Below are 115580 nucleotides of genomic sequence, written 5' to 3' on the forward strand. Positions count from 1 at the left end.
CTCCAGTTACAGATTACATGGCATTTAACATAAAAATTAATCTATGGTTCAGTAATTTTCAAGATATAACTTACAATTCTGTTTTTTTTTGCATGAGAATTTACTCTTTATCCTGGACTTTGTCATCCATTGTTGACTCTGGATTAAACCGCCTACTTCATCTTTAACATCTGAAAAATATACAGCATAGACATTAGTTAGATATTATCACAAATGTAAAGTTTCCCATGAAGTTCTTGTGGATACTTCTAAGCATGCATCACATTCAATTGTTAGACATATCACACAGTAACATTGTTACTACCCTGGGAAAATAAGTCAATCTTGTAGATACTTTTAAGTATGCACCACATTCAATTGTAAGTTTGAGAACATAATGCATGTTCATATCCTTCCGTGTAGAAGTCTAACACCATGACCACAGCTAACATCTCCTTGTGCTGCAGTAAAGAGTTATATCTACTCAATATACAAAATTTAATGTGACAAAATTGAATGCATCAAAGATACACCCAAACTTATGTTAAGCAATGCATCAAAGATACACCCAAACTTATGTTAAGCAACACATTAAGTTTACAGATTAAATTTGGACAGCCAATGAGCCCAAGTGATTGTGATGCATAATGTATAGAAATTTTAAAATAGGCGATCTTACAAAGCTCTACACAAACTGACTCACTATAGCTCCATACGACACAGTCTAGCCATATGTCTGGGAAATAGTGAACCCTGGGAAACAGAGAGTTACAAAGCAGTCCGATCAAAAAATTATAAAAAACGGAGAGTTTGAAACAAACTGCATTAGCTGAGTATTAATCACCCAAAGTTTTATCAGCTTGTTCCCCTTTTCCATGTCAACATGTTTAAAGTCACATGAACATTTTTTATATTTTTCAAATATCAGAGGACCGACTCGGTAGAATTTTTAGTTATATTATGCACAGTTCTAAAAAATATCTATAAAATATAACGTTAGTTTGAAATCTTCTTAAAAGTAAAATGAGTTTATTGTCTTAGATAAAAACAACTGATTTACATATACCTGTTACATGTATATACCTTAATTTATCTTGGTTGTATTTATATGACTTTGTCATGTTCACTGAGCAGAAAACTGGTACAAAAAAAAATCGAGCATATTATTAACCTACATTCCTAGACCACTATTCTAAAATTAAATTGAAGAATGTGATATATGTATGTTTATCTCATTAAATAACTGCTTGCATATAGATGAAGTAAAATTAGTTACCTGTGAAAAAATGTGGGTTTTTTAATCAGTCACACAATGTATAATTATCTCATTTAAAGAATATTTAACTAGCAACTTTAATGTTTTCTTGCAATTGCTGTCTTTTTTATGTATGGGAAATTCAAATTAATTAAGCTAAAGCCCGAGATACATTTTCCGGAGGATTTCAAGTCAGGTGTCGGAATAAAGATGCATTGAATTCTTATCAGTTGCTTGCAAAATAAAACACTTATCCTACATAATGAGGAGTCACAAAAAAAAGTGTACAAAAGATTTATTTCTAACATGCATTCTGAGAGTATTTTACATTAGAAACACTAGTCCCCTACAAGTAATTGTAATCTGGTTCCCGTTAAAATTTAAAAATGTTATTCTGTCAAAAACCAATGAAACAGAACAAAATGCAATTTGATCTGTAACTTATCAAGTAAATACAAAAAAGTTAAGAACATAAAATTATTTTGAAATATCAATTCAAACCTTCATAGCCTATACAGGATACATAAATATTATAGTAGTAAAATATAAATTTAAATAAGATGATATTTTGAATTGCTAAAGCTTGCTTCAAGATCCTTATCAAATGTCAAAAGACTTACAAACAATGGACAACCTGTGACATAATTTATACACATCATAAGGTCCCACTGACCATTGCTGTCCTAGTTGCTCATCAATTTTTATATTCACTTTTCTTTACACTTCTTTGATATGATATATGCTGCTATACTATAGGTTTGCTAATTTTGCTGCTGTCAGTGATGGTTAAAAATGATCCATCTGGCATATATACACTCAATAGGCTCACAACAAAGCAGGTCTAAAAACAAAATAATCAGCTTATTGACTGAGGGCTGAAGAATCATGCTTGTTCAATGCTTTGAAAAGAACACCTGCTTTAATGTCGGTCCAACATAATTGCCAGGACTGCATTATTGTCAAAAAAATTATTATGAAACAAATGAAAATGAAATGATAAATAAACCTAGGTTCATATGCCAAAACAAAAAAATTTTAGTCTATCATAATCAAACTGAAATAAAATGAATCATTTAAAAAGGACATTAATTATCTACATTTAAGAGGCCCATGTGCCACAATGCTCACCTGAGTCACCCTGGACCTACTTTTCTTCTTCTGAATCTACCTGGTATTGTCATCTTTTTGGCCCAGTTATTCTTGAGATTTTTAATGAAACTTGACCTATTTTTGTCTTTTGATTGTCTCTCCTGTCAAGAGACAGAGGCCCTTTTTCTGAACTAATCTAGACTCCCTTCTCAGTACCAGATTTGGTTGAAAATGGCTTACAGTTTATGGCAGAGGAAGAAAATGAAAAGTAGTTTATAGTGAAAACAATGCTACCAATGATGACAGAGACAGAATGCCAGACAATGGATGAATATCAAACGGAAAAAAGGGTCCTTCTTAAAGAGACCTTAAAAACTGAGGTCCCATGTCACGACAGGCATTGGCATGATAAAGAATTAATCCTCACCACTCAATGGCCCTGAGTGCCGAGTAAAGGTCAAAATTTGAAGCCCTTCACAGATATATGATGACATCTCTACATAAGTGAAAAATTCTTGAATGGGATGTAAAACAACACACAATCAATCAACAATCGAAAAAGCCCAACTGACCACCTCCATAATAAATAAAAAGTTTTTGATCATAATTTTATTTTATCATCATCTAATTGAACATTATATGTACATGTAAATAAATTTGCATATTATAAATTGAATGCAACCACTGGGTGTGGAGTTGTTGTCATAACCAATACAGTGCAGTGTATTGTACATATACTGTAGATCACTAAATTTTCGCAGACACCGGATGCTTCGCGAGATAGTCACAGACGATTTGTCATTAGGAACAAAATTTTCGCAAATGTTATTTTGTCTATATATTTTAACTGGTGATTCAGGTATCGGACACTTAAATTTTCGCGACAAATTCTGGGAAATTATGCAAAAATAAAGGCTCCACTAAAAAGTATATATAAAAGATTTAAAAGCTGTATTTATTAATTAGTGCATAATTGTTTGTGCCAATGCCCCTAAAACATGATTGAAGCCCTCTTATTTTAAGTACATGTACAGAACATTATATTCCAAAACTTTTTGCATTTATTTTTTCACATACTTTTTTTGGTAAATATTAACTTTTATGAAGAAAATCAGATTAAATAACATTCACAATAAAAACAAACAGGAATTTCTCCGCAAAATCAGTAACTTGCATGTTCATATATTGGTAGTGCACAATTAAAGGTCTTACCCTTTCCAATGTTAACATGCTCAAAGTCTGGTCAATAAAAGTGTAACATAAGGGCATTTAAACCATACTATAGTCTTTGTGTGGTGGTTTTTGTTACTATCTAGCTATGAAAAACAGCAACGGTGGGTATATAATCCTCACATTAAACAAAGCAGACCTTAATATATACTGGACAAGGTAGAAAAAAGTCAGTACAAACTCTGGCTAATCGACCATCTGTTGTATCCGTGTACCTCCAATTCTCTGTAATCTAACACTATAAAATCAAAACCCTAAAGTATCAGATTATTCATGCCTGTTTATAATATACAAGAGGTTATGATTAATCTTATTCTTAGCAATATATACATGATATTTTTATAAAAGCTTGCAGTGTGAATAACTTTTAGTGATCATGAAGATATAAGTAAAGTTATACAATCTTTTATCTAGTACATTTAAGTAAAATTGCCATCATATCAATTAAATTGTAAGGCATGTATCATATCCCCCAGCTTCCTTTCAACAACTTAACTAATAATATATAATGTTTTGACTTCACTGACTTGTGAGCAAAACACTTTAACATGTTTAAAAAGTCCTCTTTTGCTTTTGCACACATCCTTGTTTTATTTTTTTCCCTCAATCCTCATGCTGATAACATGCATTCTTCAATAGTGACTAAGTAATCCTGTCTTTCCCTGTCTGTCTATGTCTACTGTAATCAGGGTATAAATGAGACATAATGTTTTTTCTAATAAAAAATGGTATCTATTTCCGCTGAGTAATTGATGATAATTCAATTAAACTATAAAATAAAGCTGAATTTTTAGTTTCCTCATATTTTTATTGAATACCAAGGCTTGCTTATTGCCAGGGTCATAAAATATTTTAGTCACTCTATGCAAATTACGTAATACCCCCAAAAAAGTTCTATGCTGAAACAAAAAGATGACTTTCAGTGTAAAACACTCTTGGCTATATATACAGTGTGATCAAGAATCATTTACAGTCAAACCTTGTGTTATCCTGAACTCAAGGAAAACAATGAGATAATCATGGATTCAAGATATCCAGGGTAAAATACTCAAAAAATAAGTAATTGGGAATTGGGACTTCCAAATTGACTTTGACATATCCATGCTATTTGAGATATCAGTGTTTGAGATACCGGGGGGGGGGGGGGGGGGTTACATTCATTTATGATAAACTAAGTATGAAAATATTCATGTTGTCCAGTATTTAGTGTTACTAAGAATTATGTACCAGTAAAATTTCCATAAGTAATACACATAATTAATTGTATTAATGTGCTACAGACAGTACTGTGCTCTCATGATGAAATTCAATATGTTAGCCATAAAGCAGGGCTCTTCATCAATGTACATTAACTTTTTCCCTACTTGTCCATTTGGAGAAGTGACCAAGACATTAACTTGTCTGAACTTCAACTTCACTTTTCCGAAAAATTTTCAATAAATTTTGATTGACTTGGTGTATATTATTGATAAATACAACAAACACATGAAATGAAATGTTATCTAGGCTTTCTGTCCTGACAACAACATAAAAGTTCACAAGTGAACCTGTCAACATCAAACAGAATCCAAACTTTGTAAGTTCCATGCCTTTCCAGAAGTATGCAATTAGAGAACTCAGATCCCATCGAATGCGAACTCAATAAATAGCGATCCAAATTGGGATTGAAGTCTGGTTTTATGTACAGCTTCCGTCTTGAAACTACTGATTAACTTTCAACAGTCGTAAGACTCGTTCTTTTTATTATTTAGAGACTCCTTTACATTAAAATGCACTTGTCCAATCGGACAAGTTTCCAGCAATATTTACTTGTGAACGTCTGTAATTTTTTTCACTGTTACTGGACAAGCGTTAATGTTGAACCCTGCCTGTAAAGCCTTATCATCTATTCAGAATAGCTCGATTTAGCTATTTTTTCACATTTTTTCCATAATTTTTGTATGCTAACAATAAAAATAAATCTTTTGCTTAAAAGCATTCAAAAATTGCAATTTCGAAACTATCTTTAATAAAATGGGTTGATTCTTTGATAATCCATAGTATATAAATGATCAAATACTTGCAACTTTTAATAGACACTGTTGATTTGCAATCCTTTTGCAGTTTTGGTAGATTCATGTCTCGGGGAAGAAATAGAGTAAAATTAAAGTTAAAAGTTCTTGCTGAATCAAATCACCCCCATTTACCAGTCAATACTGGAAATATATGAAAACTCTTGAGCTAAAATGTAAAGAATGAAAGTACTTACAGGTTTTTTCAGAGATAAATTGTGTCCCTCTCTCTTACCGGAAGTAATATAACAACCGGAAGTTTACCATGATCACTCGAGATTATCTAGACATAACTAAATAATTTTTTTTAATACCTTAAATGCTTAAAATTCACCCGTACTTTCACACAAATATGAAGAAAGTTTTTTGAATGAAGCATATGCAGGGAAAAGACGGAGTTCACACGGGAAAGGGGGGGGGGCTAAGAGGGATATGGTTGTTTCGCGCCGAAATCGTTTCGCTCCTGAAGGTATCAGGTCCTTTCACGCTCTGTTCGCCAGCATCCTTCGCCATAATTCTCGTTCGCCCTGTACCCTGCTCGCCATAAATCCAATCTGTCATATTGTAAATCTTATTTTTCATATACTATATATATATGTAAATATTTTTCTTTGCTATATGGTAAATTAAGAAAACTCTTTTTAAATAATTAAGGTCAAGATCTAGTAAATGAAAGTATCAAACTTGAGAAATAAATTCCTTCATTGATGCTTCGCAACTTTAGCTTGGTCAGATAAGGTGTTTCGGGGCATAATTTGTAGATATACAAGATGAAAAACTGTATTTTAAAATGTCATTTTTAATGAAAAATTAAGAAAACCAGACATGAAAATGGGAGTTTTTTTCGTATTCGGCAAAGAAAATATATATCTGTAAATCAATCTCAAATTTAATATAGGTATCCGGTTTACTTTTATATGATTTCAAACTTGACATGAAAATAATTTTCTGCATAATTCTGCTAAAGCCGTTACGGGGAAAAGAAAGTTGAAATTGATTATGACGTCATAATGGATCTAGCACCAAAAAATTAGTCTCAAGTTATTTACTAGATCTTGACCTTAAGTGCTTTGATAATAAGAGAGAAAACATTCATCAAACTGATATTCTTTTTTTTTCTTCATTTTTAAAAAAATCTTTATTCGTGTTAATTTGTTGTATTCACGACTATTTGCCAGTGTATGATGGTGTTGTCAATAACATAAATTGAAATTTAATTAAAAAAAAAAAAAGCACTGACATTTAGGTGCCTACATTCATTTCATTTAAACCAAGAATTTTAGATCACTGTAAAATTTACTGATGCACGTTTTAAAATAAGGAGAGCTAATAACTCATAGAAATCCAAGAAGAAAAAAACCCCCAAAAATAGAGGGTTTGTAAACTGTTCAAACGTCTTTTTTTAAAACGTTGTAATTAGTGGAACAACATAAGGCACTCTGAATTTTTTCTTTTTAAATTGCGTTCAGAGTGTACATCAACATATTTCACCATGGAGACACTTAATTAACGCATTTGAAAAAAAAGTATAAAACAAAAATTCTGGACTTAGATTTAAGTAATAGAGAGCATGATTTTGTTATGCCCGTATAAGTGGAAATTTTAGCGAGACGCAAATTTAGCGAATTAATTGTCCTCAAAATATGGTATCTTATTTTAGCAAGAAGTAATTTTAGCGAATTTAAAATGCTCATTAAAGAAGCTATTAGAAATTAAAGAAAGTTTATATTTTTAGCGATATTTGATTTTAGCGAGCTAAAAATTCCGCTTATACGGGTATATCTTTCCTGATCCCACCTCTGATGTTTTGGAGGTCCGTGTTTCTGAGTTGCTATGCTCCGATTTTGTATTGTTTTATGGACTTTAGTTCTTGAATACTGTTCGTCATCTTCATATGTTTCAATTCGAAAAACATGAAATGATTAACCCTTATCGAGAAGGAGGAGAAGACAGGTAGAAGGTCTCTCAGTCCAACTCTTATCTTCCCTATGTAGGTCTACATAGGCGTGGGTAGCAAATTGAAAGTGGGGGTTGGGGATTGTTAAAAGTGGGTAGGGAACAAAAAAAGGTAAGCCCCAATTTTCAATGCCTATATTATGTACAAGTATATCTTTGCAAAACAAGAGGGGGATTAAGCCCTTCCTCCCGGTTCTGATGCCTGTGCTATACCCAAATATTTACATTACTGGTTTGACGTTGAAAACATAAATTTGAGTTTACTTAAAATAGATAAAAACTAGAAAATTTTAAGTACAGTAAAACGCCATGAAAAATTTTCGTAGCATGGAAAATCAAAATTGCTCCATTTTCTTAAGAAAAAGGCGTTGCTTTAAGTCGATCATTTTAAGCCCCCTACATCTACCGAACTTTTTTGACTAAAAATAAATAAAAGAAAAAAAGAAACATATTAATTTTCTTTGTTCAAATGGCAGGCATAGTAAATATTTTTCAAGTCCCAAAAAAATTTCTGCAATTTTACTAAATGTTCAATACCAGCTAGGATGTTACTCCAATTAATCTTACTTTGAGAGTATGCTGCTCTCAATAATGGAAATGACTTTCTAACCTATGGACATAATTCAAAATACTTTTTATAAAATCAAAATGAAGGGGGAGCCTACCAAGCTCAGATAATATGAGGCCTAAAGATCTGGGGTACGAGTCGGTATGGGTACGACTTGACTGGACACCACTTAGATGTGACGTCATCCATATACAGAAGAAAAATCTTTGTTTTGGTTTGGAGCCCACTATGTGATCCTTAAAAAAACTTCTTTCCTGTCTTTCCTGGTAATGATATAAGTGTAGATGTTTATGTAATTCAATATGCTAGTCCATCTCTTGTTATTATAGGCCTACCTTTGTTTTAGACTAGGGAATTAATGTAGTTGTTGCATTCACAAAGTTCGTTACCTTACTGATTCGTTTCACTACCTGCTTCTCTCATATACAGGTTGAGGCCATTCTGAGCTCTGGCCCAAATCGGAGATTATTTAGTCCGATTGGGATATAATTATTATAATATCCCAGATGACCGAGATTTAGATTTACTGAACAAATTATGATTTTTTTTATTCTGGCAATAAATTTATAATCACAAATCTGCATCAAGAAATACTTATTTTAAAGAAATAACTTTTGCAAAGGCGTCGGAAGCTAATTGAAAGTGGGGGAGGGGGGCTAATTGAAAGTGGGGGGGGGGCTAAACCAACAAAAAAAGGTAGACCTCAATTTTTAATATTATGTATACATTTGCAAAAAAAGTGGGGGGGGGGGGGCTAAGCCCCCCTAGCCCCCCGGTTCCAACGATAACGGGTTTGTTCACCCGATCTACCTGTTTGCGGGAGTCCGTTCGCACAAAGTCCATTCGCCCGAAATATTTTTCGCCCAATATCTTGTTCTCCATATATGTGGTTCGCCCAATACTTATATATATACTTGTATATATAAACTCATATGAATTAAAAAATAACTTATATCATTTCCATTTCCTTTACGAACTTGGGATATTTTTTCTCAAATTCTGTTCATTTAGTCTTAATTTTTGATTTGATTCTAATGTTTTTTGAATGACTTAGTGTTTGCTCTATAGTTAATAAGATGATTGAATATGATTAATATCAATGTTAATTAGGGGGATACATCCGTGTTATTTTTACGAATTGCGCTGTGTTTTGAAAACAATTAAAGGACTGAGATGTCATAAGCGATCAACGTTATAAACACATTCAATTTATACCGTTGAGTTTTGTAAAAAAAACGTTATGGGTTTCAAACTTTAGTTAAATACATTACTATTTGTAATAAATAAGTCACAAATGTAAATATAAGTAATAATGTATCATTTTTTGAGATGTAAAACGGGTTGGCACATGATCAAATCTTACATAAAGCCCTTCAAGCTTTATGAGATTTGATCACGTGACCAACCCGTTTTACATCCCAATAAAACTCAAAAAATGATACCTTATTTCTTAATTAAATGAGAGCAAACGGACCCTGTGTGAACAATTTTTAGGGCGAGCGGACTCTTGGCGAACGAGAAATCGGGCAAACGAACATGGAACCGGTTCCAACACCTATGTTTTGGTTAACAAATTTTTCTGTTTGTCCTTATTTTCAATGGGGACACTGTACCTCTCTGGTAGTCCATCCATATTTTTTCAGATGAGTGAGCTACAGATCTCCAACTAAAGATCTGTAACATGTATGAATGGACCAGAAATCGAACCCGGACACCTGCATGGCTAGTCAGGTGCTCTACTGACTGAGCTACCTGGGCTGATATCCACAGCCCAAACAGTAGTCATTAAATCTCACATTCAAGTGCAAACATACAGACAGAAGATATTATATTTGTATTGAGGGATATATAGTTTTCATATTCCACATCTCTCCAGTCTCCACTTTAGAATTATTTTGTGAGAAAACTTACCACCACCATAAGAAGAACACAGGACATGATACAGTGCTGCACTGCATCTGTTCTTATATTCAGGGGTTGATATAGACACTAGTACCTTTAAGACATAATACCCAGCAGGGATGGTGAATGAATTCTTACTACGGCTAATTGAGTGAGCCTGCATGACCACTTTTGTAGTTACCTGGCTACTATTTGTGTCAAAACATATCTATAAATAGATATAGATTTATATCTATAGAAAACTTCCCTTTGGAGTTATTTTCCTTTGGCTACCTTCTTGGAAGTCAACTTTGAGTATGTTGAGAGTTGTCTTTTTTGATTCTGTGTAGCAGAAATGTATTCTTGCCATATACTTTGAGTAAAACAGACTTTTTATACGCCCGTCTTAAGACGGGACGTATTATGTTATAGGCTTCGTGTCCGTCCGTCCATCTGTCCGTCCGTCTGTCTGTCCGTCTGTCCATTCCTGTCCGGCTCATAACTTGAATACTATTAGGCTTAGGATTATCAAACTTTGTCAACTCATACTTCTTGGGTAGACGGTGTGTCGCGCACAAAAAGTAGGTCGCTCTGACCTTTAATAAAGATGCTATAGCCAAATATGGAAAAATCCTGTCCGGCTCATAACTAGAAAACTATTAGACCTAGAGCTTTCAAACTTGGCAAAAGTATACATCTAAAGTAGAAGGTGTGTCGCGGCCTATTTCAAGGTCACTGTGACCTTTAATTATAGTGATTTTTTTTAAAAAACTATGTCTTTTAAATTCTAAATGTCATAATCCTAAAAAATGTAAAAATATAGTTGTATCCTTATTAAAAAACATTAAATTAAGTAAAAACTTATTTTTTTTTTTATATACTTTACAGCAATCTGTAACAAATGTTTATGCTTTGAGAGGAATTCAGTTTGTCCCATGGGCTTAATTATCAAGCACTGGTCAAGAAGAATTTTGATAGCAGAAATTTGCATGTCAAATTAGAGAGAGATTAATGAGTTTATTGTCAGGAGCTAAGAGCACCTCTAGATCTGAAGCAGATGTTAATTTATCTCTTGGGAGTTGGGCAAAAAGAAATGGCCTCATAGTTGCCTGTTCTAATTAAGAGTTCTTGATGGCTAGTCCAGATAAAGATCTTTCAATAGGTGTAATGAAATTAAAACAAATTGATGTTTTAGTGTATGATTAAAACTAAATTAGTATTGTACAATATGATTAAAACTAATTATATATGTGTTCATTTAAAAAAAATATATATATTTCAATTTTTATATATTTGCCACAAATTGCAGTCATGTCTCACTAGTTATGTTCCCCAAACGAAGTTGGGGAACATATTGTTTTTACTCTGTTTCTTATTATTATTATTATTATTTTTCTTCTCGGGAAAATTTTGTCCGCGAATGATCTTGTAAAGTACACATCCGATTAAGGGGAAACCTTTTTAGGGTAAGTAGGCATGTTATGTAGATTTGCGGAACGAAGGTCATTTTGCGCGCACGTGCTTGCAAGAGCGCGCACGTGCAACACGTGAAATGACCAATATACATTTTTCGATGTAATGCTTTGATATTTAGAATATGTAGACATATAATAAATGTAGATAAGATGACATTGTCAACATGCCATTTTGTGTGCACGTGCATGCAAGAGCGCGCACGAGCAACACGTGAAATGACGAATTTAATTGATATAGACGTAAATCTTTACCGTTTTGATGAAATGCTTTGAAACTCATAATATAAGGATATAGTAGTAGCATAGACAATATGACATGGTCAAAATAGCAAGATCTCACGTGCATGCACGTGCTCTTCACTCTGATTGGCTGAAACTAAAGTCTCAATATCTTTCTTGTTTTTTGATGAAATCCTTTGAAATTTTGAACATAGCCATGCTTTAGGATGTCCTAAAACATGATATATAGCAATTATCATGAAAGCACGTGCATGCACGTGCGCTGCAATCTGATTGGCTGAAACTTTAAATAGCTATAACTCCCTTGGTTTTCAACCAAACAGGATGGGATTTGGAACATAGATATATATGATGGACTTCTACAAGAAGGTATGGTCACCATGCACATGCATACACGTGCGTATACGTGCGCTGCAATCTGATTGGCTGAAACTTTAAACAGCTATAACTCCCTTTCTTTTCAACCAAACAGGATGGGATTTGGAACAAAGATATATATGACGGACTTCTACAAGAAGGAATGGTCACCATGCACATGCATACATGTGTGTGTACGTGCGCTACAATCTGATTGGCTGAAACTTTAAACAGCTATAACTCCCTTGGTTTTCAACCAAACGGGGTGGGATTTAGAACATATATACATGTAATGAACTTCTACAAGAAGGTATGGTCACCATGCTCATGTATGCACGTGCGTGCACGTGAAATGGGTAAAATCAAAAATACACTTGAATGAGCGTTTTTTTAATACTTTTGGATTAAATACTTTAATATTTAACATATTAAAATATATAGATTGTTTAGACAATATGATATGGTCAGTATGCACAAGCATTCACATGCGCAAGTGTGCAATGATAAAATTTGAATGAACATAGTACACTTCTGGGTAAACGTTGTTAAAGTCTTAAATGCATAGAGTTTGTCTTCTTTAATTATGCTTACAGGGAATATGACTATAAAAGGGAGTTTGGGAGCGTTTGGGGAACATCTGTAACGGTCCCCGTTACAATTAGCACTAGTTTTATTTGTTATAATTAATCCCTACGCTGTAAGTCTCTTAGAGATGTATAATAAGAAATGGAAATTAGGTCATTGAAATCTTTGTCAATCTGTTAATCATGGCTACCTGATTTTTTTGTATCCTAACCAATTTATGATTATTGAACAATATTTGACGGGCGTATCATGCTGTGGCGGGGCACTTTATTATTTAATGTAGAGCTGGTGAAATTGAAATAAAATTAGCATAGAATTGAAATAGAACTCAATGTTGAAAATATTTTTAAAATTTTTTTTTATTTTTTGGCAGCCAGGAGTGTGCAAGGTGCAAGAGATCCAGAATGACTGAGTCGGACAAGTGGAAATGTCAGTTTTGTACCTACCAGAATTTTCAAGTGGCTACAAAGTGTACAATATGTAATGTAAGGAGACAGGATACACCAATCTCAGACTTTGAAAATGAGGAACAGGATATCTACAAAATGGCAGCTTCCATGGGACACAACAAGGAAAGCAACACAGTGCCCTTAAACTCATCCCACGTCAGTAGCAGTGATGCAGTGCAAGGTACAAAATGGGCATGCTCAGCCTGTACATATCTAAATTGGCCCAAGTCCAGTAAGTGCACTCAGTGTTTGCGACCAAGGAAGAATTTGTCACCTGGAAGTCAGTCACCTAAGCAGAGGAGCAAGACCAGGAATGAAACATCGGCAGCTCACTTAGGGGAGAGTTCTAGATCAGGAAGGACAACTCCAGCAAGGGAAGTAACACCTGGATCCCCAAAGGCAGCAAAATGTTCATCCAATAATGATATTAATAAATCATATTCAAAATATGCAAAAATAAAATGGACCTGCAAAGCCTGCACATATGAAAACTGGCCCAAAACTGTAAAATGTGTTATGTGTGGAACAAGTAAAGGAAGAACTTCTCCAGAGATCATCACCTCACCACCTTCTTTATCACCCACTGAAATTACCTCCAAACAGACAGGGCCTTCTTCCCCCACCTTGGCGTGCGGGGGTGGATCCCCTCAGAGTGACAATCAGTCTGTAGAATTACAAGACCCTTCAACCTCTGGTGCTGTAACATCTGATGACAACAAAGCTACAGAAAAAAGACTTAAACAGATCAGGAAGTGCATGAGAGAGAAAGATTGGTTGTGGTTGAATGCATGTGTTGGTGTAGTGATTGGAGATTTAGGAGCCATTGAGTCATTTATCACCTCAGGTGGTGATCCTTCGCGGCAGCTAACCCAAGAAGAAGTGGCTTTATTAAACAGACCCAGTGCATTTGAAGTAGGATACACACTTGTCCATCTTGCCATAAGATTCAAGAGAGATGACATGCTTGCTGTCCTTCTTACAAGTACTGAATCCAATGCTAAGGGACTTAAACGCTTGCCATCCCATGTTTGTCCCGATGTTGCAGCAGAAATCCGTCGAGAAATTTCCTCAATACTGAGACAAAGGAAGGGAGGAAAGGGGGAATTCCCTTGCCAGTTCTTTTCAGATTGTGTGACATTTGCTTTACCCTCAGGTATTTAATTACAACATTTTGAAAGATTCATTACAAATGTTTATGTTTTTTCTCACTAATTTGAATACTAAACATCCTGCATAGCTTATTTCATTGGATATTGATTTGTTATTTTCTATGACACAGTGAAATATATTGAGGTTTTGTTCATGTCTTTTGACAGGTGTTATGGATTTACCTCAGTCTGTACAGTCACAGGTGTTCAGTGAAATTCTAGATGAAGATGTACAAAAAGGTAACATTGTATAACTTGGACCTAAAATACATAGAAAGAAAATTATTTTAGTAAAGACTTTTGGAAAAGACATGTATTTACCAATAAAATGGTTGTGTTATGCACTTAACATGAAGTATCATGAAAGATCTGAATAGTGAAGCACCTGATACTTTACAGAAACTTTTCAATGTTGTAGAACTGGAGGATGATTTGGTGATAAACTGGAGTTTGGAGCTTACAGTAAGGTTAGGAAGTCGTCTGTATGCACTTTGGAATCGAACTGCAGGAGACTGCCTTCTGGACTCGGTACTACAGGCAACCTGGGGAGTGTTTGACTCAGAAAACACACTCAGACAAGCCCTCTCTGAGAGTATTACTGATGGTGCTATGATGTAAGAATTAGATGTATATGAAAACTGAAAAGTTTAATTGTGTTAACTTGTTGGGATAATCTGTTGCAAAAATGAATACAGGATGTAACTAATCCGTTTTTTGTTTAATACATAGGTTCTACCCTAGATGGAAGGAATATGAATCAATGCATGCTGAGAGCCTGCAGTTTTCTTTGGACGAGGCACAATGGCAGAATGATTGGGCAGAACTCTTAAACTTAGCAAGTCAACCTGGTAAGTTCAGCATGGTAAACTGAAATGAACGGAAATATAAAATGTTTGCTGTTAAAGGTCTAAATTTTGTTTTTTCACCTCTATGAAATCTATATAAACATTGATTTATTTTAAATTTGTAATGTCAGAGTTCATTATAAATGTTAAATTCCACCCGAAATTGTGAATAATTTTGCTGGAAATCCATAATGATTTTGCTGTACTATAAATTCACTATATCAGTGTTCAAAGTATATGAATTATACTGTACTTGTAAATATGAAATTTAGAAATTTGCCTGAATTTTCATCTTATTCTTTATCTTTCTACAGGTGCTTCTTTAGAACAGACTCATATATTTGCATTAGCCCATATTCTTCGTAGACCTATCATTGTGTATGGAGTGAAGTATGTCAAAAGTTTCAGGGGAGAGTCTTTAGGATTAGCAAGATTTCAAGGTGATACAGAAAATCATAGTATCATGTAACATAAAGTGTTGAAAAATGATGTAGATTTGATATTAGCATGGTTTGATAATACGTTGTGAATATTTAATTTAAAATGTGTACATAAGTAGATCTTAAAGTCACTGATAAAATACATACACACACACACACATACAGTACATGTACACTGTATAATATATTTCATATTTATGGTTATAATTGTGCAATGATTTTCAGGTGTTTATTTACCGTTACTCTGGGAGAATGGATTTTGTTGGAAGACCCCAATAGCATTAGGGTATACAAGGGGGCATTTCTCTGCTCTAGTGACAATGGAAATGGACACAGATGGCATTCCGGGGGCGGGGGCTCATATTGAACCCAATGATGATGATGAAGTCGCCTACTTACCACTGGTTGATTATGAAGGAAAACTCCTGCCAGTGCCCTTTTTAATGGGATCAGAGGTTGTAAATTAATTTTGTTATTCGACCAATAAAATGGTTTTTAGATAGTAGAGGAATTAATTGTTGCAATTAGGTTGCAGAAAAAATACATTTATAGTGTGTCAATTTTTTCTGCAATGGTTGCCATCATTAATCCCTAAGTTAACAAATGAAAAAAAAATTAATTTGATAAAGATATATCTGTGCCAATCATTTATATAAATTGGATGAAAGTATGTAAAATTTAATTGATCCATATGTAACATTGGTGGAAGACCATTATATTTTTCTCCTTAACAATATTAATCCTTTATTATCACAGTCTTTTTTTATTGGGAAAATTAGGATCATTTTATTCCTGACACACAATTCCAAACTGACCCTTAACTTCTGAACTGTAAGAATATTAGAAATTCTTATATATTATAAATTTATTTCAGGTTGGTCGTGAGGAGAGTATTTTACACGAGTGGTTGGACTGTGTGGTTACTAAGGGTGGATGTTTGGTTGCCCTGCAGAAGGTGGGGAAGCGGCCATTAATGATTAAACAAATGGTGGACGAATGGCTGGACCATTACAGACAGCTACCACATGTCACCTTGACGACAAATAAACAAACAACTCTGGCTGCTCAAACATTTTCAAGTGATGGAGAGAGTGATCAGGAGTAAGACAGGGTACCTCTTCCTTCCTATTTGTGATTAATAGTACCTCTGAATGATGTTTTTTTCAGTTTTGCTTTAGTTGGAATCAAATTCACCATAACTCTGGTTGTTTCTTTTTTATTCAGAAAACTTCATTAGATTATTTTGTTGTAGTTGTTGAAGTTTTAATGTTATATTTTATGTAAACATGGTATGTTTGATTGCTAGTACAATATCTTTTGTGTATAAATCAATGATGATCTTATCTTATTATGTTCTTTTATATTTTACTATACTGAAATGGTGTTGACCTTTGTATTTCAAGTGTCTACTTTTTACAACTGTGTGGACAGGAGTAAAGGACAAAAGCAGAAGTGATTTATTGGTTAGTGCAGTGCTTGATAACAAAAATGTTTCTCTTTTTTATAGATATAATCCATTTTTATGGTCAATTATGAAAATATGTCTTTCAACAGTGCCTGCATTGTGTGCTAGAACAGCACTGAGGGAGATATGTTTAACATGTCAATCAGTATTATGTTGTGTGAAATGGGGAGTTTTGCTGGGTACTTTATATAGACATGAGATAAATTCTACAAGAAATATTAGTGTGATTTCCTTACAATTTAAATATATTTCTTTAAAGTGAAGTACAGTGAATAGCATTTTAAATTGAATATTTCTGGTCTGATCCTAAGAATGATATTCCTAAAAATGGCTTTAATGTTAATGTGTTTAATTGTTTGTCTTTACTGTTTGTGTCAAATATTATTGGGATTTTCAAAGAATTAAGATATGTACATGTACTATGGGCAATTGACCATAATTGTTACTTGATTCAGATATTTAAATCATTCCCTCAATGTTTGCTGTATGATTAGTGCTTATCAAAGTTTTACTGAAATGATAACACATAAATTTTTATTACCTAAAGATGAAGTTTATAATATATGTTCTGTTGTGAATCCTATTTCTGTCCAAAGAAATACTTAAATGGAAATACCTCATTTAAAATCTTTCATATTCAGAGTTTATGATTGATATTATAGTACTTCTGTAGCAGACGGAAGCACTAAATTCTCCACATGTGTAATGGACAAAAATATAGGAAATATGTTTCCTGCATTGACTGCATCGAGAAATTGGAAGTGAATGATACATATCTTAGTAATATGTCTTTGTCTGTCTTGCTATGTACTTTAAAATTATTTTTGAAAATATTTTATACCTTATACAGTACTCTGCTTCATGTGCTTTGTGGAATAAATGTAATTATTGCTGAATTACCTGTATAGTGTACATGTATGAAGTAAAACCTGATTATAGCATACCTACATGGTTACCTATCTTGATTTTTGCAATACTAAATCAAATTACATGTACTTTGATAAAAAAAAATTTAAATACTGGTGTATTCAGTGTCAAATTAAATAAAAATAGTATATGCAGGTTTTCATTGTAATCATGTCTGTCATGAAAAAGATTTAATTGCAAAACATCCTCACGAAAAAATGATGCAATGCTATATTTTCTCTGTGGTTGAATAACTTGTATCCTCTTGATGTTTTGTGTATCTCTATTTAGACACCACAAAACATAACTACTCAGATCCAAACTTTAATTGAAACTTCATTTGTATTTATGAGGGAAGTTAGTTTATATTGGTTTGTTTTTTTCCTTTAAATCATACATAAGATATGGTCATCAGTGGAATGTATTGTTTACCACAATGGGCATGCTTTAATGTTTTGATTATCTCCATTTGTGTGAACCTGTACCACTGAGGTATTTTATTCTGTCGATAATAATAATAATATCCATCACTATCCGTATATTTTTTTCTTCCTTTAAATTCATTTTCTGGTTGAAAATATTCATTTGTGTGCAATATTTGCAGTCTTTTTTTTCTTGTACATTAAAAGATAAGAAAAATACTTTGCATTTGTTATCCAGTTTACACAGCTCTAGTTGCTGTTTTCTGTTGCAAGAAATGAAGTATGTACTGTACATAGATTTTTTTACAAAATATGAAAGTGGTAGATAAAAGATATCTGTTAAAAAAGGATAGAGTTCAGTTGGCAGGCAAATAATAGAATGAAATATGGTAGAATATCATGGAATTAATCCCAATAACAAGAAGCCCACTAGTCATTAGACTCTGTAATAATTTTGGAGTTTTTCCTGATCCAAAGATCTAATATAGAGTTTTTTTTTGTTTTTTTTTCAATCAACTGGTCAGAGACCAGAAGAGCTTATGCAGTACTGTAAATCACTTTTTATTCGCGAGAACTTTATTTTCGCGTAATTACGCGAGACAGTGTGCTCGCGAAAATTTAATTCTCGCGTATAATAGTATTCCTTAAGATTATATAGAGCAATAACCACAATACGCGAAAATTTTGTGTCGCTAATCAAGAGTCAATGACTGTCTCGCGAAAATAAGGTGTCGCGAAAATTTAGTGATCTACAGTAGTAAGGTGTCCATTGTCTGTCCATCTGACTGTAAACAATTTTTCAAAATGCTACGACTTTACAGGTTTTGGTCTGGCCCCATGACCATAAACTGAAAATAGACTTAAGTCAAAATTTTGATTCTAAATAACTTAAGTTTTATTCAACATAATTATTATGTTCTTAAAATATTGCAGTTATGTAGAATATTTATATTCCAACAAATGATGCAAATTTAGTTCCAAATGTCAATTTTTTTTCAAAAGTTAAATATATTGATTTGAAATTTTGACTTAAGTCCATTCTCAGTTTATGGTCATGGGGCCTGATTTCGATATTTAAGCACATGCATAGACTACACTGAGAATCTCAGAGATGCATGTTTTTTTTTTATTTCCATACATAATTTTGCCCATGGTCAAGGTCAAAAGAAGGATAAGTTAAAAAATGTTGATGCCATTGAATTCCTCTCATCCCCAGGTTAAAACATGAAGTTTGATAAAAAAAAATCTTTATGAATACTTTCTTGAAGACAAAATACATTTGAGGTCAAGGTCAAATGAAAGGTCAAGGTCAAACATGTTGTTACCCATATATGTGCATATGAAGTTTGATAAAAATATCTTGAATAGTTTCAGAAAAGTGAAATCAAGGAAAAGAAAAGGTCAAGGACAAAACTGTTGATGAAGTTGAATAGTTCTCTTGACATTATGTATCAGCATAATGGATTTTTATTAAAATTTCTTCAATAGTTTCTTTGAACTCCTTTTCTTTGGGAAAAAGTGTTTTTAAATATGGAATTTTTGTTAAAATTTTCTCAGTGATCAAAAAGTGGTGTAAGAGCCATCCTAAAGCAACTGAAGGCTAAAGCAAGATCCAAGTTTAAGTTCAATGTAACAAAAAGATGACATGTTACAGTGTAATGCTTAGACATCTTTTTCATTCTTAAAAGATCTCTTTTGTAGAAATAATAACAAATTTCTGAAATTGAGCAATTTTTCAGTTTATAATTATTTCATATGCATTTACACAGTGAACTTGAAGTTGATAAAAATACAAATGACTATTATACATCTACCTCTCAATCTATAAAATAAAATTATTTGTGATTTAAAATACAAAATTAAATGATTTGCCAATTACGCATCAAAAACTCAACCCACATCTTTGAAATAACAAATACAACTGACATCTTCAAAAGTGGCATACATTCTTTCAATCAACATGCATCAAATACCCCCCGGTAATGCCGATTAAAAAAACTAGGTGTACGAAAATTAGTTGTTACAAAAGAAAACTGGTTTAAAGAGATGGATTTGTAAACCAACATACATGTCATTAGAATAATAATATCATTCACAAATATTCACTTTCAATCTTAATAACATCAAAAATATTATCATATCACATATTCATTACACTCTGTGTACCAAGTACATGTATATGAGCATAGTTGGATACCAATGGTGATATTATCTTCACTCATTGTGAAGGATGAGTGAATATCTGATGATGGTGTCTGATAGAATTCAGATGTAATTTTAGTAAGTTATATTAGTTTTAAACTGAGACAGTATTACAAAAATTTATTTGAACACATTGAGTAATAGAAATGCATTTGAATGACTAATATTTTTCTGCCATTATTAGTACAACCAGAGCTGACCATCCCGTAAAAGGATGACTTCCTTTGCCTTCACCCGTTCTATCATTATACTGTTCATAAACATAGCCTGTCCTATAGTATTCTTTTATTATATTATTGACTACATTTGCACGTAGATCCTTATAGATTCCCTGTGCTAACTGCTGGTAGGGACCTGGAGTGTTTGAATAGTGATGTAAAGCACTTAGAGTAAGGTAGTTCATATTAATCCAGATAGCCCCTCTCCAATAGGGAGGATCATGTTCAGTGTTTCTTTTTTGATATTGAGGAGCATTCCTAGCTAGAGATCGAAGTCCATAATTAGTCCACAGCAATTCTGTATTGGTGAGGTCATTCAAGATTTTATAAAGTTTTAAAGAACTTGGCTCTACTATTTTTAACATTAGTGGAAATAAAGAAACATATCCAAAAGACTCTACAAACTGCATCTGGGGTGGTGTCTTCACATCTCGGATCTTGTCTTGATTGAAGGGTTGTCCTGGCTGTAAATTTTTTGGTGGTTTGGGTTTCATTAGGAGAACTCTGTCTGAATGAAGTCCATAGTCACAGTAACGTTCCTTCTTCGGTGACCAGTGCAGTTTGTCCAGGAGATCATTATCTGTCAGAACCTTGTGTGTAGCCTCGTACTCCTTCCCGTTCTCCCCAAGTTCCTTTGCGATGTCAGCTAGAATCCCTGATGCCAGTGCCATCCAGCACCTCAAGTCTACGTGTCTCTCCTTTGAGTTGGGGTGAGATGCTCTAGGATAGTCGTCCAGGCCTGATGTTAGAGTTTTAGGATTTAATTCTCTATTTGTCTTATCATCTCTCCCTCTCCAGTAATAAGTTAGTGGTTCACTTCCTACTTGTGTTGTGTTAAACCAGCTAAACCACTTTTGTAATCTAGGAAACACTGTTTTCAAGAACTGTTTGTCTGACGGATCATGACTGGTTATCATGTCTTTGATTAAACGCTGAAGTGGTAAAAATAATGTAGGTGGATTAGCATTCTCATTTCTCTGAACTACAAACTCATCTGGAACCCTGGCTCTGGCCTCAACACCAAGAATCTGTTCTCTTGGAATCCATCCTTCAATGTTAAGCAAGTCCAACCAATGAGCAATAATGTCCTTTGCTATATCAGGATCCCATTGACTTATAAGAAGATTGTGGAAACCTTCATCCCATAAAAATCCCCTTGGAAAGAAGGATCTGGAAGGAACTGCTGTGTATAGAGGAGCAGGCCAATAATAAATGGGCTCTTTGTTGTACTTTGATTGCACTATGGAAGACCCATAGAAATATCCAATGCTGCCTATCATATTACTTAGTGCTGCTTTTGCAAAAGCAATTTCATGTCCATTGTATTTTTTGTTTTCTAAATTGAATACTTCAGAGAATTTATTGTCGAAACTTTTTGAGAATTTTTCAAGTTTGTGTGTGTACAGTTCACCTTGAAGGGAATCATGGCGATTATAATTGCTCCCTGACTCAAACACAACCTCCATTTCTAATGGTAATTGCGCTGTAACCTGGTGAACTATGAAATTTGGAGCTGGGCTATCTTTTGGAAGCAGACGTCCTGCTAAAGTAAGGTACGGAATCGTTCTTCCTTTATCAAAGCTATCTGTCCTCAGAGAATTTTGTAACAAATCTTTAAGCTTGTCCAGCCTAGAGGCATATGAAATAAGATGGTTGTATTTAACTCCTACACCTTTCATGGCTTTTGGGAATGATAATTTAAAGTTTCCAAGCTCAACAGAATGTCCACTGACTGCATCCATCCTGGTCCTTGCTATATTGGGATTTAGTGTGCCTTGTCCATCTAAGGCAATATAAAACATGAGAGATACTAAAACAGGTCTGTTGACATCCTGAAAGATAGAAAATACATTGTACAAAATTATATGTAATAATTAATAAAAATTTAAAACTTCAGAAACATCTATCAAAATTAAATTAAAATATTATGTGATTGCTTCATGATCAATGGTGCAATGAGCCTTCAACAGATGGGATGACATTGTAAGTTTTTATCCTCAGGTACATGTAATTCATTAATATTACATAATTTTTAACGTGAAGTTATACATATGGTTTATTCAACTGCATTTGAGCAATATTGCATGGGCTGTATTTGTTAAATAAGCAGAATTTGTGAAATAAAAAAAAATAACAGCTTTTTTCTTTGGTGGTGGTGGTGGGGTAAAAAACAATTTTTACAATTATAAATAAATTGTATTTATGATATTTTACCTGCATCGATACTTTACATAATAAAACAATACTATCAAGTATTTTAACATCTGACTTTGGGATAATAAAACATCGATACTCTCTTTTCACACAAAAAAATAAAACAATACTAGAAAATGTGTGTATTTTATATATCTTACTTTTGGAATTGCTGAAATACGAGCTGTCCAGTCCCCACCATGTTCCCCTCCTGGCTGCTTGACAAAAGATGTTGTTACATTAAAATGTCTCTCTACTACATCTTGGATACCAAAATTAGTCCCATCATGTTTAAGCCATCCATACTGTGGCAATCTGTCATCCTGACTACACCAGTGCCGAATCTCCATATTTCCCGACTGCTCTAACCACATCAATCCTACCACTGGGGATGTTGGAGAACGTGTTTTAAGGCCAAAATAAAGATTAGATCGATAGGTTCCCCAAAATTTTTCAGGGTTTACCATAACAGATGACACATTCTGTGAAATCATTTTTGGTACGTTGAGTGGGGTAACAACTAACTCCTGCAGGTACATTTGGTAAAACATGTATACAGTTCCTCCTAACATTATAACCAATACAAAAACAATAGCCAATGCCATTCTTCTCGGCTGTGATTGATCATTTTTAGGTTTTCTACGCGGTTTTGTCACCGTTTTATTGGAAGATTCGTTTTGCTTTTCAGGATCTCCGCTGCTCTCCGAATGCGTTTGTTTCCTTTGGCGTGTCTGTCCACCTGACTGTATTCCTTTTATTTCCGCCCATTTTCACACACAGTCAAGGTCCCAGACTTCCTTCTAAAATGTTACTGGTCCATTTTCATGATTCGGACAATTGTGTCAAAAAACGTGTACAAAAACACTCGATGTCAATTTGAAGCTTTGTTATTTAGCATAATTTCTCGTTCTTTACAAGCGCTTACTTTCACCGATTCATAGAGAGTATAAAAGTAAAACCGGTGAATCCGGGATTGAAAAGCGGAAGTTTGAAACTTTGAAACCATAAGGTTTGCTATCAACAAATTCCGTAAAGCATCCTACCCAATAACAAATATATTCTGAAATATTTTTGGAGTATTACATGCCTGTACATAACTTCTTAGAAAATTGAAATCTTTAATGTTTAATTTTCAGAAATAAAATTTTCAAAAATATAAAGAATCCTGAACCCAAGAAAAACTCCCAAAATAAAAAAAAAATTTAGAATAATAGGGACCACCCCCCGCTGGGTTTTTCAGAGAAAAAAAAATACTGTAATGGTTCACAATTTATACAAATATTTGCAGTGAAATATTATTGCTCAATGTTTGAAACAAATTTTACTAATACAATTTAATTCCATTGTAACATTTTTTTTTAATTTTTTCATTTTATTTTTTTTATTTCTGCATTAAAAAAATATATTGCAATTATGTGTTATGTCACTCTGCAAACTGATTGTTGAAAAAAACCCATTATACAAAATCAAATTAATCTTGATAGATCAATTTGAAATGCATTTTGAAAATAAAGAGCTGGTCATCCAAAATAAATTACAAAAAGAGAAGAGAGATCTTAAAAAGATTAGATAACACACACGCTTGATAAGAGATATGCCTTAACAACTTCCAACACCAAACTCATTAATTTATCTTTAACTGGATGCATGTCCAGTCATTATTCCCAAGAGACAAATGAAATTACATTACCTGTGCAATGTAAAAACTGTTTTTTAACACTTGATGATGATTCATATTTTTGAACAGTAATTCTATATCTCAAACCTTATACAAGCCCAAAATGAACAAGTCAATTAAAATAAAAAATAAAACCTGTAAAATGCAAAAAAATTAACAAAAAGAGAAAACAGGTGCACACTTATATTGAATAATAAGTGTACAAATTTTAAAACCTTGCAATAGTTTCTGAGAAACGCAGACAAAAACACAAAATAAAAATGAAAAAACACCTGTAAAATTCAAAATAATAATCCAATCAAGATGAAAAGGTGCACAACTTCATATGGTGAATAATATGTGTACAAATTTTAGACAAATCCTTCCAATAGTTACCGAGTAATCGACAAAATCTCGTCTACAGACAGACATCGGACGTACCAAATGGTTTCAATATATTACAATTATAAAAAAGAATATTTGACCAATCTATTGAACAGTTTGCAAGAAAGAGGAAAAATGGCCATGTAAATGTGATTCATGCCAACGGTTGGACAATCCAAGAAACAAGACATGTTTGTAAAAGCAAAGCAAGTCCGAGGGACATAACTTGATCTAGATATTTTTTCGATTAATCGAGTACCAAATTTCATTACATTAATTGCAATCTCTGCGAAGAAAAGGAACAGAAAGTGATGGTAGACCGACAGACTGCAACAAAGCAATGGGGGGGGGGGGCATAATAATTAGTCTTGTAACTGTGGAATATATTTCAGCATTCTTGAAGTTCACGAAACTCAAGGTCTAAATTTTTCATCAATCTAGTCTGCTGGAAAATTTTAAATATAAATGCATCGTATTTTTTTTCTCTGTAGATAATGTGCATTATCATTCAATAGTTCTTAGAGGTCAATCAACCATGGACATACGTGTAGTACATCAAACACAATTCCAGATTATGTTGTAAGGGGTGTGTGTTAGAAATACAATGGTCCAAAAAAGTCTGAATTGCAATGATAAAATTGAAAAGTAAAACCAACTGCAATTTACGACAACAAACAAAAGAAAAACACTCATATTTTTACATTTTAATATTTAGTAATAAAAACATGCAAGTACAGCATACAGTACTAGCATGTGTTTCAACCTGTAATAGTAATAGTCAATATAATCTTCAACATCTTTGTTTTAAATCATAAACAGCAATATCAAAAATATCTAGGATTCCTACACTAATTTTACTGTCAGATTCCAAATAACGTGTCCATTTAATTTGATAGTTAATATTTTTTAGCAGACATAGAAATTTAGAACCAACATCCAGTAAAATCTGAGATCCTAAGTATTGCACAAAATAAATGAAAATTTTAACAACATTTAATGATCATCCTTTTAAAATGTGCATGATCCACTCTTAATGATTTACTGAAATTTAACAAATTAATCAAAATGTTCTGGCATAAAATGGATAAAACAGTAATCAAACAACAAAGGAACATAAAAACATGAAATAACAAAATCTGGCAGTATATGACTCCATCATCAGGAGCAGAGGAAATTTGGCACATGGGTCTGAGTTGGAGAAATGTAGGTTCACATCTTCGGACTTCTACTTTCAAACTTTAGTTTCTTGGAGGAGGGTGAAGATATGTGAGCCTATAATTTAAAATAGTGTAAAATCATAGACTGATCATAATTTTTTAGTCAATCTACAAAGAAACTGCATACAAGTGTTTAATCAAAACATGCTGATTCAGTATGTAAAGGCAATAAACTTACTAAAATGAAAGAGTGAAACATTTGAACAAATTTTATAAAAGAAAAATGTTTTTTTTTTAACCTTTTGCCATTTCTCTAGGATTCTTTCGTACTCTGACATGTAGTAAGCGAACACCTCATCACAATCCCTGCGGACCACACTCCCTGGGGGGTTGTACACGCGACAGTTGTCTCGGACCAGCAGCATGTCCGAGTGGAAATCTTCATAATCAGAATAAGTATGGGTCTGTAACAAGAAGTACATATAATCTTGTGATTTAATTAGAATTGGAAAAAAATTTCCTTGCATCATTCGAAACAAAAATACTCTTTATTATTATTAGTCTCTTTCAATTTGTAAATTCAATGGAGTCCTGCTTCAATTAATAGAAGAGGGACTATCACTGTAACCAACCTCTAATTTCTTTTTGATTGTTCCAAAGTCCATAGGATTTTTTATGATTGTGTAGTAATCTGGGGCATCCTCTGGGTCCACTACAGAAATAAAGCCATTGGCATGTTAACATGTTGTTGATAAAAATTCCTATTCTTTGGTTGAAATATTGTTATTTACTATAAACATTCTTATGCATGTGCAAATACTATAAAACAATGGGACACATTTTTAAAGCTAAAATTGTTTGTTAACAGTTAAAGATATACCTACCTGGTTCTAAAAACCATGTTGAGGCATTGAGGTCATCTTTGTGTCTGTTCAATCCTCTGTATTTCATCACTTTCTGTATTATCCTACAAGTCAAAATCACAATCTTTTGAATGATTTGAAAAGCTGAAATTAATTCAACTTCATTTTCATTACCTTTATCTTCCAAAACCCCCAATAACTTGCTTAACTTTCTCAAAATCATCAACTTAACCACCAATCTCCTGATGATAGGTTATAAGATAATCAACCCTACCCCAGACATGCTCTGTTCCAGCCACCACCAGGCAGGGGGGTGGGGCTATCCTCCAATGCAGCTGGAACTTTCCTTTTCCTTTTCCCCAACCTAGCCAAGCCTGTGGGATCAGAACTACTCAAGGGATCAACACTGTGGGTTTCACTTACACTAGTACCTGCATGAAATGGAAGTCTGATCAAAATTGTATTTTATTCATATAATCTATTTTATGTAAAAGAGGGAGGGAATGTATGCAACTGATTTGGTTCAAGTATTTAGGGGCTGATTGAAAATGTGTTATACATGTATGACATAAATTTTACTTACTTACTTTTGCATATATGCAATTGCATTAATATGCTCAAATTTACACCCAGTTAATTTGTAATTTGCACCCACTGAGTAAATCAGCACATGTGAACAGGGCTTACAAGACTCATAAACAGGACTTTTTCTAAATGTATACCATGTGTTACCTGGGATGGGGTTATCCATGACCACAAACTCATCCAGACTGACTTCAGCTGGATCCACCGTCTGTGTGGTTTCCACGGTGACAGTTTCGGTGCTCTGAATGGTGCGATCTCCGAGGGAGACAGAATCCATTACTAACTGGACTTCCTCTGTGAGGGCCGCCGGCTGGGACAGGAAGTCTGTAGTACCCGTCATTTCTACGGTCTCTGTGGTAAAGTCATCCTGGACTACACCTTCTAAGCCCAACTGTAACAAGTAATGACTCAGGTTACAAAAGCTGATATATTCTGTAACAAGTCATAAAAGTCAGTATGTACTGTAACAAGTAATGACCAAGTACGGTAACACAAGCCTGTAAGTTCCTGATTCTAGAAAAGGGATCTTTTCAAATACTGTATATGAGGAAATTTTCCTCACATTTTTATTTTCGGACCTTTTGCCCTATCCTTGGTTGGGTGAATTTAAAATGGAGCAAATTTAAAGAATACATTATAATTTCTTAAACAGAATTGTGACTGGAATAATTTAAGATGGGGCAAAATTGTTTGCAAGTGTAAAAGGGAGAAAATAAAGCAGGGCAAAAATAACCCTGTACACAGTATTTTAACCGGGAATGTCAAAACATCTATAGGATTAACATCATACTTCTTGTCCATTTTAAGTGTGTAAACTAGCAAAATAATACAAAAACCTTCATAAGTATCATGCTATCATTTATTCAATGAAATATAACATACAAAGTAATATTCATGAAAAAGTACACATCATAAATCTCTAATGTAAGTTATTGAAGATCACAATGAGTCTGGAATTGCTGATCCTTGAAAAAATAGATTACAAACAAAGGAAACACAAACATCAACTTAGTAAGCAATAGGAATGTGCATTGAAGTCAAACAATAACTAAAATCACAATTTTATAAATTCTAGGCATCAAGTCAACATACAAGACACTGTCACAGAAAGCACTTTATTTACACAACAGGGAACATCTTTTCTTCTTACAGCTTTCTTTTCTTGGAGGGTGGCATGGATCCATCGTTGAGGAATCCTTTGTCCATGACCTTGAGGACTTCTGTCAGGTATGTCTGAACTGCAGCGAGAGAAGCAACAATGGCAGGAGATCCAAAACCATGGCTGATTAGACTGAAGTTGGTCAGGTAGCTCTGTATCTCTGGCTCCAGGATTGGCTGGGGACGAGAGTTTCCAATTGGAGAGCGGTCCTGGTTCAGGATATCCATAAACTCCTTCAGGATCTGCTTAGTGGCCAGCACCATGTTCTTCCTTGCCATGTTTTCCTGAGGGTCTGTTGTCTGGTATTTCTTACAGTTGTATTCGGCACACTTTCTTGCTGGGAACTCGGACTCGCACAAATACCCATAATCCCTTGCAAGGCGTACAGCTTCCCCTTCCACGAGAGACGTCAGGAGTGTTGTCTGGGCTGCCTTCCTTCTTCCTGCAGGAAGACTCAATCCAATCTTGTCCAGCTTCTCTCTCAGACATCTTCCTCCATTTTTAGACTTGGCTCTTCTGAGGACCCCTCCTAGCAGTGAAGCATTAAGGCACTCAGGGGGAGACAATCTTCTCTGTATTTCTGCTATGGTGACTTTGTACTTGGTGGTGCTGCTGAGTAGGGAGAGTCTTCCATCCACCATACAGAAAACATCGGCAGGAGCAGCAGCTGCAGAGATATCCACATCATTGCGCCCAGCCTTTTCGTGGACTACCAGGCTTTTCTGTGACTGAGCTTCAAAGTTCCCCATCATCTCTCTCATTTCTCTAGGGATGTAATTCTCCAATGGGTAGTTTCCGTTCATGGGTGGCATCCCCTGCTGGACTCCACTGCTCATCATACCTTGTTCATTGAAGTTGACTGGGATGGTTCCTGGCATCACTGGTTCTGGTCTGTGGATGTTGGCGCCGCCATCCTGAATCTTGTACTCGTGGACTCGGTCTATGTTGCCATGCATGGCCTGGAACTCTTGCTGGGAAGGCTGCTCCTGCTGCTGGTAGTCAGACATGGGGGCATACGAGTTGTTGAAATGGTAATCCATGGGAGGCTGAGATGGCATGGTGTAGGGAGGAGGGAAGTAAGGAGGGGGGTATTCTCCCTGGGCCATGACAGATGGCTCTGTTGAAGGGGCATAACCACTCTCCCTGTCCACATTGTGATGGTCAGCATAATCCCTCTCGTACACTATAGGCCCATTCATCTTTGCTTAATTGTGGAATCCAAAAAAGATATGAAAGATTATTTTCCAAAATAGGAAAATAATCCTGAAATAGTTGAAAAGGACAGGAAATAATTTAGAATATTTTTCCTTCACAGAACTTCTCTTACTTTCAGTAAAATATTTCCACAAGGTCTGAAGTGCTAGAAGCCAGAAGAGCTGATTGATGAACCTAGCCAGAGGGATAGCTATATATACCTGGCCTGAGCACACAATCCAATTACCTGAGTCCTCCCTCCTACTCTTGACACCCTCCCAATTACACACTAATACCATTGGTAAGTGCAGGTACTGCATCTGATTACCTAGCAGGTGCTAATTACAGGTACCTAGTTCTCTACCTTCTCACCATATCATGCAATTAGTTCTGTTGACAGTGCAATTGGGTAATTATAACAGTAATTGTAACTGGATATCCATTTATCACTTGATAAATCATTATGTAGTTATAATAATTTATATATATTTAAAAATTATGTAGCTATAATAATTTATATATATTTAAGAATTAAATATTCCTCAATAGTTAAATAATTATCATAATGTTGCAGGAATTGAAAATAATGTAAAATTGAATAATTTTCTATCAAAACTGTTGCAAAGAATATACATCACCGAAACTCTGTATGTTAAACATTCTTTCTAATGAAATATTCTATTTTTAACTTTATGTTTTAACCTTTTCTTGTAATAAACTTTAGTTCTGGAAATTTTATCTCATAATATTTTTTTGAAAACTTGATCAGTTCAATTATCAAGAGCTTTTAAAAAAGTATTAATTTATTAATATTTCAACACTTTACTTATAGACAGTAAAAAGAAGTTTACAGCAATAAAATCAAACAAATTACCAGACTTTAAACTGACATCTCGCAGATGCTATTCTGACATTCTATTTACTATAACAATATTTAGACTTAACATTGAAATCACAATGGTTCAGAAACATGTACATTTCCAAAAGTAGTCTACCCTTGTAGCAGGGCAAATTTATTTATATTTAAGTTCCTGAACAGATTATGTATTATATACATTATCTGTTCAGGAACTTAGAAAGGATACATTAGCAATATGTAAACTGTTCTAGTCTGACCAACAGACACAAAAATATCTTATATTAAAATAGTTCTGAAATATCATTGAGAAAAGAATCCTCCATCCATGTCACTTATCTATTTTAAAGTTTTTATATTAGATTTAAATTTTACAAATTAAATTCTGAATTTCTTTAAAAAAAAAAAAAAAAATAGAAAGTCATACGAATTTGCTGTAATTTCAAATAGATGAAAAAAAAAAGTATTACAAAAGCTTTGTAAACTACATGTTGTTTAATCTTCCATTACATAGACAAAAGGTGATTTTTTTTTATAAACACAAATAAATACCCAAAGCATGTACTGTAAAATTTTTATCCTCTACTATGAATGAAGTGAAACCCTGGCCTACCTGTTCCTGTGTAACATTGATGGTGGAGGATTTGGCCACGTCCTGTATGGGGATGAAGCTGCTGCCCGGTTTGATCCTGATGGTTGTGGTGTTCAGTGTGGTGGTGTGGAGGCCGCCGCTAGTGGTGGGTTCACTGCTATCAGACACCACCACATTCTCTATTGTTGTGTCAGCTGAGACCTCACCAGAAGATGGGATTTCTGAGTAGAGAAATTCGGCATGGAATTAAGTATTATTCTATAAATAATCCACTCACAGAATATGAAAATGTTCCAATTAATGTGTTCTACTGATAAAATGTTTAATCTGATTGATGTTTATATTGATGAAAATGCAAAATTAGAAGAAGCTGATCCTTAAATTTCATTTTTCTTCAACTCTAACAGACAAAATGTATATTTTAACAGTACTGACCTTAGTCATTTTAAAACTATACATCAAAATACAAAAATAAAACAGTCCTTTTAAAATCAACAGAAGAAATTAATTGAACATAAATTTTCATATTACCAACAATTCCACTATCAGCCTGACTTCCTGTAGCAGATTTGTCAGACAGTACATCCTCTTCAATAAACTGATAAGGATCCAGATCAATCTGAGCCTGGGCCAGGGAACTGCTTAACAAATCGTACGCCTTGGAGCCTGGGGTAGCCTCCCCTTGGGGAGCACTCTCGGTGACAACCTTGGATTCTGTTGTTAGCCTGCGGGTTTCTGTCTGACCAGCTGCATTTGTCACGGTGTAAAATATCCCTGTTTGCGGATCCAGCTCCCCCTGGAGGTTCAGGTTACGCGCTATCTGTTCCAGCTCATTCTGTGTCGCAATCTCGGAACTCTGAGATGTATTTACTGTCTCTATGACAACATTCCCATCTGATGTGGATTCTTGGCTCTAAAATTAAGCAAGGTAAGAACACTGTATATTATGAAACTCATATCCAGAAATTACAAAATTAAATCAGTTTTACTTTTAAGTTGTATCTTTAGTTTTGTGTCACTGAAGCAGAGCAAAGAACATGCTACTGTGTATAAGATATTTTACTCCATTTCCTTTTCAGTGACATAAAAAAATTATTGCATGCTTGCTAAATGCAAATATTATGTACTGGAAAAATTTATTAAAGATGTACTGGTATTACACTGCACTATCTTCATTTACCTCTTCCAGCATCATTGCTTCACTTTGCTCTGGGTTATTCAGAATCTTCATGGCTTGTTCTACAATATTACAATGGAACAAAAATGTTGAAGTGAAACCTCCATATGGCAGCTCATGACCAAAATTAAAGTATTTCAAAAGCAAGACAAACTTTAAGGACAAGGTCAACAAGAGGCCCATGGGCCACATCGCTCACCTGAGAAGCTTTGACCATTCTGTTCTTTACCAGATTTCACCCTTGTTATACATAATGCATCCCCACCCTACCCCACTGATCATAATTTAGACATTTTGAAATCTACACTACCCCATGATCCTTCCATGGCCACATATGTTTCAGCTTTTTTGGCCCAGTGGTTCCTGAGAAGAAGATTTTCAAAGATTTTTCCTTTATATTTCTATGTAAAACTTTGATTCCCTATAATGGCCCCGCCCTTCCCCCGGGGGTCATGATTCCTACAATTTAGAATTTACACTACCCCAGAATGCTTCCACATAAGCTTCACTTTTTCTGGCCCAGTGGTTCTTGAGAAGAAGATTTTTAAAGATTTTTCCTATATATTTCTATATAAAACTTTGATTCCCCATTGTGGCCCCGCCCTTCCCCCGGGTGTCATTATTTGAACAATTTAGAATCTACATTATACCACATAAGTTTCAGCTTTTCTGGCCCAGTGGTTCTTGAGAAGAAGATTTTCAAAGATTTTTCCTATATATTTCTATGTAAAACTTTGATACTCCATTGTGGCCCCGCCCTTCCCCTGGGGGTCATGATTTGAACAATTTAGAATCTACACTATACCAGGATGCTTCCACATAAGTTTCAGCTTTTCTGGCCCAGTGGTTCTTGAGAAGAAGATTTTCAAAGATTTTTCCTATATTTCTATGTAAAACTTTGATTCCAAATTGTGGCCCCGCCCATCCCCCGGGGGTCATGATTTGAACAATTTAGAATCTACACTACCCCAGGATGCTTCCACATAAGTTTCAGCTTTTCTGGCCCAGTGGTTCTTGAGAAGAAGATTTTCAAAGATTTTTCCTATATATTTCTATGTAAAACTTTGATTCCCCATTGTGGCCCCGCCCTTCCCCTGGGGGTCATGATTTGAACAATTTAGAATCTACATTATACCAGGATGCTTCCATATAAGTTTCAGCTTTTCTGGCCCAGTGGTTCTTGAGAAGAAGATTTTCAAAGATTTTTCCTATATATTTCTATATAAAAATTTGATTCCCCATTGTGGCCCCGCCCTTCCCCCGGGGGTCATGATTTGAACAATTTAGAATCTACACTACCCCAGGATGCTTCCACCTAAGTTTCAGCTTTACTGGCCCAGTGGTTCTTGAGAAGAAGATTTTTTAATGACCCCACCCTATTTTTGTCTTTTCTTGATTATCTCCCCTTGCGAGGGGATATGTCCCTTCATTTTAACAATTTAAATTCCCCTTTACCCAAGGATGCTTTGTACCAAGTTTGGTCAAAATTGGCCCAGTGGTTCTTGAGAAGAAGTCGAAAATGTGAAAAGTTTACAGACGGACAGACAGACGGACAGACGGACGGACGGACGACGGACAAAATGTGATCAGAAAAGCTCACTTGAGCCTTCGGCTCAGGTGAGCTAAAAATGCTGGTCATTAAAGGTCTTGTTAAAAAAAATACAAGAAATACACAAGAAATATGTATGCCCTGGTACCAACCATTTAGAAATAATGACTTAGCTTAGAGTTTTATAAGAAGTTAAGAGCAAACTCTAAGGTCAAGAAGTAAAAGTTTTTGGTATGAAAGGTCTAGTCATAAGGAATACATTTGTAAACTATGATTCAAAAGATGGTAAAGGTAAAAGTTTGCGTGAACAAATACAGAGCATATGCTTTTATCCATGAATCTCCGATCATAAAAGCACAAGTTAAAAGTATTTAGTAATTATTTACCGTAATTTTCGGATAATAGGTCGATACTTTTTTTCTCAGAACCGCTGGGGTCGCCCAATATACGAATTCGACCTTTCTAAGACTCAAGTTCACGAAAAATGCCCCAAAATCAATAAAATTTATGTCAATTTCAAAGCAAATCTGTGCCACTTTCATAACTTTTTTCATTATTTTACGCAGAAAAATTAATGCCCAGGTAAACAATAAAATATTTATTCTATAGCTTTCTTACAAAATAAATTCCATTAAATATCCGTTGATGACAAAGGAAAAAACTGTGCTTCATCAAGTAAATAATTCCTCAACGTGTTATCCATTGCCATCATGCGGTAGCCATCTTGTGAAGTTAGGAAGTCGCTACCGTTTACTAAAAGTAAAACTGCAACCGTATCAAAATTTAAACTACGGAAAAGCTTCTTCGTACACAAGAAGTTCACTGAATTACCGCTATACAAAGATTGGCTTCTAACAGAATTTTAATTGTCTGACAGATAAAAGGATTTACACTGTGTGTACATGCAAAGGTTTTAACACCTGTGTTGGTTTAATACCCGCAGGGCATGATTAGCAAATCCACGTGCCGTTATAGGGTATATGTGTTACACATCATTGAACAAACAAAGCCATGAAATTCATAATGACTGTCAAATTGTGAATGTACCAGTACTCTCAATTAAATTTATAAATTAAACTTATAGCGTGGTAATATTATTTCAATTCTTTACTGTTGCTTTATATATACATTCAATGGTTGTTTGCGGGTTTTAGCAAATCCCTGAAGAAAAAAAATGAAAATGGCGGACATCGAAGCAATTGTCGTCCACCGGTAAATAATGTCTGAATAAAATATATTAGGAATGTGTCCAAGTTGTTCTGAAATCAGAATTATTATTCTTGATCTCGGGTATTTCCCGAATTATAGCTGTAAAATAAGAACGTATTTACGTTTTATTTATGCCTGTGGTTTAACAAAAGTATGAAACTACGGAGGCATTGAACACGCAAGTTGGAGAAAAATAAGTAGTAACACAATTCAAAGAAGTTTTAACTACATTTTTTTTAAAAACTTTATTTAAATGCTGTATTCATTAAAATAATCGTTTATTTTCTCGATACGTTCATGTCACGGAATTACCCCAGTAATTTTAGAGGTTTACCTGTTCTGATACGTTGTATCTGCGTAAGAATCTTTAGAAAACGGGAAACAAAGCCTCGTCCTATATAGTAAGTTCGTCCTATCTTAGGATTTTTCAAAAATTAAGGCTGAAAATGAGCCTTTCGACCTATATACCCCATCGACCTATTATCCGAAAATTACGGTAATGCTAAGAATCAAAATAAAGTCAAAATTATCATACCAATTGTGTAGAATTGCTGCTGTGAGAGTTGATCTGATAACTGTCCAATATCCACACTGGCAGACCTGTAAATAAATTAACATGCTATAATTCAGGGTAAAAAAACTTTGGTTTTCAGGGTCACTCTCTGTACCCTCTAGGCATCCCACACCTTTTCCTTTCACCCTCCACTGCTATGATCCTTTTCAATTACCTTCATATGCTACATTTCTCATATTCTTATTAAACTTATAAGAACAATCTCAGTCAAAAATAAACCTTTGCAATGTTACTTCTGCTTTGCTAGATTCTTGATGTTCTATGATTTGAGGGCTTAATTGAGTGTATACTGACCTTTGAACTGTCACTTTAGGTTTGTTAGATCCCTGTTCTATGAAAGCTTATCTGAGTGTATACTGACCTTTGAACTGTCATTTTAGGTTTGTTAGGTCCCTGTTCTATGAGAGTTTATCTGAGTGTATTCTAGTGATGGAACGATTGTCGCCGACAATCGATTGTCGGTCGTTAGAAACTCTTCGATGCTACTAATCGATTATAAAATAAATGTCGCCGACATCGCTAACAAAAAATAAAATTGTCATACTTTAATTTTATTACCAAATCTAATTGCAAAAGCATAAAGTAGTGATGAACGTTGAAAACATGGAAGGATTCCGTGTCTTGTTGATACTTTTACCGCCATGATTAAATATGGGGTTAGACTAATACCAGGAAATGCTAATATTGCAAGGTTTTACTATACAAAAGAAAACATAATTAGTCTAGTCAATCTTTAAACGTAATTATTATCATAAATACAAGTCTAACTTCTGGATAATTACTTTTAAGACTTGCAATTTTATTATTTTAACTAATTAAAACTAATTTTAAGAAAAGTATACATGTATTAAATGAAAGGTGGGACTAATATCAGTAAAATACCCATTGCATGGACTTTATAAAAAAAAAAATAAAATAAATTCCCATTCTGTTTCAATAGTCTTATATAGTCCTATATTGTTTAAAGTAAACAAAATATTATTTTCCACTTTTTATAAAAGAAAGTTCAATTAACATTTTTGAATATTTTATGTAAGTAAATGGGTTTTTTTTGTAAAAGTCTGACAGAAATCGGAATAAGTTTCAACTTTTCTATATTAATTTTATTAAAGTTCAAAATTTCGATTATAATCGATTATTAATCGATTATGCCCAGCCGATTATTACCGATAATCGATTATGATTTTTTTCCGATTCCCCATCACTAGTGTATTCTGACCTTTGAACTGTCACTTTAGGTTTGTTAGATCCCTGTTCTATGAGAGTGTATCTGAGTGTATTCTGACCTTTGAACTGTCACTTTAGGTTTGTTAGATCCCTGTTGTTCTATGAGAGTTTATCTGAGTGTATACTGACCTTTGAACTGTCACTTTAGGTTTGTTAGATCCCTGTTGTTCTATGAGGGCCTGTACAGCAGCCTGATCTACCCCTGACTGGAAGGAGGGGTTATTGTCATCATACTCAAACCATTCATTGTTTGGCAAATTTTCACTTGAGGCACCTAAAACATAGATTACTTAATAAACATCACATAGACTTTTAATAATGAGAGGAAATATAAACATGCAGTGGTATTGTCACATACCTTTACTGGTCACCGTCTCCGATACCTGACTGCTGGTACTTCCTGTCAGAGCAGCCAGTGTGGCTTCATCCAGGTTAATCGTGACGTCCCCTCCTCCCTCGGAATCTTGACTTGCTGCATGAATCAAATCCTGGATCAACTTCCCTTCTGCGTTTTCGATACGAACTCTCTAATAAAAGGGAAGACAGTATTTGCATCAATTTTTATTATAAAATTTAATTTTAAAATATTTAGTCACTTTTATACAATTTTACTTCATAAGGATCTGTAAAAGTGAGAACAAAGTTTTTGACAGTCATTTTAAATGCACACAAACCTGTCTTGTGGCCTCCAGCTGCCCTGGAGTGGTCACTATGACCTTCCTCTCTATCGGTCTCTGGCCACCAGAGGGTGATGTGACTACAATGTGTTTAGTACTGTCTTGCTTCTGCAGAAAACTCACTAACTCCTGGGTCAGAAAAGTTAGAGTTTCTTTATCGCAATAATACATGTAAATCTGCTAATATACTATATACATCTAATATTTTACTCCTTAAATATTTCATGATAAAATACAGTATATAAATCTAGAAAACACAGTAAATAAAACATGATTATATTGAAATAACAATAAACAGCGACCGACCTTTTCAAAAGGACTTGAAATAACAGTTGTTCCCCTTGCTGTAGAAGTGGGTGTTCCCGAGAGTCGCCGGGGCTGGGTCTTTTGTACAACAATTACATTGGGCTTCCCACCTAAAATAACGAAAAGTGATTGCTTGAAAATTGAAAAGTAAAAATTGCACAGTTTTAAACACCTCCGCCAACACCATACATGTTAACCTACTGAGATGAAAAATACAGAGATTCAAACCTCAAGAGAGGTAGCATTGCACGCATTGTTTTACGCATGGACTTACAAAGATGTATATTGTGTAAAAATGGCCTTAAATGACCAATGCAATAATTAATCTCAAATATCAACTGCAATGAAGTAGAAAGAACACTTTAAGTTTGTTAAAAATTTTAAAATATAGGCCTAAATATTTTTCATGCTCATCTTTTTGCTTTGATTGACTGCTTAACACCCTTAGAAATTTCATCATTTTTGATATCTAGGCTGGAAACAATAATTCTGAATATTTACTGGCCATCAAACACAGCATATGATGAAATTGTTTAATCCAGATCTAAAACTAGTTTCTATCTTTCATTCAATAAACTGAATTTCCTGCAATTTTCGAAAACAACAAGTAGAGATGCAATATAGCTCAAGGCGCATGGCTTCCTCAATCAAGTGATTTGTATAGACTTTAATGATAACAATGCAAGCAACTGTGCATTTATAGACGATGTCAAACGTTTTCATCCAAGTCTAGAATCCTACATCTCCTTTTTCTTGGCAGTGATGTGGATGAAATTTATCGTAACCAATGCAATCACTGAGATTTGTACTGTTGTTGTTGTCAAAAATGTGTTTGAAATCTATGTACACCTCGGTACAAAATAGGTGCCTGTATGCTTCCGGGTCAAATCACGCAATATCTAAGGAGATTTTATGACTAGTGGCTTCAATATGGCTACTACAGTGAACCAAAAATACTTTTGACCAAACTTTTGTAGAAAAGCGCTAGCTTACGAATAAAAGCGGTAGGCGGGAGATGGAGTGAAGAAGTGGTAGACTCCCACCTAAAACGGTTAACATGCATATACATCTTCAATGGATAAAAAAATATTACTTAATATTCTAAAATACACATAGGGGCCCCTTGTTTTTTTTTAAATTCAAAAATGTAATTTTCAACTAAGCTGGCTAAATCTAGAATCATTCAATACATTCAAACATACTATGAAGATATATCCCATCTGATTTGCTCTACATTAAAGCCCCTAAGAGTTACATGTATGCAAGAATATCAAGAGAACTGTTGCACATCATTTAAGAATTTCCTTTTTAAAATAGGTATTAAAGAAATATAAGCACTAGGCCTTTAGAAACAATAAAATATTCATGACAGACTTTTTTATCAGAGGTATGCTATCCACACTTACTTCCTCCTGCTCCTGATTTCACGGCCGTCAAGTGGAGTGTTTTAGGATTCACTGTTACCACATTTGGACCACGACTTGTTCCTGTGGAAATTACCTTCCCACCTTGAGTTGTTATGTTCAAAATCTTTGTCCCAGCTTGTCCTTTAAATGGAAGCAATTATTTTTCTAAATATTTCAATTCAGAACAAAACACCAGACAAATTTTATCTCTAGTTAACTATAAAATTCAACACTATCATATGGCACATGATTTTAACTCATTCTGAATAGGTACACTACTAAATGTACAAGACACATAATAATTTAATTCCGATTATAATACCGATGGAAGTGATGGGTTTGGTGACCATGGTGACGTTTGACGACGTGGAGGACCCAGGACTAACGACGACTACAGGTGTACCAGAGCTGGTAGGGAGCTGAGTAGGCTTAGGTAGAATCTTACTTCCACTGGATCCTGGGAAACTCTGAGTGATAATCTTCATACCTGTAGCATTTCAAAGCTTTTCTTAGACACTTCATATTGATATGGTTAACCCCTTTTTTCATGCTCTTTACATTGTGCAATCTGGCATCGTCTATTCAGACACAAAATGTGTTTCCTAGTGCATGTCAGATTACATGTACACAGGTTTCAGTCTTCAAACTTTGCTATAAATTCTCCCATTTCCCAGGAAAACTATTTCCAAAATTATACTGTAAATTTTTTTTTTGAAAAATAAATAGATTGATTTTTTATTTTCTTACCTCCCTCCTGTCTAATCTGAATTGTGGAGGGGGACTTGCCAACAGGCTTTATCTGAATGTTCTGCATTGACTGGGGAGAGGGTTGTACTGGCTGCGGCCCCATTGGTATCACTACTCCAGGCTTCTGCTGACCCTGGCTCTGTAAACGATGAAATTCTGGGTCAAGTTTTGTTTAATATATACATACATGTACTATACATACAAATCACTGTCAGTTAATCTGAATTAATGCTTTTTGGTAGTAGATCCACACCACTTTTGCATAATGGTTTTAAAAATTCTTACCACAGGAAATCTCTGTCTTGGAACTGTTTTAGGACGAGGTTTCTGAATACTGACAGTTGGAGTCAAGAAGGTCATAGTTGATGTTGTGACAGCTGTGGATGTAGAATCTGAAAGTGATACATCCTGTTATATCATACTAAATTTTTCCTTTATGCAAATATTTTTTTGGTTTTTTTACGTGCAACATATATCAAGAGCACCAAATCGATTATCACTACATGTAAATGACTCTTATGATTTGCCAAACTGGCCACCTGGGGTCTTCAGATTTTATTTTGCTATTCAATGTTTCTGTACTTGTTTATTAATGACGACGAATTAGTAAATTATAGCCAATATTATACACATGTATGAAGTGACAAACAAGTGATCAAATTTAAATCTTCATGATCTCTGTCATCTAATTTCATTCCTTACTTGAAGATGAAGTTGATGATAAAGGAGTTGCCACTGTAACAATGTTTCCAAGATTTCCATTGGATGAAGATCCAGAATTTGGTAAGAGATTAGATTTCTGACTGGCTGTTCCTCCCAAAGAGCTGGTTGTTTTAACCATGGGGACTGTGATTGATTTCTGATGTAAAATGCTGGATGAAGATGCCTGCCCAGAACTGGATACAAGGATTACCTGTAGAGTGATACATGTAAATAGCATTATCACTGATTATAATTTCTCAAACATTTTTCATAAAGAATCAACAAACAAATTCAAGAAAAATGTAGATCCTCACTTTTCTTGTTTTAGTAGGTAAGATGCAATTGTTTACGGCAGATTGTGCATTATATTTTGTAAGGCCTTCATACCAAAAACATTAAATTTTTTGAATAAGAGAATGAGAGGTCAAATGAGATGTTTGTGTGATTACTGACATTCTTTGCAATGCAGGTCACTTTATGATCATATGAAATTCTTCTTTTTGTATCAGCGTCATGACAATTATGCAACAAAAATTTTCCTCTGGTCATTGAAAAAAGAGCCCACCTTTTGTGACTGGCTGGTTGAGGATGTGACTTGAGGGCGTGTCTGGGGACTTTTACTGATGGTGATTTTCACGGGGGACATCCCTGAAGCTGAACTTGCTGTAGTGGAATATGTGACCCTCGGAGTCTGTGTACCAGCTGATGGAGACACAATATTGATAGATTCTGAAGAAGACTGACTTCTTCTTCTCTTCCTGGCAGGCAGTTCTTCCTCGTCCTCTGTGTTCAATCCACCTACAAGATTTTGTGAATGTTACTTCTTTGAAAATGAAATTTTTACAGATAGAAAATTAAGTTTTTGACAGTCGTAAGAAAATTAGAATACCTTTGATGTGAATAGACATTCCACTTGGCAATACCACTACATTAGAGTTAGGGCTGGATGGTCTTGTTACCTTGGTGACAGTACCACTAACAGGGGTCGGTGGACTAGAAGAGGTGCTGCTCACTACAATTTTAAAGATGTTTTTATTCAAATCATCAAATAAATAAGTGGAAATACTGTAATTTAGTACATTGTTTATTCCTCACAGTCTTTACTGCCTGTTCTAGATGGACTTGGCATAGCTGCATTTTTCTCTGCTTGTAGATTAGCCATCTGGTTGGCAGTTACTGTGAAGGCTGTTTGAGGGACAAGACGAGGCATCAGAGGGATTAGTCTCCTCCCCTCAATCATCCACTCCGCATCTGTGCTAGGTCCACACATGCTTTAAAATTAAATAAAGTCTTAAAACAATTCTCACAAACCTTTTTTTTTCCGAGACCGTAACACTAGGGCGAGAATAACAACAGGCAAAATTGTTGTAACAATCACCCAAGTCTGATTACCTTTCTGGAAAATAAATTTGGATGAATGACGTCCCTTTCAGAAGCTACTATTTGCTTAAATACAACAATTTCAGCTATTTTGTTGAGTATATTGAGGCTTAAAGTCAAGCTTAGAAATTCTAGTTTTCTTGTTCATGAAAAATACATGTAAAGTAGCCAATTGTGAATAAAATTTTTAAAACATACTGATCAGCAATGGTAGCTAATTTTTCATCATTAACAGCCCTTCTGACTTCTGCTCTGTGTCTCTCTGTTGAGATACTACAATTTTAAAAATAAGTAAAAGAGTAAAAACAGTCCTGCTCAAAAGATCTTAAAAACAGTCTTGCTTAAAAGATCTTTTTAATTCTCTCCAGTTCTATGATGCAATGTCGTACTTTACCTTAGAGTAGACTGCAGATCCTGAAGAATTTTTTTCTTATCTTTTGTGAGATCACCTTGAGCTCTAAAAGCAGATACAATTGAACTGTATGCCTCTAGCTCCATTCTCCTCAATATTCGCTTGCATTCTTCTTTGCTAATATCCAAAAGCATTGGCCACATGGTGCTTTGAATAGAATATACATATTTGGAACCTGTTTATTTTTAGTCACTATGCATAAAATATAGTAAATTATCTAAGTATAAAAAAAGTGATCCACAAATTGTATAGTCTGTTTTATTCATATATTTGTATATAAAATTGTCTTAATAACATTACTCAACTTTTCAATACATGACAAAGGTGTATGTCTACTGTTAAGGCACTGATCTAAATAGATCATACACAAATATGCATTTTATATCGAAAATCACCTTACCATTTACCTTATTACTCATTTAATTCTTGTCTTGTGTTTGTTTAATATAGCCCAAAAAGTTATAAATTAAAATTGAAATCATATGCGCTCTGAAAATAAATAAAATAGTTTTAATTAACACTCCACAAGGTGAAAAAATATACTCACTAATTTTCTGAGGTGCTTTTGTCCACCATGTTGTAAAGGCGGTACGCTAATACGCATGTGCGAATAAAAATAACCGATAAATTAGACTAATGTATTTATTTTTTTTCTGGTTAAAGTTTCACTAATCATACAGTAAGTCTTAAACCATTTTTTTTCTAATTTTACTTCAAAATTATATAATGTAGATAGGTTGTTTATCTTTTTTTCAAATCCCTCGAAGAATATTTTGTTTTGCCTTCGTTTTATCATATAGCTCCATGAATTTATCGACTAGATTCCATAAAAAGTACGCATGCGTCCTTAAATGTTTAAACATGGACGTCAAAGTAGGCAAGTGAAACCTTCTGCAGGTGCACATTTATCCTTTTCAAGTAGGTGCATCAATTACAAGTTGTATTTTGCATGCCAATTAATATTGTGAAATATATAAAAACATTAAAGTTAGAAATAACCGTCCCATGTGCAATATATATCCATCTTATTCCACTTGTATTTGTAACTTGAATTTCCTCAGTGATGCATCAACATTTTAACCACACCTTTTAGCTCACCTGAGCCGAAGGCTCAAGTGAGTTTTTCTGATAAAAATTTGTTGTCGTAAACTTTTCATATTTTCATCTTCTCAAGAACCACTGGGCCAATTTCAACCAAACTTGCCATAAATATCCTTGGGTGAAGGGGATTCAAGTTTGTTCAATGAAGGGCTGTGCCCTCCTCCAAGGGGTGATAATTATGAATTAGTGAGAAATTAATTGACGATTTAAAATCTTCTTTTGAAAAAGCCAGAAAAGTTAAAACTTATGTGTAAGCATCCACAGGTAGTGTAGATTCAAATGTGTTCAATTTATGACCCCTGGGGAAGGGTGGGGCCACAATGGTTGATCAAAGTTTTACATAGGAATACATAAGAAAAATCTTTAAAATTCTTCTCAAGAACCACTGGGCTAGGTAAAATCTAAATCTCCCAAAATAATTATAAAAAAGAGGACACTCTTGGTTTAATATAATTTATTTATGTGTAAGACCTATATAGTTTTAATAATAAATTCATAAGTTTTCCGCATGTGGTGTAGATTCAAGTGTGTTTACATCATTACCCCGGAAGGGGGGGGGGGCACAATGGCCTATCAAAGTTTTACATTTACAAGTTTTTGGGTAGCAAAGAAATATCCCTGTAATTGCATTGAGGAAAACATTGAAATTTCCACTATTTAGGCTTGGAATAGCTCACTTTCAACCTGAAAATTTTAAGTTCAATATGGTACAAGTAATTAATTGTACTTTAATGTAAGAAATAAATATAATACATGTACTTTACAGTCAGTATTTACTGACTTTATAAGGAGTTGTAATATTTACTAATAAGATCTTTGATAAGGCACTTGCAAGCAATTTATTATTTTGTCTTGATAATCCAGTTTCTAGACTAGTGCATGTTTTGTTTGACATTTTACAGAATGGGAGATGGAATTGAAGTAAAGAGATGTGGAGTGAAATTTTCCCCTCCAGCTTTAGTATTAAACTACCTCATCAAATCCTCAGGCAAGATGCACCGTAGAACAATGCCTCTTCGGAATTTCAATAAGAATTCTAGTGTGGATGCCACTGTAGATGAGTTATTGACAAATCCAAGACATGCTAAGTTTGTGAAATGCATGCCCAAGTTTCAGCTCTACAGACTCGTGGCCATTATCAGGGACAAACTAAGTGGAATGTCACTAGAAGAGAGTTTAGCAAAGAATGATGAGATTGACAAGCTAGATCCAGAGGAAGATCTAAATAAAGTGGATGATGAAACACTCAGAAGGAAGAAGTCTTTAATGGATGACACTTTTGAAAAGCATGTGAAGAAGCCAGGTGATCCGGACTTTCAGTATGATGTACAGGTGGATTTTGATGAAGTGGAGGCTTGTGAGTGGGATTCAGAAGAGTCTGATCAGGAGTTCTAGGATTGGGAGTCATAGGATTAGGATTGATTTCTCATTATAAACTACTATGATCAGAGTATCTTAGTCTAAAAATAGAAGGATATATTCAGGCCTAGTGTTTATATTTGGATTTTTTTGGTAACTATACAGTTTCAGATTGATATTAAAATATAATGTGTTTACTTATAATCAGCTGGTACACAAAGAAAATTTCTTTTTCATAATCATGAGAATATTTATAGCTTTAATCAAAGAGTAAACAATCTTAATTGATGGGTTACATGTAGCAAGAATTGAAAAATGAAAATGGGAGGGGGGATCTATAGGGTTTTTCTGTCTTTGACAATAATAACCATATCAACAAAAGTTATAAAAAAAAAAAAAGACAAGATGGTGCTTTATACAGGTATTAGGTAGTTGTTTATGCTTTTATAGATATTAAAGGAGTAGATGTAAAATTAATATATTACAGTTATTACCTTTATACCACAATGTATTCAGTGTATCCAATAGGTGTTCCTTTTGATTAGTGCTGAATAACTCCTAATTTGAATGTGATAATATGAACGTTTATACCTTTTATAAAGTGTGAATATTGTTATTGTTTAACTTGTACATCGAGAAATAATGATACAGTGTTAATTTTATTTTTTTTTAAAATACTAACCTTTAAGTCAACCTGTTTAAAATGAATCTCAAGCACAGGCCTCTTACAATTACGAGTTTTGATTTACTCCCATAGAGCCATCTTTATCATTTAAAAATACGTTTATTTAAACTACACAATGTCATTTTTTGCCTCATAAAGTTCAGTTATTGTTGAACGATCTCGAACAGATTTTTGTCACTCATTACAAATGGTACATCATGATATATATGTAAAGCAAGGAAAATGTGATAGATTCTACTCAAAAAGAATTCATTTTATGTTTAAATAATATATATTATTTATATACAACAACTATTATGTCGCATAAAACTGTGTGTCATATTATCTTCTTGTTCTTTATTAACAGATTCTTGGAGCTCTGTTGACTGAATGTTCAATGTTTTGACTTCTGACAAACAAAATCACAGATTTCTAACTTAACATGGTTTATGGCTTATGCTTCCATACAAACATATATTAAGGGGGCCGACTATTGTTTTATTTTGTAAAAACTACAATAGCGAAACTCTTCATTTTTATACCATATATAACTTACATTAACTTCAGTGTACATGCAAAGTTTTGGGGAAAATCTACCGTCCAGGTATTTTTAAGGGACCGTCTCAAAATTTTAGCACTTTAAAGCAAATTATACAAATACTACAATAGACATTTTGTTCAAACTATAATATTTTATGAGTAATACTATATGATACAATATATGTAAGAAACACAAAATTCTACCGTCTTGTTAAGAGAGGGGGGCATCTCAAAATGCAAAAAAATTAGCAAATTTTACTATTCTTATAGAGTACTACAAAATATAACGTAAACAATGGATTCACAAGAAAACATAATAAACAGATTGGAGATATTCTAAAATTTCTATGTTTTGAATTTCAAGGGCGTATGTTTATTACTTTTTCTGTAATGATATTGTTATTACCCCTTTCTTTAAGAGCTTCACATTACCATAACGTCAAAAACACACTGCAGCGACGTCAACCTACCTATCAATTGCAAAATCGGTTAAAAAATCAGTTATATCAAATTTTAATTACATTTTTATATCTTTAATTTCTTAATTTTGTTTCATTTTAATAATTAAGCGAAAAAAAAGTTGCATTAAACCAGTAAATACGCTTCATTTTACTATGATGCGCGAAATATTGCGCAATGGAAACTATAGTCGGCCCCCTTAAAACAAGATGTATTTGTGAAACAGTTATGTCCCTGTGTGGCTAAGGTTTCCCAAATGCAAGTCATACTTTAAAGTCAAGGTCAAGAGATGCAAAATATTGTTACCCAAAGAAAGGAATATACACTGTATTGCTATAAATTTGAAAGCCCAAGAACCAGCCATTTAAAATTATGGCCAAGGCTAAAGCTTTTTGAATTTGGGTCAAAATCCAAGGTCAAGGAGTCAATTTTAAAGCCCTAGCACCAACTGTTCAAAAGTTAGCCGAGGTTAAATTTTTCAAAAGTAGACCAAACTAGCTCCAAAGTCAGGTCAGAAGGTCATTGGTTGATATGAAAGAATTTTTGGCAGACCGAAACGTCAAGGTCAGAGGGTCAACTCGTTGGTTTCAAAAGAAATGTCATGTCACAAGGTAAGTGGGTTAAACAAACAAATTGACACGATAACTTTCTATAGATATAAATGTTTTTGAACTTTTGACTTTGACTTTTACCCTTAAAAAAATGACCCTGACAACATATCTTTTGAACGGTAACGGGTTCTTCGCCCGTTCTACCTTATGGCCAAGGGAATTTTTTCGCGCAGGGTCCGTTCGCCCAAAAATTTCTTCGCCCAAAATCCTGTTCGCCTTATAAAAGTTTCGCCCAATACTTATATATATATATTATATATGTTGTCAGGGTCATTTTTTTAAGGGTAAAAGTCAAAGTCAAAAGTTCAAAAACATTTATATCTATAGAAAGTTCATCATGTCAATTTGTTTGGTACTCAAACAAAAGCCTTGTCACAAGGAATACACAGTCATGTGAAATATAAAAGCCATTGCTCCAACCAGTCGAAAGTTATGGGAAAGGTTATTATAGTTTTTGCAGACAAACAGACAGACAAAAGGGCAGACAGGGTAAAACTAAATACCTCCAAACCTTCTATCAAAATGATGAAGGGGGGCATAAAAATGCGTTTGCGTTTTTTTTCCCAGACGTTCAACTATTTGTTCCAGGCGAGCTAAAATGAGAATTACATCGGGTTTGGAATACAATATATATCGAATGAAAACAACTTGATTGATTGTCGGAGTAGACAGTAGTGAGTGTACAGTGTGCCATATGATTTGATAAATATGCCTTGGTGCGGTGAAGCTGACTCTTTCGTCAATCCTGTTGTGAAGTATATTCTTTTCTTCTTCAACTTCCTGTGTTGGGTTTGTATTTTTACCGTAACTTCTCTCCACACCTGCACAAAGACTGTAACAATAAACAAACTTTCTGTTCGTTATTTAAAAACAGCTGATTAAAGTCCGTAGCTGGTCTGATTAAGCCAGTGGCAATGTTTTTGAAATTATGGACAAAATTAGTGGGCATTTCACAATATAAATAGAAATAATTTTTTGTCTTATGATCATCCATACTGATTCAAGATATTTTTAAAGGAATTTCCCTCTTTTTGTTTAATATGGAAAACAGAATAATTTTCATGATGTGGTCAATCGATGATAATTTGCATAAATGCCAAATGAGGCAAGCCAATTAATCGATTAATCATCGTCATGAAATTGAAAAATCTGACAGTTATTCCTTATATTTACATGGTGTTGATTCCGTGAATCAAGCACCGCTTTTTTCTTGCTTCTATTTGTCCTGCCCTGCCGTTATTTTTTTTTAACCGCGCATATAAATGAACCAGTACATTGATGGAAAAATAAAGTACATTAACTGTTTGTAATTTTATCTGGAACAAGGACATTGAAAATGTAAATATGTATAAATAAAATTAGTCACTAATCAGTTATGTAATATACAAATATTAGCTGGGGCAACATTTTTGAAGAAGTTTGCTCATTACATCACAAATATAATATTTTTATCCATATGCTATGAAAAACTGCTGAATCATGCCGGATATAGTTATATTTCACCAGAAAGAGTTATATTTTCCTCATGAACACAGTTATGTTCCCTCGCGTGCAATCTGTCTGTATATTAAATTCGTCAGGTTCGAAATTCACAGAGGCAGTTGCTAAGCAAACGTAAACAGTTCCGCGAAAATTAAAAAGTCAGGACAACGTCTGCAATTTGTTAATTTGAATTCAGAGGAGTTGTATAATTTAATTGAGAAGAAAAATCCTTAAATATAACAAAGGTTACCAACACAAGTGTCAGCATACTGAAAAGATTCTGTCATGAAATAGGACGGGATATTTCGGAATTATACTCAACATACATGTGTACATAGTGTACAATAAATATGTTCGATGATCGATTAGGGTTCATTGTTTAAAAATGTTATACACTGTATACCTTATATTACATGGCTTATTCTAGCAATACACATTGCTTTCATTAGTGTTATATAAAGGGAAACATTTGCAAGTGTAAATGTATGTTGGCCACAGAGTGGAGGGAAATATTTTTATCCTGAGGAGGCTAACATATGCAATGTTGCCTGGAAACACAGCCAATAATTATTTTGATATATGAACAACAAATTATTATTAAAATAGCTAGTATTTTAAATAAATTATTTTTATCTAGAGTATAGACCGAGTGCTTGCAAATCTTGCTTTGAATTGTGTTACAGTGTTTGGTTTTCTACACTTTTTGTATCTATTAAATACTGGAGAACCTAAAGTGAGTGATTGATTGATCAATGACATGATTGTAATATAAGCTGTTGTTTTAGATGGGGTACAAAATGGGTAAGGGTTTAAAATGTTATTAAATGAATCGTTAAATAACAAAAATGAAAGATTTTGAAATAAATAACAGATTAACATGATTAAGTTTGTGAGGATAAAATGTGTGTCCTATTTAACCCACATCACTCCTTGAAAGAAAAAAATGCCATCCCAATTATACACTGAGATTTTATGTAAAGGAATTTTGAGTATGTAAGTGGTAAATCTTATGGGTTTCCGAACAACATTTTTTTTCAAGGAAGTGTAAATTTTGAGTTTTTGCCAAAATAAAATACCTTGAATGATAGCACAGTTGATTAACAATTTATATCAACCCATTACAGGTAAAACCAGTTAATTTTTGTGTGAAAATATATACATTTCAATGATTTGTTCATCTGAGCTTAGGTGAACTCAGCTGGAATGTAATTAAAACAGCCAGGATTTTCCGATTGCTGTATGTATTAATCTAGAGAGACATTATACTTACCTAAGGCAAAGGTGTGAATACACCAAAAGATGAATGTAAAACATTTGTCGTGCGTAAAAAAATAAATACCAGAGTCTATGTTGGACTAATGGCATTTTCAATTCTTAATTGAAACAAGTTTTAATCAAAGTACCAAACACTGTCTATGAGAATTCAACTATAAAAGAATGCACACTACACATGTAGCAAACAAAATTAGGAGTCTTGGAAAAATTAGTTAGTATTCTAAGTAACACTTGCATGTTATTTTGACAATTGATTTTGTCTTGAAATTGAAAATTTATTGATTAGCAGAATATTTCAATTTCAAATGGTGTCTGTTATTAGCCTTCATGGAAAAAAAAAATTGAGGCCATTCCAAGTTTTCCTCTTTAATGTCCACCCATCTTTCAAAAACCTTTGTCTACCTATTCACAAAAAAACCACACACAAGCAAAAGAATTAAAACATGGACTTTATTGTGCGCAGTGATTCTAGAAATTTTACAAAATTAGGATAAAATTGATCAAGGTGTTGTAATGACAGGAGATAGTTTTTAAAACAAATATTCAAGACTTTGATTGTATGTATTTTTATTCACAGATATAAGTAACTTGTAAGAACATTCACAAATTCTACATTGTCCCTATTGCATCAGCTCATTGTAATGTTTCAGCTGTTTGGAGGTGTCCTTATAGGAGTGGGTATTTGGGCCTACATAGAAAAGCACAAATACTATAACAAGGAGATACAGTCAGTGTACGATCTCATCTTTGATCTTGCCATCATCTTCATGGTCATTGGAGCCGTCATCTTTATTCTGGGATATGCAGGGTGTATCGGTGCTCTCAGGGAAAACATCTACCTCTTGAAGTTCGTAAGTACTTTAGTGAAATTAAAGGTACTTGGACACAGATTTGAAGTTATTATTTTCTCTATAATATTACGACTTATATATTTTAATAGCATTTCTCACAAAAATTAATTAAAAATCTTATTTCGTTTAAAAGATAATGAAATTTCAAATTTTTCGGCGGGTTTGATTGACATATCCTTGCACTCTCACAAATTTAATTTTATTCTTACTCCTTAGGAAAAGTGGCAATCTCGTTTTGTATAAATGAAAAATATTAATACTATAATCCAGAAAATTCAGAGTAGACACGTTCAAAAGCAAAACAAACACACAATATATTGTCAGTCCGTGCAGTTGTGGTAAGCAGACTGTGACGATTGAACGCACCCGGTAAATTCTAAATATAAACAATAACAGAAATCGAGCCCTGTTTACAAAAACTGTATACATAACACGAGTGTGCTCGATTTGCTAAACTCTGTACGCATCTCTTAGTTCGGAATGACGATACTTGTGAAGGTGTTTTGCTTTCTAACATTTCTATGAATAAAATTATTTTTCTTGATAAAAGTTTTAATATTTCTCATTAAAACACAAAATTGCCACTTTTCCTAAGGATTAAGAATAAAGTTAAAATTTGTGAAAGTGCAAGGATGTGTCAATCAAACCCGCCAAAAAATTTAAAGTTTCAATAATTTTTAAATGAAATAAGATTTTTTAATTATTTTTGTGTGAAATGCTATTAAAATATATAATTCATGATATTATACAGAAAAAATGAGAAAATATTAACCTCAAATCTGTGTCCAAGTACCTTTAAGAAAAACATGTACTTTAGTGAAATAATAGGAAAAAACAGTCTTCTGTGGAATATAAAAATAAAGTTTGCAAATTTATGGTCTCTGTGCTGACCCAAAATTAAATGCAAAACATGTAATGTGTATACTGGTGCAAAAATCTTTGGTTCTATTATTGATAATCTCGTGTTATATGAAAATGTTAGAAAAATATGTCCTGCTGCTCACTCTTGATTTTATGTTATTTTTTACAGTACTACTTTGCCATGCTGTTGATATTTCTTGGGATGGTAGTTTGTGCGGTGTTGGCCTTTGTTTTCCAAGACAAGTTCAGACAGAAGTTCACGCTCCTGTTTAAGGATAACCTGATCACTACTTACCAGGATGACCCAGACAAACAGAGCACCATAGACTGGCTACAGGAAGAGGTCAACATTGGGGAGGGGGAGGGGATTGTTAAATTGATGTTCAAGGTTTATATGGGTGGGCCAGGAGTAAATTAAAAATATAAGAAAGCAAAATTTTTCATCTGTTTTGGAATGTGAATTATTAATATCTCCATTACTTGTAAAAGAAAAGCAAATAAATTATACCTCTTTATTGGCATTTATGAAATTTTCAAGTTGTATTAATTACTATTTTTTCTTCTCCATGTTAATTTGTATTTTCACACTTGTAGCTGGGTTGTTGTGGAGTGAACAATTACAGAGACTGGAACAAGAATGAGTACTATAACTGTACTAACAATGGCAAGGTTAATCCCAGCCCTCTAGCCTGTAGTGTGCCTCACTCCTGCTGTAAAGTTCAAGATGTACTAACAGTAAGTGTTAAACTGTGAGTACTATAACTGTACTAACGATGGCAAGGTTAATCCCAGCCCTCTAGCCTGTAGTGTGCCCCACTCCTGCTGTAAAATTCAGGATGTACTAACAGTAAGTGTTAAACTGTGAGTACTATAACTGTACTAACTATGGCAAGGTTAATCCTAGCCCCCACCCACCCACCTCCACCACATCTTGGCCTGTAGTATGCCTCACCCCTGCTGTATAGTTCAGGATGAATTAACAATAAGTATAACTCTCGATTGAGTACTATAAATGTAAGGCTAATATAAGCCCCCCTCCCCCTACCTGTGACCTGTAGTTTATCTCATTCCTGCTGTTAGATTCAGGATGTTCCTACAGTAAATTTAAGACTGTTGGTGAGTACTGTAACTGTACTAACAATGGCAAGCCTAACCCTAGCCATCTATAGATGAGTAATATAACGGACAGTTTTAAGCTGTGGTTCCTTGGGATTGGATGTTTACTAAAATCCAGGAATGATAGAGAAGCACTTTATACCCACCCCACCCCACCCCCCGCTTCTGGATCGTAGTGTCCTTTATTATACACCTGAGTGGAGGAACTTCTGAAAATTACTTATGTCAGAGAAATGTTACTGCAAATTTGAATACAGCAAATCAACTAGACAACTTTTGCTTCATTACACTTATATCTATAGATATTAATCTCTATAGATTTCACGATATACATTCTAATTTCTTGTTTCTTTTGTCTCCTTTGTTTTGTAATTTACTGGTACTCATTTAGTATTTATTTACTTTTTTTGTAGCCAGGAGTTCCGAATATATTGTGTGGGAGTGGAGTTCTTAAAAGGGTATGTTGCTTTGTATGGTTAAATTTTTATTCATATTTATTTTTTAACCAAATATTTTTTCTCTCCATATACTGTTATTACTTTTTTAAACTAATCACTAAAAGATACTCATCAATTAAAAGCTTTAAATTGTATATGCTGGCATTTTTGATTGGATTAGATTTTTTAAAAAATGTATCCCTCCTCCAACAAGAGGCCCAGGGGCCACAGCGCTCACCTGAGCACATCGGCTAGGAATAAGCACATATCAGATCAGAACTAAAAGTTAACTGGGGGGGCTTGAATTTTAAACCCCCCAGGGATTCTTGATTCAAACAAACTAGAATCTACACTACCTGAGGATGATTCCATATAAGATATCACTAATCATGGCTTTGAAGTACTTGAAAAGAAGATTTTAAAAGGTTTCCCTATATATCCCTATGTAAAACTTGGGTCGGCCATTTTGGACCCACCCTAGTCCCGGGGGGTCATGATTTGAACAAACGTGAATCTACACTACCTGAGGATGATTCCAAAAGAGTTTCATCTTTCCTGGCCCAGTGGTTCTTGAGAAGATCTTTAAAGATTTTTCCTGTATATTCCTATGTAAAACTTTGATCGGCCATTTTGGCCCCACCCTAGCCCCAGGGGTCATGATTTGAACAAACTTGATTCTGCACTACCTGAGGATGATTCCACATGAGATTCATCTTTCCTGGCCCAGTGGTTCTTCAAAAGAAGATTTTTAAAGATTTTTCCTATACATTCCTATGTAAAACTTGGGTCAGCCATTTTGGCCCCACCCTAGCCCCGGGGGTCATGATTTGAACAAACTTGAATCTGCACTACCTGAGGATGATTCCACATGAGTTTCATGTTTCCTGGCCCAGTGGTTCTTGAGAAGAAGATTTTTTAAAAATGCCATTAATTTTTCTCTAATTCATAATTATCTCCCCTTGGAAAAGGGTGTGGCCCTTCATTTGAACAAACTCCTTTACCCAAGGATACTTTGTAGCAAGTTTGGTTGAAATTGGCCCAGTGGTTCTTGAGAAGAAGACGAAAATGTGAAAAGTTAACGACAACGACGACGACAACAACAACGACAACAACAACGATGACAGACAACGGACAAATTTTGATCAGAAAAGCTCACTTGAGCCTTCGGCTCAGGTGAGCTAAAAATGATTTCTAAGAAAAATCCTGTTCTATGTTTTGAAGGGAGGTGATATCTCTGTTATAAACACTATTGGCTGTATTGACGCGGCCCTGGGTCTGGTGGAAACAGAGCTTCCTATAATTGGAGGTATTACTATAGGGATAGCTATCATTCAGGTAACTCTTTATTATCAAAACACGTAGGACTTGTTTATAGCAGATTCAATTTAATTCCTCGGAATTTTTAAAATAAAAATGATCCTTTGATATCTCATGTATACCCGTTATACCATTTACTTTGTACAGATTAATATTGCAGTAATATTTGACTGTACTTTAGTGTACTTTGTACAGATTAAAAATTACAGTAATATTTGCCTGGATAATTTCAGCTGATTGCCATGTTTCTGTCGTATTTGCTTGAGAGACAAATTCAGGACCAAATGTTGAGATGGCATGTTTGAAGAAGACGATGTTAAAACAATGCCGAAAAATTATATCTTTACCTTAACTCATGTGAGAGACCTGTCATATTTTTTGTTGAATTTACAAGACTGCTACTTTCAATGGTATAAAAATGTAAATTTTCATATCATGAACCAGGTTTTTGAAAGCCAATTGCAGTACATATATTTAGTACTTACATGTATTTCTTCTTATATCTCTTTTTGATATTCATTTTAATGCCCATGACTTGCCATTTTAAGAAATCAAAATTTTTTTTTACATGCTTTTAATTAAGATTAAATACTTGTATACCGGTCCTTACATTTTGTAAAAAAGCCATGATATTACATTTTTTATTTGTTTCCGAAGACTTAATTTTGGATCGCTATCGAAAGCTCTTTACCAATAGCAAATACAAAAGATATTTAAATGTATTTGTTAAAAATGACTTTTTGTTACATTTACAAGGAAACATGACAATTTTTTAATGTACTCATTTTTGGTGTTTAGGGGTTTGTTTTGCAGCGTTCATGTACTGTATAGTTTAATTCTGTATATTTATTCAACAGTAGAAAGTTTTGAAATCATTTTAATATAATTATTTTGGATATTTATTACTTTTGATGAGTTTAACTTTATTTTGAAAATATAAACCACCACAATGGTTTTCTGTTTCAGTAAAACTATGTACCGGTACATTTAAATATGTATTCTATTGTTTAAATATGCAGATTTTTATGTAATATAGATGTTTGTTGCATAATGTTGTTTTTTTTGGTGGAGTTGCACCTGGTGAAGAGAAATAATTTTAGTAATGTAGAGAAAATTATTGTGAGTGGTATATAGGTGTAAAGGTATATATAGTCGGCCAGTGTATTATATTGTGTAATTTGATGATATTCAGTTGTTGTTGTTGTTGTTATATGTTTATATGTTATATGTTTATTTTTTCATTATTATTTTTTGCAGAGATTATATTCTTTTAAACATTTTACTTTAATTTACTCATTTCCCCCAAGTAATGACCATTTTACACACCTTGTTTTATGGGAATTATATGTAATGTAGGGAAAAAAGCAGAACAATTAATATAGGTCCTTACTGAAAACTTTCTGGGTTAAAGTAATCTTTAATATTTTGGATCTTTAGAATAACATCCTAGGTATTAAAAAAGATTATTAATGCAAACTGTTTAACACAAGGTCTACAATAATTTTTTTTCTTATTGTTAGGGCTATACGTTTTCAATCCATTGTAAAATTACTACTTATAATGTAGTTGGGACCTAACATTAAAGATGTCAAGGGCCAAGATACTTATATTTAAAATTATCACATATGGGGATATTATATGTTCCTTTGATTTATTATAGGTGTTATATTTATCATAATAGAAACTGTAAGGATGTTTCTTCTTTTAATGGAGAACTGAATCTCATTTACAATTATACACAAATTTTACTAGTCTACGCAGACTTTTTTTTATCATTTCATTTGGTGCGTCACTTTTACACCTTGTTGTTATGTAATGGTACTTTTTTTTAAAATTGATTTATGGTTGATTTTATTGAGTTGTTATAGTATATTCATTATGTACATGTACAGATATAGATAATAATTGTTACATATTTATGTGTAAGTAACTAGTTTCTAGAATTACTTACTATTTTGATATGTTAACTGCATCAGAGGCATATCTTCTAGACTAATATTAATTTGCTAAATTAAATACTTACATGTATATCTACCTGTAAATCGACATTGTCATGAAAAGTTCAAGTGTTTAAAATATTTTCAAGGTCAAACAGTTGTATTTTTTTTAATTTTACATTTCCTACAATATAGACAAATCCTCTGCAGCTACTTACAAAATACTCCTGTTTTATGTTAAATAAGCCATCTTCAGTGTCATTCAGTAAGTTCATATATAAAGCTACTGTTTTTTTTTTCATTGGTTGTTTTAGTAATAATTTTACTCTGTGTTGAATAAGATTTATTATTGAATGTAAGGTACATGTATATATACTTATCTTCTACAAAAGGCTATCAAAGTAAATTGTCAATTGTACATGTAGGTTTATGTAATGGTGCATTGTACTTAATGAGTTTTGCATGTATTTGGTTATTTGTTGACTTTTACAGATCTTGTATCATTAATAGTAACTTTAGTAATATTAACTTATGGTGAATGGTTCAGAAATAGACATGTAGATACAAATGGTTAAGGTATATTAATCTGAGTATTATCCAGCATACTTAGATACATATTTTGTGTTAGCTGGGCCACTCAGGTGAAATCAGTCTCTACTTTTGTCTTCTACATGTATTGTAGAACAGGTGAATGTCATTCATTGATAAACTCTAAAACATTTTCAGCACCTCTTGCAGATCTGTAGACTTTGATAATATGATATAAAGGTGAAGGACGATATTATGTATTCATTGTCTCCCCCTCCATTTCCTCTATCTGCAGAACTAATATTGTCAGAATAACTATAAGTAATTGAAGTGGAACAAAAAGTATGTGAAATTCTGGGTACCTCTTTGCTTGTTTTTATACATTTCTTCTAGACCCCCACCATCTTCTCTGACAGACATATGTCTAATGTTTCCTTACCCTCATTATGTGCTTTTTCTTCTTTCTGAAATTTGAATTTGAAATTAAGTTAGGTTGAATACAAATCCAAATAAACAGAGAATAATTTACTGAGCAAATCTTATTTGGCCCCTTAGTTGGCCATCAGAGCCCACAGAGTCCATGTTTATGTGGAGGATGAAATTCCCCAAATGCAGAAATTATTTTGTTGAAAAAAATGCATTCCATAGTGGTTTAATTTTGTTTTAAACTATGTCTACTGTTGTTGGATGGAACAATTTTGTTTATATTAATGTTCCTTCCTGAATATTGCTAATTGTTCATTTCTTTTTGCTGCTGTGAAGACATTTAGATATTTATAATTAATATGTAATTCTGATCTGGTGATGTATGCATAATAGCAAAATTTGTTGATATCTAATAAATACCTACTCAATAAACATTTATTTTATTCCAAGTCTTGAATTAAGTATGTGGTAAACCATAAATAAATGTTACCTACATGTACTACATTATATTATTTAAAGAAGAATAATTATTGAATTCAATACAGAAATAATATTTAAGTATCAATATTTAGAACCATTCAAAAGATAAAGGCAAGGTTAAATTATTTCATATTGTAGGTCAACTTCAAAGGTCAAGGTCATGAGGTGTAAAAAATATTGGTTGATACCCAAAAGAAAAGTTTTGTCACAAGGAACACATGTGCATTATGTGAAAGCCCTAGCACCAACCAACAAAAAGTCTAGGTCGAGAAGAGAGTAGATCAGACTCCAAAGTCAAGGGTAAAAAATGTTGGTTAGGTCAAGCAAAATTTAAGGTTCATCAGTACTTTGATATGAGAGATATCATAGCTCTTCATGACATAAATGTCTATTATTCCTTTATAAATTTGTCAAGTTAAAATGTGTTTTTTGTCCTGCGGGTTACATGTATACTATAATTGTGCTATACCATAATTTGAAATATCAGAAGAGTTGAAGCAACATTTCAAAGTCAAGAGGTCAAAATTGTTGGTAGCCCCTCCCCCTACTCCTACAAGTAAGAGCCTTGGTTAACGTCCCTTTGCTTCTTATATACCGCCAAGTCAAAGTATCTCGCCTGACTCGCCATGAACCTCTAGCATGCTGGAGTACCCCTCCCCCATGCATGCATCAAATCAATTAGCCTACTGCTCTCATCTAACTTGATTGATGCATAAATAAAAAATGTGTCCATCAACTGAATTGATGAGCGAAATTTTTAATTTGATGCATAAATTATTAAATCAATATGTGAAAACAATAATGTGGTGACTGGTGAAATAACTCCTTAAAAAAAGAAATTTAACCACTATAAATACATAATTCAGTCAAGATTATAAAAAAATTCCAATGATTTTGTTATAGGTTTTTAAAAGAGCATCAATTCAATCATTGCCGTAAACCTCGAGATCCCAGGAGAGAACTATATGCAGACTCCGGACCGTGGCTTGAGACGATGCAATTCAATTAGAATTTTCATAATTGTGTGTATCTGAATGATGAATTATGCCTTTTGTTTTAAACTGTTTTAATGTAAAGTAGATGCTTCATATCCATCCTCCTCCTTTTTAATGAGCATGATTTATTTCTACCAGTTTTCTTCATTTTATTCTGGCTAAGTAAAGTCAAACCATTTTCAAATATTTTTATACAAATTTCCTTCTTTTTGGTATCTTAATTAATTATTGAAGGAAAAATTAAGCTCGCTAGTGTCTCACGTTCACATTTTCAAAAGGAGATTAGCTGTTAGGCATCAGCAGAATTCAAGAATGTTTGATTAATTTTAAAGCAGTCAAAGGGAGAAAACTCTGCAGAACTTGCTCGTCGAATCAAAAAAGCCCGCGTCTTGAAGAGGTCGCTTAAGCAAACGATTTCGTGTCGAGATATTTTTATATTCCTTGTTACTGATTTTAACGTAACAACAATGAGGTTTTTAGCATTAAAAATATATTGATCAAAATACAGTTGCATGTTGCAATATTTAGTCCAGGAATTCTCTGGAAAACTATTTTTATTATATATGTTTTAAGCGACTTTTCAATTTACCGCCATTTGCAATTTGTAAACAAAGCCGAAAAACTGAAGCTGCAGAGGCAGCGAAAATGTCATTTCACATAATACATAGGCGACCTGTATTGTGTTAAGTGTGTACCACTTAGAAAACCATACAAAATGTACATCAAGCAGGTAAGAAGCTATGAAAACGTTATAAATTGTCGGCGTCTGCGATGCACGTCTGCAAGGAATCAAACCCTATTTAGATTCAATAAATAAGATCAACGAAATAAAAATTTAGTTATTATTGTAGCCCTAGCTACGTACATTTTGACTCTTCCTTTAATTAACTGAATTTTCCTCACTATATGATTTAGGGGTGCGAGTAAATTTGTGCATACTGTTGGTATTGAATTTCCTCTTTAAAAAAATAGTTATCGATTCATCTTATCAATAGCCGGTTTAAGAGCTCTACAGAGCTCATACTATTTCTTATTCATTGTAATGCCAACTGAAATTAAAAAAATTACTTATCCGTCCAACTGAACAATATGGCATCGAATCCTTATAAGATTTGTTTTACTTGGAAAAATTACCATTGGTGTTACATAATTACATTACTAATCATTTAACATTAGTTTTTGAAAGATTTTATTTATTGATGGAACATCCACTGATCAAGAAATCAGTACAAGTGATAAGCCTAGTATAAATCATGAACTGATAAATAAAAATGGTTTTCTTAAGAAATAAAGGAGAAAATATTTAATGGATGTAAATTCATTCATATTATGTTTACATACATGTTATTCTAGTTGATGTAGTATTTAATGCTATGGGTTTTTTTTTTTTAATTTTAGGTGATTATCCAAGGGTTTAGAAGCTACAGGGATCAAACTGTTGTGGAACCTTTTAGCCCTAAGCACAATGTTATAGGTATTTGTATAAACATAGAATAATAATATTCTTTCTTTTTACTATACGTGAATCCATATATTTCATTTGATGCCCTCTCTCTTTGTAGTTGGCAGAAATGGGTCTGGGAAAAGTAACTTTTTCTATGGTAAGTGCTCATGACTTTAATGTGATTTGACTGTAGTGTGTGTTTGTCAATTCAGTTTATGAATGAATTCAAAGTGTCTATAATAAGGGAAGTACAGACCAGAAAGCAGTCTAACCCAATATTACATATTGTTATACCCTTAAAAATATCCTTCTATATATTTATTACTAATAAAAAGTCCAACAAAAGAAATGTTTATTACATCGGTCTAACAATTTCACTATTGACCGGTCTTACATAAGAATTGTTAGACCGCAACGTCACTCGTCTGTTACGTCATAAGTAATCGTTCAATATTGGCGACGCAGAAATGAGCTACAAGAGTTAATTGTTGCAAACAGCAAGGTAATGAAGAAGGGAAGAGTATGTTTTGTGATAAATAATTTTTGTGATATAATAGATATATAATCGATTTTGTTCTTTCTCAACTTGATGTTTTATATTTACTGAAGAAGCTATAATTTTCCATATAAAATAATTGATAATATAGCGTGTATTGATTACATAGATCAATCTTATGTGAGCAGTGAAGGGTATAACAAAACAGTTATAGACTGGGATTCGGGCAACATATGATTTGTTGGACCTGAAGGTGAAAATGTTGCCCTTGGCCTGCGGCCTCGGGCAACATTTTTACCTTCAGGTCCAACAAATCATATGTTGCCCTCATACCTAGTCAATAACTGTATATTTTTATGACATTCAGATCAGGAAGTAAATTCTTACCAAAAGATATAAGAAGTATTTTAACTTGTTCCACTTTTTTCTGCATTTCTAGCTATCCAGTTTGTCTTGTCTGATGAATTCAGTCATCTTAGACCAGAACAAAGGCAAGCTCTGCTCCATGAAGGAACCGGACCCAGGGTTATATCGGCCTTCGTGGAGATTATTTTTGATAATTCAGATAATCGAATACCAGTGAGTTCAATGTTTGAAATTTAGGGTGATATTTTATAATTTCACATTTAAAAATATCAATGTGTTTGGGAGTGTCGAAAAGAATTTTTTTTCAGAGACATAATTTTTTAGATACAATTAATTAACTATGGACAGTGTCTGCAGAATATTGTGACATTTATCTGTTTATCATTCATAGCTGCAAATATGCATTTTTCTGTTCATTTGGATGTACAATCTGAATTTGTTAAGGGAATAATGTGTCTTGTAACTTCTCTTATTAGATTGACAAAGATGAAGTTGTTCTCAGACGTGTCATTGGTTCCAAGAAGGATCAGTACTTTTTGGACAAGAAAATGGTTACGTAAGTACTGAGTCCAAAGAGAATCGTATATTACTTAACACCCCCCCCCCCCCCCAAAAAAAATCCCAATATTTTAACCATTATGAATTCTAGTCATGCCTGTTTTTGTGAATTTCAGGAAGGGTGATGTTATGAATTTGTTAGAGAGTGCTGGGTTTTCTCGAAGTAACCCATACTATATTGTTAAACAGGGAAAGGTAGGGCTCTTTTTCTGCAATGGTACTGAACTATATTGAAGCATGGGAGGTTGAGTCAAGACATATCCGCTTTTATTTCTTTTGTAGATTAATCAAATGGCAACAGCTCCTGATTCTCAGAGAATTAAACTTTTAAGAGAGGTGGCAGGAACAAAAGTATATGATGAAAGGAAAGAAGAAAGTAAAGTAATTCTCAGAGAAACTGGTAAGTTAAAAATTTAGCAACAGGTAACACCTTATAATCATTTAAATAGTCAATATTTGGTTTAAGGTACACCAACTCCAACTGTTTTCATCTGGGTAATGTACGATCTTTGTCACTATAACAGAGGGTAAAAGAGAGAAGATAAATGATCTGTTGAAGTATATAGAAGAAAGACTAGCAACGTTAGAAGACGAAAAAGAGGAACTTAAAGAATATCAGAAGTGGGACAAAATGAGGAGGTAGTATTATATCTATCATCATTTAATGATGGACAGTTCACCATACTGTTACTGTTATCAGTGTATTGTAAAAGGTCCTGGCAATAGCATGGTATTTAATTCTCTGTCTGATATGTGTGAATTAGTTACAGGGGCATTGAAATTTATTTTTAATTAAAACAACGTTTCAATATTTTTTAACGTATTTTACAGATCTTTAGAATACACCATTCATGACCATGAACTGAGAGACACAAGAAAAAAATTAGACGAGGTATGATGTTTTGAATCCTGCTTATATACATGTAGGTGTTCTAATTTTTGTTGTCTAGAATATAATTATAGTTTTACTATATGTTGTATATTTTATTCATTGAGAAATATTTGATCCTGAAGAAAGAAGGTTATGCATTCTTTTAATATAGTGTTTTGTTTTATCCCTTACAAAGGCTGTGTGATAATGCTTGTCTGTTATTCTTTACCTTAAATATTTTTATGTAAGAGTGTTTTTCTTCCTCTCTAGAAACTGTCATTTTGTGAGTCACATGCAGAATATTATGCATTCTTTTAAATATTGAAATAGCTACAAGATAAAAGAGATAACAGTGGTGCCATGACACAGAAGATTCGTGACAAGCAGCAGTCTACTGTGGACAAAGTCAAGGTACACAAAGATCATAAACGTTCTCATCACTTCTGATGGTATTACTGTTAATCAAGTATGATTCCCAAGAAATATCTATGACCTTCTTAATATATTATGAGTGTTTTTGCTGTTAGCCATTTATGTAGTCAGGCATTTCTGTAGAGTGTTTCTTCAGTCAGGAAATAAGTAGTCATGGATGGACTTCAAACTGAAAATTGCAAATAAAAACTATTGCAAAAATTATTGGTTTACAGTATCAATCCATCAATAATTTTCATTCTTTGTTATAGTCCATAACACGAGAACTCCGAGACCTGAAAACTAAAATGCAGTCAGTAATGGAAGAGAAAGAAACCTTGAACTCTGAATACCAAGAAGTGACAAAGCGCAGGGCCAAACTGGAATTAATGATCAAAGACATTCAGGATGAACTAGAGGGAGACAAGAGCTCAAGGGTAGGTGAAATAGTAACCAGTATAAACTTGAGGAAACTACCCTTTCCTAAAGATACAGGATTTACTTTATATATGTTTTATATATACTGTATTTACAGAGCAAGTTAGAAGATGAGCTGAAAAAGATCAATGAGAAGATTACTAAAACTCAGCAGCAACTGGAGAACAACTTGCCACTTTATGAAGCACAGAAACAGAGGGAAGAAAACTGCACCCAACAGTAAGGACTGGTTGATATTAGACTGAAGATTCTGTACACTGCATCAAAACATATCCTGACACTCATATTGTTCATACATGTAGACCCCTTAAGAAATTTAATTGAAAAATTTCACATGCACTTAAGATTACTTACAATCTTACTGTTTATATAATTATTTCTCCTTTTTAGATTATCATTAGCTGAACAGAGGCGGAAGGAATTGTACGCAAAACAAGGCAGAGGGAACCAGTTTACGTCCAGGGATGATCGAGACAACTGGATTAAGAAAGAGCTTAAATCTCTCAATAGGGCAATCAGAGATAAAGAAGAACAGGTTAGTTGATGACATAATAAAAAAAAACTAGAGGAATTATTCTTGGAATGAAAGAACCGTTATGGAGTTGTTTACAATATAAAATGAAACATGTAAAGGTAGCAAATCTTACTACCATAAAAGACTTTACAACAGTAGATAAATTTACATTCAGTGTTTAAGAAGAGTAATAATTTGCAAATAAGTAATTGTTTATGTTTAGCTTCACATGCATTTCATAATTATGAAACTTTTGTAGATCAAAAGGCTGAGAGAGGATCTAGTCAATGATAACAAAAGAGCTGAGCACCTCGGAACACAAACACTGGTGAGATTTTACCGTCAACTTTAAGACTTTTAAGTATTCATGCATGCAGTTTCAAGACACAGCTAATATTGTATTAGGTACCTTTCTTATACATGTGGTTGAAATGAATGGAATTTTCTCGACTATACACTCACTGGTACATAAGATATTTTTCAATGCAGAACTTTCACCTTGAAATTTTCCATCAATTTTAATCTTTTGATTTCAGGAAGTAAGCAGTAAAATTGAACAGAACAAAGACATCATTGAGCAGAACAACAGAAATTTTAATGAAATGAAGAAACAGAGGGATGCATTACAAAATGAAAGAAAGTTTGTAGTATTTTGTTATGATTTTGATTGACATACATGTATTTGATAAAGCAGTTAAAAAAGGAAATACCAATTTGATTGAGCCAAAACACATTAATTTATGAAAGTTCATAATTCTTATTTAGGATATTCAGCAAAATTTTGATAAAAAAAAATTACCTATGCAATTGATTTTGTTTTATGTTACCTTTGAGGTGAACAAAAATAAAAATAAGTGTGTATTTTTCAGTGCATTATGGAGACAAGAAACACTACTACAGCAAGAACTACAAAGCGTTAGAGAAGAATTAAGTAAGAAAGAACAGGGACTAAGGTCTATGATTGGCAAGGTTAGTAAAACAGTAAATAAACATACATGTACATTTTAGTTGTAATAGTAAATGTTTTTACAACCTAGAGACATGCCTTATTCTTCAGGCTACTCTGAATGGAATAGACAGTGTCCAGAAAGTGCTGGATTCGTTTCGTGAGCAGGGTAAATTTCAGGAGGTCGTGGACGGATATTACGGAACTCTGATTGGTCAGCTAGATTGTGAAAAGACATTCTTTACTTGCGTGGAAGTAACTGCAGGCAATAGGTAAATCACATAATGGTGAAGAAAAGGTTTGAATAACGTAAGGTCTTTGCTTATGTTTCACTCTAAAACAAAGTAAACCTCAATAATGGAGATCTTTCAGAGAACACACTATTAGTTTATTGTCTCCATAGTATATCATATCAGGTTTATCCTTTCATAATAGATATACAGTTCATGTTTGAGTTGAGTTTTTGAGTTTGAATATTTTAGTACATGTACATGCATTTTTACATACAAGTGTGTTCACAATGTTTTGTTGCACCTCATGCTGCTATTTATTTTTGTAGGTTGTTTCATCATGTGGTGGATTGTGACAAAACAGGTACAAAGATCCTCACTGAAATGAATCGGCTCCGATTACCAGGGGAGGTTACTCTAATGCCCCTCAATAAATTGGATGCTAAAGAGACACAGTATCCTGTAACCAATGTGAGTTACTCAGTAGTTCTACTTTAATGATGCAGTGTAAGACTTAAAAATGGCACTTAAATTATATATTGTACTTGAAACTGACTAGGCATACATAAATGGCACTTAAATTATATATTGTACTTGAAACTGGCTAGGCGTACATTTTTAGCCCCTCAAACCAAGCTAAATCTTTATTGCTTTAAAATAATTAACTGTTTTAAATTTCAGGATGCTATCCCTATGATTAGTAAAATCAAATTTGATCCTCGATTTAACCGTGCAATGAATCATGTTTTTGGAAAAACCTTAATATGTCGTAACATGGAAACTGCCACTCAAATTGCCAGAACACAAAACCTTGACTGTATAACATTAGAAGGTAAGAATTACCAAATTAGTACATGACACTTTATGATACCTTGTTTGTTTTCAGGTAGCTCACATACATGTACATTTATGTGCATAAGGAAGTTATAATGATTAGAAATAATGATAACATCTACATGTACATGTATTTGTAGCTGCAGAGCTGTAGCTCTCCAAAAAATACATTGACAAACCGGAGAGCTACAGTGCCACCCTTTGAAAAAACTGTATATTTATTGCGCACAAAAAAGTGCGCTGTTTCTCGATTTATTTCTTCGTGTTTTTAAACTGTCATCTCAAAATATTACTAACCATGTGTTCCTAACATATTCTTTCACTGTTTCCACAACAAAAATTCCTTATAATTGTTGTCAATAGCCCTCCTGGCCCTGAAATCGAGATCATCGAAAATTTCGTCTATTTATACTGCCTTTTTGGTTTGCAAGATAATTCGGTCCAATGCACTTTGTGCCGATGTCAACTACAAGAGTACTTCATAGAGGAGTAAGAATTTTTTTAAAAATCTATCTTTTTACCGATTGAGGTAAGAGTTTGGAAGAATTAACCCAGAACTGAGCGCAATTTTTTGTGCATAATAAATATACAGTTTTTACAAATGGGTGGCACTGTAGCTCTCCGGTCTGTCAGTATATTTTTTCAGAGAGCTACAGATCTGCAGCTAATGTATTTGTATATGAACAACTACTGTAAATTACTTTTTATTCGAGAGAACTTTATTTTAGCGTAATTATGCGAGACATTGTGCTCTTCAAAATTTAATTCTTGCATATAATGGTATTCCTTAAGATTATACAGAGCAATAACCACAATTCGTGAAAATTTTGTCTGGCTTATCAAGAGTCAGAGACTATCTTGCGAAAATAATAGTTGCGAAAATTTAGTGATCTACAGTGTGCAAAAGGAAGTCGTTAGAAGTTCATCAGGAAATGCAGTATACCTTGGTTCGCTGTTTTATAGAAACTTCATGCTTCAAGCAATCTCTGCTTTGAAAATACACTGTATCTATAATTCATTTCTAGAGGTGCACATTGATTTATATACTGGTATATCTTTTCAATAAAAGGTGTACTTTGTTTCAGGTGACCAAGTGAGTCGTCGTGGAGCTTTAACTGGGGGTTATTATGACATGCGCAGATCAAGACTTGATCTCCAGAAAGGAAAAATGGAGTATGAACAGAAACTAGAAGTAATGGAGAAAGAGTATAATGAACACAAACAGAAACTAGAGGCTGTGGAATCTAAAATCAACAATCTGGTCAGCGAGATGCAGAAAATGGAAACCAGGAACAGCAAAAACAAGTCCGTAACAGACTAGAATGAGAGGACTTTTGTTTATGCATGTATAATACATGTATGTCTATTTTAATCAAGCAACTTGAAAAGTTGAAAGGTTGAAGCTGAACATTCTTATTATTCTATTGACAGAGACACCTTTGACAAAATGAGGGCAGATTTGAGACTAATGACAGAAGAAAAGCAAGCGATAGAAAAATCCATGTCTTCAAAGGTATTTTATAATGGGGGAAAACCCATTAACATCTGTATGCTTATGTACCTATTTCGCTACATTTTGTCCTTTTATAAAAGGATAAGTTAATATTCTAGCTGTTAATTTGTTTTGATTTTGTTTAAGGAAACCAGTGTAGCCAGTCTGAAGGCCAGTTTAGAAACCATGCAGGGTTCAGCCGCTTCATTAAATGAAGAGCTGGGATCCGATCTTTTATCACAGCTTAGTGTGGAGGATCAAAGGGAGGTGGATTATCTCAATGATCAAATCAAGAATCTCACCCAGCAAAACAAGGAGGCCCTGACAGAGAGAATTAGGGTACGGCAATACTAAATAGAAGAATAAAAGTCTCTGGCGATCATAAGATTGATTATATGTAATGAAGTACTGTAGATCACTAAATTTTCGCGACACCTTATTTTCGCTAGATTGTAATTGACTCTTTGTAAGCGAATAGTTGTTATTCCTCTATATAATCCTAAGGAATACTTTTATACGAGAGAATTAAATTTTTAGGTCACCTGAGTAAACTCGGGTGACCTATTGCTATCCGTTTTCATCCGTCGTCGTCCGTCGTGTGTTAACATTTGAACATTTTCAGCTTCTTCTCTGCAACCACTGAACCAAATTCAACCAGATTTGGCACAAAGCATCTATGGGTGAAGGGGAACACAAATTTTGAATTTCATGATCCCTGCCCCCCTGGGGCCTGAGGGGTGGGGCCAAAACCACTAAAATTAATGCAGTCTTTAAAAATCTTCTTCTTTACTCCTGGACATCAAGCAGTCAAACTATTTGCATGATTGTAATCAGCATTGAGTCCTCTACCAAAATTGTGAAATTCATGGCCCTGGGGTCAGGGGTTCTAGTGCTAGGGCAGGGCTAAATAAGTATATAGTGAAAATGCATTATTTCTTTGAAAATCTTCTTCTCTGCTCCTGGGTATTAAATAAACCAACTAAGTACATAGTTATGATGAGCAAGAGTGCCTCTACCAAAATTGTGAATTTTATGGCCCCAGGGTCAGGGGTTCTGGTGTTAGGGTGGGGCTCTATTGATTATATAGTAAAAATACATGATTTCTTTGAAAATCTTCTTCTCTGCCCCTGGGTATTAAATAAACCAAGTAAGTAAATAGTTATGATGAGCAAGAGTGCCTCTACCAAAATTGTGAATTTTATGGCCCCAGGGTCAAGGGTTCTGGTGTTGGGGGGGGGGGGGGTATTGATTATATAGTGAAATTACATGAATTCTTTGAAAATCTTCTTCTCTGCTCCTAGGTATTAAATAAACTAACTATGCATAGTTATGATGAGCAAGAGTGCCTCTACAAAAATAGTGAATTTTATGGCCCCAGCATCAATGGTTCTGGTGGGGGGGGGGGGCTTTATCGTTTATAAAGTGAAAATACATGAATTCGTTGAAAATTTTCTTCTCTGCTCCTAGGTATTAAATAAACTAACTAAGTACATAGTTATGATAAGCAAGTGTTCCTCAACCAAGGTTGTGAATTTTATGGCCCCAGGGTCAAGGGTTCTGGGTGTGTGTGTGTGGGGGGGGGGGGGCTCTATTGATTATATAGTGAAAATATGTGAATTCCTTGAAAATCTTCTTCTCAGCTCCTAGGTATTATATAAACTAACTAAGTGCATAGTTATGATGAGCAAGTGTGCCTCAACCAAAATTGTGAATTTAATGGCCCTATTGTCAAGGGTTCTGGTGTTGGGGGGGGGGGGGGCTCTATTGATTATATAGTGAAATTACATGAATTCTTTGAAAATCTTCTTCTCTGCTCCTAAGTATTAGATAAATTAACTAAGTGCATAGTGATGATGAGCAAGAGTGCCTCAACCAAAATTGTGAATTTTATGGCCTCAGGGTCAAGGGTTCTGGGGGGGGGGGGGGGGGAGGGGCTCTATTGATCATATGGTGAAAATACATGAATTCTTTGAAAATCTTCTTCTCTGCTCCTAGGTATTAAATAAACTAAGTGCATAGTTATGATGAGCAAGAGTGCCTCTTCTAAAATTATGAATTTCATTGCCCCAGGGTCTGGGGTTCTGGTGTTAGGGTGGGGCTCTATTGATTTTATAGTGAAAATACATTAAATCTTTGAAAATTTTCTTCTCTGTCTCTGGGTATGAAGCAGATGAACTACCTATATAGTTATGATGAGCAAGGGCCCTAATCTTGCAGAATTGTGAATTTCAAGGTCCCAGGGTCAGGGGGGGGGCTCTACTTATATACTGAAAATGAATTAATTGTTTGAAATCTGGTCCTTTGTATTTATAAAACATTTATTTACTTTTTGATAGGCAATTTTAAAGGTGCCTTTTAAAAATTTGTGCAACCTAGGGTCAGGGGTTTATGTCAGAGTGTTAGGGGCACTACTGATTATTGATGAATGTTACTGATTAGTTGGAGTGCATTTTTGTTCCCCTACCCTGCGTATGGGTATTCAGTAACCAAGCTAAGCAACTGCTAAGTTTATTGTTATGATGATCAATGGTGCCCTTTCAAAATTGTGAATGCCATATAGCATCTGGCTTAAAACATGAATCAAATTCAATACACTGTAACTGGAAAGTTGTTGCATAATGCTCAGGTGACCTATAAGGCCCGTGGGCCTCTTGTTGCGAATGCCTTTCCTCGCGTAATTACTCGAAAATAAAGCTCTCGCGAATAAAAAGTGATTTACAGTACTCAGAATTTGTCCATAGTTGGCAGTGATTAATTAGTATTTTTATTTTAGTTGGAAGGTGAAAAGAACAAGTTGGAGAATTTACTGCATAATAACCTGATGAAGAAACGAGACAGGATCATGCACGACTTACAGGAAATGTCGGTGGCTGACTATCGACAGAAACTAGACCAGTATCAGACAGAACTGGATCAAGAAGATGACAAGCTGGCCAACTTTAAGCAGCAAAGCAAAGGTTTGTATTAAGATCTGCAGAAGAATTTTTCTTGTAAAGTCATGGTTGGTCTGGCTGATATTTGTCCTTACAGATGCTGGGGTTTAGAGTTTTTATCTTTCTGTACCCAGGAGAAATCAAATTTAAAGTGTTAACCATTTTGATTTTCAGATTTGGATACTCAGCTTGAAAAGATGAACAAAGAACAGAAGGAATTACAGACAAACCTAGAAAACTGGAGGGTGAGTTAATCTTTACCAATGTTTACTTTCATTCTTTATGAATGTATAACTATAAAGTCTGGGAATTCTCCAAACCCCTATCGTATAGTATTACCTTTTCATGTTAGTTGTTTTTGAAGTCATTCATGTATTTATGTAAAACATTTGAATGTGTAATTGCTGTCCAGTTTCAAGTAATTGTTTTATTTATCAATGAATTAATAATTCTGCATTATAAATGCTTAAAAGTTGTACTGTATGGATGAAGGGTCTGTTTCTATTTTGAGAGCCGTTTTAAAATCTTGATTTCTATTTATCAATGAGTAACATTTTTCCTGTGTCTTCTTTAATGCAGAGAAATGTTCTGACTACCTTTTTCCAATATTTAGGCAAAAGAAAAAGAATATCAAGACCAAATCTCTGAAGATGCAAAAGATCTGGAGAAAATGACCAACAAACAGAGCCTGCTTTTGAAAAAAGTGAAATATCAGACTTACATTTTTTTTTTACCCCTATATAACTGGTACTGAGAAATTGAACCATTCTTAATGCCTAAATAAATAATTTTCCCCCAATTTTGATACTATACACAAATCAACTGCATATTTGAAAATATGTGTAATACTAGTATAAACATCATTTAATGATTAATTGAAATGATGGAAAAATTCTCAGTATGCTGTGTTTTGATGTTATTCATCCCAGTTGTATCAGAACCATTGTATTTGGTTTAAAAATAAATGAATGTTAAGATGATTTAATTGTTTAATAGGTCTAATACAATACATGGATTAAATTCATTTTAAAATCTACACCTGTTTTATTCAAATGTTTTATGTTCACAGAAAGATGAATGCATGAAGAAAATAAGAGAATTGGGATCACTACCAAGTGATGCATTTGAAAAATATCAAAGCTTTAGTCTTAAACAGGTTAGTTCCATTTTTTTTCACTTCTGTTGTTATAGTATGAATAATTTAACATTAAATAAGAAAATCTAAAATCTTAGAAAATGTAATTACATGTTTGTACTAAGATAGCTTACCATGTTTTACAGCTATTCAAGAAACTTGAGAATTGCAACCAAGAGCTAAAAAGATACAGTCATGTGAACAAGAAAGCTTTAGATCAGTTTGTCAACTTTTCTGACCAGAAAGAAAAGCTGATCAAGAGGAAGGAGGAGTTAGATAGTGCTCATCAGGTAAATCAAGTGATCATCACAAGTGATAGCCTGGAACAGAATGCTTGTTTTTCCTTGTATATGTCATATTTATGCGAGAGGTTAAGAAAGAGATTCAACATGAAATTAAATTTTGGTAAGATGTTTATTAAAGACATGTCCGTTCTAAAACTAAATTATTTAATAACATTCTGTAGTCTAATACGTTAGAGTTTACAGTGTTTTCTTAAATCATACTAGGGAGGCTTGGAACTTAGTGTGGTACATGAGGTATCTATGTTCAGTTATGTACATTGTTACAGTAGAGACCCGTTATTACGATGTTCACTTTGTCACGGTAAAATATCGTAATACCGAGGGCAACGTAATAAAAGTTAAGAGATAAAATCCTATAAACATCGTTTGGAAAACGTGTTCTTGTATTAGGGGGTATATTTTTCTCCTTCTATCTCCTTTTCATGCTCAAATTCTTCTCCAATATGCCATATACACTTAATTCATTGATTACTTATCTTTAAAACTTATTTTCATGATGCTATTTCTTCTTTTTCCATCATAGTAAAAGCATAGAGCACATTTTTTAATAGAAACTTCGAATTCATTAAATTTATATAGCTGGGGATCTAAGATAAATCTCCTTTAATTGCCGCCATTTTCTGTAACATGTACTTTCACTTTCGTTTCTGTTCAGATAATGCGTTCGTGAAAATTTCAATGTCTTCGTAGTCATAGTCATTTCTTTCTAAACAACTACCAAAATTCTGATTATTTTATTCTCTTTGTATTCAATTAAAAGTCATTTCTAAATAAACAACAACATTTTTTTATTCAAATAAAAAGGTCAAAGTAAATAGACAAGCAATCCGTCAAAATAATTTTTTTTAAATTACTGAACAGAGGTCAATTAGCAGTTCAGCAATTATCGATTTGTATTTCTGCTGACAACTGAGAGGTAGTCCAAGCCACTACCCAAGCTGTTAAAACGTTTGTAGTGGAGTTCAAAATTTGTCCAAATTATGTTTGATACCCAAGCTGTTTATTTACGCAGTTTATTTGCAAACGAAATTACACATTATGTGTACCTGTGTACAGCATACATGCATAATATTAAATATAACCTTTGATTTATTAAATTAATTTATTAAACTAAGTATGAAATAAAGAATAAAAGAATTTTTAAAAAAAATTACAGCGATAGATAAAGAAGAAGCTAGGTTTATGAGTAAACTTTAATTGTTTAACAATGGCTTTGGCACGTCTCCAAATCTGCTGGGCTCGCTGGAACAGTCCAGGTGAGTGCAATCAAGCGTCACTAATCACCTAACTGCCCTGTTAGTTAACACTCTCTCAGAGCACAGGTGTTCCAATGTTTATTTAGCGTATCCTTAAGTGTCTACCAGCAATCAACACTGAATAAATAGGAGTGAAAAAATTTTTGACAGAATATTTACATCGTATTACTGAGACCTGGCGATTTTGGACAACGTAATAAACAGTTCTTTTTTGTATAGATTTGTTAAGAAATGGATTTGTGCTTTGAATTTACAACGTAATAAGCGTTCTATCGTATAAAACCGTCACCGTAATAGCGGATCTCTACTGTATTGTAATCCATTAATATTCTTTATTTCTTCTAGTCTATCTTAGATTTGATGAATTCACTAGACCAAAGAAAGTATGATGCCATACAGCTTACATTTAAACAGGTAAGAGATATAAAAAGTAATATAAAAATTTAGATTGAGAAAGTCGAATTATCTGTTTTCTGTTTTTGTAAAAGGGTAAAAAAAAAAACAACACAAATTTCTTAAAATGTTATATGTCATGATAGATTTATAGCTTTTTACAGCAAAGTGTTATATTTATTTTGTGATTTTGGGTTCATTGGTATATCATTACATCCTTATTCTACTTAAGGAAGAGAATAGATTCTTATACAGTAAAACTCAGTTATGACGAAGTCACTGGGACCTATAAAATTACCTCGCTATATCCGTAATTCATTATATCTGTATAAGGAATTCATTAAATTTATATAGCTGGGGATCCAAGATAACTTCCCTATATCCATGACTTTGCAATATCCGTGTTCGCACTAAATGAGTTTTGCTGTAATTTTTGAAAATTTAGCTTTGAAGTTTCCTTTGTTTTTGTTACTATGTAGGTGTCTAAGTACTTCAGTGAGATTTTCAGGAAGTTGGCTCCACAAGGCCATGCTCAGCTTGTGATGAAGAAAGGAGACTCGGACCAGAACGAGGATGAAGATTCCCAAGACTCCATTCCTCAGGTGGAGCAGTTCACAGGTGTGGGGATTAAGGTAAGAAATAGGACAAAATCAAACTGGTCTGTTGATCTAACAAAGAACAAAAACATTGTCACTTTTTGGTAGTGAACAAATACGTACAAGTAGCGTTACTGGCAGAATATGAATTAAATTTTTTTTTTGTTTAAATCCAAAAACCCTACTGTACCTCTGAATACACAGATACATAGTGCAATTTTTGATTTTGCACCTTTTTTACATCTTGATTTAGCAAATCATGGACACTGCCATTTTCATTTTTAGCTCACCTGAGCCGAAGGCTCAAGTGAACTTTTCTGATCACATTTTGTCCGTCGTCCGTCCGTCCGTCTGTCTGTCCGTCTGTCTGTCCGTCTGTAAACTTTTCACATTTTTGACTTCTTCTCAAGAACCACTGGGCCAATTTTGACCAAACTTAGTACAAATTATCCTTGGGTGAAGAGGAATTTAAATTTTTAAAATAAAGGGCCAAGTCCCCTCACAAGGGGAGATAATCAAGAAAAGACAAAAATAGGGTGGGTTCATTAAAAAATCTTCTCAAGAACCACTGGGCTAGAAAAGCTGAAACTTATATGGAAGCATTCTGGTATAGTGTAGATTTTAAATTGTTCAAATCATGACCCCCGGGGGAAGGGCGAGGCCACAATGGGGAATCAAAGTTTTACATAGAAATATATAGGAAAGATCTTTGAAAATCTTCTTCTCAAGAACCACTGGGCCAGAAAAGCTGAAACTTATGTGTAAGCATTCTGGGGTAGTGTACATTCTAAATTGTTCAAATCATGACCCCCGTGGGAAGGGCGGGGCCACAATGGGGAATCAAAGTTTTAGAAATATATAGGAAAAATCTTTGAAAATCTTCTTCTCAAGAACCACTGGGCCAGAAAAGCTGAAACTTATGTGGAAGCATTCTGGGGTAGTGTAGATTCTAAATTGTTCAAATCATGACCCCTGGGGGAAAGGCGGGGCCACAATGGGGAATCAAAGTTTTACATAGAAATACCGTATAATCCCTATTAACCGCCCCTACCCCTATAACCGCCCCCCTAGGCCTTTTTCAATTTTCCGGAAATAAGGGCCCCCCCTGTGCTTACCTATAATAAAGTTTTTAGTCGTTCAATAAGTGGTGCTGGTCCTGTAAAAATCATAACACACGGAACTTCTAGTCCACCCATGTCTAAATCATCCCTCCTTCGATGTTTTCCTGCGACTACACACTGTTATGTTCCCCAATGCTTAAGAAAGAAAGCCACAGTTTTGCTGATTTTTTTCGGCACGTGTCCGACAATGGTGTCGTCCTTAACTACAGCCACTGCATATTTGTCGACGGGATTGTGTATTCCTCTTCGAGTATTTAATGTTTCTCCGGTAACTGGATTCCAAATATCTTTGTAAACATGAAAACCTCTAATACAAGAATTGTATCGAAAGTCCGCCATTGGTAAATTGAAGAAATTGAAAATGAAACAGGGATCTTAGGTAATTCATACGTAAAGTATTCCTATCATACAAATAGTATGACATGAATTGATGAGAATCAACAGCTGATGTCGCGTAATCGGGCTCAGGCTCCCGACTTTGTAACCAATCAAGGCTCGTGTTACAACTACATAGGAAATAAAGATGGAGAATTCAAGATCCACATCACATAAAGGGGAAAAAATATTTTCTTATAACTTTGCGTTTAAGCTCAAAGTGATCAGTTTTGCGAAGGTCAATGGAAATCATAAGGCGTCGAAACATTTTAATGTTGATAGAAAAAGAATACGTGAGTGGAGAAAAACTGAAGACAGCATTAAGGAAAAGGCAGCAAACATGGGCATAGGCAGAAAGAGGAGATTTGGGGGAGGAAGAAAACTGAACTTTCCACAGATTGAGCATGATTTAATGGAGTGGTTAATTAGTAAACGTGATGCTTGTGTCAGAGTTACGGGGAAAGCCCTTAAAAACGAAGCTCGACGTCTACATTTGCAAAACGGTAATCAAAGTTTTAAAGCAAGTTGCCAATGGATGCGACGATTTATGTAAAGGAATGGTGTATGTTTCCGAAGAGCTACACATACAGCTCAAAAAACAGAAAGTCACCTCAGTGATAAAGTTGACGGGTTTTTAAGATTTGTTATAGCGATGCGGAAAAGAAAAGAATATCCCTTGTCCAGCATTGGAAATATGGACGAAACACCAGTGTGGATGGATATGCCAGGGGACCAAACAATTGAATTTTCAGGGAAAAAGACTATAAAGATGGCCAGTACAGGGCATGAAAAATCTAGAATAACTGTATGTCTCTCCGCTTTAGCCGATGGTACCAAGCTGCTTCCGCTAGTTTTGATGAAAGGCGTGCATCCCTTAAAAGATGTACCCACAGGAGTCATTGTGAAAATGACTCCAAAAGCTTGGGCGGATGAAAGTACAATGAAATTCTGGCTACATGTCATTTGGAGACAAAATTCTACCCAGAGGTTACTAATTTGGGATTCGTTTTCTGGACATAAGACTAAAGCTATTAAAGAACTCTTGACAAGAAAATATAATACAGATGTAGCAATAATTCCTGGTGGATGTACATCGAAGTTGCAGCCCTGCGATGTCAGTTGGAATACCGTATATATTCGCCTATAAGTCTGTATTTTGGGAGTTAAATTTTAGTCCAATAGTCTATGTCCGACTTATAGGCGAGTCATAAAAAGACTGGTATTTTTCTGGATGGCGAATCGTATTCTTTATACATTTTCAACAGCTATCATTGAACAAAGTATGGATACATTATATCATGTATGCATTATAAGATTATACATGATTTACATGTATTTTATATACATGTATTTAATAACTTTATTTTATTTTAATCTTAAGAGGGCAGATTTATTTTTGTTTTATGACTTAAAGCTAAATATCGACTTCATTTCTATAAATATTTATTGAAATTCGGCTAAAACATCAGAAAATTTATAAGAAATTGTCATCTGATTCTGGCAAAAAGTTGTACCGACTTATAAGCGGGTCAATGGCAAATCCCTGCCAAATAACCTCAAAAAATACAACCGACTTATAGGCGGACCGACTTATAGGCGAGTATATACGGTAAGCCATTCAAAGATCGTTATAGAGAACTTTACGACGAATGGTTGTTTGATGGAAATGTCTCGTTAACAAAACAAGGAAATCGCCGACCACCGGAGAAAACAAAAATTCTGAAATGGATAAAAGAAGCATGGGCCTCGGTTTCCCCAGATATTATACGGAAATCGTTTTTGAAAACAGGAATTTCCAATAACCTCGATGGCACAGAAGATGAGTTATTATTCCAGTCGGGGGATGAAAGTGATGATCCATTTGAGGGATTTGACACCCCCACAGAAGGCGATATTGAGGGAATTAACCAACTTCAGGAAAACATTCAAATGGAATTGGATGCTGTCAACGAATGGAGCGATGAAACCGATGGGGAAGCTTCCGATCTTGACGAGGAAGTTGATAGTGACCCTGGGTCACCAGGACAATAAACGAAATAATCTTTGAAAAAGTTAATCGAACTGAAAGTGAAAGATTCTGCGAACGAACTAATCATTGTTTACAATTTTCTGAAAGTGAAAGTTACTTACCAAGAGACGTTCTCCTCGTGTATTGTCTATTTTTTTGGTGGAAAATAAATCAATTTGCATAATTTGAGTGGCTTATCTTAACATAAAGGAAAGTAAGACAATTATTTCGTGGTTCTCAGAATTTTATTCTTTATTCAAAATATTTTTTTAAGCTGAAATATGACATCGAAAAATATAACTTGAATACCAAATAACCGCCCCCTTTTCACAATTTTCTAAGCGCCCGGGGCGGTTAATAGGGATTATACGGTATATAAGAAAAATCTTTGAAAATCTTCTTCTCAAGAACCACTGGGCCAGAAAAGCTGAAACTTATGTGGAAGCATCCTGGGGTAGTGTAGATTCTAAATTGTTCAAATCATGACCCCCGGGGGAAGGGCGGGGCCACAATGGGGAATCAAAGTTTTACATAGAAATATATAGGAAAAATCTTTGAAAATCTTCTTCTCAAGAACCACTGGGCCAGAAAAGCTGAAACTTATGTGCACATGGAAAGATCCTTGGGTAGCGTAGATTTCTAAATGTTTAAATTATGATCAGTGGGGTAGGGTGGGGATGCATTGTATTACAAGGAGGAAATCTGGTAAAGAACAGAATGGTCAAAGCTTCTCAGGTGAGCGATGTGGCCCATGGGCCTCTTGTTTATTTACAACTCCTCTTGTACTCAAATTACATGACTTTCACAGAATTTAAACAACAGAGTGCTATTGTGCAAATTTTAAAATTTATATTTTGATCTATGGGATCAAGTCTTGTGATAAGATCCATATCAAAATACAAATAAAAGGTGTTTAATATCTCTTTCAAAACATTACTGATCTAAAAGAGGTGCAGTCACTTCAGAGGCATCTGGCATGGTTTGCTTTTGGGGTTTTCAGTTAAACCTTACAATTTTGTTTTGTTCAGGTTTCTTTCACTGGGAACAAGGCTGAGATGAGAGACATGCAGCAGCTCTCTGGAGGACAGAAATCTTTGGTGGCCTTGACATTGATCTTCGCAATCCAGAAATGTGATCCAGCCCCATTTTATCTTTTTGATGAAATTGATCAGGCTTTAGATTCAAGTCACAGGAAAGCAGTGGCAGGTAACGACATACATGTAGCATTCTTCAATACCTCACAATGATATTATTTACTGCTGCAGTATAACAATGGAATATTTTTCCAGGAAATATTGAACTGTAGTGTCATTTGTAATTATTTTGGTAGATATGATCCATGAGTTGGCTGGCAATGCTCAGTTCATTACTACAACATTTAGACCAGAGTTACTAGAACATGCGGACAAGTTTTATGGCGTCAAGTTCAGGAATAAGGTAGGGCTCTATACTTTAATCATGATCATTTCACAAAACTATCATGTATACATTAAAGTATGATTGTTGTTCTTATTTTTAATTTACTAAAGTGTATGTTTTCCATAAAAGTTGTTTCAACTTGTTTGTTTGTAGGTGTCTCACATTGAATGTGTGAGTAAGGAAGAAGCGGAGGATTTTGTGGAGGATGATACGACTCACGGCTGATATTGTCAAACAGACAGACAGACTGACCGGCAGCTGACCTGGAGTGCAATGTGCTCATTTCTCAGTCCTACATTTAGTGCATTTTGCACAAAGCCAAGCATCGTAATGTGGAAAAGAGACAAATTATTTGGGCCATGTGTAAAATTCAATGCATTTATTTACCTGTGTCATATTTCACAGGGTCAAAGGTTCATGAACATCTATATGTATTGTAGATATAGACATTATTCATTTTCATATCTTATCATATAGATAGCAGCTGTGTAAAATGTTGTGTCAAATTTGTCACGAGTTCTGTATGATCATAAATTTTTAGCATATTTTCATTCTGTAAATACATATATGTTTTTAAAAATAGTTTTAATTATGATAAATTATTATGTGCTGTTAAAATGATGCAGATTTAAAATTCTGTCAAAAATGTTCATAGAAAACCACTTCTTTTCTTGCAATTTCCATTTATTAATTTTTTTATCAAATTAAAATTCTATTGTATGTGCAGTTCAGTGTTGATATTTCTTATTGGCAAAGAAGAGGCCTCAACATAGATTGAAGATGACTATTAGAGTCATGATATCACCTGTGAAATTAATGAAAAAATGAAATAGAAATTCTGAATTTTGAGTAAAGCATCCCCCCTTGGTATTACAGGTCGTATGCATGTATTTGTAACAGAAAAACAAAAGAAAGGTGTGTCTATGGAGAATATTTTGAGACGGGGTAGGTGAATGATAGTTAAGTGACCAGTAGGGCCCTAAGCCTCAGCTCTCTTGTAGAATTGCTGCTTTATAACTGATATGCAAATAAGTTCGATTAAATGTCACCTTTGCATACTACCATACTAGCTGAGGATGTTGCACTATTTTTTTTTTCAGTTGAATGGATGGATGAAAATGGTATTCTGTTTATTTCTTAAACTTACAGATAACAAAATTGCAAGGATGAAATTTCTTCAGACCCATGATGTACATATTTACTATCCATTGTGTCTTAATAAAATGGGTTTTTAATTAAATATCAAAGTGAATTATTTGAAATGACCATTCACTTTATATCCTATTAATTTGTGTCACATTCTGTAATACAAGGTTCGCTGCATCTATCCCAGACTCGTAAGCTCCATGGGTTGTAGAGTAATGATAGTAACTCATGGCCTCACCAGCAAACAGCACCACAGGGTTCTAGGAAAATCAAAACAGGTTATTATTGAACAAAATCATGGAGTGATTGTCTCTAGAAGTTAGAGAATTAACATATCACTTCAGTAAGATGGAGAAATTCTTACCTGTTTGGAAGGCAGTGGTTTGATGAGTTCCTGGAAGTCGTTAGGTTCGTTGTAGATGGACACATAACTATAGCATCCTCGGATGTACTCTTGGCTCTGCCACTGGGTTCTACAGATATCAAAACAAGTCAAGCTCCAGAAGATGGTACAACGAATTAAAAAGCAGTAGAATGAGAACCTATAAAGGGTTTCATCACAATTTATGATGAAAAATGCAAGAAAAACATCGATAATAGGGATGAAAAGAAATATTTTTACCATGGATATACACTACCTTTGAATGATAAACTATAATGCCAGATCGAGAAACGCGTCAAACAAGCATTTACATGCCTCTCAAAGAGCAAGGGCGTATAAGGTATTGGAAATGCCTCTGTCTTAAAGTACATTAAAATCAGATTCAGTTTGTGATCTTAGTATTGATAGTAACGTTCTTACATGGGTGTAGGAACGGGGGGAATTACCCCATCCCACCCCCATCCCCGGATTTTCTGATGTAGAATAGTATAGAAAACATAGCTACTATAATGCTTGTGACCCTCAGTAATTTTTGATGACCTTTTGTTTGCCTTTTCAGCGAATACTTGAATTATTTGATAGTGACATCCCCCAAACTGAAATTGCTTCCTACGGGCATGTCTTATTTTTGCAAGGCATAAAATTATGACAGCTTTTCTGTGGAACAGTTTTCTTGGCAAATATTCTATACTAAAGATAATTTTCTTGGGGTTCAAACTCAAACATAAAGAATCTTATTTTGAATTTTTACTCAGAAACATTTAACCACTACACCACAAAACTCCTATAAAGGGTGAGGGATTTACATCTTTTTTGATATGACGAAAATAATTGTAACTGGACTTCAAATATTTCTCGGAAAGAAACATTGTTGTGTCATAAAAGTGTATTCTAAGGTCCTTTTGTATTTCAGGGTCCTTGCTCCATATTTTTGTTCACTAAGTAGCTTAGTGTATAAGTTCTTCCCAAAGCTATCAAGTACCCACCTTTGTATCTTGCAAGGCTTTGGAATATCCATGTCGGCAGCAAACTTTTTGAGCAGTAGGTAACAGGTTTCCAGAATTTCCCCCTCGGTCAGTCGTTCTGAAAGACATCCTCCCTCCCCACCGATCCACCCCAGCAGCGTACAGGAGTTGTCCTCCAGAACGTGAAAACCGTCAAAGTCCCGGTACCACGGATCGCCATTCTGAAGAAAAAGAAAAAAAGGTTCATATGTAAAAACAATGAGAGAGAGTTAAGAACTCGAGTGGAAAGAGAGTTACGAACTCGATCATTTGTGCTTTTGTAAAGCACTTATAACTGAAGCGATATCCATTCTACTACACCATTTATATAATTTAATCTTTCCTTAGACCATTCATAAGGAATTTTTTTATATCAATTGTAATTTTGTCTTTTGAATCATGCATATTAAGCACAAGCGGTTTACGGTCTTTATACCTTTTTTGTTAAGGTTGACGCAGGTTGTGTGTCGAATATGTCTTCATCTGAGGTCCAAATGAACTGAATTCCTTCAAAAGATTTTTCCCAAAACGGTTTCGTCCACGTAAGAAATACTTTCACCAAGTTTCCAAACCCACTTCGCAAGATCGCCGCTTTTTTCCCTGAGGGTAGCGGTGGCTGAAATAGTGTATCTATGTTTAATTGCAGATAACCTAGCGGTACAGTGACAATCACATAATCACAATAAAAATATTCACCGTGTTTAGTTTCAACCATACATATCTTTGAATCTTCTCGATTTTCATCATTACAAATGCGAATATTTTCCCAATTTATTCTCGTCACCGGTGTTTCTGTTCGGACACACGCACAAGGAACATCTTTTAAAAGCATTGAAAACACTGACTGAAACCCATTTTTTATTTCTGTAAAATAGTTTCCGGTATAATTTTGATACCTTGCTGGCGAAGCTACATCAAATAAAGAACGACAGCCATTATCATGCATCTCCCATCGCATTCGCCAATCGAACAACCCTTTCCTCGTGTCAACATCCTCCAATGTGTTGTCACGTGACCCCAAATATTCCTCAAATCTCCTTTCAAAACAATTGCCCATGCTCTCATGGTAGTTTGTATTATTATCAATACCATTACATTCTTTGTGTACACTTTCCAGAAACTCGTTGACTTCCTTAACGATTTTCTTTGGAATTCTGGATCCGTTTTCTTTGTAAAATTCGTTTCCGTAAAATGTTGATGCTACTGAACCTTTGGTCGGTGTTGACGAGCGGTCTATAAGATCGTGTTTGACAGCTATCTGGTACAAGGAGTTGTCCTCTCCTCCGTGAATGTACTGCGCTCCGAAGTCTATTTTACCTGCATCTATGAAAATGCATTTTATTAATTTTTTTTTCTTTCTCATTTTTGAGGGTGATGGGAAAGGAGGGGTGTAATGACAATCAATAACCGAGAAATTCATGTAGCATTGTTATAAGACAAATACATTTAGTAATAAGTTAGTATTTGATGTATTATTTTGACAACTTTGATTAAATGTTTATGATCGAGGCCTTTTGATCGCCCATTTCGTTCAGAAGTTTTCGTGTACTTGTATGTAATTGTTTGTCAAATTTGAGGAAAACTAAAGAAAGTATTAACCTACCTCCGTTTACAGTATGTATTCGACCTCCCAAACGATTCATTGCTTCCAAAATCTTCACCTGTCGAATTCCATTTTTTATGAGATGACGCGCCGCACTTATCCCCGCGATCCCCCCTCCTACGATGACCACAGAGAGGGGGCCCTTGTTTCCTGTTATATCAGCCCCCTCTTCTACTGGGCTCCCCGCTTTATCATACCCCTCTGCCATACTTTAACCAGTCTTATCGATAAATTTGGTTTTTCCTAAACCTTATAGCTTTGCTGTTAGATGCGGAACTCGCATATGATTTACATGAACATGCTGCGTTGCATAATATAACGCAAGAAAATGTTTACATACATGCGCATTGAATGTGACTGTCCTTCTGGACATGTGGCGGGTGGGACATTTCTTCCGCTTATCGCATGTCAATGAATTATAAAAAAATACGTAGTTTTAATTTTATTTGCTATGTTATATCTTAATTTACAACTTAATCACCAAAAACACTATACCAGAAAATCAGAAAAAAATGTCTTTTGTAAACTAATGAAATTAATTTAATAAAATAATTTAATAAATTAATTTAATAAAATTTTTATGCATGTAAAGAAATCGGTACTAATGTTTGATTCTTCAAGGGTTCTTATTTTAAAGATATTGTCAATTAATATCTCCAGGCAGAGTTTACTGTCTGTTTTAAAAAATACATATTAAAACTTATTAAATTTCCTGTTTTAACACCCACTGACCCAACGTGACTTTCCATGGAGTCTCTAATCGTTTACGTGATTCAACGGCAAAAGCATATATGAGTGATTTCAAGATTTCTAACATAGTATGGTAACACATTCAATATATGTATACTATTTAATAGATCAAAAAAGATAATTCAGTGAAGTTCTTTGAGTCAGAAAAAGGTTTTCGGCCGTTTCAATTTTGTTTCCCCAAAATATGCACCAAAATAAAATTATTTTAATCACCTAAGTTACTATACTAGATAGAAAAGATGCTGTAGATTTATAACCGTGACATTTATTTTATTCAATTTTCTGCTTTAAGTTATACTAGTGGAAAAACGAAATATAAACTACAGTCGCTTCAGAATCGATATCCATGCTCGAGAAGAAACCAGACATGATATGTACATCCAAGTAGCAAGTTTTTAATTTAAAAACTTTTTATATACATTTTTTTTTTTTGCAGTACCTATTCATATACCCGTAATATCCTTAAACATCTGATGGTCTGAAACTATATCAAACAAAAATCGACCAAAATTCCATCTAAAATCTACATATCAAAAAGAAAAATATGGATGGATGCCCTTGAATGAAGCCCACAGGGGAAAGGGCAAACCTGGAAGGATCATATAGAAACTGAGGCAAGAGAAGCGGGATTTACGCGTACATGGGTCCTTTTGAAGAATGTAGCCCAATTCATTTGGTACGTGAGGCTTGGTGGAATAAACAGGAATACGTCAAGTCAGTCAATAATGTACAACAAAGTTTTGGAGTTTCAATTTTCACCATGGGGCTAATTGGGGGTCAAAAAATATTTATCTCTAAAAAAAAAAACCCTGCTTCTCTGAATTCTGATGACATTTTTGGTAGTAGCCAGGCTTTCCTATTCTTATTTTGGAATATACGCGGGAATGTATTTAATTAAAGGCCTAGATATGCAAAATAAGACTTGAATTCACCCCTTCCCATCCCCAGAGGATAGAAAAATTGATGGTGCACTGATCTACAGAAACCTATTTCCCTGAACAGAGGATTCAGCATTTATAGGTAGAAGCAGCATTTTCTAAGTGTCGATAAATTGTACCAGTACATCAGTTGTATTTTATTTGGTAGTCAGAGCTTGACATGTGAGACAGTGAACCATCTGATAAATATGATTTATCAAATGCTGATATTCCTAAAATTGTAAGCTTTAACACTTTTTTTTTGGGGGGGGGGGGGGTAATTTTCATATTTAAATTTATAAAAATCCAAATTTTAGATTTTCAAAAATTCTTTTTGAAAATTTTTGTTAGTCGGTCTTGAAAAACAACTTTTTAAAAACAGGAAAGAAAAACTAATTCAATCTAAAATGCTGGAAAATGTGCCATTTGGAGCCATTTTAAACAGAAATTTCTCGTGAGAGGCCCCCAAAACCCCCACCTACCCCATCCCATAGAGGACCCATACCCTCCCCCTTCGCCCCCCCCCCCCCCCCACACACACACACACACATAAACTTCTACACCCGCTACTGTTAATATTAATTCAGCTCTACTGCTATGGTATGCACAAATAGGCAGTCAAAATACTCTCTCTCTTTCTGTCTCTCTCTCTCTCTTTCTAAAACCGGAGAAAGATTGATTACTCTCCTTACTTTAGCTTTTATATTTTTAAAGTTGGCTCTCAAAAGCGCTTTAGATAGGGAGTATTTTTTACCAACATGTATGAATTGGTGTAACACCGAGGAAGTTTTATTTTACGCAACATGTTATGAAAAGCCTCAAAAGGGTCATTTGTTATATACATACCGATTTGAAACATGACTTCTTTATTTTCCGTTCGGAAACTATGTCTGTTAAATTATTCCAAATCATTTCTGAGCAACAGCCGGATAAAAGTGAGTTTGCAATCTAATGACGCAATTTAACAAACTGTTAATGAAGAAATCTTTTTTGAAGTTTTTCCTTAAAAAATGGATAGCTTATGCTGTACTTAATGCAATAACGATTTATTAGATGAACTTTTAAAAAACGATATATTTGAAGCATGCTACATGTAGATACTAATATGTGGACGGTGCGACCGTTAGGGCGTGCGCAGAACATTTCCAGTTTTCATTTAGATCGGGTTTGTCAAACCGCACGTTACATTCGGTGCGTCTACGACTCTGACGTCACATGACGTCGTATGCATGTTGCTTTACCAAACCGAAGCCTGAACAGGTTTTATTTTAATGACCGTTTAATTCACACTATATTTTGGCAAAAAATTCATTAAATCAAGGCAAGTTTATCATTCGTTTAACTTATTCTTGGAGAACATTGCATTAGCTTTTGTGTACGAAGCGATGCATTGTGGGTCCAAATTACTGCGGAATTTTTTTTTAAAGATAGTTTTTGATTGGCCAGAATTTAGCGAGAGTTATTTCCCGTTGGCCGCCATACTGGAGGTCCAAACGCTAATATTCCTTCATTGTTCAACCAATTTAAAAATATTATATTTGCTATTTTGAATTAGAAATCATTACTTTTCTGAATTATATAAAATTTTGGAAGCCTCCTATATTTGAAAACAAATATTTATTAAAGATTTTCCACCAAATATTTCTGCTACAACCTCTTAAACTTGGTAAGACATAGAGGGAAAATCACCGAGTCGACCTCCAATATGGCGACCAACGGGAGGTAACTTTCGCTAAATTCAGGCCTATCGAAAACTATCTATTGAATGAATGTTCAGTAGTCCGAATTTTCTCTTCACCCAGGCATTGCTTTAAGAGCTTGCAATGACATGCGTCACTTCGCAATGCTTGCTGCACTCACTAATATGTTGTTGGTGCAACCGTTAGGGCGAGCGCAGATACTTATCCAGTTTTCATTTAGGACTCGTCAAACCGCACGTGACATTCGGTGCGTATAAGACCATACATGTTAACTCTACCGATTTAGGCGGGAGTCTACCGCTTTTTCACTCCAACTCCCGCCTACCGATTTAATTCAGAAATCTACCGCTTTTCTACAAAAGTTTCGTCTAAAGTATTTTTGGTTCGCTTGGGTATCCATTTTTGAAGCCACTCTCATAAAATCTCATTAGATATCGCGTGATTTGACTCGGAGGCATACAAACGCTTTTATTGTACCGATGTGTACATAGATTTCAAGCACGAATTTGACAACGACCATAGCACAAGTTTACCAGTGATTTCATTGGTTACGATAAATCAAGTCAACATCACTGTCATGAAAAAGGAGATATAGCTTTTAAGAATTAGTTGAAAACGTTTGACATCGTCTATAAAAGACAGGAGCTCCCAATTTTATCAATAAAGTCAATAGAAATCACTCGATTGACCTTGGCAAGCCATGTGGCATATCTCTACTTTCGTTTTCGATCATCGCGGGAAATCTGATTTATATGACGAAAGTTAGGAACTTGTTTTAGATCTAGTTTAAACCATGTCATCATTTGTTTTGTTTACAACTGAGTGAACATTCAGAATTATTGATTCTAGGCTATATCAGCAAAGATCACTCTAGTTAAACAGCCAATCCAAGCAAAATGATGAGCATGAAAATATTTGAATTTGTACAATTTATATCAAACTTAAGGTGTTTCTGTCTTCTTCTTTGCAGTTGATATTTAAGATTAATTATTGTAGGTTTCATTTAGGCTATATACATGTATATTACATGAAATGTATCGATAATCCAAGCGTAAAACAACGCGCGCGCAATGCTACCGCTCTTGAGGTCTGAATCTCCCTATTTTTCATCACAATAGGTTAACATGTATGATAAGACTCTGACGTCACATGACGTCGTTTGCATGTTGCTTTACCAAACCGAAGCCTGAACTGGGCTGATTTCAATCAGTTTATGGTTATTTTTCTGCAATAAACAGATAAATTGATTAAATCAAGGCAAGTTTTTTTTTCTTTTAACTTTTTTCGTTATTCTCACGAGAACTTGGCTTTAGCGTTTGTGTATGAAGCGATGCATTGTGGGTCAAGATTATTGTGGAAAAAATTCTATGGAATAAATGTGCAGTAGTCCGAATTTTCTCATCGCCCAGGCGTTGTCGTTAGAACTCGCAGTTACGAGCGTTGCTTCGCGACGCTCGCTGTGCTCACTTTAAACCTTGAGTTGATGCTTGTCACACAAACAGTGTCACTTTCCATTTTGTGTAGGAATCTGTCAGAATACATCAATGTGAGATATACTGTGGAAATCTTTCTAAATTATGACATTTATATTATTTTTATTTGCAGAATCTGGCTTCCCCAAGATGTCGATTCTCAACCTGGAACAAACAGATTTCCAAATTTCTGAAGAAGAATAAGGTAAAAGAAAATCTATTAGAAAATTTATTACATCACAGTAAAAGTTTTGCATTTGATTATCACTTATATAATATTTGAAACTTCATTAACTTTAATATAATAAAATTAGGGATGTCAAAATATTTATTTTCCTTAGTCGAACATTCGATTGCATTATTCGAACGATAGTCGACTATTCGGAACATTTTTTTTTTAAAAATCGCATCGATAGCTTCTTTAAAAATAAAAAATCTTTTTCGTAAATTTATGTAAAAAGTAACATTAAATGCCTATACTTTGTGTTACACACCGATATTTAGATGAACCTTAATAAGTTGGGATAAGATGTAGAAATGAAATAGATTTACACCAGCAATTGATTCTCCAAATTGTATGAAATTTCGTAACTTGAATCACATTCATACATTGGTCTGTACATTCTTTTGTTCTAGTACACTTAGAAAATTGTTAGCACATTGTTTTTAAAGCTTACTCACTATTTGAAATAAATTGGAAAAGGGGAGGAGATTATTGTTTTAATAATTATCGAAGTTTCAAAACTTCACGACTATGCTGTGTTCCTATAGCATAATTTGAACATTCTTATAGGTAATAAATAAATTTATAATTAGTACAAGTCCAATTAATAATTTTCAAAGTCCAGTAAAGCACTGCATAATTTACTACGATAGCAATAAAGGTCAGTAATTGAGAAATAATTATCGCAGTATGTAATTACTGTACTTTCCACGTTTACAATGTAGAAACTTATTTATATAATGTGACTGTGTTTAAGCTCTTATTCGTCAGAGAACGGATACTATAATAGTTTTAGGAATGACTCTTTACAATTTTGAGTTGCTCAAGAATTCTTTAACCCCCCCTTCTTTTTTTTGCATTTATTAAATATTCGAATGTCGTTTCATTATTCGATCGTCGGTCCATTCGACTGACAGTCGAATAGTCGACTATTCGTTGACATCCCTAAATAAAATCTATGTGATTATTTATTTGTTCACTATATGTATGATTTGTGCCACATGTGGATTTTGTCAAATTAAATAAATAATAATTATGTTATGTGACTGTTTATGAGGTATTATTTTTTCTTATCAGTTTTCTTATATCAATTTTTTATACCTTGCAAATATAACCACTTTTTGATACTCATGACGTACTTACTGGGTATATATTTAGTTTGATTGGATCTGATCACCTAGATTGAATGATACTCAAGAATCGTAGCCTACATGAGTGAAACAAAGTTTCTGATTTTGACTGGATTGATTGTAAATTATTTTCACAATTTTAGGGATTATCTTTAAAAGCATTTCAACCCATCAGAGGGACTACAACAGATGTTGCAATAGTACCATTTAGTCGCCAGCAAAAAATTATTGGTGCCTGGTTGTTTGGATGTGCTGGAATGTGTTTTGGTGCTGTGATACTGGGTGGAGTCACAAGGTGAACAAATTTTAATCTATGAAATAAAAGTCCTTAGAAAAATATTGAAAATACTGTATACAGGGTTATTTTTGCCCTGCTTTATTTTCGCTCTTTCACCCTTGCATACAATTTTGCCCTGCTTTAAATTCACCCAGTCATAGTTTTGTTTAAGAAATTTTAGTGTATTCTTTGATTGAGCCCCTTTTAAATTTGCCCAACTGAGGCTAGGGCAAAAGGGGCGAAAATAAGACGGGCCGAAAATTTCCCTGTATACAGTACACAATAGCACTATTGATATAAATCAAATTTAAAGCTACATAATATACTGAAGAAGTGAGGTATTAGAGGTATTGTGTATACCATATTTATCCTATTAAGCACCCTAGCACTAAGTGATATAAGATTTGTGCTGTGTTACAGTTGGAAAACAAAAAGAAGTATGCTCTTATAAATGAAATAAAATCAGAAATGCATTTTAAAAGTGGTATATGCTGTAACATTCCGAACATAAAAATGTGACGATAATGTACATTATTATATAGCTAAAAATAGTCTCTAATAAAATGCTACCAAAAATCTAGAGAATTTTAGTGTTCAATATCTTGACGTTTTATTGAACGCTGAGTTTGTATTACGTATATGAGTATGCCCGAAACATTCCGAACATGAGCGTTCAATATCGAACGCCCCGTTGTAAACAAAAAAAGTCGTCTGGTCAAATTCTCAGAGCTAAATTAACAAAATGAAGTGGCATCTAGGTAAGATGTGTTTATTTTTCACACAAAATGAAATTATTTATTAAAAATTTAGTACGTATTAGACCCATTAAAACCTGAATAAGCAAATCATATAGCTCGGTAGGGTCATCGGAATGATGTGATATTGAACACTTACGAGACATACGTTAATTTGAATACTGATACTAAAAAAAATCATTAATTTGACTTTTTTTAGTTGGAATAATTATTATAAATTGTGTGGAAATGTTTTAGCTATACAATAAAGGAGTTATTGAACTTGGTGAATATTGGCTCGCAAGCTCGTGAATTTGAACAGCCAACTCGTGCCAATATTCACCAATATAAGTTCAATAACCCTATAATATTGTATAAGAAGGCATATACAATAAGTGAACATAATATACATGTTCAGAAATAAGATAAGATATTCCCAAGAAATCATGTTAATAAATATTGTCAATGAAAAGTGGTGAAATCTTGTTAAAGTATTGAGGAAGAATGCATTTGCATAAGTAAAATTAAAATATTAAAAAATCTAAATGGAGTGAATGCATATGTAGATTGACAGAGTCTGGATTGTCCATGGTGGATTGGCAGTTAATTAAAGATATGAAGCCTCCAAGAAGTCAGCAAGAATGGGAGGAAGAGTTTGAGAGATACAAACAATACCCTGAATATCAGTAGTAAGTACATGTAGTAAATTAGGAAAATTAAACAAACTATCAGAACCCTTCTTTCATCCCTGTAAAAATAAAAAAGAAATTCATAAAATGTCATATTTCATACACAATATTTATTATTCTTATTCTGTTGTGGAAGTGTATCTGAATGTAATTTTGTAGAAATCACACACTTATTTAATATGGACACAAAGTCTTATTATTTGTTTTAGGAAAAACATGATACCAGTAGTAATGCATGTAAAGAAATTCATAATGTCTGTTAAAAGTTACCAAGACATGTATTAATGAAAATCTATTTATGTTTTCAGCATCATTAAGGAGAGAGATTTCACCCTATCCGATTTTAAATTTATTTATTATATGGAGTATGCTCATAGGATGTGGGGACGAATGGTGGGCATGGTATTCTTAGTACCAGCTGCTTACTTTCTTAGTAAGGGTTGGGTCTCCACCAGTCTCAAGCGCCGCCTAGTGTTAAATACAGCTTTATTAGGCTTCCAGGTAAGGGCCAGAACTGATGCTCATAAATGCACAAGTTAACAATATAAAACTTACCAAATATTTTTTCTTGACATTGCATTTGAAAATTTATGAAGATTTTTTTTTTTACAAATAAATATTCCTAAAATATTAAGAAATTAAAATGAGATTAACGATAGTAAGTTAATTCATGATGATTTTTTAAAATCTTAGAAAGTCAAAGGGTCGGAATCACATATATATATATATCAGGGGAGGAGGATGTATGCTTTAATATCAAACATGATCAGTTACTAGTATTCCAGAGTCCAAGAACATAAGAATACGTGCTAATCCCGCTCTTCTTCCAGGGCTTTCTTGGCTGGTATATGGTTAAGAGTGGACTACAAGAACAGGCACAGCCGTCCGATATCCCCAGGGTCAGTCAATATAGACTGGCCTCACACTTAGGATCAGCCTTTATCCTTTATGCTCTGTTTATGTGGCAGGGATTGACTCAGTTTCTACCCATTAACAATGTGAGTATTGAAGTAGAATTACGTAAATCAACTGTAAAATTCCCTGAAATGTACTGATTTAAAAATTTGTGCATCACAGATGATATTTAAAAATCAAAAAGATATAGTATTTGATATTAATATTAAGTAAAAAGTTTTGATTTGATTGTACAGTATTCAACAATATAAAAGCAAAACATCTGGACTCTACATGTAAGAAATTATAAGAAATTGGTTCATAATGCTTTATTTGGTAAAAAAAAAAATTAATGATAAGGACATTGAGACTATTAAGTATCTCTTATGTAAGATTTTTAAATGAAGAAATTTATTGAATTATTTTAGTTACCAAATACACCACAGATGAAAAGACTAAGAATCATGGCCCATAGCATAAAGGGACTTATATTTGTCACTGCCATATCAGGTGCCTTTGTTGTTTGCATTTTATATGATCTTTTAAAATTACTATGAAACCAATAATTAGCAACATTAAGTTTTCCATGGAAAAAATGCTCAAATTTTCTGTTATTTTTCATATTCTTCCTCAAAGGGATAATGTACTCGACTTAAGGAAAAATAAGCTTTTATGTTTACATGTAATAACAATGATTTTCACATTGTAGGGGCCTTTGTTGCTGGCCTGGATGCTGGACTTACCTACAATTCCTGGCCAAAAATGGCCGACAGATGGATTCCCAGTGACCTCCTCGCAATATCTCCTACCTGGAAAAATTTCTTTGAAAATCCCACAACAGTGCAATTTGACCATAGGCATCTGGTAAGATTTCCAGTTTGTGACACAATGTCCACACAAATAAATACACATTTGTATGATTAATTTCCTGAGCATATTCAATATATTTTTCAAATATTTGTGATAAAAATAAAAAATAAGTTGTCAGCCATAATTAAATATATTTTAGAATTTATCAACCTTTCAATTTGTTTTTACCTTGATTAATGAACTTCTTTAAGACAGAATGATAAAAGGACAGAAAAATGAAAGATGGACAGAAAAACACTATATGCCCCAACCATATTCACTGCAACGCATAAAAATGCATATATCTTTAATACCAAAGAAGAGTGAAATGTAGTTTCTGTATCATTTTTTAGGCTGAGAGTACTGTGGTGTTGATTGGTATTTTCTGGTACATGTGTAGGAATGCTCCATTGCCCCCTAGAATGAGAATGGCTGTGAATGCCCTCCTAGGAATGGGTATTATACAGGTGAATTATTCATTTACAGGCGATATACTCTCTTCTGACAGTCTTCAAGAAGCTTTCAAATTGTTTTCTTATTAAAATTAGATCTTTTTTATCAGTTTACATACCGGTACATGTGTATGGCTTAAAAAGAATCTGACAGTATCAAATTTGAGTTCATCTCAGTTTACCTCTTATGCAAACTATCATTTTAAAGCCAATGCATATTATCAATAATATACAGTATGTATATATGGAATAAGAATAGAAAAATCTTGTTTAAAGTCTCATATTTATTTGCTTGTATATTTAAAAGATAAAGGAGTCAAGTTTCAAAATGTGTACTATCAGTAGTCAATATTGTTAATTAAGATGAATAGAGGATAGAAGCTGGCAATCTGCAGTTCATTTATTTATAATGGATTACATGTATATATGTTTAATCTATATTTTATTATGTTACAGGCATCCCTAGGTATCACTACCCTTCTGACATACGTCCCCACCCCCCTGGCCGCTACTCATCAGTCAGGGTCACTCATTTTACTCAGTATCGCCATCTGGCTGACTCACGAGTTCCGTCGACTTCCCATCCCAAAATGAAAAAAAATTATCCATACTTTATAAAGCTTCTAGAATGAGAATATAAGAAGACATGGGATCAAATGCTGTCGGGAAAAAAATACTAAAGATCTGGATGTTGTGAATGCTTGCATTTACAAATTAAATGTGTGCTCAAAACTGCTTAATTGTAGTAAATGATCATGTAAATGATAAGATAGAATTTTAATGATTTGTTTTTCAATACTATTGTGATCAGATTGTGATATTATTAAAAAGTTGTACAGAGTACAATTATGCTTCAGTCTGTTCATTATATTGTAACTTATTGTTTGTAAATCAATTAAAAATATTAAATGCACAGCTGTTTGTCTTTTTCGCTCAAACAAAAGTTACTGTTTTACAACTAGCTAGTTGATTTGTAGCTGATTCGTACCTTCAACATCCAGATTTGGTGTAGGTAACAGAATCATCTGAGGTTTGCTGAATGAAGTGAAGACCTTTCACAAATATTGGAATACTTTGACCCTCTCTCTCACAAGCATATAAGTAGATAAACAGGAACAAAAATTTTGAACTTCGATCATATTCCTTGAAGGATGAGGTCATAACCATTAAAATTATTGGCATACTCAAAAATCTTTTTTACTCCTGGATCTGTGGCAGGCAACATGTGCAATATTAATTTATCTTATTAAGCAAAAAATTCCTTTTCCAAAATTTCGAATTCAATGATCTCTGGGTATTAAGACTTCATGGTGGGGCTTTGTTGCAACATGGCCATAATTAAGGGTGTAAAATTTACCGTATGTATTTAGGTTGCAGATTTAGTCACAGGATTGGGATTACTAAAATATTTGTTACATATTGTATGAATTTTTAGCGAGGATTTAATTTTGGCTTTATTAGCAATGGGTGCTGACCGGTAGGCAAAAAATTTATGCTTTTGTTAATTTACATTACACTTCAAAATCAAATTTCCACTTATACGGCATGTACAATGTACCGGTAGGTATGCTTTTGTTAATTTACATTACACTTCAAAATACCCTGGTATCTTCTTTTTATTCATCAGATATCTATCAAAAATACCTCCTAGGAGATTTGTAAATTGCATTATGGTACATCTTTGAAAATCTTCATTACTCAAGGACATGTATGTTTTCATAATCATAATAATCTTAGGTCCTTTGTCAAACAAAAATCTTTCAAATGCTGTTATCGATAAAACTTGTAAACTTTAAAGAAGATAGGAAACCTCAAAGTGAACATTATAAGCTAGCCTAAAAACCTCATGAAACTCATTAAGTGATGATACTGATCTCATTATTACAAAAGGCATTGGTGGTAATTTTTTGAAACTCCTATGCAATATGTATACAAATACATATTACTCCTGTAAGAAAGACAATCAAATGAGTGCAAATGAGTGAAACAAGGTGATAATCTGAGTCCAACGCTTTTTGATATTTTCATTGATGATTTTGTAAAATATTTTATTACATATTTAGAGTTAATGCCTATTAACCACATGTTTTTTGCTGATGAACTGTATCTGAGACACCTAGTGGTTTACAGAAATGTATAGATATTTTAGTTAAATATTGTCATGATTGGAAATTGTGTGTGAACATGGAAAAAACAAATATTATGATTTTTTTCTCAAAGCACAAATTGTGAAAATGAGTATTGGTTTTACTATAATCATAGCCGTATAGAAATAACAAATCAGTATAAATATTTTAGTGTTTAAATCTGATGGAAAAATGAAATTCTCAGCAGAACAACTGTCAGAAAGAGCTAGAAAAGCTTATTATAAAAACCAATTTTTCCAGCTAATACAAATTTTTCTGTAAAGACAATGCTTAAACTTTATACATCCATGATTACTCCAATCTTAACTTATGGTTCTGAAATTTCAATTGCAGACTACAAATGTGATTTATTATCCACAGGTTATTTTCCATTTGAAAATATACAACTCCTGATTTTAAAAGACATTATGGATGTTCATAGAAAAACATCTAATTTTGCTGTTCTACATGAGTTGGGACAGTTCCCATTATTTTATTTGTGTTATGAAAATATGTATAAATTTTATTTAAGGCTGAAAAACTTAGAGAGAGAAAATGATTATAATGACCAATTAGTAGTGTCTGCATTTAAGGAAGATAAAACACTGGAATCTAGAATGTCTTGGCAAAGAAAGCTTTATACTCTACAACAGAAATTGTCTTTATCCTCATTGGACATATCACATAAAACTTTAAAATATAAATTAGAGGAACATTATAGAAACAAGATCAGTGAACAATTAAAGAACATTTCTAAATCAAATTCTGGGAAATTAACTTTTTATAGTAATATAATTGATTTAAATGAATATAAATTACAAAACTATCTAGAATTACCATTGAAGAGCTCATACCCCCTACATATTGAAATGGGGAGATACTACGTGTATGTCATTTTTGTAAATTTTTTATTGAAAATGAAAACCATTTTGTACTTTATTGTCCTAGTTATGATCAATGTAGATTACAATATTACAATATATTCAATGCACAATGTTACATGAAGGAAAACCCTATTATTGACATTATCAATCCTACAAGTACTAGAACTGCTAGGAGAGTTTGTAACTTTTTGAAAAAGTGCTTTGATATTAGGAAAGAAAACCTTCAACAAACCTGATATATGCTTTCTTTGATATTTTATTTCATGTATGTTAATTAATGTTGTATTCATGACTATATGCCAATGTATGATGGTGTTGTCAATAAATGAATTGAATTGAATTACATGTACCAGGATAACTGATTTTAGTTTTTTTTGAATATCTTTAAGTATTTAATCTATAAAATTAAGGACAGATGATACAAACAAAAAATGGTTGCCTGGATTGGTATATATTTTTTGGCCTTAGTCCATTGCAAATGATGCAAATAATAAATTTCTAGAATATAAAGAAATTGTAAACCGTCTGTGATGTTAAAAAATGTGCCCTTCTGAACCCATCCTTATTAATCTATACAAATATTTTTCACTTTAAATTCCATTTTTGTGCAATTAAACACTACGCGGTGAAAGTTATTCATCTTATTCATTTAAACATGACCCAAGTTGTTATTTTCAAATTCATTGACAAAAGCTTGTTATGTATCATCTGTCCTTAATAATTACATCTATTCAATCATATATTTTGTAATATGTTTTTAATTTTTATGCCTCTCCAACAATATGGCGTGGTCATTTTTAGCTCCACTAGTAAGAAACCAGAAGAGCTTAAATGTGATAGTAATGCATCCATCGTTCGTCTGTCTGTCTGTAAACAATTTTTCAAAATTCTACTACGTACTTTTACAGTTTTGGTCTGATTTCAATATAATTTGGCACACAAGTATAGATTACTATAAGATACAAAATTCTATATAACGGTTTTTGATTTTGATGTTGCTGTGGTTGCTAAAAATATAAATTTCTGTGAAATACTTTCAAAATGCTACTCATTCTACTGTTTTGGTCTGATTTCAATATAACTTGGCACACAAGTAGACTTTTAATACTAGAAACATAATTCTTTGTATCGGTTTTTTATTTTGAAGAATGGTGTTTTAAGTCTGATTTCAATATAACTTGGCACACAAGAAGACTACACTAAGATACTTAATTCTGTGTGTCAGTTTTTGATTTCAATGAAGCCATGGTTACTAAAAATAGAAATTTCTTTGAAATAATTTCAAAATGCTACGTACTCCTTCTACAGTTTTGGTCTGATTTCAATATAACTTGAAACACAAGTAGACTAAACTAAGATACAAAATTCTTTTTATCAGTTTTTGATTTCAATGAACGATGTTGCCATTGGTCATTAAAAATAAAAATTTCTGTGATACTTTCAAAATGCGACTGCTCCCAGTTTTATTCTGAATTCAATATAATTTGGCACACAAGTAGACTACACTAAGGTACATAATTCTATTATTGGTTTTTGATTTTGATGAAAGATGTTGCCGTGGTTACTAAAAATAAAAAATTTCTGTGAATACTTTCAAAATGCTACTTCTCCCACAGTTTTAGTCTGATTTCAATATAATTTTGCACACAAGTAGCTTACAGACTACACTAAGGTTCATAATTCTATATATTGGTTTTTGATTTCGATGAACGGTGTTGCCATGGTCACTAAAAATAGAAATTTCTGTGAAATACTTTCAAAATGCTACTACTCCTATTGTTTTAGTCTGATTTCAATATAACTTGGCAAATAGACTATATACTAAGATATATACAAAGTTCTGCATATTAGTTTTTGATTTCAATGAACGGTGTTGCCATGGTTACTTAAAATAGGAAATATAATTTGGCTCAAAAGTTGCCCCAAATTAAACCATTCAGAATAGTCAGGTATCAACTTTCATATGCTGATACACACTTGAGCAAGCTGTTCAACTGCATTAACATTTTTTGACCTTGGCCTTTTCTTTTACATTGACCTTACTTTTCTTAAAGTACTGCTTAGCTCAGTTCCCAAGAAACCATTCAAACGTCATATGCTGATATATACTGAATTAAGAAATATGTACAACTACATCAAAATTTTGTGACATTGTCCAGATTTGCCCTTTCCTTTGACTATGACCTCATTTTTCTTAATTTATTGTTTAGCCAAGTTTTTATTAAACCATTAAGGATAGTGTTATCAAACTTCTTGTTGTGATATGTATGAGTAAATGCTATTAAACTTCATCAATAACCTTTGACCTTGACTTTTCCTTTGACCTTGCCCTCACTTTTCTTCTATTTGCATCTTGCTTAGCTTTAAAGAGACTATTTAAGATATTTTTGATGAGATTTTATCATCTTTGTCCCATTGTTTTGATTTGAATAACAATTTCATAGGAACTATTCAAGATATTCTTATCAAACTTCATTCACTTATGCAAATTTTCATATTTCATTACTAATATATCCACGATGGGGCATAAATGAATGTCCTAGCTAGCTATCAAAGCTATGGACATGTTTCAAGTAATCTATTGATTTATTCTTTTGTTTGCATATTACTTTATTTATTCTTTTTTATTTTACTTTGTATTATTGCGTGGACCCTGAGGTCCACGCAGTAAATATATAAGCGAGGTTAAACCGGATGCCATGGGCAAACGACAGGCTACGCATGCACCAGAATGCTAGAGAATTTGCCTCTAGACAACCCGCCCGTAGAATAATTCGCTCTATTCGAATAATAATATGCCATTCATTGGCAAATCGCGCTTTTAAATCTGCACATTGCATTTACATATTCATAAGCAGATCTGATTTTTTCTCTTTTACATATATACTTTTATATACAAACTAAACATTGATTCTACGGCACAAGCATTCTAAAAAGTAGGAAGAACTCGCAGTATATAAATAGATGTAACTTAACAACTTGAATTAAAAACGTAATTCAAATAGTTCTAGCTTTTAAAAGATTAAACAATTTTGCACCGGCATTAACTTTGTGCATCAAGGCTCGCAAATTTTTTTTTTTTTGATATTTCAGCAATCCAAATACCGTTTGATAGAGATCTGTAGCGAAGGTTTTTTCGTGTGAGGGAGGGGGGGGGGTGCTCCGAAAAAAAAAATCTGCATACTACAGAGCTGTGCTACACCATCAGATCTATTTTTCCCATGATAGATTCTTGCGTATAAATCTAGAACAGGTGTCAAGTCCCAGCCATTATGGGTTACGTATCAAAATAGCCAGATTTTTTAAACTGACAAAAGTAAAGGCAAATCGGAGATAATTTAACAATTTTGATTTGAAACTACAATCAGTCGTAAGTAGGCAGATCATTGTAGAAAATGTGAACAAACCTACATGAATACTAGTTTTCACTGCTCCTAGAAATTTTCTTAAATTGAATTTCGGTTAGAAACACATGCATAATTATGGTCCACGTATTGCAGTCCTTTTTTAAAGGACAGCAACTTGTTTATTTATTTTTCACCTTTGTATTCAACAAATAGCAAGTAGGTGAGCAGCGTAGTCTCATGGACTAACACCTTCCTGTAATTAATATCGGGATCGATGTACGGTAATTGAGGCGCCATCTATCGACAACAAAGGGGTAAAAAGGAAAAAGCAAGGATACTGTTAGTATTTTATATTTTTATTTAAAAAGTAATTATTGACATCTATCTGCAGTCCTTGTAAAGTATCTGTACGATTGTGCATTACAAACGATTTTTCTTTAAAAGAAGAAATTCTTTACGAAATAGATTGACAATTTGAAATGAAACGTTTTAAGAGAAAATTCGGATAGAATGTGAAATAGTTGTTTAGGATAAGTACTGTAAACAAATGTTATGCCAACAATAGCAGAATGTTGGTTTACATAGTAAATGTAGTGTGTATGTTGTTTGACATGGATTCATTAGATTAAAATGTTACCCGGCTTTGTTATATAACATTTTCCATTTGCACCCAGCTCGATTGAACCAGTTGTGTTGTAGGATGGAGGGAAAATAATGAGTCCCACCAGTAAATATGATATTTTATTAATATTTAACAACATATCTTATAAACTATATATTTTTAAAATTTTGTCATAAAAAATGTTTTAACGATAGTTGCAAAACTCCTATATCCACATATAACTTATAGTGTTACAATAATGATAGCATTTTAGTAGTTTTTTGAAAACAAAAATTAAAAGATATAATAATTTTATCATTGAATTAATTATCTTTTAAAAATGCAAGAAGTTCTAAGATGTTTTCTAATGATCGTGTATAAACAAAGAGCAATAACTCTTACATCTGCCTCAAGTATTGAAGTAACAAGCCATCCAAATTTTAATTCTAAAGATTTTATAAAACTTTCACAATGTTCCTTGGTTTATATGCCTTCTGTAGCAGTTCTAATGACTAAAAAAACTACTACCAAAAACACACATTTACAATCAATTTTTATATAAATTTAACAATTTTACAACATCAAACCTTGGGAGAGAGATTTTTTTTCAATGCTAGTTGTATTTATCAAGTTCATATGAGAAAGAGATTTTTAGTTAATATGTGCAATGTACTAGCTAATAATTAAAGCCATTCTTTCTTTTGAAAATTACGACTATACAGTCCTAGGAAATTATATAGACCTACAAGTATTGTTTTAAAGATAAAGATTTTTAGTGAACTAGTTTACTCATTCATAACATGGTATGAAATTGGAAGTGATTTATATCTGACAACAGTGATAAACTAGTATTTGAATGATATCTTAATTTTTTTTTAAATTACATTAAACTTTTATAATACTTTGTATTTTATAACAGTTAAGTGAAATGAGGAATCAATTGACTGCAAAAATCAGAATTCCAGTTGACTGAGTTGAGATAGCTGTGTTTTCATCCATTAAAGACACTTGCGTTGTGAAAAACTTAGAATTAGTACTCAGATGCATGGGCTTGTATTCAGGTGTCCTGGAAATATATTTGATGAATATGATGAACTTGTGGAAAATGTTTTTATTATTAAGTTATAACATGTGTTTTAATTCTGTTAAAGTCCTTCTGTCGAAGATGGAAAGCACTTCTTATAATTATTAGACTGCAGCTTTAATTTTTTTTATTTGTTTATGCAAATTACAATTCTTATAATGCACAATGTCACTTTAATAAATAGTTACTTACTTACTTCCTTATTTAATTCACTGACATTCAATAACGCAATTGCAGGATTTCAGAACCTAAGTTATGGACTATTAAAGTTTGGCTACTGAAGTCTATATATAAAATTCGTTCATAAAAAAAAAATTCTTTGAGATCAAAATTAAATTCAACATCTAATTTCGTTGACTTTTTTTGTGTACATATAATTCATGGTGTAAATCAAATCACTATAAAATTCCAAGTTTATTTTTAAAAATAAAGTTCCATATCCAGGAGTAAACTGGCTTTAACATTTGTTTAGTAATCAAAATTTTTATCTTTTCATTATAATAAACACATTTTTTAATAGAGAAAATGGACAGATAACAGTTACTTCTCTGCATGGTATTTGTTCTACAAATTAATACAAAACTTCAATGGTTGTGCCTTTAATACTATTAGTTGAATTTTTGATCAAGAATTTACAATACAGTTTATGCTGACAAAAATCATAATTCTTTATTAATTTAATTTTCAAGGAATGTTTTTATTTCTGAAATCAAATACGAAAATTTTTGATTAATGACCTTATTTGTCATACATAATCACTGAAATTTCAATAATTTTTTAATTTACTAATTTGAATTTTTTAATAAATATAATAGGTGTACATACATCAGGGAGATAGGTGTGCATAGGTGTTGTGAAACCACAAAGTCTGTGTATATCACACAGAAAACTTACCAAGTTGTTGTTAAAACATAAAAACAGTAAAACTATGTTAAGAAACAAAGTAATAATATAAAATCATTATAATAAAATAAAACTTACTTTATTGTATTTGATATAATTGTGAAGAATATTTTCCGAAACTTAAAAATTCAAGTAAAACAGAAGAACAAATTAAATTCAGAAATAGCACCATATTAAATTAACTTCCTTATTAAAATATATTTTTACAAATATCTATTTTTTTTTTTAGAAAAAAAGTTAGCTATCAGCAGTAAATTAAACATTGTCATTATAGTTCTTGGCCATTGTTTACATTTGAACAGAGTTATCATTCTTGACTGTGGTCTGAATTTACACGTCTATTTAACACATATATTTTTTATCAAAACTCTTTTTGATATACACATATAAATATAATATGCTTTCAAAATAACCCTTTATTATATGTATTTATTGGCTCTTTTGCTGTGGGACTCACGTGGGACTCATGTGGGACTTATTTTCTCCGTGGGACTTGTTTTAGTATCAGCGGTTGTGTAGGCCTTTCAACTGCCGCTAGGGGTCGGTGTTATGAACGAAATCACTCTGAAACACATGGAAACTGTTTACACTCAAGGCAGTTTTTAGCATTTAAGTGTGTCTTTGCTCTCAGTAGAATCGATGGTTTTAAAATTTAGCACCAATGTTAAACTTATTTACTGTATATGCGAACACCGGTTTACTGCATATAATTAAAATTTTTAATTAAAATAAAAAGTGAAATGGATTTGAACCTATTTTAATTTTTATACTCACCATTTGTGCTTAGTAAAACAAATAAGATGATCAATTGTTGCAATTACTTGTAAAAATATATATAATTACACAGGAAGCGAAAAAGCGCGAACACAAAAAACATGACATTAAATTTTCTTCTTCATAATAATCGTCAAAGAGAGTTAAAACTATTGAATATGTGTTCCCCATTCATTTGACCCTGTTATTTCAGGTAGAGTGAAGGCAACAAAACGTTTTGCGTACAAAACAATGCATAGAACCCTTTTGTGTATTTAACAATACCAATGCTGAAGCAGCCTATATATCATTCCTATAAACGATAACTCATAAATCGGCACTAAGTTGGTCATTTTCCACACCTGAGTTACCTATCCTTAAACACAACATCGGAAAAGTCAGTTATAAATGATTAAACTTTTTAATGATGTAATTAAAAGTATGCATAAGTTATTATCTTTTTTGATAATTTCTTGTACCTATAAATCTATCTATACAATGTTTTTTACCATATGTGCAACTTGAAAAATTAGTTGAAAGGCCTAAGTTGTGTGGGCGAGTTGAGTATGATTAATTTTAAAACTGTTAGTTTCTTATTTCTGTTTTAAATCCTATTTATTCTTTTTATCAGAATGTTATAAATTCTATGACTTTACCTGTTTTACAAAAAACTAGCTACATAAAATAAATTCTCCACAAAATGACAAATTGGGTTGTGCACAGCTACTACTATCTACTTTTTTTTGTAAAATGACATTTTTCTGGGTGCCAATTTATTTGACTTCCTGACTATGGCATTTGGTCTTCTTTGAAAAACTTTATCCTTATAGCCACAACTTTAGAACAGTTGCTGACATTCACTTGCGTATTTCTTGTTGGCTTAAAATTTGTATAAATTTGGGAGGATGGAGGATCCAAAATGGGGTGTCAGACAGTGCAAGGGATGGAGCCTCTTGTGTCAATTACAACTCTTTTGACTATTCATTTTATTCAGTTTTAACATATTGAAACTTAATTACTTCACAGGTTACTGTGGGATTGCAGTGCAAGACACAAAGCTTACCAAGATTTATGTTGCACTTGGCATCCGTTATCTAACAAAATTAAAACAAAAGCACAGGCTGCATAGCCACTTTATTTTGGAAGTCTAAATGTCATTTTCACGTTTTGCTTTTATGAAAATATGGAAATTGGAAATACGTTCGTTTGGAACTTAGCAGTTAGTTTTCGTTTTGATATGTCTTCGTTTTACGCATTTGAGTCGATTAAAAGGAGAAAAATTTCAAACACCCAAGTGATGTCGGGTTGCCAAAATGACGTGGTATTATAAAATGACAATGACCATGTTGTTAAACCAAGTTTTTGTAATCAATATAGTAGTTGTTCTCTTTTAATATATGTAAAATCGACGGAAATTTCAATCTTACTGGCAAATGCCAAATCTCACAGAGAAATCTAATCAAAAATACTGAGAGACGAAGATATGGGTAAACAGGTCTGTACTAGGGTGTCTTCAGATTCCATGATGATTTTCACGATCTTTTAATCAACGCCCTCTACCGACCATATATATCAGGGCTGCGTTCAATACCATACTTTCAAGAAAACTTAAGCGTAGTTTAATATTTGCTACATATACCCAGTTGTTTTGAAAAGACAGCTCGTCTACTCGTTAGATTTTAATTCTATTATACAATAATTTCATTTATAACATATATATGGATAAAAGCATGCGAAAATTTAATGTGTGAGATTTAACGTTTAGATAAAGAAAATTCCTTCAGTTAGTATACCGGTATATACAGAAGTCGCGTGATGCAAATTAAGTGTTATCCAAGTAGGATTGCAGGATTTCAAACTTTATAGCATAAATATTTATAATATATATTCTTTACGTGGCTGCTATTCTTGTTCAAAATTCGTGTATCATGTAGATGTACTTAATATCCATCTAGCACTAAGATCTTGAACGCGCCCCTAACGTGCCCTCTATGAATAATGATATAATTATTTAAACAAATAGGGTTCTATAATGCCTTTGCAAGGCCTTCTATTGTTGATCTAAATTATCTCCGTGGTCTTTTTAAAGGTGATTATAGTTTTAAAAATAAATATTGTATATTATGTTCGATTTCAAAATGATGAACTAAAGGTGATTATAGTTTTAAAAATAAATATTGTATATTATGTTTTATTTCAAAATGATTTTTGTAATTTTGACATTGGCCAAAAGGACGTCAGTGATATTCCTCCTTTTGCGATTTAAGCGCGCGCGGAAAATGATAAGACACCTACAAAATACAGCGTTTTTAACCATTGTGACGTAATGACAGCAAGTTATGTAACTCTACTGAGTCGTCTAAAAATATACAACTGGAAATCCCCGACCCTCTGTCTGCTACTTTAGTGTAGGAGTTATCATAATAGGTGTTTATTAGTACAGTCGATATTAACTTTCGCATATACGGAAATCCTGTGTTAGTGGATAAGGGCGGTTCTTATCTCTGAACAATATGGTGCATATTAATAAGTACTGGCAAACACTAATTAGGTCACAAATCTTATTTCTGCAGTGGTAATTCGAAAAAAGTAAATGACCATGCATGTTGATATATTGATACAAGTGCCGTAAAAAGATTTCATGCACACATGTATTTAAAAGCTCTCATTAAAATTTCAATGAGTATTTAAAAATCAAATTGGAATTAAATCTTTTAGAAGTATACTTCCATAAAAAATTATTTAACTATAATATATGGTTTGTATCTTCATTTTGTAGTTTTATTCCCTAATTTTTCACGCCCTCTTTTGGGCCTTTATTTCAAACAATGTACATGTAAATACAAACGGGCCTTTTTATTATCACACTTGCATCATGCAGAGGGCTATCAATGATAATGATTTCACAGAATCCATCACTAGCACAAACTTGAACACATTTATATAGAGTCAATACTTGTTTTTTAGTCTTTATCTGTAACAAAATATTTTGATGCAAAAAAATCCTTTTCACTGAACGCTTGGGTGTTGTGGCTACTAGTATTTCATTCTTGTCAGCATGTTTTACATGATAGTGAAAAAAAACTGAAGCATTTTAAAGTATATCTGCCAAAATAAGTCCAAGGAAAATACGAACGAATTTTAATACGATATATTTTTATTTCTAAGTAGAAGAGTATTTAATTTAACATTTTTATTTTAAAAAGAAATATTGACAAATCAGCTTCAAATATTACATGAGAAATAGAATGGCCAAACATTTTTTAATTTTTGGTACAAATAAATTTTAATTCATATGCACGAGAGTCAGAGATGAATGATAAGAATAGTTTTTCATCAAAATGACAAAAAGACAAATGCAGTATCCTTATACCCAAAATTGATACTGTATATAGCAATGTAATCTGAAAAAATGAAGTAAAGTCTTCTGGGATTTTTGTTACAAGATGATAGCAACATGCTGCTCGATGGGGGATTGGCTTCACAATTAATGTGAAATATTGAAAAAATATTGTTATGTTATTCAACTGTAGCACATTCAAAACAAAATTTAAAAGCTCAACTTTATTCATTATTTATATACCCAGAAACTTGTAATGACTGCGTGTATATATTACAAGCTCCCATGCTAGGAAATTTCCCTTGTAAAACGGTGAAAACTTTATAATTACCGGGTATATTAATTATAACTTTATAAATATATATGAAGAGGAGAAAAAATTAAAATATACTAAAAACAGTTCAAACAAAATATTAAGCCATTTTAAGAATCTTTTATTCATAATCCTAAAATATGTTATCGTTAAGGATGTTTTAAATGGAACAAATAAAGAATAATATCTCATTTCTCCCTGTGCACTTTCAAACACAACCGCCAATTATAGATTGATCACTTCTGCGGCCGATAATAACAAATAAAGTCAGGGTCTCCGACAGCCGATTTCGAATTTTAGTACGAATAATATTCTTCATATTCTTGAGAGGTAGAATGATTCATTATTCAAAATTTCATTAGTCTAGAAGGTTTTGTGTTTTCCACTTTATATTCAAGAGAAAGATACATGTATCAGTAACATTTCTTTTTTTGTCATTTGCCCCCCAAAAAAACTTTCCAGTTAATGCAGAGCTATATACATAATCTGAAATGAGATGAGTCAGAAGAAAAAAATCGGACTGTAACTTTGATATAAATTTAATTTTATCACAGAAACCTGAACCCACAATGCAACACAAGTAATCTTGTTCTCCGGACAGGTAACTGTGTTACTGCCCTATGGTGCGACAAACAAAGAAAGGTTAAAAAAGTAACTCACTTGCCTTAAAAAAAATTGCACAGAGGTAGTAAATCAATAGATTCTCTTTCTTAATTCTTTTTTGCATTTTTAAGACTTTGTTATAGTAATACAATTACATTCAATATTGTTTAACATAACAGTAAATGCGATCAAGAGGCGGGTTTACTAATAAAATTAAACAACTGAGTTCCCCCTCCCCCCACAAAGGTTGCTTCGTCAAAATATTTCATGTACTTATTCCAATGCAATAAGGAATTTAAATTCTGATGAATTTCAAATTGAACCATGCTTAGCGCTTCCCAGTACTTTCAGTACTTTGATTTTTGGACTGAATGTCATTTGATTGTTTCTCGATCCTTCCTCATTCTTTGAGAAATGAAAATGACAGCAATGCAGTAATGAATAATTTTGATTCTGTTTCTGTTTCATTCAGTTTTTAAAATTATTTTAGAATTTTAAATAAATTAATGAAAGCAAAGATGTTCCCCTTGTTAACATATGAAGGTCATGTTTCCAAACAGTTTCTCATTATATATTCCAAAAGATATTGTCAAATCAGGGCGCTCAAACCACTTTTTGGGAATGGGTCTGGGTCTGTCAAAATTTGGAAAAATAGCGACATTTTGGGAAATTTAGGGATAACCATTATTCTTTATAAACATGAATACTGGGTTTCTGATCTTTGTTATCAACTAAAGTATTGTTTTGCAATACAGAGGAATGTGAAAAACAAATTTTATTATTACATATCCAGCAATAATTTCTTTATTTTTTGGGAGAAATGACTTTTGGGAAAATTAAACATTCAATTGGGAAAAAGGGTACATTTTTTGAATTGGGAATGGCCCCAATTATAGAGAATCGAGAGCCCTGCAAATGGTCTACACAAAATTGATTTTCAAGAAAAAATTGATTCAACTTTTAAGAAATTATTTAGGGCCCCGCTTGGCGGGCGCCCTATAGTGATCAGTCTGTCCATCCACATCTCTTGTCCGGAGCATATCTTCTCTCTCCTTGGCCCAATCTGACTCATACTTCACCCGCAGAGTGCCTTTGGGTAACCGGTGTGCAGTGACCTTGAATCATGTTTCTAGGTCAAAGGTCAAGGTCATAGCAGACTTATGTGAAAAATCCTTGTCCGGAGCATATCTTCTCTCTCCTTGGCCCAATCTGGCTCGTACTTCACCCGCAGAGTGCCTTTGGGTAACCGGTGTGCAGTGACCTTGAACCATGTTTCTAGGTCAAAGGTCAAGGTCATAGCAGACTTATGTGAAAAATCCTTGTCCTGAGCATATCTTCTCTCTCCTTGGCCCAACCTGGCTTATACTTCACTCGCAGAGTGCCTTTGGGTAACCGGCGTGCAGTGAATTTGAATCATGTTTCTAGGTCAAAGGTCAAGGTCATAGCAGACATGTGAAAAATCCTTGTCCGGAGAATATCTTCTCTCTCCTTGGCCCAACTTTTCACCCACAGAGTGCCTTTGGGTAACCGGTGTGCAGTGACCTTGAACCATGTTTCGGGGTCAAAGGTCAAGGTCAATGCAGAATAGTATGAAAAAACCTTGTCCGGAGCAGATCTTCTCTCTCCTTGGCCCAAACTGGCTATTACTTCACTCACAGAGTTCCACTGGTCAATGGATGTGCAGTGACCTTATAAATTTCTAGGTCATGGAAAATCTTTGTTTGGTGCATAAAATTGTAAATTTATATTGGGGACAGATAACTTCCATATATATCTGTAAATTCGCAATATCTCTGAAGTTGTACTAAATGACTTTTACTGTATTATTTTACCGTATTTTACTGTATTACGCAAATGTTCCTCTTCAAAATAAACACTTTTAAACTACCTTACATTTTCATGTTCATTGTTGAAAGCGGGGCCCTTTGAGATGGCCACCATCTCAATGATATCTAGTTTTATATTTGTATGGATAATGTGATACTTTATAAATTTCTCATGGAAAATTTGAAATTGTATTGACAGATCTGATAAGCAAGTGCAAATATTGCAACAGGACCTTTACCTCTTGTGTCCTTTGAATCTAGAAGATTCACCCCTTGCACTCTGTGACACTCCATCCTCCACATTTTACACCAAGCCTTTCTTGTTATAGAACCAACAATCTTTTTCTTTTAATCTCTGATTTGACATTTGATTTTGACTTACTTTTGGAGAAAAACTTAAACCTTGACTCTAACTTCTGACTAGTTGTGCTAGGGCTGTACCTTCCTTGTAACAACTCCTCCTGTGAGTACCAACAATTTTCACCTCCTGGCTTTGTTATTAATAAAATATGTACATGAAAACTGCAAGTGATAAAAAAAACACTATTTTCTCACTACTGGTTATACATATTTTGTATTTGCTTACAGTTGATAGAAGTTGTAACCATTTCAAAAGTGTTTGGGATTAATTTTTATTATAAAGTTGATTCATAAACGCATTTGCCATTTAAATTTTGTGTTATAAATACCATAAATTAATGTCAACTGTTTCTGTATTTCAGGGAGGACTTTTCGTGGTTAGAGTAGTGTTAGAAGATGATGTCGAGTTGTACATCAGTGAGGACGGACGACGTTGACGTGTCGTGGTACGCCTCCATTGTACATAACTGTATTCAGGAGGACAAACTTAATAAACTAAAGGCAACTATCCGTAAATTCAACAAAGACCAGCGAAGAAGGATAGTCTCCCATAAAATCATGGGTAATGCCCCTTTGTTTACTGCCTGTCTGAAAGGACTTGTTCATATAGTTAATTATCTCTTAGATGAATGCCATGCTGACATAGAGCAGCGTGGGATATATGAAGTAGAGACGGACCATTCCCGCCACGTCGTTACTCCACTCTGGTGTTCAGCCGTCGCTAACCATCTCGAGGTTGTCAAGACATTAGTGCTCCATAATGCAGAAATCAACAGCCCCTCGGATACCCAGTCTACCCCTGTCAGATCGGCCTGTTACATGACTAACATTTCCATCGTCAAATTCCTTGTGGATCATGGTGCTGACCTTCACAAACCAAATGTCAATGGAGGAACATGTTTAATTAACTCCGTTCAAGACCCATTTCTGTGTGAATATCTAATCAAGAAAGGTGCTGATGTGAATGCTCGTGATAACTCTGGTAACCTGGCTCTACATTATGCTATAAGGGAAGACCAGCTGGAAACAGTGAAGCTTTTGCTGAAGTATGGATCGGACTATAAGGCAAAGAATGTGTTTGGAGATGATGCCTTGCAAACAGCAGCACTAAGGGGATACACGAATATAGTGAGGTACATATTGGACAATACAGAGCAGACCCCTAGGGACGCTATCCACTCACTGGAACTTCTAGGAGCAAATCTTGTGGATGAGATTCATGATATTTCTGGAGCCATTGAGATATGGAAGAAGGCCATGACTTTGAGATTTCTAGATCCACAGAATATCATCATCAAGGATATCCCAGCCAGCACCATCTATGCATATCAGCATGCCAGAGAACCTCAAACCTTGCAGGAATTAGAAAAAATAACCGAGGCAGATGATGTTTACATGCAGGCTTTGTTGATAAGAGAGCGGATTCTAGGACCAAACCACAAGGACACCACATTTGGATTGATGTACCGAGGAGCAGTGTACGCCGACAGCCATCGGTATCAGCGCTGTGTTGATCTCTGGATGTATGCCTATATGTTGAGGCATAGTAAAGGAGACCCTCTTAAACAGGAGTGTTTGTTTACAGTTCAAGCCTTGGTAAAACTCTTCTGGGAAATGCAAGTAGAATTAGAGTCCAATGCAACAGAGGAAAAGGTACTTCTTTTGACTATTATATCTACAAATATATATGTATTGTAGTTTAATGCAAGTTTTATGACTTTTAAATTGCTTTAACTGATCAGTATGAGATGTATGCACAGTTTTGCAAGTACTGTAATGTAATGTTTATTTTTTAGGTAAGATTCTCCGATGCTTTGGATGTGTTTGCCAAACTGACTGAGCAGATAATAGATGGACAGCAAGCAATGGCCATCCAGAAGGGGAACCAGTTTAATGGAGAGTGCCACCTAGTGGAGGATTTTCAGCTCCTGCTGCAGTTGTCTCTCCATATGATTCACCTGATCTCCCAGCTACCTCAGTCAGACGAGGAGAGTTTTAACTTCAAGAGGATTGTACACCAGCTAGTGTCTGCTAACCCCCGGGGTCAGGAGGGGGAGAGTCTGCTTCATCTGTCTGTAGATCCAAAAATTTCCCTGACCAGTGAAGAGTTTTTCTCCCCCTTTCCTTCTCTCGCTGTGGTACAGATACTGATAGACTGTGGGGCTGATATCAATGCAGTGGATCACAAACGTAACACTGCCCTACATAACAGCATCAGGTTCCTGACCTACTCTGAGCTCCAGAACGAAGGCATTCTGGCCTGTCTCCTGGGAAACGGGGCCCATGTGGATGTTTATAACGGTGAGGGGCAGAGTGCCCTGACGTTGATACAGACTGCAGGGTTGCCTGTCTTTCCTCTCCAGTACAGAAGTCTGCAGTGCCTGGCATCGGAGGTCATTATGAAAAACAACATACCATTCCAAACTGAGGTTCCAACTTCTTTGATTCCATTTATTCAGATGCATGGCCACAATGTGTTTATGGACCAGTGAACAATGGGGTTTTGTAGGCTGAGAAATTTGCTTATTTTCCATGTTGATAACTTATTAAATTTCACAAAGATAGAGTACTGTATACAGGGTTATTTTCGCCCCATGTTATTTTTCGCCCTTTTGCACTTGGGAGCAATTTTACACTGATTTAAATTCTCCTAGTCATAGTTCTGTTTAAGAAATTATGCTGTGTTCTTTGAATTCCCCTGTTTTAAATTTGCCCAATCATGAAGAGGGTGAAAGGGGCAAAAATAAAACAATGGCGAAAATTTCCCTATTTACATTATTTATTTGTATGCAGGTACATTAGGTACTTGTACTACAATACAATGTATGTTAATAATTTATGTGATGGGGTATCATCATGCTCATTTTTAGCTCACCTGAGCCGAAGGCTCAAGTTAGCTTTTCTGATCAAAATTTGTCCGTTGTCTGTCGTTGTCGTAGTCGTTGTCGTAGTCGTCGTCGTCGTTGTCGTCGTAAACTTTTCACATTTTCATCTTCCTCTCAAGAACCACTGGGCCAATTTTAACCAAACTTGGCACAAAGTATCCTTGGGTGAAGGGGAATCAAGTTTGTTCAAATGAAGGGCCACGCCCTTTTCCAAGGGGAGATAATTACCCGGTATGAATTAGAGAAAAATTAATGGCATTTTTAAAAAATCTTCTTCTCCAGAACCACTGGGCCAGGAAAGGTGAAACTCATGTGGAATCATCCTCAGGTAGTGTAGATTCAAGTTTGTTCAAATCATGATCCCCGGGGCAAGGGTGGGGCCAAAATGGCCGACCCAAGTTTTACATAGGAATATATAGGAAAAATCTTTAAAAATCTTCTTCTCCAGAACCACTGGGCCAGGAAAGATGAAACTCATGTGGAATCATCCTCAGGTAATGTAGATTCAAGTTTGTTCAAATGATGACCCCCGGGGCAAGGTGGGGCCAAAATGGCAGACCCAAGTTTTACATAGGAATATATAGGAAAAAATCTTGAAAAATCTTCCTCTCCAGAACCACTGGGCCAGGAAAGATGAAACTCATGTGGAATCATCCTCAGGTAGTGTAGATTCAAGTTTGTTCAAATGATGACCCCTGGGGCTAGGTTGGGGCCAAAATGGCCCACCCAAGTTTTACATAAGGATATATAGGGAAACCTTTTAAAATCTTCTTTTCAAGTACTTCAAAACTATGATTAGTGTTATTTATATGGAATCATCCTCAGGTAGTGTAGATTCTAGTATGTTCAAATGATGAACGCCTGGGGGGGGGGGGGGGGTTAAATTCAAGCCCAATGTGCTCAGGTGAGCACTGTGGCCCCAGGACCTCTTGTTTTCTGAAAGAATTTTAAGGTTAATGTTATTCTTTATATCGTATTTTTTATTGGCTATTATAGTAGCTGGCATTGAAAACAATACAACCACTGAGGTGCAAGTTACATTTCTGTTTTCACAGTTAATTAGCGACTCATGCATAAAAAGATTAGAATGATGTTTATTAATTGTAACAAACTTTTTTGTGGGGTATAAGTAGATATGCAAATTATGGTAATTTGACCCCATTGAAACAGTGGATTGAAGATCTATTTAAATTAGATACCACAAATTTGAATTGTTTTAATTTTTCAGTTTTTGAACCATTGTATCTACATATCTTTGTGTGCACTGCTTCACAACTACAACTCACAAGTCTAGAAACTTGATATTTAACTAATTATATGTAGTATATGTAATACATCAGGGCTACATTATAGATTATTTGAAGATTAAAGGAAACCAATGTATAAACAAAACCCTTTGTGTTTTAGAGATTATATCGTGATATAAAATATGCAAAACCAATATGAAACTCTTACAAGCATTAAAAAGACAGTGTGCTTTGAGATACTGATATAGCACACACTTTAAGAACTTGGCCCATGTTGAACTTTTCACAAAATATCTTGAGACAAAAATTTTCAAGTTCTTCAAAAAGAAGCTACACAATTCTAGGTCACAATATTTTTTTATTTTTCTATTATGTCAGAAGATATTTAGGAAAAAAATATTTACTTATAAAAGAGAGAAATAACAGGGTTGTCAAATTTTGATTTTAAGATTAAGTCATGATTTTAACATTTAGAAAATATTTGTATAATTGTATGAAATTATGCATTGTATACTGGTATTTGTTGGTCTGCTTGAGTGAAGAAAATTGGCTCAGAAACTGATTTATGTGGAGATTTATTCTTTTCTTATATACTGTACTGTATATAAAACTTTGATAATTTATTATCTTATACACCTTAAGCAGATATGGTGCTTACTAAGTTATAAACTATGTATATTTTTTCCCCAACTATGAAATTGTAATTGGGAAACTGGAATCACTGTGTCTGTCTGTCCATCTGTAGATGCAAGGGAAAGCTGACAGTGGTCATTTTCCAGAGCTCCATACTAAACCTGCAGATGTGTCATCCTACTGCATCTGGGGGTACTTGAGTTGATGTAACCTCCAGTGGGGGGTATTGGTCCCATTAGGACAACACTAGATTAATTTTGTATAAAAATCATTCTCTTATTTAAGTTTTAAGGTATTGGGGCAGCATTACTTCAATCTTTACACTGTATATTTGATGAAAGTCATTGTTACTGTATACTTAAAGAGAAAGATTTGCCTGAGCATAACTAATGATACACTTGGTGAAGCAATTTAGAAAGTAATTCAATTTATTTCATTATTTTTAAAATGGCAAGAGGAATAAAAGGGCATAAAACAATTTATCTTTGCTAAATGCTGCAAACTTTGCAACAGATTCCTTGAAATTTATGTCATTTTGTAAATGTATTGCAATTTTTCCTTTAATACAGTAAAACATGCTTATAACAGTGTCAGGGACAGGTAATTTTGTTTCATTATAAACTTAATTTGTTAGATACTTTAGTTTCACAATATGTTTAACAACTATAGGAAATGAAAATCACTTAAAGTGGAAATGTATTATAACTGGGTTCTCTATAAGCATGTTTTACTGTACAAGTAAGAACATTGATTAACAGTAAACATTTGTGAGCATGGAAAAAATAAGATTTGTCATTTAAGATGGTGGAATATGTGATGCTTATTTGCCAGTTGAGTGAGTTGAAATGTGAAAATTATGTTTCCACTGATACTGCCTTATGAATTCGGGTCATTTAAACTAAAATTGAATCACAGTGTCCTTAATTTGGATTGCTACAGGAACATTTGCTGTGTACAGTGAAGACTTTGTGACTTATAAAGCATGTACATATAAATAGGGTACATGTATACTTTGCATTACAGACAATGGGTTGTTGTTGTAGGAGAGATTTCTACCTTGTTGAGGATTGTGATTTGCATTATTTATAAGATACATGTACATGTAC

General features: G+C 33.7%; 9 protein-coding genes across 11 annotated transcripts; 5 read left to right on the forward strand and 4 right to left on the reverse strand.

Moving 5' to 3' along the window:
- The first annotated feature begins 8286 nt into the window (after positions 1 to 8286).
- On the forward strand, positions 8287 to 18560 carry LOC134240266 (ubiquitin thioesterase zranb1-B-like). 2 transcript variants are annotated; one of them, XM_062722363.1, is made up of 8 exons: positions 8287 to 8394; positions 13040 to 14268; positions 14432 to 14503; positions 14682 to 14877; positions 14993 to 15111; positions 15423 to 15548; positions 15774 to 16003; positions 16423 to 18560. In XM_062722363.1, exons 2-8 carry the CDS (start codon positions 13071 to 13073, stop codon positions 16651 to 16653), a joined length of 2172 nt encoding a protein of 723 aa, XP_062578347.1. In that variant the 5' UTR covers positions 8287 to 8394; positions 13040 to 13070; the 3' UTR covers positions 16654 to 18560. The 2 variants fall into 2 exon arrangements, with proteins under 2 accessions (XP_062578347.1, XP_062578346.1); XM_062722362.1 differs by having other exon boundaries at positions 8307 to 8394; positions 13044 to 14268.
- A 1339-nt stretch (positions 18561 to 19899) lies between these two features.
- On the reverse strand, positions 19900 to 23874 carry LOC134240268 (mannosyl-oligosaccharide glucosidase-like). The gene is made up of 2 exons (XM_062722364.1): positions 23116 to 23874; positions 19900 to 22593 (listed from the first exon to the last, which is right to left on the reverse strand). The coding sequence occupies exons 1-2, from the start codon at positions 23557 to 23559 to the stop codon at positions 20704 to 20706; spliced, it is 2334 nt and encodes a 777-aa protein (XP_062578348.1). The 5' UTR covers positions 23560 to 23874; the 3' UTR covers positions 19900 to 20703.
- A 1810-nt stretch (positions 23875 to 25684) lies between these two features.
- On the reverse strand, positions 25685 to 43408 carry LOC134240269 (BRCA2-interacting transcriptional repressor EMSY-like). Its single transcript, XM_062722365.1, has 25 exons — positions 43315 to 43408; positions 42750 to 42914; positions 42554 to 42628; positions 42071 to 42246; positions 41865 to 41987; positions 41541 to 41773; positions 40976 to 41186; positions 40559 to 40665; positions 40274 to 40412; positions 39849 to 40013; positions 39527 to 39667; positions 38121 to 38230; positions 37812 to 37943; positions 37496 to 37664; positions 37267 to 37411; positions 35872 to 35936; positions 32582 to 32640; positions 31933 to 32314; positions 31423 to 31622; positions 27748 to 27991; positions 27290 to 27446; positions 27037 to 27119; positions 26785 to 26864; positions 26452 to 26616; positions 25685 to 26267 (listed from the first exon to the last, which is right to left on the reverse strand). Exons 1-25 carry the CDS (start codon positions 43341 to 43343, stop codon positions 26205 to 26207), a joined length of 3618 nt encoding a protein of 1205 aa, XP_062578349.1. The 5' UTR covers positions 43344 to 43408; the 3' UTR covers positions 25685 to 26204.
- LOC134240270 (transcription factor AP-2-alpha-like) lies at positions 28633 to 30811 on the reverse strand. Its single transcript, XM_062722366.1, has one exon. The coding sequence runs from the start codon at positions 29956 to 29958 to the stop codon at positions 28747 to 28749; it is 1212 nt and encodes a 403-aa protein (XP_062578350.1). The 5' UTR covers positions 29959 to 30811; the 3' UTR covers positions 28633 to 28746.
- Positions 43409 to 43613: 205 nt separating the features above from the next.
- Positions 43614 to 46236, forward strand: LOC134240309 (centrosomal protein of 19 kDa-like). The gene is made up of 2 exons (XM_062722414.1): positions 43614 to 43685; positions 44771 to 46236. Exon 2 carries the CDS (start codon positions 44772 to 44774, stop codon positions 45261 to 45263), a length of 492 nt encoding a protein of 163 aa, XP_062578398.1. The 5' UTR covers positions 43614 to 43685; position 44771; the 3' UTR covers positions 45264 to 46236.
- A 1896-nt stretch (positions 46237 to 48132) lies between these two features.
- LOC134240271 (structural maintenance of chromosomes protein 3-like) lies at positions 48133 to 80073 on the forward strand. 2 transcript variants are annotated; one of them, XM_062722368.1, is made up of 37 exons: positions 48133 to 48290; positions 50909 to 51109; positions 52140 to 52313; positions 52565 to 52705; positions 53500 to 53544; positions 54745 to 54858; positions 60605 to 60680; positions 60769 to 60807; positions 61586 to 61725; positions 61989 to 62068; positions 62187 to 62265; positions 62353 to 62470; positions 62595 to 62709; positions 62902 to 62962; positions 63272 to 63352; positions 63625 to 63789; positions 63888 to 64009; positions 64181 to 64325; positions 64564 to 64632; positions 64841 to 64944; positions 65174 to 65273; positions 65362 to 65522; positions 65810 to 65951; positions 66162 to 66312; positions 67400 to 67619; positions 67746 to 67827; positions 67954 to 68145; positions 70580 to 70763; positions 70914 to 70984; positions 71353 to 71442; positions 71809 to 71895; positions 72021 to 72164; positions 73781 to 73849; positions 74308 to 74460; positions 78957 to 79134; positions 79259 to 79365; positions 79501 to 80073. In XM_062722368.1, exons 1-37 carry the CDS (start codon positions 48210 to 48212, stop codon positions 79570 to 79572), a joined length of 4353 nt encoding a protein of 1450 aa, XP_062578352.1. In that variant the 5' UTR covers positions 48133 to 48209; the 3' UTR covers positions 79573 to 80073. The 2 variants fall into 2 exon arrangements, with proteins under 2 accessions (XP_062578352.1, XP_062578351.1); XM_062722367.1 differs by lacking the exons at positions 48133 to 48290; positions 50909 to 51109; positions 52140 to 52313; ... (1 more) ...; positions 53500 to 53544; positions 54745 to 54858 and adding an exon at positions 59801 to 59936.
- On the forward strand, positions 76560 to 94482 carry LOC134240273 (cytochrome c oxidase assembly protein COX15 homolog). The gene is made up of 11 exons (XM_062722370.1): positions 76560 to 76571; positions 85989 to 86084; positions 88455 to 88526; positions 89818 to 89969; positions 91252 to 91374; positions 91683 to 91875; positions 92205 to 92372; positions 92697 to 92778; positions 92978 to 93132; positions 93471 to 93584; positions 94026 to 94482. Exons 2-11 carry the CDS (start codon positions 86007 to 86009, stop codon positions 94161 to 94163), a joined length of 1275 nt encoding a protein of 424 aa, XP_062578354.1. The 5' UTR covers positions 76560 to 76571; positions 85989 to 86006; the 3' UTR covers positions 94164 to 94482.
- On the reverse strand, positions 80439 to 83695 carry LOC134240272 (spermine oxidase-like). The gene is made up of 5 exons (XM_062722369.1): positions 83483 to 83695; positions 82316 to 83202; positions 81862 to 82061; positions 80858 to 80966; positions 80439 to 80753 (listed from the first exon to the last, which is right to left on the reverse strand). The coding sequence occupies exons 1-5, from the start codon at positions 83688 to 83690 to the stop codon at positions 80622 to 80624; spliced, it is 1536 nt and encodes a 511-aa protein (XP_062578353.1). The 5' UTR covers positions 83691 to 83695; the 3' UTR covers positions 80439 to 80621.
- A 5729-nt stretch (positions 94483 to 100211) lies between the features above and the next one.
- LOC134240274 (protein fem-1 homolog C-like) lies at positions 100212 to 113426 on the forward strand. Its single transcript, XM_062722371.1, has 3 exons — positions 100212 to 100265; positions 110072 to 111362; positions 111506 to 113426. Exons 2-3 carry the CDS (start codon positions 110106 to 110108, stop codon positions 112199 to 112201), a joined length of 1953 nt encoding a protein of 650 aa, XP_062578355.1. The 5' UTR covers positions 100212 to 100265; positions 110072 to 110105; the 3' UTR covers positions 112202 to 113426.
- The last annotated feature ends 2154 nt before the right edge of the window (positions 113427 to 115580 follow it).

Source organism: Saccostrea cucullata, unplaced genomic scaffold (assembly GCF_032062105.1).
Source record: "Saccostrea cucullata isolate Sc308-1 unplaced genomic scaffold, CSIRO_AGI_Scuc_v1 ctg43, whole genome shotgun sequence".
Classification (NCBI taxonomy): domain Eukaryota; kingdom Metazoa; phylum Mollusca; class Bivalvia; order Ostreida; family Ostreidae; genus Saccostrea; species Saccostrea cuccullata.

Excerpts from the sequence above, each read along its gene's own strand:
- LOC134240266 (XM_062722363.1), top strand. The coding sequence starts at position 13,071 with ATGACTGAGTCGGACAAGTGGAAATGTCAGTTTTGTACCTACCAGAAT. Across the intron at positions 14,504-14,681 it reads AGATGAAGATGTACAAAAAG|AACTGGAGGATGATTTGGTG; the intron begins GTAACATTGTAT and ends TCAATGTTGTAG. Across the intron at positions 15,112-15,422 it reads AAACTTAGCAAGTCAACCTG|GTGCTTCTTTAGAACAGACT; the intron begins GTAAGTTCAGCA and ends ATCTTTCTACAG.
- LOC134240268 (XM_062722364.1), bottom strand. The coding sequence starts at position 23,559 with ATGGCATTGGCTATTGTTTTTGTATTGGTTATAATGTTAGGAGGAACT. Across the intron at positions 22,594-23,115 it reads GTATTTCAGCAATTCCAAAA|GATGTCAACAGACCTGTTTT; the intron begins GTAAGATATATA and ends TCTATCTTTCAG.
- LOC134240270 (XM_062722366.1), bottom strand. The coding sequence starts at position 29,958 with ATGAATGGGCCTATAGTGTACGAGAGGGATTATGCTGACCATCACAAT.
- LOC134240269 (XM_062722365.1), bottom strand. The coding sequence starts at position 43,343 with ATGGTGGACAAAAGCACCTCAGAAAATTA. Across the intron at positions 26,617-26,784 it reads CAATCAAAAAGAAATTAGAG|ACCCATACTTATTCTGATTA; the intron begins GTTGGTTACAGT and ends TTCTTGTTACAG. Across the intron at positions 26,268-26,451 it reads TCCTAGAGAAATGGCAAAAG|GCTCACATATCTTCACCCTC; the intron begins GTTAAAAAAAAA and ends TTTAAATTATAG.
- LOC134240309 (XM_062722414.1), top strand. The coding sequence starts at position 44,772 with ATGGGAGATGGAATTGAAGTAAAGAGATGTGGAGTGAAATTTTCCCCT.
- LOC134240271 (XM_062722368.1), top strand. The coding sequence starts at position 48,210 with ATGCCTTGGTGCGGTGAAGCTGACTCTTTCGTCAATCCTGTTGTGAAG. Across the intron at positions 64,633-64,840 it reads ACCTCGGAACACAAACACTG|GAAGTAAGCAGTAAAATTGA; the intron begins GTGAGATTTTAC and ends TTTTGATTTCAG. Across the intron at positions 70,764-70,913 it reads CTTTAAGCAGCAAAGCAAAG|ATTTGGATACTCAGCTTGAA; the intron begins GTTTGTATTAAG and ends TTTGATTTTCAG.
- LOC134240272 (XM_062722369.1), bottom strand. The coding sequence starts at position 83,690 with ATGGCAGAGGGGTATGATAAAGCGGGGAGCCCAGTAGAAGAGGGGGCT. Across the intron at positions 83,203-83,482 it reads AATACATACTGTAAACGGAG|ATGCAGGTAAAATAGACTTC; the intron begins GTAGGTTAATAC and ends GCATTTTCATAG. Across the intron at positions 80,754-80,857 it reads AACCACTGCCTTCCAAACAG|AACCCTGTGGTGCTGTTTGC; the intron begins GTAAGAATTTCT and ends TGATTTTCCTAG.
- LOC134240273 (XM_062722370.1), top strand. The coding sequence starts at position 86,007 with ATGACTTCTTTATTTTCCGTTCGGAAACTATGTCTGTTAAATTATTCC. Across the intron at positions 91,375-91,682 it reads CAATACCCTGAATATCAGTA|CATCATTAAGGAGAGAGATT; the intron begins GTAAGTACATGT and ends TTATGTTTTCAG. Across the intron at positions 93,133-93,470 it reads AATTTGACCATAGGCATCTG|GCTGAGAGTACTGTGGTGTT; the intron begins GTAAGATTTCCA and ends ATCATTTTTTAG.
- LOC134240274 (XM_062722371.1), top strand. The coding sequence starts at position 110,106 with ATGATGTCGAGTTGTACATCAGTGAGGACGGACGACGTTGACGTGTCG. Across the intron at positions 111,363-111,505 it reads CCAATGCAACAGAGGAAAAG|GTAAGATTCTCCGATGCTTT; the intron begins GTACTTCTTTTG and ends TTTATTTTTTAG.